This window comes from Anopheles marshallii, chromosome 3 (genome assembly GCF_943734725.1).
Source record: "Anopheles marshallii chromosome 3, idAnoMarsDA_429_01, whole genome shotgun sequence".
In the NCBI taxonomy this organism is placed as follows: Eukaryota; Metazoa; Arthropoda; class Insecta; order Diptera; family Culicidae; genus Anopheles; species Anopheles marshallii.
In genome coordinates this window covers 64,194,408-64,316,303 of record NC_071327.1, presented here as the reverse complement: position 1 = coordinate 64,316,303, position 121,896 = coordinate 64,194,408, and the positions used below count along the sequence as shown (strand labels likewise).

Sequence of the window (121,896 nt, the reverse complement as noted above, 5' to 3'; positions counted from 1 at the left end):
CTGGGCGGAGGGGAGGCTGCCTACGACTAGCTCATAGGTGGAGGTCAGTAACCTTGGATGATTCATCTCAGACGACTCATGAATCGTTGAAATAAGAAATAAGGTTCATTCATTCATTTTCACAGCCAGTAGATTTAGGTTCATGAATCTGAATCGGATTCACCCCATTACACGATCTATGAGGTCTATTCCTCACATCCCAGTTCCTTGGGGTTTCCTATACAGCAGACCATCAGTATTTTCTACATTATTTGAAAAATATATCATGATAGATTTAAATTCCCCCCAAATAATTTACACCCACACTAACGAGAACCTAAAACCCAGTTGTTTACTTAACACTTCTAATGGATCATTCACCATGACTGTACCAGACCTCAACACTATGTAGAAAGTAACAAATGTATGACGTATCTACCCATAAAAAAACCAACAGACTGACATCGTTATCACCATTGCCCTTACATTGCATGCAGTGCATAAATCTGCCCATAAAAATCAGGACTATATCCCTTCGACATGAGCGGTCCCCATCACAACAGTGGTCGGTGGTTCCGGTGATGACGGAACGAAAAATTTCATATCACACCTTCCCATTGCTCACTCTGCCCGCATCAAACATGCTGCCCCAGAGCAGCAGAAGGTGTCCGCTGAACGTTGTGGTAAACAAACCGATTAGAAATCTTGCCATCATAAAGTAATCTCATAATGAATTAAACGATCTCTTTCCCCCGCCCCTAATCTGGCAGTGGAATGGCAGGGTGTTGGTTGATCGGCTTACGTACTTTCTCGCAGTTGCCACCGTCCCGGTGTAAGGACACACTCGTCTCGCAATGTGATCGTGTGCCAGAACAGCCACGGTTCTGCGACTGCTCCTAGGGGGGTTGGTTGTTGTTTACGCCAAATCTCAGATGAGCTGCTGCCTCTCGTGTTTGTGTTGCTTTGGTTTTTGCTGTGCTGCTTGTTTTTTTTTCACATTTTCAACCTGTAGCAACATCGCTCACACATCCATACAAACCAGAAGGGTGCTCTCACATACGAATCGGACCCCTCCTTACCGGCTTTCCCCTATCCCGCTCCCTCTCTCTCTCTCGCTCCCCCTATGAGCTATGATTTTCTTTGTTGTTTGATAGGAAGACGAATCATATGGTGCGAGAGAAGCTGCTGGCTGTTGCTACTGTTGAAGCTGTTTAGTATCATCCTCTCCTTCGCCTCTCCCCCCTCACCACCACTCCCTTTCGACCATCATTAACACATTTACCGACCCGGTACGGGCACCCGTAACGCACAAGTGGGGAGACTCGCGCGAGTGGCAACGCATGTGTTCGTTGGTAGCGACCATCGTCGGAGGCCGGTTGTGTTCGGTTTGGTTGTGTGTTTTGCTTTTTACGAGCCTTTGTTACGTTAAGCGCACCGGGACCAGTAAGCGCTACAGGCCCGTCGGTTGTGTGCGTGCCGGGTGCCCGCAAAACATCGCGAGATACGAGACAAGTTCGCGCCGCGGTCGCTCTCGCATCTCAGTTCAACAAATGCCGTCGTTGTGAGTAGTTTGGGCCACAACTTCGTAGCGGTGCCGCTCCAATCGAGTACCACATAGAAGCGTTGCGGTGGCGTGCGCTAGCAACGGAAAGAAATCGAACGTGCTGTCACCGAGTGTTTGAGAAAAGTGGTTGTGTTAGGGTTTTTTTTTATTCAACAGCGGTTACGGTACGTGCTGATTTTACAACGTGTGCACAGTGTACTAAATTCGTTTATATGTGATGTATTAAAAATATTGCTTGCGGTTCGGATAGTACTCTAGCCGTACATCAATGTCTGTTATCGTGGACACTTGTAACATCACCAACGAACTGCGAGTGTTAAGTTATTTAAGTGCCTAATCTACAACTCCCCGATCACGCAATGGATGATCTCGAGGATCTCGAATGCATTTGACACCAGAAGTACTTTATGGAAATTTTGTAGGCTTTTCCCGAGCGGTGTGACCGAAAGGGCAGCGAAATTAATAGTGTCTGTGTGTGCGTGGAGTTGCAATTGCAGAATTTCACCTTACACAGGACCGTGCGTGCAGTGAGGCGTGTTTTACCCAGATGCACTGTTTAGGTGCTGCTTTTTTTTGCGCTGAATGCACCGTGGACGAGTACGCAAAAACGATTGAATTGAATTTGTATCACACCGCCCGACCACTACCACCGAAGGCATGATGAAATACCCGTGCTGTTTGCAGTCATATTGTGCAAAATGAACGATTTCCCTGGCCGGCAGGATGCAATTCGGTGTATGGAAAGCCACACACCGAAACCGTGCGTGGCGGCACAAGGTGCGTGCGAGGGTGCGAGTGGCCGGGCATTACTTTTTTCCCACTTCCTCCTACGACTGGTACGACTATTTCTAGACGCGAACACGTGCGAGCGCGCTTTTACCGGGTAAAGCCTTGGCGAGTGGTGGACGCTCTGTTGCCGGGTGGTGCATGTTTCGATGTTTTCAGTAGGGATGGGACGAAACAACAACAACAAAAAAAAACATAGTTGCATTTCCTAGTCCCCCTTTTTCCCCCCGCGGGTACGAACTAATTGGACGAAAAACTGAAGCGGAGCCGTCTGGCCGGTTAGAAGATGGCCATCCACACAACCTGCTCGGCTTCGTAATGTGAACAGTGGGGGAAGGGGACCTATTCCAAACGATCTGTCAAACGCGAATGTGAAAACGAAAGTGAAGTGTGCTTCCATGCGATGACGCATGGCCGTACCTTTGGCGAGTCAACGTTCTTTACGATCGATGGTGGTGCATAAGGGAGTGAGCCAGGGTTTGGGCAAAGTAACCAATATGTTCGGATTAGCAATAGTTTCCCCACCATGCCCAAAATCCATTAGAAGAAAACGTAAAAATGCAATTGCATCCGTCTGTTGCCGATGTTGCACCCGATGTCCGATGTCCACACCTCATTATTTCTATCGCTCGGTGTCGGTTCCATTTTCCTATGCACCGAGTGCAAGCAAATAAGTGGAAAAAAGCATCACGATCGCCAGGAAATGGGATCACCCAAAGACCGAAACCCAAACAGGGAAAATACCGTTGCGTGTAGGAATCCGATTATTGCGATATTATTTGTTGTTGTGTTGTTTTCCTTTGGCAACATCCGACTCCTTCGAAAATCGGTTCTTTCGGTTGCCTTCTGCCGAAACAAACCGGTTTGGTGGCTGAATCGAACTTACTGATTTTATGGGAGTGAGATAAAAAAAAAAAAATACACCCAACCGATGGAAACCCAAACCGATGGCATAGATTATTCGAGCACCGACCGATACTGGGTATGATTTTTATTTTTTATGGTGATTTCGGAGCTATTTTCATCGTCGGTTTGCTTTCTTCCTGTCGATTATTAAACCCACACCACGCGGGATTAGCCCGCTCTGGAAGGTTGTGCTAATAGCTAATGTAAAATAATCCTTTTCAAAGCGCTCGAGAGGTGAAAAGAAGGAAAAAAAACGAGCAAATTAATATTTAAACCATAAAGAAGTGTTTTCGAAGCGTACACTGGTTCGCCCCGGTTCTTGCGGTTATGTGTTTTTGAAAGATTTTTACAACCCCTTTCTCTATTGGACTATCTGTTCTATTCCAATAATCGATTAATTGTTGCACGAGCACTGAATAGCATAGCTTGTTAGTAGCTTAACAGCTTCTTGTGCAAAGCAGAGCAACGACTGGCGCTGGCCCAACTTGTTGCTCGAAAGTAACCCACAACCTCACAGTGCGTCTTGCTGTCCGTCCGGGTGTGCTGAGTGTATCTGTTTGGCACGATGATATGATAAGCGAACCGTTCCACTCGGAATGGAAAAGATGCAGTGGATAGCACCGGGTGAACCGGTGCAGGATGATGCTAATGCTGGACGCGAGCATCTTACGATGCGGTATAGCGAGCGGTGCAGCAGCAAGCAGTTTGAGATAATTGGCATGGAGCAAGGAATACAGAGAGAGGAAGGAAAAACAAAACCACAACGATGGAGGCACAAACGCCAAGATCGGGTAAACAACAACCGGCTTCGCCGTATCTGGTACGCATCGCAGCAAAGGAACGGTCAGGTGAGGTGGGACATTTGAGGGTGGGAAGAGGAACAACATGCCTCCCCGCTACCGATGGCCCGTCCACCTTGGCTAGAGACAAGTCGCGGTCGCCGGTTTGCCTTCGACGGTAACGACAACAAAACAAGCTCGACAAACGCATCAGTCCCCCCACGGTGCGTCCATTTTGTCTGCTTTTTACTCGCATTCTCTCTCTCTATCGCTCCCTGTATCTCCCTTTCTGTCTTCTTTAGTACAGAGAGACAAGCGAACCGTTTATCTATCTCGCACTTGTAGCACTGTGGCGTCCTTCCTGACGTTGAGCTACTAAGCAAGTATAGAGCATGGCTACTTTGCTCGAGAGTATATGAGTAAAACCGCAAAAAAAGGTTCCCAAAGCCTGTTGATGGAACGCTTCAAACTCACGCACGCACTCGCAACCGATACGCAACGACACACCTTTTTTTTAGAGTTAAATATAGTATTTTTTCCCCACTATCGCTTAGTGGGTATACGCGAGCGCGAAAGGAGGATAAACAAAACACACTGAAAAATGGCATAATCCTCACTCTAAAGGTCCAGTGTGGGGTGATGCTCCATCCCGAGCGATGATCTGCACCGATCTCCGGATCCGTTTGACAGATGGTGGTGCGCGTGTAGCGTATGGCGCCCTGCTAGTGTCACACCGATGATGCGTAGCGTAAGATAAACAAGATTACCGGCGGGGGTATTAAACCCCGGGGACGTTCAATCACGGTCCGAGCGAAAAGGTGGTTCGATCGTGCGCATTCGAGAATGGTTCGGGATTGTTGGGCCTGTATGGGTGAGCAGAAGGCACCGGCATCGATCGAAGCTGTTAAAACAGTTGCGCCATTGTAAGCTGCATTGGAAACGTCTGCAAACAAACGAACACATATGTAACCCGCTGCCTATCTCCGGACGCTCCGTTGCATTTGTTTAGCCTAGTTACTCTGTTTATTTTCATGAACCGTGGTGCTGTTTAGTACAATGCTGACTAGTTATCATTTTTAGTAACCCTATGATTTACCATTCTCCACAGCAAAGTGTCATCGAAAACAGTGAACGTCTAATACATGTGTTAGCTCTCCGTGTACTAAAAAACAACAACAAGCGATACAGCACCTACCAGTACTAAGTGTATACGCAACGAACGAAAGTGAAAGTAGTGAGCGATCGGTGAAAAAATTCAGTATCACACATCGAATCAATACCACGAAACACACGGGTTTGGTCTGTCCGTTAAGAAACGAGCGATTTAACCTCTGTAATCAAATCATTCTCGGTGCGTATGTGTGGTGGTGCTGTACTAAAAACCGCCGTGCGATAGTGTTGCTGCCCCCCGGTTATTTGTTGGCCGGCTGGATCGATTGTTTCGCTTCGGCTACGACGGATCGATCTACGACGAGATAAGCAATAGATTGCGTGTGTTTGTCGACGCGTCCGTGCCCGTTGGAAGTGTGTGCGTGTGCGCGCCCTGTGTACCGGGGAGAGTAAACAAAAGCAGAAGCAATACAAGCACGGAGCGCTTTGCCCGGAGATAGCCCGGTCAACAACGACGGTTTGGTGGAATTGATGCTTTCTGAGACAGCTCGGGGGCCACTCTGGTGCGTTTGCTTCTAATTGAACCAATCAGTGTCCCGCGCGTGTGTGTGTGTGTGATCGGTTTGATTATTCGCGGCCAAAAAGTGATTGCAATAAATGTACTCCATGGTGGAATACTTCGGAGACATGGGACAAATCGGGCAGGACGTAAGTATTGTTGATGCATTTGTACTAAAGCTCCGTAGATGTAGTGTAATGCGCTTGGGCTTCCTCCACCGTCCAGCGCTTCCCCATTGTGTACTGCTGTGCCGACGCATCCGTGCATGAATACTGACTTATCTTATTTGCTCCACATTGTGCACCCCCACAACCATGTACGGCCGTCGACTTCGACCTTCTTCAGCACGCGCAGTGCGTGTCGGCGGGGGGGTTTTTTTTTGGTCTGCCTGTTGCTAACCGCTACTGCCTCGAGCTGCCTTTCATAGAACTTTGGTAAAGCTTCGACGCTTGCCGATAAGAAAAACACGGTCGCACCATAGTGCGGTGTCGGCACCGAAACGGGTGTCCGAAGACATGCATTCGGCCGCGGGCAAGGCAACGCAGCAAGGTTCATCATGCCCAAGTTTGCCTACAATTTCCGTGTCCCACGCAACAAAGCGTCCGAAAGGCACCATCTTATCCCGCAACCGTAACCGCGCTCGTAACCGTGGGCTGTCAATCTCTGCACTCGATCAGGGCACTGCATGTTCAGCACATTTTGTGATAAGTGTTGGGCTTTATCACTTCCTCGCCCCGATTCGTGATATCGATTCACAGCCGAGTGGCGGGACGTGTAGGGGAGTTGCGCTCCTGCTCAGGATAGAGGTCGTGAGGTCGTTATCTAAACACCCGCCCGCCCGTGACGTAGAAGCCTGAAATGTCAACCCAACGTTACTGGTGAGCAATGTACGGAACCAAAAACCGGCGGAAAATGGTGCTCGTCCTCGTTGTTTGGTCGAACATTTGTCACAACATCGAACGAAACGCGTCCGCACGCGAAAGGTTAACGATTCCCCGTAAAGTTCTCGTCCGTGGCGCGCACTATTCTGCAACGGTGCTGCCCCAAACAAACAACCGTCGGCAAGAACAGACAACCAAAAACAATGGACGAAGATTACTGATGTGTTTGTTTGACAACTGCAGCTGATGTCGTTTGTGCCTCCCCCCGTTTGGGTCGATGTCTTGTGTTAATCCTTTGCTCTAATTGACAAACCAATCCGGTAAACCGGCCGGTCTTTCGCGTTCGGTCGAGTTCCGCGGGGAACAAAGCTGTTTAAGCAATTGCCGACGCGCTCCGGGACCGTTTGGAATAAGGGTGGCCAATAAAGTGTAAGCTTTCCTTCGTTTGGCTTCATTTGGCCGCGTTTGCGACCCCAAACGTGGGTTGTTGACGATGGAGTAAATCCTGAGCATAGGCCGCACATCTCTCAGGGTCCCAATGTGTGGAGGACGTGCCGGTAAATTAAAGCAATTACCGTCAACCGGCTGCGCGGGAGAGACGATAAATGTGTTTATCCTACAAACAGTAGGCAACAGCAACGATGTTCTGTACTCACACGCGGAAGCTTGGACGATACAGGCAAATTATGCACAAGTGGCTATTTATCTTCTAAGAGAAGGAGCTTTTCCGAGGTTATTTCTGGCCAGCTGCTCAAAGTATGTTTGTTAGGTGTAAAAGATTGGAGTCCAGCAAAATATTGAAGAGACGTTTCCATCCACATTCAAGAATTATTTAGATTAGACATCTGCCTGAGAGCCGCATGCTAAACCCTAACTCAATTCTCGAGAGTCTTCGCCGTCCACATTCCGCAAGTCACGCATCCCCTTATCAACTGGGCAAGCAAAGCAGATCGATCGACACAGTATATTGCTGGCCCGTATGGCAACCGGCCACGTTATCGGCATGTCGATTGCACTTTTTTTTTTGTCGATTCGCACTGTGCGAATGTAGGTGAATAAGTACTTGAACGATTAGACCGTCTCAAGTACGGTACAGCGTCTCAAGAGGTTCCACCCCGTTAGATAAGCGGAAGCAACAATGTCTGGGTGTCCTCGATGTCGACGTCTATCTGGAACACTCTTACACAGCTCACTTTCTCCTGTCCAAAGCCTTCTCCTGGCGACAAAGCGTCGTATGCAGTTTTCAAACCCATCCCAACCGGTGGAGTGCACCAAAACCGGGCAAGACTTTGCAACAATGATGAGACAAGCGAAAAACAAAACCTCCAAGGGTGAAAAAAATGATAAGCCTTACGGTGAGCACTGTCGTAGCAATGTTGTTTTTTTTGTTCTCCCTCAAGTGGACCCAAAAGAAGGCTGTTCTTCCGTTGCTAGGCAGGGTCAGCCAATTGGTCACGAAATTCATTCGCAAGAACGGAGCAAACAGGCCAACCGGGGGCACGAACACGTTTCATCCGATGGCAGCATAACACGAGACCGGCGAAATCGGCACCCGATGGCACCCGATCGGCTGACTAGTTGTCAAGTGCGTCGTTCCACCCCATCGACACCATGACAATGGCGCGCTTAGTCATACCCCTCCAGCCCCACATTGGCGGCGAACTTCAGCGTCAGATAATTGCGCGATGGTGGCTTTCCCTCCGGATTTTGTGTGAAGCCGAACGGGTGATGTATCTGTGAGCACTTTTTTTCCCAAAAGTTGACCGATCGTGCCATGTAATTCGCACCTATTGGTGAAGATCATCGGCGACCACCAGGAAAGTGTTTCATGGTCGACAACTTCGTTGGGAGCATATGAAAAAGCGTACATTACTAGCGCTTATTATTCCTCTAATTCCCATGATTAACAGCGCAACGAGGAGGTCAATGACTTCATGAAAATCGTTATCTATCCACCGTACCACAACTGCCAGTTTTTCCTTTTATCGTGTGTCAGTCCAAAGCATCACCCGGCACGATAAGAAAGGCAAAAATCATCGAATCGTATCGTACGAGCCCAGATCGATACTACACATTATGGACACACACTGCTTATCTTGTTGACACGGTGCTATTTTCGTAGTTCCAGCAAGTGAAAGATGATGATAGCTATCTCAAAAGCCTCCTATTTCACTGCCGTAATCTGATTGGACAATCGGTGTTACCCGGGGTACCCGGGTCCCTTAAGGAAATTCCTGGAATTGAAAGATGTCCCCCTATGCAAGATGTCAAGATGCCCACCAGTCAAGTCTCACTAACCTGCAAGCTGAAGGGACCGCAATCTTAAAGAGTCTGGCAACTTTGGGAAACAAAAACAATTGGATGATATACTATTTATGAATGGCAAAAGTCTTCAACCATACTCTGTAAACGCAACTATCATGAGCTGTCATTGGGGTAGATCACGCTCTAAGCCAGTTTTTTGTATGCGTTTTGACGTTTCCAGGCTTATCCGCTTACAGCTCGGCATACAAATGGCAAACCAAGTTAAGCCTAGGAACGAAGGATTAGATTGGTTTCTCAATGAAAGTACCCAAGTACCCAAAACCCAAACTCGACAAATGTCAAAACAAAGAAATTTGCTAGCTGGTCTGAGCCAGGTTAGGCCAAGTTTTCCGTGTGCGAAAAAGGTAAACAATTTTTTTTTAACGAAAAGAACTGAAAAAGGATTATTTGATAATCAGACTTGTATATTATTTCAAATACATTGAAATTAATATTAAATTACTAAACTTAAATCGATATTTCTCAAATTTTAGTTTCACAAAAATGATCCCTTGTGCATTCTTTATGTCAAAATCCTATGTCCTTTACGAATCTGTACAGAATGATACAGCCCGGTACCTGGATTATTTGACAGATACAGGCCTAAAGCTTAAGCTTTCTAACTTTTGATCTACCCCATTGACAGACCCCAAAACACGGCTACCTTAGAGAGACATTGGTATACAAACATCATGTCCAGCTTAGAGAAAGTGATGTTAAGTAGAGTTTACAGCAACTTTACAATCGAGAGACATAAAATGTATTAAAAACGAAGGAACTGTCAAAAATGTTCTTCTTAGGGAGACTTCATATCTTTAAGAGATACTTCCTCAGAGAGACTTCACTGTAATTCTGGAGCTTTTGTTGCGCAATTGTTGTACTAATTCCGCTACTCGATCATTGTAGATAGGGCACTCCAACGGACGATCGAGGCAGATTGCTTCGCTTACGATCATAGCCGCCATTGCCGGCCTAATGTACACCATTACGAAACGAAACTTGTCGTGTGGCAAGTGTCCGATAAAAAAAAAACCCCAACTACTCACAGTGCTACAGTGCATTGCCCTCTGCACATGGCTACATGGCGGGTGCATACGCTGGCCCCGCACGCAATCACGCTTAACACACAGACAGGCAGTACTTGCAGCATACACCATACGCATCGGTTTAATGGGCGAGAAAGAAACCCCCCCCCCCCCACTCGGGTTGGACTGGTGGTGGACTCGCGTTGCGATGGGGTCTTTAAGTAGATGCAGCAACACCTCGACCGGTGCACCGAACGGGCGACCGAGCGCCGTGCCGGCGGTAAGGTAAAGTTCAACCGGTAACAGGCACCCGAATGTGCATCTTGCGTACTGCCAAAAGGGGGAAAAGGAGGTTTCGCAGGGGAAGACAACCTGCGCAACCCAACAAACACTCCAGAGCGGGAGTGTACACATGGGAGTGGTACCGGCCGACATTGGGAATCGGGCACATTTCACCTAGCCGGCTGGAGGCAAAGCAAACAAACTGCACGTCCAAACCCCCAGCACGGTACCGGTAAGGCATTTGAGGAGGCTGGAGCGAAGCGCACTAGACATGGACAGGAGGGCCCTCGTCAGTGCCGGCACAAACGCTGTTGCTGTGCATACAATTGTACCCCTTTGGGCTGTAGCGTTCTACCAAGGAGTTTGAAGTAGAAAAGCAATACAGCTATAGCAGGACTGTAGAGTGTTTTTCACCGAGAGATACTGCCAGATAACTCCACAAAGTGTATTCTGAAGATCTGACATGTTCTAAAAAAGCTACAACAAACTTACAGACATCAATAGCTTCGAATTCTTAAGCTTTTAACTGCAGCCAAAGTTGTTCTAGAGTGCAAATAAGGTAAAAAACCTTCAGTTTTCTAATGTGAATAGTGTCTAATTACCAAAAAGCGGCAGACTGTTTCCGCCTTAGCTCATTAGACCACTAGAACCGTGATCTTCACTTGGGCTGTCGACCTCCGAGCGACCTACGGTAACTTTTCTAGAACACGAAGTTCTGTTGCCCTATCGTCTGCCTAAACTTGGCACCCGAACTAGAGCAACTGGAGGAACCAGCAGACAGTAGGCGGAACAGTGGTTAATACCGAACGATAATTACTTAATTGCCGCTGACCCACTGCGAGTGTGTTCACTAAAGCGTAAACGCGGGATCGGTTGCGTTTTTGTGTTGATCGTGTGTGTGTTGTTGTTGTTTTTTTTTTGTTTACGTTGTTTTTGATTGGAGTTTCATGGTTCGAGAAGAAAAAAAAAACTACACCCGCAGAGGTTGGCTGTGGCAGCGCAAGGGTAAGAACAGTCTTCTAATTGTGCGCCCGTAGAGCTGTTTGTTTTGTTGATTCACACACAACCTCGAACACCTGAGATCGGCACGACGCGCGCTGTGTGTCTCTGAACCTTTATTTATCAAGATCACTAAAACAAGGAGTGCCCCCCTGCCCCGTTGGTGGACGTTTTGGCGAGTGGGGATGGACGACAGCGGGCGCATGCTAAGAATAGAACCTGTTTCGCCGAGATCACTCCTTTTTTCTAAATATGCTCCGATCATGATGCTGTTGATGTCACTGGATCTGGTGAGCGTGGTACGGAAGAACCGGTTCTCAGATCAGTTTGCCAAAGCCGGGACGAGGACGGGATAGCGATTGGTGTGGGCGTTCTGTGTGAGGTCGCACACTTCTTGCGGTGTGACGCATAGCCACCGGTGATAGCCATCGATCCGTAACACCGCTTGGAGGTCGCCGTATGAAGGAGGACCATTGATAGCCACACATACGGAAGCTTCTACACGCAGCGTCGCTTGACTGTGTGCTCCATCCGATCGCGGCGTGCCGTTCAACGGCAACATGACATTGCTGGATATTCTTCAATGTCCCGGCAGGACGATTGATTCGCTCGGTCCCCGGGGTATCGGTGCCGGGGTTTGCAATTAATATTCCTCGCACAGCAAAACAAACATACGGCTGTGGTGTCGAAGTGCACATTCATGCGCGACACACCAGCAAACGAGGTAGCCCGCGATTGGTAGCGTCAGAACCGGTACCGGCTGCGTGGCGCCTTTGGCGCGGAGGAAGCAACCCGCGTCTACCCCGGGGACGCCATGGATGAACAGTTATGGTCTCTCAAGGTTACAAATTAATTGGTGTAAATTAAGCTTTATTATCAACGCTGAATTTGAATATCTTCCCATTGGTTGCCCTCGCTTCTCGCTTCCTTTGTCCGAAACGATGTGCATATGAGGGGAGGGGGTTTTGAACGGTCCAGCACTACGGTACCCAGGCCTATTTTTGGGAAGACTCTCGTTTTGTGGTGGAGTTTATTTCACGATCCACGATCGTGCGTTTCGTTCATGTGTTAAAAAGGGGTTAAAGTGTTCCCTTTTTTTTTGCCAATGTCGCTAACCGGTCATTCTCGCCACAACACACGCCGCGTGTGTCAATTACAAGTAGCTGATGTTGATGTTAGGTTAGCGTATCTCTAGCGATTATATTACCCGGCTTTTGCGTACGGAAACTCCTGGTTGTTAGGACTATGGTTTAGCTACAAACGATCACGTTGCCAACAGCGTAGACACCCTACATCACACTGTGTTCACATGGGAGCGAAATGACACTATGCGAGAATTTTTAGTACAACATCGATCTGGGCCAGCGTAGCTGTCATTCTTCGCTGCGTAGTTTGACAGCTGAGCCGTTGGAGGAGGAATTTGAATGGAAAATTATATTTTTTATTGTTGAAATGTAGAAATATTTATCTAAAATCCTTATATAACTTAATTTTGGAAGCTCTTTTACTTCTTGACTTTGGCTGTAGTTCTGTTGGTAGTGTTGTAGCGATATCCTACTGATACGGGGAACGATGCGCAGAATCTGGAAGGATTCCATAAACTCTCCATTCCTTATCCAAACTCTTGGGAGGATGGGTGATATGGCTAAATTGGAGGGAGGGAGTGTAATCAGCGTCTGCTCTCCATGTAAAGGCCGACTGGCTCTCGCTTCGGCCCTGGATTACTGCATGACTTTAAACAACTGGGAAGCGTAGGCCCTCGGAAGAATCTGCCATGCAAGCCACTCTCAATACAAACTCAACTTATGGCAACAAAGGATTTGGAATTTTGGAAGTTAATTAAAACAAATCAGACGTTAAAAAGTTAAGCAAAATTTTAAATCTTTATTTCTAATTATTCAACACAGTGTCAAATGAGCTTATTTCACATCTGTGGGTGTCCACACGAGGGCATTGCGCGAATTGTCAATATCCAGATGAAAATAAAATGCCTGTTGACAATTACGCCCCTACGACTCAGTTTTAAATCTCTCTCGTGTGAACACAATGTCAAACGCTGTGCCATTGATTTTTAGTACAACGTTTTAGTACAATTCCCAAACAGCGAATCGAATCTAGTATTTTTATTCCATCGTTGTTCCTTTCCGTAAAACCAAACAAAAACAAAAGTATCACGCATCCATTACGCAACAGCGTTAATTACTACACCGGTTCTTGCGATAACGATGGACGTCCTGATAATTGCCGATTAGACACACATCACCAATGATTTGTTTGTACTAAATATTTACACACCACGAGACAGAGAGAGAGAGCGAGTGAAAAAAAACGTCCCGTACGGCAGAACAGAAAAACAAAAACACACTCATTCCGCTTGTGAAGTCTTTTTGGGGTTTTTTGCTCAAGGCAGCTATAATTCTTTTCCTCCTTCGCCGCTGTGCATTATCCCCAAATGCGAAACCCCCTGTCACAAAATGACCAATTTGCTAAAATAGAACCCACTCAACATGCCCGCGTCGAGCGCACCCAACACCGCCACCTTCCCCTCTAACCCCCCCTCCATCCGTTGACCCCTCTCCAAATTGGCGATCATGACACCGTTTCGCTATTTTCTTTATCTAGGACTCGCGAAATTTATGCCATCCCGCGTAATCCATATCGTGGTGAAATATAGTACCGGGTCCCTTCCCTTACATGCGCGGACTCCTCACCATACCACCAAAGAGCTTTGATGTTTTTTTGGGATTGAGGGGAAGGCAGAAGGGGGTGGGGTGGGTGAAAGATAGCTACTGAAATGTGAAGCTAAACAAAATTCCGCAAGGCACCGAAATGCTCCGCCCGAAAACGTTTGCTGCGTGCGAAGACGCGCGTGAATGGTGCTCCTGTTTTATTTTTTTCGCCTCGTGCTCGCACATGACCCGCCAACAAACCCAGCAGCGCGCCCGTTGACCATGGAGGGTTTGATTTATTGCAGTTGGAACCCGCCGTTTGGGGGGGGGGGGGGGGGGGTTCCCTTTTCTTTGGCGTGGCGTGCGTTTTTCCACCCCGATTTGTCGTTTGGACAAACGGTGGACAAAAGTTCGGCGCAGGATGATGATGTTGGGCCTTCCGTCCCATTTCCTACCGTCACACTCGGAGTTTGTTTGCCATTGTGTCGTCTACAATGCGGAAGGCGTTGTGTCTAGGTGCTGGAGTTGGTTTTATGAAAGTTGCAAAAGTTGTCAATGGATGGCATCGGTTTGCAGGTCCATTCTTGCTCGAGTTCTTTCCCCCCAAAATTTGGCAACAATGAAAGCGAGTGTGTGCGTAGGAAAAAGTTGCGCGTCTTGCTGCACGGAGGCCACCGTGTGGTGAAAATGCACATATGGGGAAGGAGGGGAAGGGTGGGTGGGAGTGGTGGGGGAGGGTTGTTTTACTTTGGCATTGATTGCTCGAAAGCCGTCTTCGAAACTACTCCAAGGCGAGCGTTCTCGTGGTCGGCGCCCGGGTGTGGCAACGTTGTTGACCAGTGGAACTAAAAATAGTGGCCCCTACGTAACAGACGATCACCAGAGGGCCATCACTACTGACAGAAAGAGAGCGCGCATCATCATCCTGGCACATCATTCTATTGGGAAGGGCTGGGCAATGTAAACATCATCCACCTCGAAAGGGGATCTCGCGCAACAATAGGCAGAGGGGTGAGGGAACAGATCGCTCGTAAGGATCATATTCATTTGTCATACAATTCTCTCGAATTCGTAATGGTGGAGAAGCTACCGGCACGGCAAACGACCGCAATGAGCCGTAAACAGAGCAGATCACACATCTCTTTAGTGGCAGCAACAATCAGGAAGCTGCCGGTCGGTCTCGAGCAGCACGGACGAAACGCACGTTTGTTTGGTCGTGAACCATTCCCGAAAAAAAAAAACAACCGGCTCTAGCGTTAGCGAATTGGTTTGATTATTGTTGCTCGTAATGCTGGCTCTACCGTAACAACAATTGCTGCCGCCTCTGCGTTTCTCGGCGCAAGGATGGGTGTGGGTGTTTTGCTGTTGCTGTTCGCGGTTGCAGATGTTTATTTTACTTTCTGTTGCTGTGTGCTGCTGTGTGTATTATATTGCTCTTCCACCCAACCACCCAACCCCCCACACCCCTCTTCCCCCTCCCACCCTGTACATCGTATCATTCTGGCGTGTGTAAACATAGAACCGCATGTCGTACACGCTAGTTCAACGAACCCATCTTGGATGGGGAGACAGAACGGGGCCGGTGAAGGGTACCGGTAGGGGAAGCAGCAGCAACAACAACATCAACAGCAACATTTAGCTGCATATCACTAAGCGCACGAATTTACCGCGGCGCGTTAAAAAAAAAAAGGGTGGGTTGGGTTGGCAGAAGATAAGTAAGCTGATCGCGTTTTGCCCTACTCTTGCGCGAAGGTACGCGGCCACTGCCAGCAGTAGACGGTTTGGCGCACTGCAATCCGCGCACAGCGACGACCATTTATTGGTAAACAACGAACAGAAGTACCCCCACCAAGGGTGGATCGGCAGTAGCAAAACTTTAGGGGATGAGCGTTGTTGGGGAAGGGAATGGGGGGTTGTTTTGTTTCTCCCTCCGTGTTTGGATTATTTCGAAAAATTTTCACTACTTTTCGCAATATCCCGATGGACAGAAGAGCATAAATACTGTGTACTTTACTGAGCGCTCAAAACAATCTCGCCTCGTACGAGTGGCAGAACGATCGGTTGTTGCAACTTGCAAGAAAACAAATCATCAACCTTCACGAAAACAAAATAACATCAGCAAACCGGTACATTGCACCCATTTGCGCGGGATATCCGGGGGTGGGGGGGATGGGGGCAAAAGAGGGATTGCGGTCCAAAAATGGGAAGTTCAGGTTTTTGGTCGTAAAAATAGTAAGCTTCCCCCCTCCCCCCCCCCCCCCCCCCCCCATCAGCACGTTTTGGAGTCTGAAAAAACGGAAGATCTCGTTGCTCCTTTGGACGATCTTGTTGCTTTATCACGTCGACAACTTGGTGTACCCGGGGCACTTTAATCGAAACAAATCAAATAAACGCAAAAAAGCGGCACGGTATCGGTGGAAACGGACACCGAGGAAAACATCCATCAGCGGGAATTGTGGCGAGAATTATTCAACAACAACAAAAAAAACCCGCATCCCCAATTTCAACAAACAACACCAACGAAGGCAACAACACACGCACCTTCACGTTAAAGGCCAACCGTTTGATGAAAATACAACCCGTTGAAGGATAAAAAGCGAAAGGAACCGGCACAACAGTGCGTGTGTGTGTGTGTGTGGCATGTTTTTTTCGCCTTCTTTTTCTTCTTGCCATTATCTTCAGTGTGTTGTGGTCCAATTTTAAATAGTTGTTTACCGGCTCTCGGTCGCAAGTTGTTGCTTTCAGCGTATAAATAAATACTAAATATAGCGGGCCGCAATGTTTTCCGCACGTTCTAAAGCTATCGCACCGTACCCGGCCGTGTGTACGTTTTATGTATGCGCGTGTCCGGCCGTGTGTATGTACCGTTCCGTTGCCGGGGTTGTGCACGCATCGATCCTTTTCCTCGCCAAATTGTGCCGCTCTTACGGGCTGGCAAGGATGCCACAGATAGCCGACTGCATTAATGGTAAATATTGGTGGTGAAAACGTGATTTTATTTGGCGCTTTTTTTCATGCGGGGGTGACCAAACAAAACGCACCGAACCACGGGTATGGCAATAATTTACAGTACAATCATACGAGAATTCAGGACCTGTTGGGGCAAGTTACGTATCGGGCCGAAGCTATTTACAATTACACCTCCATCTTGGGGCAGGCAAGTGCTCGAATCAACTTGATCGGTTCATTTATTGCTTATTTTTAAACCGGACCGGATTCAGCGTTTCCATCCCGATATGTACAGTGGAGCGCACGGAAAGTGGGACACGTTGATTTTTGGTCAAATTGCTTCGTTTTTGTGAATGTGGCTGCGAGTTGTGGAAGCGATTCTCGACGTTTTATTGCACTAAGTGAGCAACATGCGTTGGGAGTCGCAAGGAAACATTTCCTTCCCAACAATCTATCAGAACTTGCCTTATATTGATTTACTAGACTAAGGAACTAAGGACTACTAAGGAAGGCCGTTCTCCATGCGAGATTCCAATACCTCAACACCAGAGCTTAAGGCTATGAGAGCACTCTTGATTCAATCATAAATAAGTCTCTTTACAACTGTTGTCTAGAGTTGGACTCTCCTTAGTATCTGCCTAGTGGGGATGCCTTCGACTTAGCGAGATCTTCATATGATCTAGACAAAAAATTGGACTAACGTAGAATTGTAATGGATAATCGATTCGACTCGATGGTATTTCATATAGAATATTGCTTTGAGTTCGTTCTACTTAACAGATATGAAAAATTCTTGCACCAACTACGGAAGAAATGGTCAATGAATTAATCAAGAATTAATGTTATTAAATTGAAGCGTTCCAGTGTGGTCCAGTAAATGATTGGGCTAGTAGTTTCAGTGTTAACCCTAGATTAACCAGTTTTTTAACATTTTTCATTGTGTGTTATTCTGTAAAAAATGTCGAAGAACTTGAATATGTTATAATATTGCTCATGGTAGAATAAGAAAATAGGAGTCAATTATAAGTTCGAACAAACCAACATCTCGTTGAACTTCAAGAGGTCTGGCCATTTCTAGCCAAAGGACTTGCCATTTTTGATTTTCTTTAACATTATTTACCCGCAGCGGGTGTTAGTCAGTCCTGCATACGACGGTGGACCGGTCCGGTCGTGTAAAGACCAATACACCACCGAGACCCTAGCACACCCATCCCGCTAAAGAATGCAATATAATCCTCGAAAACCCTGTAATATTCTTCTTTTTCGGCACAACAACCTCAACAACCCCAAGAGGCCTGCTATTTCTGCCTTTATTTGTCTTTATTCACCCGTAGCTTGTTAGCCAGTCCTGCGTACGGTGGGATTGGTCCGGTTGAGATTTTGGACCCGGTCCTGCCGTGTGTGAAGACCGGCGTCACTACCCTCCTAACCGCTCCCAAACCCCGAAATACAACCGTTTATTAAAAAAACGGTAAAAATCAATCAAAAATAACCTTTTCCTCCCACCGTACAACTTTCCCTGTGCTCAACTGTAAGCAATCGCACCAAAAAAAACCCCTCATTCTTACACCCATTATTCTCACACCGGCGTGAATAAACAGCGACCCCGAGGCCTGGCGATAGCCTATGGTTCCTGCGGCAAACGGTTGACCAGTGACTTAAACTGTCCTCGATCTCGTGTGCACGGGGCACCACTCGAACCGCGTACTCACCGACGTCGATTGCAGAGTGTCCTGTCCTGTCGACAGCGCCTCGTCACCATATACGTATACATGCCCCCCCCCCCCCCAATCCATTTACTTATCTCGCAAAGACGGTTCGTTTCTTACTAGTTTTGTTCGTTCGCTTCATCTTTATTCTCGTGCCTTCCGATGGGCGCACTATCGCACGCCTCCCCATTATAAACCGGATCGGGTGCTGCCACCCAATGTCCTGCCATCGGTGCCGCTGGAGCTGGAGAGGATGACCTACCTAGCGCGAACGGGCGACAACAGGCAACGAGCGCGTTCGACGCACAGGCCAGCGCTGGGTTCGAATGTTGCAAACTTGAACCGAGATTACATCATCCCCGTATTGTATTTCTTGGCTGCGTTGTATTTATGTTGCTGCTTTGCTTTTCTGTTTTGTTTTGGCAAAATTTATGTCCTTTCTGACCCGCCTTCGTCGCGCGGCCCCTAGCTGGCCGGTGCTTACGATGATTGCAAACCGTATTAACGATGCGTATTCAGAGCGGTTGAAAGCCCGAGGTCGCCATGCTTCGGCGGTGGCTCGATGCGTTGCGCCCATCCGCGATAGTTCACAAGATGGGGGAGCAATCAAACTGACCTATTCCTTTTTTGCTCGTTCGCAATCACTTAGCTACTACACATTGTACCCACTGCGCGCCAAGTACGGTGCAAAACTACTCTTCCTTTCTCTCTCTCTGGCCGGTCGTAAAGTATGTGCATCGGAACTGTAACGTTGTTGCGGTACGGAAACAGCGTTCTTAGCCGCGTCACTTTACCAGAAAGCCAAGATGTGTTTGGAGTAGAGATGTGCACGCTGAGTAAGAGTGAGTGAGTGATTTGAAACCTTCGAGAGAGTGAATGAATATAAATCAGCACGAAGAGTTTTAATGACTCCTTTAACCACTTTTTTGCGTTTATACTCACTCTTACTCTCTGTGCCGACTAGAAACTCACTCAGGAGTGAGTAAAACTGTTTTATCACTCTTTGGATTATAATCACTCTGTAAGAGTGAGTAAAAGAGTATTATCACTCTTTTGGGATTGTAAACACCGAGGATGAGTGAGAAAACGTGTTTTATCGCTCTCTTTGGATTTTATTCATCGCCCGCCCTGTCGTTTCCTGGACGTTTCAAATCTTTAAACCCACTCTTTGACTCCGATTCAAATCATTGAAAAGAGTGATTATTCTCATCTCTAGTTTGGAGCAGAGCTGCTTATCGATACAGATGCAGAACCGAAGAAATTGAAATCAACTGAACTGTCAAACGAACGATTGAACTGTCAAACGGCACGGGCACGTACGCGAACCTCGCCCCGGTTCGATTGCGTCGCACAGGTTGTTTAGTTTGTATTCTAAGCATTACCGTACCAGCCATGATGCGCACAGAACCTCACCGGTGTAGGAAATCATGGCTGTTGGTGCAGAATGCCAACAACTCCACAACCCTGGCAACCGAACCGCAAACCACGCGAACCGTGCCGTACAGAAGACACGCCTAACCTTCAGCATAATTTGTCCATTGAGCTTGTGTCGGGAGGGTTGTCCGAGGGTCGGGGTGGTTCGTCTAATAATAGCAACCAGAACGGGTGGTCGGTGGTGATGCATGGAGCATTCCAAACCATACCCACATCAAATAACACCCCCATCAACCGATGATGGACCCATTTCGGGGGAAGTGGTTTCACCCCCGAAACCGGCGACACTACCGGGATGGGATGCCCGTACACACACACACTCACACCGACATAGATGATCGCACTTCCTAAGCTTGAAGTGGCTTATTCTCTCTCCCCCGTCCCACCCCCTTGCGCCCCCTCTCGCCCATCCCCGGATGGGTAATAGGAGCGGTTCGGGAAACCTTGAGCTTGCACCGCGAACACGACGCACTACATACGGGCCCTAAAGGGGGAAGTATTCAGTGCGCATTGTGCACGTTGCCGTTAAGAGACTGCCCCCCCAGTGCCCGGTTGAGTACGCGCTTTGCATAAACGTGTTGCTGGGGATGGATCCTGCTTTTTTTTTTGTACAGCGAATGTATTGTTTGGTGTGTTTTTTGTTTTTTATTTCCACCAAAGCGATGTATCAGGTATGCTGATCTTTGTTTTTTTTTGTGCTCATTCATTTGTGGATCCATGATGCGCATGTTCACCTTACAAAAGGGGGAGGGGGGGGTGTCTTTAATTATGCTTTTTTTTTGTTTGTTGGTTCGTTTCAAATCTGCATAAAATGCCACAAGTACTCGTTTAGCTACAGATCGGACAGTGATGTAGCTGTTCCCCGTAAGCCAACCCTGCTCACAATTACCCAAACGTACGGATCGAGCGGATCGGGTGAGATCTTATCCGGGAGCTTAGAGAATCGCCGTGTAGATCAACCTGATCTACGACCTTCCACAGGTTGATCGCGGTTTGGCATCCAGATCTCCAGATTTGGAGCGGTGATTCCAGTGCCGTACAGACACGGTAGGTGACACGGTTAGCAAAACAACCACAGCACAGGAACTCGGAACGATCGCGACTATTTCCAACGCGGCCCGAAATCTCCATAACAAATCGTATCGCACCGGGTATGCGAATGTGTGTGTGTGTTTGGTGCTTTGTTTACCACTGTCTTTCCGTTTTAATTTATGCTAATACGATGCAATAAATCGTAGATATCTGAAAGAAGCGGTTGATCCTCCCAGCCCTCCCCTTCCTTTGTTTACCTTTGTGACAATATCAAAGACTGACACGCACGTGATCACCCCCGGGATGGTGCAGATTTGCTGTTTCGTTGGTTGGTGTCACTCCCCCCCCCCCCAGGGTACCTAAAATGGTTCGCAACTGACGAGCGAATCAATCGTTCGTAACGTGACAACAGGGGTTTGGGATTGTGACGCAGAACACGCAGGGACACACGCCACCCAAAGCGACGAACCCGCAAAAGGGCGCACTCGATCGAATGGGTCTCGAGCGGGAAATGCACAATGCATAAAACATCACACTCATATGGTACTCGCTCTTCCTATTTGGGTTGCAGGAGGGAGGGTGGGAGGGTGGTAAGATCTTACTACTTGCAATCCATTTGCCTCCCACACCTTCTTGGTGACACCGCAAACGGCACGCGCCGTCCGAAGCGTTCGTACGTACATTGTTTGCCAGCTTCTGGAGACCCGGACGGACTTCTCTGGTTCATCTATGGAAAAGTTAAACCTCACACATATTTGGTACCTCCCCGCTACTGCAAGCGTGTCGCGTACGAGCTCCCCCCCCCCCCCCCAACTGGAGTGCATTTGAAATAAAGTGATTTATGAGTGATTGTTTTTTATTGCCATCTAACCACCCCCGGCGCGACCAGTATCTTGGTCTCGATCGAGTGTCACCAAATGCAGACCGACGCACGCCCCACTTGTGAGAGAGGGGGGGGGGGGGGGGGAAGGAGGGGGTTATGTGGAGCCATATTTTGTAATTGAACTTTACGACCGCGTTGCATACAAAGTACGCTTCGGGGCGAGTCAAATGGGTAGTGATTGAATGTAATCGCCATTGGGTCTGTAACGCGCCCCGTTGGAGTTTCGAGTGCGACCCCCTCCTAATGGGTGCTGCAGTTGGTGCGACGATCTGAAATTATTCTTTACGCCCGTACGCTTATATAAGTACGCTAAACTAGTTTCCTTTTTGCTAGCAAGCACTTTAAAGTATTAGTTTAGTGTGAAGTAATGCACCACGCGAAGGAGGTGCTGCAAAGCACATTTTCATTCAGTGGATACCACACTTGTTCGCTCAGTGAATGACATCCATTTACGGCCATACTGGTTTACTTCAATACTCTCTGGAACAGTGTTGAGCGGAACGGATCGGATCGGATTCTGGGATTCGATCCTTCACCGGATCAATCCGGATCCAGTCCTTAATCCCAAATTGGATTGGAATCCCAAACAATCCTTTTGGATCCGAATATGACGACAATCCGGGATCGAAGTCCAAAACAAGGGTCCAGATTCGGAGGATTTATCATCCGAGGATTGGTAATCCAAAACAATCCAAAGTAATCCAAAACAAGATTTTTTTTTGCAAATCGTTCGGGATTTGTGATGATAAGGACGTGGTACTGGGATCCATATTATTTATTACAAAAATAGAATTATTTCGTATAAATTCGAGTGAAGCAAGATTTTGTTCTTTCACATATTTCTTCTTCTACTTTAAATATCCAAAATAACAAAATATGTTCACAAAAAATATATATATTTCGCCATCATTTACTGCGCATTTTCAGAAAATGGTGAAATTGTGAGAATGTTTAGCATACATCTTCACTTGGATGTACAAAAATATATTCTTTATAATCATAAAGAAGAAGACACTCCATTTTGTCCGAAGAGAGATTCGGATCGGATTCGAAGGATCGATCCCATGGTGGATCCGGATCGGTCGGATCGAATCCCTGATGGGAGCGATTTTTCTCATCACTACTCTGGAACATATAACCATACGTGGATGATATCATCGATTTCACGATTCTTCCATTCTTCCCGGCTAGAAATTATAAGCAAAAACAGATCGGACGGTGACGTTTAGGGGGGCCGTGATAGATCGGTGTATGTTTTATTTCAACTCGTTATTAGAAAGACAGCAACAAACAAAACCAACACAACCTGATCTCGCCTCTCGAAATCTCCTAGTTCACACAAAGTTCAAAGCCAAGTTGGTGTCTTCATTTTCTGGTGTAATTTATCACTTTGTTTTGATTCTCCAACGGGGGCCCATTAGTGGCAGTATGAGCGGATCATCCACCCTCCCCCCCCGGGTTGTCCCAAAAGTTTGCGGATGTGCTCGTCGTGGGCGTCTTGCCGGCCGTTTCGACACTGCGTCAAAGCGGTCGTTTGTTCTGGATGACCTGCCGAGGTCCCATTAGTTCGCGCAACTATCTCGGTTCGCGGCTAGTTGCGTGTGTTTCCCTTCCTTCATTGTTGCTTGTGTTAACGTCTAGTTGTACAAACCGATCGATTTCAGCCGGCGCCAGCCAGCTACGCGATCGCCTTGTTGCGCAACTGTTAGCTGAAGCTCACTGTCCGCCAAAAGGACATAACCGGTGGAAAAGTGGCAACGATTCGTATTGTTTCCGTCACATATTTTGGCTGGTGGACATATTGGACATGGGGGAGGGGTATAAAAAAAAGAATTTCAAATTAACTTTATCCTCCCCGCCGGTGGCATACGATGCGTTCAACACGAGAGAAACGTCACGGATAAGTTGCTGCGTGAAATATTTCAACTTTCCACTTCAAGTTCGGCTCGCGTAACGCAATGTTTACTTGTCGCTGTTGCTTCACAGCTTGGCGCGGTAAGATACGCGTAGTGTTCTTGGAGTAGCGTTCTTCACACACTTCACCAACGACACCAGGCTAGAGAAGGCAGAGAAGAAGAAAAAAAACAATCTTCCACCATGAAAACAAAAAAAACACACTTAAACTCGGAGAATGTAGGAACCAGAAGGTCACACACGCGAGTGCGTCGCAGATGCCCGAGTTGATTCTGTCAACAGATTTTGTACATTGCCACCGCATGGGAACCGCCGGATGGGTAGGCAGCGTACGGCGTTTACTATGGTACCGGACCGATTCTGGCCCGGTTCCGACTCGGGTCAGCTCGGGTGCGGCGCGGTAAAGTCTGTTGTAAACATCTCATCAACTCCGAAACGATCTTACGGGAAGGAGGACAGTGTTTGGCCGCAGCAAAAGCTGGAACGAGTGGCGACAAGGGAGCAAGCAAGAGAGAAAGAGAGAGAGAGAGAGAGAGAGAGAGAGAGAGAGAGAGAGAGCGTGGTGTGCGTGTGTTGAAATATGTTCAACCCCTACCAGAAAGGATTAAGTGGAGCGACTGAAGGATACGATCGTCATGTTGATGGACAGATCTTTTTCGGTTGGAAATTAACTCTTATTACCAACTAACAACACATTCGGATACACGGGGGGCATCACAAAACAGAGGTTCAACCTGTGGGTATCCGGCATTTGGGACAAATGTTTGATTGGTTCCCGGCTTTGATGGATTAATTGCTAAAGGCAGTGACGCCACGAGAATACATAACATTTCTCAGGTCTGGCAGGTCTTATTGACTGTCATTTATCAAACTCAAACCGGTCCTGGTCAAGGTCACGGTCCGGTGCAGTTCCGCGTACGGCGTTAACCTGTCCCGAAACATTTCGCCCAAGGTTCGCACTGATCGCACGATGACTGCCGCCCATTATATCGGGATCCCGTACTGCATACTGTGGCACTATTTGGCATAAGCTTCTAGACCCGCCGCTAGCAAACGCCTCGCAAATGACCATGAAGATGGTTTTTTTTCCCCCCCTGAGCACAGTTGTCTACACTTTCCCCAAACATCCTCCGCTTACCAGTGTGTTTGCGCTATTGGGACTGTTTGCCGAACCGTTGTTGTCGTTCCATTGCGAGCGCCGTGATGGTCCGTTTTGGTAACATTTTCCATTAAACTGTCAACACAGGCGTTTGGTAAACGGCGCCATGATGTTGACCACACTTTCTTGACTATATAGATATTGCGGTATCAGCAGTAGTTGATGGAGGTCAACTCTACTCCATCCCATCCACGAGCAAGACGATATCTCGGATGATTTCTCTACCGACTACACATCCACACATAGTCTTTTCAATCTAAAATTAGCCCTGCTACTTCGTATGACACATCGCATCAGTTCCCCGATGACTTAACGATGCTCAATAAATAGTATACAGTTGATAACAATGTACGATGGCGTTAAACATACCTCCTCACTCTCTATCTCGCTGCATACAATGTGACATTGTGAGTAGGACACTGCTCAGCGGGATTAGTGCACCGAAGTGCATAAACAACCAGGTACTAAAGATTATAAGATTTATCGGACATGCTTTACTGGGTGCTTCGTTCCAGTAGTCATATCTCGAATAAACGACCTTGGATTCCTATGAGTGAAATCTCAACGAAAGCAAATTTCTCCAACAGGGAAAGACTTGAACCAGCAATTCCACCAAGCACTGTGACAAACCTTACGTAAATCAAACCCCATTGGAGTGATTCCCATTCATTAGTGAAGCAGTTCTGTGCACGGATTGCACTATAAATTGTATCTTATCTCGCAGATCAAGAACAAGACCCCGAAGGAACTCCCCCCCTTCATGTGCATTTTGGCCGTTGTTTTACATTTGGTGCGCGATCCGGCCATTGTTTGGGTCATAAAGCTTACAGCGCAGCCCGGTGCAATAAGGAAGTCGTGCCGGCAACAGGATAGTGCGCAGCGAAGCTGAGTTCGTGCCAAATGGTGTTCGATCGTCCCCTATGCGAGCTCGTGTCGTGTCGTAAAGATGACGGTGGTGATGGCTTCCGCAATGCATGCCCGGAAACAACTTCCAAGGGAGATCTGCAACTTCAGATGGGGCACGTTTTGGTCATTTAAGTTTGCCGGCTGGAGGACGTGTTTTATTTTCGTTCTTCAATAGCAACTTTCCCTCTGTACGCTTGTACTTAACGGCGGCGTTAGCCTTGATCTTATTGAATGCGACGTGTTCTTATGGGCACCCTGGTAGTTCCCTAAAACAAGAAAAATGTTACGTGCTTTATAATTCGATAATTTCGAAATGGAAATGATAGTTCAATAAAAAAAAATACGTGTTTTTGTTGTAATAAAACAAACCGGACACAGCTGAGTAGGGTGCGCTAGGCAGTGTCATTCTTCTCCACAGCTGATGAGTGGATTACAGCGCATCGTTTCGTGTAGCTCGTTACCGATGCCAGCACGATGATGAATTATCCACAATTTAAACGGTGAAACAAACCTCCTCAACAAAAGGAAAAAAACACATATGTACCTCGCACGTACACAACTCCACATATTTGGCCGTCTAGCAACGGGCGCACGTCGGTGTATATCGGTGCGGAGTGGACGCAAACTTGCCGGGAGTGAAATGTAAACAATTTAAAATTGACGACCCGCTCACCTGCGGTGCTGCCTCCCACCACACGCCAATACAGCGACACACATGCGCGATCCATCATCATTGTGCGTTGCCACTCTTGACGAGCGGGTTTGACAGCTCGCGACGATCATATGTTCGCGAGCAGCTGTTTTACCGGGGTTGGCAAATAAAACTAAAGAAGATAAAAAACACACACACACACACACAGCCAAGTCATACACCGTTTTGGATGCCAAACAAATATGCAAATTCGCTGACATTCGGTCACGTTAACACTACATACAGTCGAAAAGGAGCATCCAGAAAGTGCGTGAAATCTTAACCCATTGTTACAGTCGTGTGCAGTGGTGCTAGAATAATGGAGCCACTTTTGGAGGTTTTTTTTTTTTGCTGGTACCATGGGGGTCACATTGCACACACGGGAGCACAAGCAAAGGTTCACAAAGAGTTGATCAAAACGAATAAAAAAAAGACCGTCCAATAAATGGCAAACAGCAGTAGCCGTGGTGGTAGTTGTAGCAGCTACACCGGCAAACAACTGTTGCCCCGACAGCCATGCAAACAAATTCATTGCGAGTGAGATAATCATTATCACACGCCGTTGCCTCGTGATGGGACGGCCAGCACGGCGATTCGTGATGGTTATGATAATGAAACCTGATAGCACAAAGGCATGCGAGGAAATGGGTAAGATCGCGCACATCGGTACGCGGGACGATATCTGCAGACGCTGTCTATTGGGCGTTGTCTTTGGCAGGATGATCTTGAGAAGTCCGCAACATTTACCAATATTTGCAATAAAAGTACACTGTCCGAAGAAAAATTGAACTCCGCAACTTTTATACACATTTCCAATAGAAGGACACTGGACATTGGTACATTTTGAGGGCTAGATGACCAAAAACAAAGAGCCCCGAACCAGATACTATCATAGACGAAGTTCAGAAAGTATTCTAATAACATCGCAGACGAAGAATTGAACTCCGCAACTTTTATAAATATTTGCAATAGAAGGACACTGGACATTGGTAGATTTTGAGGACCAGATGACCAAAAAACAAAGACCCCCGAACTAGATATCATCATAGACGAATTTGAGATATTATTCTAATAACATCGCAGACGAAGAATAAAAGTCTGCAACATTTACTAATATTTGCAATAGAACGACACTGGACATTGGTAGATTTTGAGGACTAGATGATGAAAAAACAAAGACCCCCGAACCAGATATCATCATAGACTAATTTGAGATATTATTCTAATAACATCGCAGACGAAGAATTGAACTTCACAACATTTACCAATATTTGCAATAGAAGGACACTGGACACTGGTAGATATTGAGGACTAGATGACCAAAAACAATGAGTCCCGGACCAGATATCATTATAGACGAATTTGAGATATTATTCTAATAACATCGCAGACGAAGAATTGAACTTCACAACATTTACCAATATTTGCAATAGAAGGACACTGGACATTAGTAGATTTTGAAGGCTAGATGACCAAAAACAAAGAGTCCCGGACCCGATATCATTATAGACGTATTTGAGAAATTATTCTAATAACATCGCTGACACGGTTCAGCGTTCCACCCGATTCAGTCACTCCCAGTGTCGAACGGTTTGTTTAACCAAGGCGCTTTATGACGGAAGAGCAACTAATTATGATCGAAACCACCATTAATCATTTTATCGTGGCAAATTTACGACGAAAGATCCAGCTGCTCCGATACGCCCAGGCAAACGGCACAACATGTTGTACGTGTGTGTACGCGAGCTTGCCAACACATTCTGTCACCAGCGGACGGTCCGCTTGGCGCTGTTCACGGTCCGCATCAGGTTTCCCGTGTCGTAGCTGCCGCATCGAGTGTCCTCCTTATTATTTCTTCTTCCGTTCAATCCCCTGGCCAAACCTTCGTTGTTGCCAACACCGCCGGGTAGCGAAAGTTGAGTGGTTGCGATAAACAAAACTGTTGGACGTGCTACCGAATCAAAAAAAAAAAAGAAACAACCTCGAATACGGGGCAAGAATGTGCGCTACAGATGTTTCCCATTAGCTTTTGCGCGAAACCGTCGCTTTATCGGCGGGGTTTTGCATGACGGGCATGCAAACAGACACCGTGCGAGTGGACCTGCTGCTGGTACAGCTGGATACTAAGCACTTCCCATTTGCTGATGCGACAGAACGTGTGAGCGGGAGCGTTTGGAAGGGATGGGTTGAGGTCCATGTGAGGGTATGTTTCAAAACTGTTGTATTGGATGATTATCTGAGGATCTCATCTGTGTCGTTTGAAACCTCAGGGATTCTAATTTATTCACAACTAAAAACATGTTGTCAACATGGCCCAACAAACATTTTTGAGATGAACGACCAGTTGTCCAGTGTCCATAACTCTGCTAATTCTTCAAGAATTCAAATGTCAGATGTAGTGTCTACCTAAACTTCCACCACCGAATTCGTCTACACTATCATGTTCCTGTCGCAAAGAAATGTTTGGACAACTTGAACATCCTACGTAACCTTCTGCCCGCAACTAGGTTAACGATAGAGCCTGTACACGATCCACCTATTTAAATCGCGGTGAGCATCACCAATATAAAAGCCTACAATGTTGCCGGACTGTGTGCACTGATCGGGTAAACTGGAGTACGCTGATGCAACGCCGTGTGTTTATTCGACTGCTTATCACCGGCTGCGAAGCAGGAAGTCAGCGACCATTCCCGATCGTTCTCGCTGAACCGGTGACAGTAAACAATGCCACGCTGCATCTGGACGCCGCACCCTGCAACACGGCACCTTCCCGCCAGATTATGGCCGACGGTGTAGGGATTGCCTGCACATACTGGGGCCGCGCTTGTTGTTTGCAAAAAAACAAAACAAAACAAAAAAACAACAAGGAAATCTAGCGCTTATCTCACAGCCCATCCACCACGTACCTAGGCGTGCAGGGTCGGGACTTTTTGGTGCAATGCACGGCAACGGTAGCTTGCCTTTCCCCCACCCCGCCACAAAAACCTCCTAATTGTCTGGACGGCAGGGACACACACCGCGTTTTCATCGTGCCACACCGAACTTGTTTACCCCGGGGCGTAACAGATGTGATTCTCGATTGACTGTGAAACCGCACCGCTGGGCGCTTAGATTTGCAAGCGGAATGTGGCAAAGGTGGCGGTAATGCCACTTCCGGCTGTCGTCGAACAAACGTTACCACGGGGTGGGGGATGAAGGTCTAATGAAGGTGCAATATTTATCCACATTATATGGTACTCAATGTAAACGGACGTTTGAAAAACAGGCGACAAAATATTGTGTCGAGCAATGCAAGTGGCCGTTTGTCCACCATCTCGATGGCCGGTATGGTACCGGCTTTTCTGATGTTTACCCGCCCGTACATCAAGTAACCTAACCTCACCGGCCACAGCTACTTGCGTCGATGGCGGAACGTGGTTGTTATTTTTACCGACCCAAAACCGATTCGCAAACCGTCTGTCGGGGCTTCACCGAATGACGTTGGTGCTGGTCGGAACGCTGCGCTGTTTACAACAGCTACCGGCTGTCGAACAACAGCTGATTGGAGGGTGAAAGCAAAAACGTCAACTGTCCCGGCTGGTTGGCCGATTGGCAAAACAGCGGTGGTTGGGACTTTTTTTTTCCTTTAGCTGTTCGGAAAATTCCCACCAAGGTGTGCTTTAAAACATCCCGATTGACGGTTCTTTTTTTCACAACTAGCTTTAGCGATCGGTCGATCATGCGATCCAGGAAAATAGCTTGAGGGTTGAAAATAAAAAAAAAAAGGAGTCCATCATAGATTCGCGAGGTCAACTTCGCTCGCTAGCCAACCGCGCTGCTATTGACGTCAAACTCGTTTTATCAGGACCTTCGGTCGCATTGGGTCAACGGCCGCCACTGATGATAATTTCTGCGGGAGGACATCTTGAGATTAAAGAGCCTCACGCTTCTTTGCGCTTATTGTTTTGCAACCGTACCGTACCGCGTTAACCGATGTGTGACGTTATGATCTTGTTGTTTTGTCTTTCCTTCATTGCTTCCACCGTTCGGGTTGTTTGTTAAACTGTTTTTTTTTTTGACACATTTCTTTGCCCTTTACCTCTTCCAGTACGGTTCCAAGAACTCGCCAACAGACAGCTCGAATCTGGACCATGTCACTAAGGTGATCGCATACCATCCACGCTACCTGGACCACTTTCTAAACACACAGAAATTTGTCATGCAGTGCGATGGACCGCTGGCGTACGACTATAGGAACTACATCGCTATTATGGTAAGATTAACAAGTTCACATTTAAGCCTCCCTCCACTCGGTCACTGATGAGTTATTGTTTCATTCCAGGCTGCTGCCCGCCATAAATGCACGTACCTGGTTAATCTGTATGAGGAAATATTCCTGGCGAACGGTGGTGACCCGAACTGGCTGAACGGGCTCGAACACATCCCGGCGAAACTGCGTGCCATTTCAGACATTAACAAAATCCTTGCCCATCGTCCATGGCTACTAAACAAGGAACACATCGAGGTTAGTGCGGGGACATGTTCCACTGTCCATTACTGCTACTAATGATCCGTTGAATGAAGCTCAAATCATTGTCCAAATGTTTCTTTACATTTCCAGCGGCTTACAAAAGGGCAGAACAGTTGGTCACTGTCCGAGGTAGTCCACGCGATTGTGCTACTGGCCCACTACCATTCGCTTTCCTCCTTCGTGTTTTCCTGCGGGCTTACCCAGGAGGTGGACGGCGCTAGTCACAAAATTGAAAACAACAACGTTCTCACCCAGAAGACTGCCTTCAATCGTTTACATGATCTGTATAATTCTCAGCATCCCGAAAACCTCCCGAATAGTGATGATGGTAAAAAGTTAAAAAAAAAAACCCGCTACATGCAAATAGCACCGAAACGTCCCGCCTTACTGATCTCCTCGGGATCTCCTTGTGCTTCACAGGTAATATCCGTCCGGAAGTGAGCGTCGATGCGTTGATGCAGCGTATGAAGCGTCTGTCGGAGAAGATCGACGAATGTAGCGAAACAGAGCTCAGCAATCGCTTCAAGCATGTCGAGCAACAGGCGGCAGAATTGCCGCCGGTTGTTCGGGAGGCACCGGCAGATGTACCGCAGCAGATAGGCCGATACGTTGACGATCCGTGCTTCACATATCAGGATTTCGCTCGTCGTGGTGCGGAAAACATTCCGCAAACGTTCCGGATACAGGACTACTCCTGGGACGACCATGGATACTCACTAGTTAATAGGTAAACCCCTATTTCGGCGACGACGGCAAAACCCCTCGCTAACACGCTGTCTGTTTCATTGCTCCCATCTGCAGATTGTACAATGACGTTGGGTTCTATCTGGATGACAAATTCCGGGCGGCCTACAATCTAACGTATTACACGATTGCAGGACGCACGAATGTTGACACGTCCAAGTTCCGCCGTGCCATATGGAACTATATCCAGTGCATCTACGGCATCCGCCACGATGACTACGATTACGGGGAGGTAAACCAGCTGCTTGATCGCTCGCTGAAGATGTTCATCAAGACGGCCTGCTGTTTCCCGGAGCGCATCACCAAGCTGGATTACGACAGTGTGCTCGTCGAGCTGCAGCACAGTGAAAAGGTAGATGCTGCCGGTAGAACGTCCTGCAACCGATATACTAACCGCCCATTTCGTTTCGCTTCCAGGTTCACATCAATCTTATGATCTTGGAGGCCCGCAATCAGGCGGAGCTGCTGTATGCCTTACGCGAAGTTATGCGATACATGACATGATTACCGACCGGCGGCATGAAGCCCTTTGGCCAGTTTTGTGAGCTACCTACCACCTACCAAGTGATGGAGCACGAATGTTTTTAGGGGCGGATTACGTTGGGAGTTTGGGAAAAGAAAATCAAGGAATGCGTGATATAGGCAGGTAACGAAGAGAACTATGGTCGGTCGTTTCGTGAAACGTTCAGGGTGAGGTGTTTGTTGTTTTTTTTAGAAAGAGAAAGAGATATTTGTGAGCGCGAAGTTGTTGCTGTTGTGTTATTGTTGTTAACTATTGTACTACCCGCTACATTACTGGGCGTGTGAGAGCTAAGCGTGATAGGATTGGAGGCAACTTTTCGAGTGAAAGCAGAAGAGACGAAGGGAACGTACCGCAAACGAAACCGGAGCCTTGGAGGGACCGGAGTGATGTGCAAGCAAATGGAATATTTAGATGGGTGATATAATTTTACATAAACATATTACATATATACACACAACCACACACAAACGATATGGATGACCGCTCTTCGATGCGGAGAGAACGCGGCACACTCCCACAACAAAGTACTAAGAATATGCTGCTTGTCTCAAAAAGGAAGTAAACACTCGTTCAAACACACACTAGCATATGCCACCGTTCCGATTAGGGAGGATGTTATCAGGGAATGTAGATGTTTAGAACAGTGAGCAAAACGATTGGCAAACAGTAGATGCATGCACCAGTACTGACTACGACTACATGTTACGCTCGGGCAAAGTTACTGTAGATATTGTACCACTTCCTATCCTTCTAGGTCTCGCGTACCATTTTTTTTGCCAATGGACGATGTCCATTTTTCGGACGAACATTATATTAAACGAAAAACAACTTTGTATTACCTTTTGACGAAGCGCATGCAGAACTCAAACAGAGCATAACAGTAAAGAGTAAACATACTGAGGTCGGAACAAACGCATTGCCCAATAATGGCCCGATACCGATATGTAGTATGGTGGCGCATTGCTAGCATAACCTTCCCCATGCTGATCTCACTGTGATACGGTTTTACTTCTATTGCATTGCTGTTGCATCAGGGTTTCAGTTTGCAATCAAACGAAAGGTGAACGTCGGCTACTTCCTTAATGTAGAGTCGTATTCATTGCATTCAATAACTGTCAGGAATACTGCTTCCAACCAAGCCATAGTGAAGGTATCTTTGTTGCAATTGTATTTGTTACGTTGTTTACTCTTGTTTTATTAACTGAATTTTAAACATTGCGACATCAATCATCTTGTTCAAGAGGTTCATACTATTGGCACATAACGATTCTACGTTCTGCTCGGCTTGCTGTTCTGTTTCAACCATTCTGGACTATGTTAAAGGAGGTTTATTTCTGGAGCAGTTGATGATTTCGCGTTGATTTTTAATTGCTAAACATCTATCAGATACTTTATTACACAATTGAAACGGTAAAATCTAAATTACGTTGATTGCATTGGCATGCGTTGCCAATATACGTTATGTCAAACAAGGATGATATTATTTCCTTCCTCATAGGAATGTGGTTACTATTAGCTATAATATCTACGGAATTGTTGGTGATTCGAAGCTTGATCGTATTGACTTGAAGTTCTTATGAAACCCATCGAACCGATCACAGGTCGTTGGAAGGTTTGAAGATAGGAAGCCGAATCACTAGTCCGCTGGTAAGGCGTACCGCTCTACTCGTAACATGTGCATTACTTTCTTTGCTGGTGTCTTTTTGTTTTAAAATACTACACCACAGCTCCGTGCTTCGGCAATGCTTTCAACTATGTTTTTCCCCTCGCCTACAAACACGGAATACGGGCCAATCGGTGTGTCTGTATGGTTGGCAACATCTAATGTATTACCATGTCGAACTTTAATATAAGGCCGCAAACCAAGTTTGTTGTCGAACGCGTGTTCAAACAAATGCTAGCGCATAATGCATAGATGTATAAAAGAAGCAAATCGAAACAAGCAAACGACGGATGGAAAGATTTTGTAATAAAAAAAATACAGAGAAAAATCATTAATAAATCTACAACAACAAAACACTACTGCTAAACTGGGCATCTTTTTGGTGTGCGCTTTTGATGTACACGTCGCCGTATGGTTACATTCACATAAGCCAATCGCGTTTAGGTCAGGATCGAGATTAGTACTGGAAATCATGTGTAGCTTGCAATCAATATCGGCCCGATCGTAGCAGTATCGAAACACAGTTTAAAATAGACCTCGAAACGTTGTGTGATTCAACATGTGATTATACTTGTGCCAAAATGTGAAATAAATCAAAAAACATGCTTCAAACGAGGACAACGAGCTCATACCAAGCGGAACAGTTTGGCAAATGTTTTATCCGGCAATTTGGTGGTAAGCTATATTTGCTATTGCTGCATTGGTTCAATGACTCATCTACTATCTGAATTTACTCACAACCAATAATCGTCCGGGGTATAAAATCATTATTTGCTTCATTTTAAGAATCCGACATTTGTGTATCGAATAGATGAGTCTCATATATTTTGCAGAGCATTTTTTTAAATGCGATAACTACGTTAATGTTTGCCTTGCTAGTTACAGTTGCTAAAGGGTAAGTTTCGCACGCGGATTTTTGCCATGCACACTTGTCATATTTTGTCCAGGTACGATAGCCAAACATTTCCAAGTGTAAGGTAATGCTCTACGTTGCATATGTATCGAAAGGTAATGGGCCAGAGGCAGGTAACTTCTACAATGGTAGATGATATAAATATGGAGTACAACTTACAAATTCATTTCAGTCAAATCTTGTTGTTTTTCCTGCAAGTGACCCTTGTAGTGTACATCGAGCATCTGCTAGTCGTCCGTTAACGAACCTTTATCAAGTTATTGCTACAAGATGGCTGCTCAACTCAACCGAAATCCGAGAAGAACAACGAGATTGCAGAAGCAATCAGGAGCTGCAGAGTCCAACACAGAACACTCTGCACAACTAAAGCAGACAGCAAGCAGGGAAAAGGGTTTGTCGACAGCTCTAGGTTGGTGCAACGCCAGTAGGAAACGGAAGTCGGTTGTGTGGTCGGACAACTCCAGCCATTTAGAAGCGGACAACAGCAACAGCGACCGTCTAGAGACCGTTTGTTCGCCCACCTTTAGTGATAGCCATGAAACGAAGTCAAATCACAGCGAAGGATCCGAACTGAGCGACACCTGTACAGTCGATTTCGACAGCCGATCTACGCAGTTACATGGAGGATCGAATGCACTGGAACGATGGAACGCAATGTACAAGCACGAAAATTCGAAAATTCCAATTCCATACAATGAGCGCATGGCTCGCCAATTCCCAAACTCCAAAGCTCGTACTCCAAAGCAGCAAGAAACCCTACATCGCTTGGCAGTTAAAATGCGTGACACCAGGGCCAAGCGAAAGATGACTGAACTGAAGAAGCTGAACGAAGGCACGGAGCTTAGTGCGATAAATTTCACCACCAAGGAAATGGTTGCCTCCCAGTTGGTGTACGCGAAGGAACTTTGCAAGCTGCTGAACATGCCAACGGTGGGGTTAAAATATTTCGAACGAAATGGTTAACGAGCTGTTAATTACGAATAAATGTTAAAAAAATAAATAAAAGATATACACAAAGTTTATATATACATCCTTAACTGTTCATTATAGCATAATGTTGAAAAGGTAAATAAAAACTAGGAAAATCCAATTTCCAGTTTCGAAATCCATTTAACGTAGCAATAATATTCCGAAACAATGTTTGCAAACGATTTTGATAAAAAAATTTGAAGATAAAATATTGGCAGAATAGCAATACACCCAGCGACATTACCATAATGCGTAAGTTCTGCGTGTTGCTAGGCACACATTCGCATTATTTACGGCACTTCGAATATTATACAACAATTTATCAATTTAATAGGTACTGAGGCAACAAAAACATATTTTTCAATTTCAACTTTTTTTTAGGAAAAACGATCAGCTAGATGTCATAATGTCATAACCAGTTTACTAGACTTCGCTCCGGAAGGCTCCGAAGGAAATGCTGCGTGGGGAATTTGGCACCAGACCTGTCGTGTGAAAGACCGGTGTCGTTCGTCATCGTGTGAAAATCGCTTTAAAATTATACTACATAACTTTCACAATAATATATTCCAACGAAATATTTATTTTTGGCACATACACAAGAGTCATAGTGATCAAGCAATTCTTAGCAGTAGATCAAGACGCGTTAGCTTATGCTGCCTTTTTTCCTTTTGCCTATGTGCGGTGACTTTTTATTGTGACTTGATTTAGTGTCATAAAACATCAAACGATTGTCTACCCGAACTTCATCTTCGCCTGAGAAAAGCATTACAACAAACATAAGCGATATATAATCGTTTTCGCCCAGCATTGAAAAACTTGGATATTAAGAGTTTTTGCGCGGAATTCAACAAGGTAGTTTTAAAAGACCCTCCTTCTCCATATTCTAAAACAATAATAATGCTAAAATTCTTAGGCACAGGTACGATCAGCAGTAATATTTTGTCCAAGGGTACATGGTTAACTATGCACCTGTGGTAACGAATATTCCTACAGCAAATACAGGGTTAGGTTTGAAAGGGTACCGGCTCAGTGTACCGTACCCTGTCCAACATATAAAAAGGGCACACAACTGGATGGAATGACATCAGTTGCACTAAGCCATTCCTTGGACAACGTGTGTGCATACAACTCGCTGTAATTTATCTGTTACTGAGACGTATTAAACGCATCGATACTCTACACGACATGGATTCTCAACACAATCGTGCATCGGGAAAGTCAGCGAAGCCCCAGGAGGCAGAGGATACTGCCACCAGTTTCACCGTCGGCAAGCCTTTACAACTGAAGCAGTCCAAAGCCAGCCAAATGGACGATGTGTTAAGCTGGACACGAAAGGATCGGAATCCCGTTGCGTGGTCGGACAACTCCAGCTATTTAGAAACAGATGATCTTCACGACAGCAGCCGCCTGCAGATCACTTGGAACGGTGACAACAATGAAACTCAGTCGAACCACAGCGAAGGATCAGAATCGAGCGGCTCTAACTCAACCAACAACGACACCCAATCGTTATTGCACTTCAAGAAGTCACTTCAAACCGATCCACTCAAACGGTACAAGGCAGATATAACGACCACAGAGGCCAAATCTTCGCTCGTTTACCACAAAAGGATGGCACGCCAGTACTCAGCCAAAGAACGAACTCCGGAGCAAACGGAGATGCGTCGACGCAACACGGAAGCGGCGCGTGTCAGCAGAGCCAAGGTGAAGATGGCGGAGCAACTGATGCAGGACGAAGCGAATGACCTAAGTACGGTAAATACGGCCTACAAACAAGAGATCGCATCACTTTTGACATATGCGAATGAGCTGTCGAGGCGGCTGGGCATGCGAACGGTGGGACTGAAAATTGTGGAACGAGTCGGAAGAAGAACTAGCAATATTGCATAAAATAAATCCTAGCTTGTTTGTTATGAAATAAATTATAAATTTACATAAAAAGAACTTCCCTCGATTATGATTATTTTTGAATGAAAAACACTCCACTTCCACCCATAACGTTTGTACATATTTCTGATTGAATACTTCGTACATTCCAGCAAAAATAACGATGCTTTCAAATCTCTTAACTCTTCATGCAGATTAAGCAATTCTGCGCAATAAGCTCTGCCACGTAGAATCACACGTGAGCATTTTCTCGATAGCGATTGTCTTTTGGCACATACTCTCCAACATCCGGCTAAGATAGTTTTGCTTATTCTCATGGGTTGTTTTCGAATAAACTGACAACCCAGAAACCAAGTACCAATTATGGAAAAGAGTACCAAGAATCATCAGGAGATTACGATTATCTTCAGTTTCACTTTCAAGATCAGCAGTATATGCAACATAAGGCTAGATCCACATGACACAATTGAAAATATTTCACATTTTATTATAAAAAAGAAAGACTCATGTATAATAAGCCACAAGCCACGAAAGTAAATGCAATGCTAAGTCTATCCTTCCCCTCATGTGCACTTTCTGGTCTTTGCAGTCATACATCTTCCAGTTGTTTAGTGAGCGTGTTTTAACAAGATATTTCCCCACTTCAGTCTTATGAGACCAGTGGTGTAGATTTATGCATATAAAAATGCCTGCAATAGTATCCAAAAAAGCACCTCAACCTCAGCACCTTCAAAAGAGGGCAACAGTCGTAACCCAGTAAGCCCGTAACAATCCAATAGGTAAGGAGGAAATAAATTGTATTTATGCATTACACACCAATCAGCATAAGCAGTGTTGACAATACGGCAAACATCTGTAATTCAGAAGCTTAAACAATTTAATAAAAAAATAACCATATGTTTATTGCATATCTTTCTTTTCAAAGTGAATAAAATACAATACAACATACGTACACAATCGTTGTTGTTCGTATTCACGGCCGCTTTACGCCAGCATTGAAAAACTTGGATGTCTGGTTTTTGCACGGAATTCGAGGAGGTACTTTGACCACATCCCGCTCTAAGCTAAAGCTTTTTGGGTAGAATCAGGCAACAATTCTTCTACAAGAACACAGGTACGATCAGCAGTAATATTTTGTCCGGTACATGGTTAACTTTGCACCTGAGGTAACGAATATTCCTACAGCAAATACAGGGTTAGGTATGAAAGGGTACCGGCTCAGTGTACCGTACCCTGTCCAACATATAAAAAAGGGCACACAACTGGAAGGAATGACATCAGTTGCACTAAGCCATTCCTTGGACAACGTGTGTGCATACAACTCGCTGTAATTCATCTGTTACTGAGACGTGTTAAACGCATCGATGCTCTACACGACATGGATTCTCAACTCACCCGTGCATCGGGAAAGTCAGCGAAGCCACAGGAGGCAGAGGATACTGCCACCAGTTTCACCGTCGGCAAGCCTTTACAACTGAAGCAGTCCAAAGCCAGCCAAATGGACGATGTGTTAAGCTGGACACCAAAGGGTCGGAATCCCGTTGTGTGGTCGGACAACTCCAGCTATTTAGAAACAGAAGATCTTCACGACAGCAGCCGCCTGCAGATCGCTTGGAACGGTGACAACAATGAAACTCAGTCGAACCACAGCAAAGGATCAGAATCGAGCGGCTCTAACTCAACCAACAACGACACCCAATCGATGTTGCACTTCAAGAACTCACTTCAAACCAATCCACTCAACCGGTACAAGGCAGATATAACGACCACAGAGGCCAAATCTTCGCTCGTTTACCACAAAAGGATGGCACGCCAGTACTCAGCCAAAGAACGAACCCCGGAGCAAACGGAGATGCGTCGACGCAACACGGAAGCGGCACGTGTCAGCAGAGCCAAGGTGAAGATGGCGGAGCAACTGATGCAGGACGAAGCGAATGACCTGAGTACGGTAAATACGGCCTACAAACAAGAGATCGCATCACTTTTGACATATGCGAATGAGCTGTCGAGGCGGCTGGGCATGCGAACGGTGGAACTGCAAATTTTGGAACGAGTCGGACGAAGAACTAGCAATATTGCATAAGATATTCCATACATGATCTGTGATTCATAATCGTAATTTGGTTGTTTATAATAAAATGATTTTTTTTAAAGAAAACTACACAACTTTTGTACTTATTATTTGTTGCATAATTATTAATACTGCATACAGTTCTTAACGGTTCATTCCAAAAAGTATAAAATCCCTTAATCCAAATTTATCAATTCTTCGTAATGCAATTATACGCAATTCCCTGTTACGTAGAGTCCCACTTATAGTAATTTCTTTGGTATTTCCTATTATCTATTGGTAATTGTATTTCAACAGCAAGCTGGAATCGCTTCTCACATTCTCATGAGCTGTTTTGGAATAAACTGACAATCCAAATCATTAAAATTGGCAATAATCATCATCAGACTATGCAGGGCGTCATACAACTATGTTTTCTAAGATGTTTGCATATCCATTTTTATGGGGATGTTCAGACTAAAGGCGCGATCGATCGTTAACGCCGCAATTGTACCAAACGATTCTTTATATTAAGGAACTCGGTATTATGCATCTGCAATACAGTTTATTGTTTAATATTCTGTTCAATAAAAATCTTCTAAAATAATAATTATTACTGGATGTAATGGGTGGAAGATCTTTAAACTGTGCACAGCAGCTCCACTCATACCATTTCTGCATTAACTTCAAGCCCACATGTAGATAGCATAGTCAGGGTAAAACCGTTGCAATGAGCTCCGTTGGAATGCCGGTCAAACTTAACGAACGTCACATGCTGGATGGATGAAGTTTGCAAAATTTATTTTGGAAAATGAACCCAAGGATCTACTCCAAGGAAATGGACTTGTCTATTCTTCAACCTCACGCTAGACAGGACCGCCCGTTATCAACTTTTATAAATCAATCCCGTTACAGGCAACCCCTGTTGACATAGACATTTTTAAGTTACGACACTCTTACATAGTGGATGCTTGTCAGTGGATGGTAGAGCAGACGGTGGAAAATTTCAGGTCGCACATAACGAAGCAAAAAAAATGGTAATGGCTCCATCAGCGGCGCTACTAACAAATCCTGACTTACGCATAATGGTTCAAAGGTGTTCGCACATTTTAAGTTATCCAATATTTCTTCTTCCTTGCATTAAAAGTCAGCAACGACAACTGTACTATTTTGTTAGTTTATAGCTCCTGCGTACAACCGTGCGCTTAAACCGTACACATGTGTCTAATTTCCTGTCATGTGAACCTTGACGCCAGTGGTGCCAGAGAAGCACATATTATTACAACAACAGCATTGACGTTCTACAGTTCGAGGAAATGCAAAATCTCTGGCGGGACGAACGAAGCTGGGACTGCATAAAAAATATTTATTCCCGATACTCATATACGTCTCTCACACATGGAGCATGTCCACAACTGAACAAACACTCTTAGCCGTGTTAAGAAGGATGTGCCCTCACCGCCGTACTCACCGAAGGGCCGTGATATTTGATTGGCAGATAGCGGCGCCCGAGCGTGTGTAATTTTCTAGGACTTGTAAGCAGTTTTTATTTAATTTATCTAAAGAACGGCCGGGCCGTATATCGTAGACTTGTAAGCAGTTATAGTCGTTCGTTTATTTTGCCTCTTTATCCTTCCCTTAACTAAGGGAATGAATTCGTATCACACAATTCCAACTGACGATGCGCATCCACCATATCGTACAGCAGAGCAACATGAAATGCGACACCGCAACAGGAAACTAGCTGATACGTAACCGAGGGATAAAAAAAGCTGATAGTGAATTGTACGTTTCAAACTGTTGGAGCCTTATCTAACCAGCATCACTTTACACCTTAGTCAGCAATTCTAGGGTTTTTAACAGAATCTATTTAGATTTCCGTTCTGGAATAACCCTACAACTACCCTCCCACATATTTCAGGTTCATGGATGGGAAAGATTTTTCAATTCCTTTACCTTTTCGAACAAATCACACCTTCCAAGGGTAAAACTATTTTACTTGCCTGTGCTAAAATATTTTCAAAAGAATGCAGGTACGATAAACAAAAACGTACTGCCTGGCTAAAGTACACTAAAGGTAAAGGATTCTTCGATAACAAGCACAGGGTAAGAAAGGGTACCTTCTGATTTCAACGTATAAAAAGGGCACACAACTGGATGGGAACACATCAGTTCCACTAAGCTATTCCTCGTGTCAACGTGTGCGCTCGCTGTTATTCACGTGTTACTGAAACGTATTAAACGCATCGATACTCTGCTCAACATGGATTCTCAACACAACCGTGCATCGAGAAAGTCAGCGAAGCCCCAGGAAGCAGAGGATACTGCCACCAGTTTCACCGTCGGCAATCCTTTACAACTGAAGCAGTCTAAAGCCAGCCAGAATAGAGAAATTGAGGCACGCATGGACGATGTGTTAAGCTGGACTAAAAAGAACCGGAAGTCTGCTGCGTGGTCGGACAACTCCAGCTATTTAGAAAGTGACGACAGTTGCGACAGCAACCGCCTGCAGATCGCTTGGAACGGTGACAACAATGAAACTCAGTCGAACCACAGCGAAGGATCAGAATCGAGCGGCTCAACCAACGACACCCAATCGATGTTGCACTTCAAGAACTCACTTCAATCCCATCCACTCAAACGGTACAACGCAGTGATAACGATGACAGAGGCCAAAATTCCGCTTATTTACCACAAAAGCATGGCACGCCAGTTTCCAAGCAAGCAGCGTACGCCGGAGCAGATGGAGATGCGTCGACGCAACACGGAAGCGGCGCGTGTCAGCAGAGCCAAGATGAAGATGGCGGAGCTACTGATGCAGAAGGAAGCGAATGAGCTGAGCACAGCCAATTTAACCCACAAGCAGATGATCGCGTCGCAGTTGGTATATGCGAATGCGCTTTCCAAGCTGCTAGACATGCAGTCGGTGGATTTGAAATTTTTCGAACGTGTAGGCCAACGAAAAGGGAACAGTGCTTAAATTAAATCATATATTGTATGTTGTAAATAAAATGATGATAAATGGTTCAAACAATACTCACATTTGTGTACTTCTTCATATTGCGATTTCGAGATTTTCTTCATATTTTCGTTCGAGATTACTTGATTCCATAAGTAGTTTAAGGATCGGCAAACAAATTCCCGGTCCCGGATCAATGAAATGATTGTTGGTTTCGTTTTTGTAGCTTCTTCTAAGCAGTTGCTTTTATAATCTTCGTGCTACGGATATGTAGGATAAGTTGTCCCATGCGCTGTTCGTCGAGCAAACTACGAAACATTCGCTGTGCTTCTAACAAATTTTTCGCTATGAATTTGTTGCGATTTGCAATCTACTCCCATGATTGTTGTTGTTGTTCAGTTGGCAATCGCTACTGCACCGTATTAATACCGAATTTAACAACAAACTACATCCTGCAATCGTTTGCTTATATGTTTTTGTTGTTAGTTAAACCGACTTTATTTGTGTACTGAGCTCTTTTATGCATTGAATTGCAGCCGATTTTCTCACTCCGAGCAAATGAACGTTGCGTTGTACGCACAAAATCGAATACACGTGCAGTGTCACACCCCATCCGGATTTGTGCACACCTTGATTTTGACAGCTCGCAGTCGAGCCAAGCCAGTCGAGCAATTTCCATGGGGCCGAAAGCGCTCGACTAGAAGCGTCATCGCGGATCTTGCTCGTTTGGCAGTTTCGCTCAAGTTCTTTCTTTTCTCGTAAAATATCGAAAGAATAGTTACGGTGACCGACTATGGCAGGAAAAACCAATGAAGAAGCTGAGGTAAATCTTACGCGGTGCATTCCATTGCAATTCTTTGTGTGCATAATGTGCGTCCAAGTGCCGTGGGTTGAAGTGAAAGAATGGTCGACCTTCTCACGACGGTACCCCGTGTGTGTGCGCCTTTGCATAATGTGTAACGTTGCCGAACGCCCTTCGCGGTACGGTTTTCACGCTTAACGGTGTGATTTCCGAATAGTGAAAACTGATCGTTCTAGGAGCTAGAAAACAAATTGGACACGTGTTAGAATGGAAACACATGCGGTGGGCTGCATACATCCAATCATCCATACGTACGTACGTACACCGTGCAGGGTGCACCCGTCATCATGTGCCCCTAATATGGCATAAATTCTTCAGTGTGATGATATAAATCATGGCAGAACCGTTCCTACATTGCTGTAACGTACTTGGGATAGCGTAGAGAATCAGCGGTCGCGATTTTTCCTCGTCCTAATTAATGGCCACGCGATCGTTTCGGATGACTGGCACGAATTCCCGGGTTTCTCTTGCCACGGCACGGACTTTGAGGTTATCTTTCAGCTGCTGCATTCACTTTGCTGGTACACCTTGACAGATTTACGTTATGACTGTGGAGTGAGTGAAATAGGTGTTGAGAGAGAGAGAGAGTTTCAGTGCGTGAAAGAAAGCAACGGGGCAATGGATTTCCAAAGGATCTTGTTGTTGCTAGGTAAAAGTTGGCAGAAATTCCTACTTGCCTACTTCGATTGAAGCGATGCGGGTAGACTGTAACCAAGGGATATTGGGTCGGTCGTTTGCAGCAAAATCTGTGGTAGTAGGCTTGATCTGTGATGTGGAAAAGCCGTGCCGTTTAGTCACCAGTTGCAAATAAAGTTTGACACCGTTAAGATGTACGGCGGAAGAACCAATTTCCAGAAGCCTTTTTCCTTGGGAAGAATTTTTAGCTGTCCAGCTCTGCCTGTGCAGGATCCCTTGATTACAGACAGAGGATGGAATAGTATCTACGAGAGAACCGTACTTGATTAAAATCCTAATCTCTAACCCGGTGTTGCTTTTAAAATGTTCCCAACAACTGGCTTTACTAATGCTGCTAATCTTTTTTTGTTTCTACATCAATAGCAGCAGCAGCAAAAACAAACTGAAAATGATAACGCAGAACAAACCCAAAGCCAGGAGCTGGCCGAGCAGACAAACGCATCGGAAACGATCGATCCGGAATGTTTGATCAAGCATCCGTTGCAGCACACCTGGACGTTGTGGTATCTGGAGGTGGACCGTTCGAAATCCTGGACCGATTCGATGAACGAAGTAACCAGTTTCTCCACGGTGGAAGATTTTTGGAGCCTTTACAATCACATCCGTGGGCCTTCAGAAATCAAGGTGGGCGGTGACTACATGCTGTTCAAATCACACATTCGTCCCATGTGGGAAGACGAATCGAACAAGCACGGTGGCAGATGGACACTTAGCCTTAACAAACGCTTGTCCGACAAATACTGGCTGGATACGGTATGTCTCGGCTAACAGCTGGCCAAGCCCACAAAGAATATCTATGATAATGTGACTTTTTTTTTCCTTGAAATAGGTACTATGCTTAATCGGAGAAACGTTCGAACATTCGGATCAGATCTGCGGTGCGATTGTAAACGTTCGCCAAAAGATTGATAAAATCTGTGAGTTTGATTGCGCCACGAAAATGGATCGGGGAAAAATGACCAATTTTATTCTGAAACTCTTTCAGCTATCTGGACTGCCAACTACGAGAATCGCGTTGCGGTGATGAACATTGGCCAGACGTACAAGGACCGATTAGGACTGCGCGAAAATATTCATTATCAGCTTCATAAAGACACGATGGTGAAATCTTCGTCATCCGGAACAAAAGCAACGTATACCGTTTAGGCGGATAATGAACCCTGGAGCCTTTTCTCGTTGAACAATGGTTTTTGTGCGGTCGCAGCGAAAAACGATATTGATGAACGAAACGGATCGAAGTGTGCGGTAAAAAAGAGATGGGAATATTCATGTTCGAAACGATAGAGGAAAGCAGTGAAGCGTGCAAAAAATATCGACATTCAAAGGGAGAAAAAACGGATTTCATTATACCGAGCTCTAGCGACTGAAGACATGTTTCAAGTCCATTTTTAGGTGGGTTTAAAAGGAGCTAATATAAATGGAAACGCAGCAGCAGGAGTCGAACAGTCGAAGGCCGGGAAAATGCTCTAAGCATTAAAGCATCGTTAACGTTGCTAATAACTTTGGTTGATCGTGCTTCTAGTGCTAGTCCGTTCGATTTTAAGGGACTTTAGTGTGGGGCGGCTGTAGGATAGATATAATGAATTGCTCACAAGGGATAGTAAATATAGGCCCGGCCGCACTTCATGAAACCGTCAATCGATCTACGCTTTCGTTATCAACTGGATCGTGGACTGATTGTATCCTCACATGCATCTCCGCATCGAAGTCTGACCGGAAAGCCGTGTGTGTTCAATCTGCAACGTCTGCCCGAATTTGATATTTTTTATGTGTTTCGTTTTTCTGTTTCAAGCTTTTCTATACAGAAGTTGCTTACCAAATGATTGCGCATATTTGATATTGGCAGAAGAACGGAGTATTGTGCCGCATGTACCCGTGAGCTAACCGGAATAGAAAGAGAGAGAGTGGCATAAAGCATAAGGACGCAGTAAAGGTTCCTTTGTACAGACACTCTTTTGGTGCAAGAAGAGTTCTCCAGTCAGGTTCAGGTAACAATGTTTTCATACTTTTATACAGTCCGTGTTGACTACACTTAGAATAGTCTTCAGTATCGGATCATTACTACTTGTTTTCGGGGTTTGTTTTGTCGGTCGATTTGCTTATCGATCGTAATGAAATGTTCATGCTAGAGCATATTAGAGGCACGTAGAAGGAACATAATTAAATTGAACTACACATCCGCATGGCGTGAGCTTTGTTTGCGCTGGTACGTACTGGTAGCTGAGGATAACCATAGCATGGAATTGCGGTTTTGTATTGAACATATATATGTGCTGGAACTATCTCTACTAATTAATGTACTACTATCGTTTATGGAATAATTTGCATATAAATACAAGCATCTGCTCGGCAGAACGCGGAGCTACTGCTGATTGTTTAATTCGTAATACAATTTATATAACTTTTTTATGTTTAATCAAAGCCTATCGTAAATTATATTGTAAAGAAAAAACACAGGAAAATCGTTGCAAAAATATAGAACATGAGGTTAATAAATGAATAAATGTTTGATATTTTCGTTGTTTGGCAACATCCGACTATGTAGTAAATATTTATCCTTGCAATAGTTTAGTATAGTTGGCACACAAAATGTATAGGATATATTTACAACCAAGGAGCAGTAGAACACTATGAAAAAGGTAAGTCGATTTCGATAAATCTATGTTACGTAGTTTTATTCCTGTAGCATGCTTTCGATTTTTCGTTTCAGATCTTTTCTCCTGCTGTTTTCCAGCGCTTTCAATAGAATGACGACAAAACGATCGAGTGTATCGTCAGCAAACTGCATCTCGGCATATTGTAGCACCTCATAAATTCGCGCTTTGAGATCGTGTCTGTTTCGTTCCTCAACCTCTTCCAGAACGGCTGGTGAAACGTTCAAAAACCTGCCGAAAGCTTTCCAGTTTTTGCCAAGTTCTAGCTGCAGTAGTGAGTAAACGTTATCACGCTGCTGAAGATACTTGTCACGCTTTGCATTTGGGAGCAAAGTCATCGGGGAGTCACCCGCTTCGTGCAGTTTGATCTTTTCTACCTCCTTTTCAAGAAGTGTTCGACGATCCCGGTGACGCAAATCTGGCAAAAAAGAACGAAACGAAATGTTAAGCTCGGAATTAAAGAGAAAAAATCCTACAGAGTACCCTACGAATGGTTGTACCTTCTAAATGAAATCGTCGAATAGCTGCATAATGTGAACTTAACATGCTCTGGTACGATTTCAAGGCACAGGCAACATCTTTTGCATCCAGCACCAATTCAAACCGTCCGATCAGATCCGGCTTCAACAGACTGAGAAGATTTCTTTGTTCCAGCAGCACCACAAGATGATCGAATTCTGTAACACGGCACAGTTTTCTGTTGGAGCAGATCTCCTCTCGTACGGAGTTTTTACAGCGCTCCAAATGTTCCCGACCGAGGCAAGCGTGCTGCGCTAGGAGCTTCAAATTCAAATAATCTTTGCACATCTGTTCGTACACCGCTCGGTGATCCTGCACGGATATTCTATCCATCGTCGTGCGCCTGCGCACAGGATGCAACGTTGTGATTACGATGTTAAGTTATCCGAGGTGATATCAGTTCCAGGACACATGTTGGCTTATGTTCATCTCGAAAAAATATACCGATAACACTGTAACTTACTTAACCTTTTGATAATGGTATTTATTGTTTTCTAAACAAAATATCACGGAGGTACACGTTTGACAAGTTGGATTTCAATGGAGAGGTCGCGTCTACACTCATTCCAATGATTTTTCGAAGTGATAAACATTCAACATATTTCTTTTGGTGTGTATAATTTTGGTGGTTTCTTATTTAAAGCCTTATGCTTATAATGTACAGGATTTGGTGTTTCCTGCTCTACTTTTTAATAAAAACAATCGAATCTCACAGCATGTGTTGTTGGTCACCCTATGCGTGAGTATTTAACTCCACACTATACACACATGGCTGACAACAAATTAACCAAAACAACAAAGCGGCTGTAGTCAAACAATGAACAAAAAAGTTAAAATTTTGTTAAAAAATCATCACTTTCGCCCTAGGAAACGTGTAAAATACCATACCGAATCAATGTTTAATAAATCCCTTTCAAAATCTACCTCTAAAAAGGGGGCTGCCAGTATGTGAACGTATATGCATATATGCATTCGTACCTACACGCAAGGTGTTTGGAAGTGTTTGCGGCCCCGAGACCACTACATGCTACGAAGCGAGCGAACACAACGGTTACTCGTCGGTCGGTCGGTTTCGCGGTAGGCCGCAAAACCAGCGCCTCCAACCTTCGCAAGAAATTCGTCGAATTAACAGTAATTTTCATTCCATGTAGAACGATACGGGACGGTGCGCGCGTGATAAAGAGGAAGCGTTCGATCCGTGATAGAGACGCTTGTGTTTTTTTTTTACTTTCGAGAGTTGTCTGGAAAGTGTAATCAATGTGAGTGACAAACGTCTGCTCGTAGAAAATGCGTGACGGAAAAGTAAAACAACAGCCAGCCCGTTTTGCATATCGCGGGGGGTGGTTACACACCCAGCTGCGTAGTGTCCAGCCCGTCGACGTCGACGATTATTGGAGATGAGTTTTCATCTCGAATTTAGCCAGAACATACCTTTCTTTCGTGCTCGCAGCAAAAAGCCATGAAAGTGCAATGAAGTGTCCGAGCGCGCGGAGTGCAAAAGGAAAATCCGCGCCCATCCGACACGGCAGGGCGTCGTTAATTCGGTGTTAATTTAACCTGGCCACACCAGACGTGTGGTGTGCTGGGGTAGGCAAAACGAGTGTGCGTGGTCGACACATGTGATGTGGTCGATGCGTGTACCTAGCAGGTTAACTGAAAATAATAACATGTGAAAGAGAAAAACGCATCAATCGATGTTAGTGCCGCGTAAGTGTATGTGTGTTTGTGTGTATCCAGAAGGAAAAAAAGCAATAGATGAAAAGTAACAATATAAAATCGATCTCAGTAATCTAGTTTGAAGAATCTTGCGTATATTGGCTGTTGTTGGTGTTGCCGCTTATCGATTTCATTTGTAGTGCGTGCGTGTGAGTGTTTTTTTTTGTCAAGCTTTCCCATTTTCCCAACCCCAAAGAGGGTGGTTCGTCAGATTTTCGTCTACGCACACATACGCATCGAACATATTACAGTATGTGTGCGTGTGTGTGTGTGTGTGTGCATGTGCGGAACTGACATTTTAATCAAGGCAAAAGCAAACAAAAACAATCGGTCATGAAATGAAGTGCAACAATAAGTTTTGCATACGGCTCTACAGTCACTTGATATATACGGAAGGAATCACTGATGAGAACCGACCGCTATGTCGAGAACCCGGTCGATCTGTGAAATGGCCAACCGTGTGTATGCTTGTGTGTCCTTTATGTAACAATTTTCTACCTTTCTCCGCACCTTGCGTGCGGTATATGGATGGAAAATCGTTGTTTATTCACCATTTTTCCGTCCCGTGCCGTTCCATCTGGAGGGGGGATTGTAGCTCTCCTACGCAAACCTTAAAGTTCAAGGCACCGTGAACGTTTAGAACATTCGACCGGAGCCCTTAATTGTGTTAATTACCATTTCAATCGGTACAGCTTCCATTACCGTCTATATTGGATGGTCGTAAATTTCCCTATTTCAATTCCCACGGGTTTTTCTTTCTCTCTCTCTCTCTCCTTAATTACTTCTAGTGCGTTTTTGACAGCTGGTCCATACTTTACAAACCGAGCACGTCCTAAACGGATCGCAGCAACCATCGCGAAAACAAAAACATCAAGTCCGATGGCGGCGCGATAGATTCTTGGCGCTTGGTACAGTAATGGAGGTGTTCTAAAAATATACAAAAAAAAAACTAACACTAATCTGCTTGATTTTGTTGTATGTGCTTCGTGGGTGGGGTGTAAGTGTGTGCAGCCGGTGGCCAAAAGCCTTGGGTTCGGGGTGAAGTGAAAAATCGATCTTGCACGCACGCTGACCCTGGCGCGTTCGGTGTGTGGTAAGGGCGCAAACGATCGGAAAAAAAATCACCGCCACCGCTTGGATAGTTTAGTGATGGTCAACCGTGCTTGAAGGGCATTTCTACGCGCACGTGAAGACGCGATAACCGACGGAACATCAGCACACATCGCGATCAAACCTGTGAGGCAAATACCGCCAAAACGTCCGCTGCAACCATGTCGATATCGAACGGGAAAACTTCTTCCGACATCGAGAACGTGGACTGGAACTCGTCCGGGATGTTAACGCACACCAGGTAGGTACACCAGTAGGCGGCAGGGCATCACGTTATAATGTCATTCCATTCCTGCAGGTATCTACATCATCCGTTTTGCACCATTAGGGAAGAGCGGGAACCGGTTCCAGCACGAGTGCTGTTGGATGGTTTTTGTTTCTGTCGCTGTTTCCAATGTCGCGCCCGCACCCGTTAGCGAATATTTTGCTACAGAAGTCTCTGTTTACTTCCTCAACAACCCGCGGGATCGTATGAGACGTTGCTGTGGTGCGCATCGCACCACAAACAGCGGAGCGGGACGCGGCAGAACTCGATCTCTGGAACCTGTTTCGCGGTTTTGGAAGGATGAGTTGAGCTGGAATATCCCGATAGACGGTGGTTGAAATGGATCAAAAGTTCCTTTTGGACATTTGAGACAACAAAACGTTGCATACTCAAGAGGTTTAGAGAACCAGTTCTGATAGGCTTTGAACATCCGGAGCTGGAAAAAACGTCCTCTCCAGCAAACCTCACATAAAACTTGCAAGTTTCCCAGTCTAATGTTTGGGATCTATTCCCCTGCGAGGAGATTCAGTAGATTCGGCAAAAACTGGCTGCCGGAGAAAAGCGAAGACATTCGAAGTTAATTTGCCAACCAGGTCTAAAGCTGTCAAGGTGTTTGAGCTCGGAACCATACACCAAAAGCGACCCCATTTTATGGACATGGACACCTTGTAATCGTATATTTTTATTTTTAGGTGTTTTATCGCGGATAAAAGGCGTAGCGTGGAATATGTGATGAAAAATTATGGTTAGCCTTGTAAATACGGTCAGGCGTTCTCTCAACCTTCAACACTTTTCCCAGCGTTGGTGGTGAATTATTGCCTGCCCGGTTATGTATTTTCCCCAACGTTCGTCTATTTTGCGGGCGGCCTTTTCCAAGGACGGGTTAGCGAGACGTTGGATATCGTCGGTATAGTTTAATGCGATTAAAGATTAGCCCCAATTTTAATCCTGCCCGTGGTCAATGGAAAGGGGTGATCACATCGTTCGCGGCAAACAAATTGGTGTGATCCACGGCTCCACAGCATCATCAGCCACTGGTGCGAGTGATAAACGGTCGGTGACGACTGAAGGAAAACGCGCAATTTGCCACGGTTCAATGGCCTCCATCCGAGGCACACCGAAGTGAATGAACGTGACCCACGCAAAATCTAAAATGAATGCAGCAAACAAAAAAAAAAAAACGCACAGAACTGCACGTCTCTCAACTGCTTCGTGCACAATCTTCACTATAAACCGGTACGTCGCTCGCTCTTTGTCGCTTTGGCGGTTTCTTTTCGGGTGAGGGTTTTGCGAAGCACAATAACAACACGGCGCCCTGCATCGCGTGTAATTGAAGGTAATGTACGCGCGGCGCGTGTGCGGTTTTTGGCCGAGGTGCAGTGAGATGTGCACCTTCCTAAACTACTGCCCACTGCTTGCCACGTTTGTTTTGTAGCGGTGCGCGGCTCGGTAATTAGTTGTCGTTCGCTGCTGGCAGCGCTTCGGAGCTCGGCAACTGTTAACGAGCTGCCTGACCTCTTAAAGGCTAAGGTTTTGGGCGGACAGTTGTAATGTTCTGGCACTTTCTTCAGCGCACGATCTCGCTCGGAAGCGTGTCTGTGCCGTCTCCGGCAAAGGTCTCGTGATACTGTTTTCACCCTGACAATTAGCGCGCGGTTGATGAGGGGCTTGCTTGAAGCGAAAGGAACAATTAGACTCTTCAGGGAATTGCTTTGAAGCTTAACAAATTATTGTGATTTGGCATACAAGCATAAGTTTATCATCTAGAGAGGAAAATTCGCATAAGATATCTGCATGATCTTCACTGCTAATAGGATACAATTCTTTGACATCAGTGATGGCATTTTTATATCCATTAGACTAACTCATCTCGTGACCTCGTAAGCCGAATGTAGCTAGACATGGGTTACTCAAATTCACTCTAATACTCCAGAGCAGTGTTTGATTGATTCGGATTCATTAAGCTGTATGAATTTGGAGAATCCCCCTCTCAAATGGGTTCAACTAAAATACCTCCAAGGGACATGATACAGCCACTAGTGTTGGGTGAATCTGATTCAGATTCATAAATCGGATTGAATCTTTTAACTGAATGAATAAATCTGAATCTTTATTTCAGAGATTTATAATTCCTATAAGATCCTCCAAGATATATTTACTCCACGAAAGAGTTCATGTCCGTCATCATCCTCCTCCCCGAATGAATCTTCTAAGATCCTCCAAGATACTCTATGACCTCCATTTATGAGCTCATGTCCGTCATGTACACTCCTCCCGTCCACTGCTCTGAGAATTCATAAATCTTTTTGTGAGTGGATTCCTGCTTTCAATGACTCCTTAACAAAGATTCATAAGAAAGACTCTTCTCAAAAGATTAATTAAGCACAACACTCCGCCCCACTGCTTTGAGGATTCATGAATCTTGTGAGAGTCGATTCCTGATTTGAATGACTTTTCACTAAAGGTTCATTTGAAAGACTTTTTCTCAAAAGTTTCATTAACCACAACACTATCCGCCATTGGTCTAAGGATTCATGAATCTTGTGAGAGTCCATTCCTGATTTGAATGATTTGAATGACTCCTCACTCAAGATTCATATGAATGACTCTTCTTAAAAGATTCCTTGAGCACAACACTACTCCAGAGTTCAAATCTCCTATACTCCTTTTTCTCGCTGCCATCATTCCAACATCCTCAAGGCATTGTGACATTAAAGCTCCAACAAATTCGACATGCCCAGATATATAATTTAAAGCTGCTTTTCTGTAACTTCCCAATTCCCTTCGTCAAAAAAAGGGTAGCGTTTCCGTTAAAGAATGGGCAATTCTTCTACAAACTTGTCTTTGGCGTTGGTGTGTGCCTCATCGTCTCAGAGTAACAAAGAAAACATCCGGACGATATTGCCCCACAACGTTCAATAATTTGTTCCTCTGCTACGATATTATCACGAAGGAAACAAAGAAAAACTCGACTAAAAGAAAGTGTTTTTTTTATGCAACTTGCTATTACTGAGGGCTTTTCCTCCTTGTGAAGGATGGCTCATAAAGCCCTTTACCAATCGTGCACCCAGTTTTTTGATGTTGGTGGGTTTTATCGATGCAATCGATGCTTCTAGTTGGTTGGCCATCGCGCGCACATTTGCACTCCCGGGAAGCTTATGCGGTTTTGTGTGTGTACAAACGATGGCCGTCCAGGCTTTCCACGAACCACAATGGCCGGGATGCCGAGTTTTGTAAGAGACGTCACAAAGAGAACACCTGCGACACGATCGTCCAATCGCCCAATGGTAGGGAATGGCATCGGATTCTCGCTGCTGCCGTTGTGTTTCGCTGCCAGATGGGGCAAGAACGTGCCTGATACAATATTAAATTACTCTCCTCGCTCTCGTGCAAACGTTCCCACTACTCCCCCTCCCCTACTGGGCAGTGTGTGACCGTACCCTTCCGGCACACGAATGCACGTGCCGCTGATGCATTCCTACCGAACGGCTGGAAACTGGAGCACGACGCCGTGTCGTGTATGTCTCGCGAGCTCAGAATTAAACCCGAGACCACAGCGAGGCAGCAGCAACCGGACCAGAGGCGGGAAGTCGGCCGTGTTTACCGTTGAACGATGCGAGTAAGGATAGCACCGGGCGCGGTGAGGTTATGTTATCAGTGCAAACGCGCAAACAAAACGCATTCGTCGCTGTCGTTGTTTTATCTTGCTTTCGCTGCGCTTAACGTCGGTCAACACCGGTAGCCCGGCCGGCGGGTGTGCTTTTGCTCTCTGCGCCCACCGGTAACGGGCTGGGCACGCGTGGTTGCGCGAGGTTAATGATGAGATCCCACGATGCCGGGGTAATAAGTGACGATGATACCGGTTCGAGAGTCAACACGGCGACAAACAAAACCACACGGCGATATCCGCGCCTTTGGTGGCTTAGGATTTAGCCTAGATTTAGACCTTAATTTTGCTTCACGCGCGGTAAAGGCAATGTTTGTCTGTGTTTTCCGCTCAACCACGCACTCGTACGGGTAAGTGATAAAGGAATTATCTTATCATAAAAAAAACGCCATTGTGAAAACGTTTCCCAAACACAATCGAGAGGCATTCGCTTTGTGTTTCGGCTCCACGGAACGAGTGTTGAGAGGACTGCTATTGCCAAATTCCAATTATTTTCACTATCTAATTAACAATGATCAATAAAACGTTTTGATTGCGACTCTTTAATTAACACCTGCACTACGCTTGTGATAATAAGAATGTGCAATGCACGTTAATTATGAAATAACTCTCATTTTTCCTTGCGGTTGAACATTGTAGATAATAGCTTTGTACAGATACTAAAGGCTTAAAGATCATTGGCGATTAAGATTGTGATTAAGGGCCGTGGAAGGTGCTTGAAGGAATGCATAGGCGGGTTCACATTGCAAGTCACATTGGACGACACTCGTATTGCGCTTAATGAAGCTTTTGAGAAGAGCCATTCCTAAGGCCTCTGAGGAGTCATTCCCATCAGGAATCGACTCTCAAAAGATTCATGAAACCTCAGAGCTTCTGCTGCTTCTGAGCGATTGGCCTTGGCAAACAGCTTCACAAAACAAAACCCCGTCTAGTCCAGGTACTTCCTCACTGTTTGGACAATGGCTTCAACAATTCCGGTGACCGCCTGGGATCACTTCATCTTCGATCTTTTGCTGCACTTTACGCGCGTTGTCTACCATGGCGGCGTTCTCTGATGGTGGTGACCAGGACTAAACTACTAGTTGACACTCCACACTGACCATTTTCGTTTAGGATACATATGCACTGAGAAGTTTTAGGAAAGAAAAACCCATTAACATATTAAAATTGAAACATATTTTCCAAGCAAAAGCTTAAATCTACTTCTAGTCGTAGCGGAATTCGACCCGGCTTAGCCGTATAAGCAAAGAAAATTTAAATTTTTAATCGAAAACTTATCACTATTTAGCATAGATAACATAACAAGTATAGAATACCACCGTTCTGAATCTGGAGTTTCAACTAAAACAGTTGAAAGATCTCCAAGAAATTCTGTTGCACGTTTTGCGAAACTTAAACTTGGAGAATTTGACTTCGCGGAAGACGATACATTAACTCTATGGACGATAACTTCGTTGATTGTTGATATGTTACTTGAATTCCTCATCAGATGTATGTAAATCTTCATGAAAATACATAAAACCCAAATTTTCTCCAACTCCAAAAAAGTTAGTGTAATTCATCCATCAAACATTATTTAATGAACACTTTAAGCTAATTTTTAACTAGCCTTTAGTTGGACGATTAACGTCTATTACATCCACCTTCCGTATGTGAAGTATAATTTTTTAGTATCGTTTAACCGGCCAGACTATTGGCTTGTTCCGTTCGTTGTGCAATTTGTCAAGTGCATCGCCCCTCGTCGTGTATCGCCAGTTGGGGACAAACACATGATGCAATCAGCTTTAATGTGCATTTTCGCCAGCCAGCGGTTCATCGTCTACGCTCGTTACCGGGTAAAGACGGCTAATAAGTTGTGAAGTGGCGTAGTTTAGGTGCGTTCGCACCCGCAGAAGTCATTGCACGGTGCACGGTGCAGTTTCCCGGCGAAGGATATTGGATGGAGGTGCAAGCGCAAAGGATTATCTCTCCTGTTAACCCCTCTCACGATCGATTATTTAATACGCGCCACTGAGGTCACCATAACTCCCGACACCCGTAATTGCCCTCAAATTGAATGCCGACTATTGCCGCATGTAAATTGTGCAATATTGGAACACGGGAAGGGGGGAGAGCGGCGGGAAACACTTTGCCGCCCTAATGTGGTGTGGTCCTCATTAGAACATTTATGACTCAACCTTCTGAACCACCCTCCCCGGTCGTCGCGACCCGGTAGCTCGGGAAGAGTTGCAAATGGGGTTCATGCAGGGGGGGGGGGGGGGGGGGGGGTGTGGGTGGACAACTTCAACATCCACCTCGGTAGGGTATTTGTGTGTGTGTGTGGCGTTGTGTGCATCTTCTCCGATAATAAGTTTCCCTGCACACGATCTCTGACGTCAACGTCACTCAGTCAGCCACGGTGATGGGGTGTGTTGTTTGGGTTTGATTGCCAAAGCCCGTGTTAACCGGTATGGCCACTTGTCGGGAACTACTATTAGAGCCCCGGTTTGTGCATCCTATCTCGTGAGATGGCTACCGGCCGTTTGCAGGTTTGGAAGCAACAGCAAGCCCTCTCCAGTGCACGGTTGAGGCTGGCCAAGATACTGATGACGTTCGCAAACAAGTCGAGTTGACGGAGGGGGGGGAGGTAGGGTGTAAAATTTAACACGACCGGTTCCATGTTTAGACGTCTCTCGTCTCGTTAGTCTGGGCCACAGATCGGCGTCCACAAACCCCGTAACCTTCAGGCGGGGAGATGTTACGCAACCAGATCGATCCCCCACCGCTTGGGCATGATGATGGTCGAGTAGATCGCGATCGCAAAATTTGTCTGTCGCGCTTTAATGGTCAGCCGGGCGTAGGTGTTAAAAAAAACGGTTTTTTTCTCTCTCTCCTTTAACCTAAGGGCTCGTCGACCATAAACGCCACGCTCGGGCGAATCTCAGGCACCGGGGGGCAATAGGGAAAGTCCACGCGTTTGGCTGGCATCGATGCTGTAATCGCGCACTTTGGCACAAGGTTATGGTGCTGTTCTGTTTTTTTTGTTTTTGTTTCGCCTCCTAAACGCTCCCAAAGCAATGTCTAACTAATCCCCGGCGTGTGGAACGCCTTCTTTGCGCGAGAATCATAAAGCCCACCGGTGCATGTCTCCCCGTGGTAGGATACTGCTGCTCGTGATAAAATCGCTTTTTTTTTTCCTTGCCAAGATTAGCATATGCAATCTGCTTTTGTTGTAGTAAAGGTGTATTGGGTTGTGCCATGAAAAACAAAAAAAAAATAAATAAACCCCAAGACCCGTTCTCGCTTTGGGGTGGTTTTCTTCACCGCGAGCAGTGAAGTTGCCGAGGTTACACGAGGGTACGGCTCAACGGTTGGAAAAGCGTATGGTGGAAACTCTCGGAAAGTGGAAACCTCACAACCTCACTATTAGAAAACCCAGCCGGGCTACCATCCGGGAGATTTCTTGCTTCTCGTTGCAAATTATTATGGTTATTGCTATTACTTCCTTTCACTTCCTGTGTGAACAACGAAGCCTCAGTTACCTCATTTATGCGCCTCAAGTTGTCCGGCCGCCACGGAGCGGGACACAATTTGGAGTGCGTCTTTTGCACGAGGTCTCTCGTCTTCAGCGTCTCCACAAGTCACGGTGCACGAATTGCGGTCGAAAATGGAACACAGACGAAGATGAAAATGAAAGCGAATGGGAGAAGAAAAAAAAAATCAAAAGAAGCGGCCTGCCCGGAGAGGAATGTGTATCGTGTCGTGTGCCAAGGTCAAGGTTTTTTGGCCGTGTGTTGTAAATTGCACTTTACAGCTCTCCGAAATTGAAACCGGTAAGCACGCATGGGAAAATTGGCCAAAACTTTCACCTCGACATTCGGTTCGGGTGATTCTTTGGCTACCATTTCCGGCATAATTGATGATTTGCCATCTTTCATCTAGTGGTGTGCTTAATTAATATTTTTATTTGATCATGAATCCTCAGAGATCTTCGAATCTCTCAGGTTTAATTTTTGTTTTGCTACTGAAATAAGAAGTTCATACTTTAAAGTGCTTTGAGGATTCTTGATTCTTTGAGGATTTATAAATATCCTTCGATTTATTAATCTCTGAGGGTTCATAAACCCCTGAGGCCTCCCGAATCTTTGAGGATTGATAAAACCCTGAGGATTCCTGAATCTTTGAGAGTTCATAAATCTCCGACAATCTCTGAGGATTGATTAATCCATGAGGATTCCTTAATATTTGTGGATTGATAAATCCCTGAGAATTCCTTCATCTTTGAGGATTGATAAAACCGTGAGGATTCCTGAATATTTGAGGATTCATAAATCACGGTGGATTCATGAACCTAGATAGATAAAATAAAAGAGATGTAGAGATAAGTCTCACTCAGTTAACCTATGAACTGAATACATACAGATTCATAAATGTGAATCAGGTGTACCCAACACAACATCAGCAGAAATAAAACTAAGTACGGTATTAACTTAGGAGTTCAATGAATGGAATACCTCCCCAAAGATGGATGCATCTGGTGTTCTGGTTTTGTGGCAACATCTCCACGCTTTGGCGAAGCAATTTATACATTAAAAAAACACAACCATTCAAGGGTGATCACGCTTTTTCCCTTGCACTCTGGTGCCTGTGCCCTTTTCACTCTCGCAACAGCATCGTGCCCCCCGAATGGTGAAGGTGAATTTTCTTTTGTACCGTAAAACAAACCAAAAAGAAAAAAAAACCAGCGACAGAGCAAAATTTGCTGTCCTTGCTGGCGGACGCTACTTATTGTCCAATCGAGATCCGATTTACTACAGACTGGCCTTCTTGCGTGTTCCCTTCGATATGCTGAGGTACTTACGGAGGTGGTATAAAGCTCCAACAATAATAAAAAAAAACCGAACCGACCACCCCAACCATCAGATGTTTTTTTGTTTTTTTGGAGTGGCGATGACCTCGCAGTCCATTTTTTGGAGTGCAGTTACCTCCAGTGGGTAATGGTGACGGTGATAAAAAAGGTCAAGTGCAGCTCTCATGGGATCGTTTCGGGGTTTTCAGTGTACACTGTTTTGAAGGGCGTTTAGAATAGTTGCACTTGCACGGAGGAAATTGTGCTATAATTTCGACGGTTCTTTAGGTGCCCTGGCAAAAGGTTGGCCTTTTATCGGTCTCTTTGTTGTCTTGCTGTCCTGGACACTTACAACCGTAAGTCAGTGACTTGAAGAATGCTCTTGTAAGGTCAACCTCCTAAAAGAAGATCATCGATGAGACAATCATTTTAGTGCGAAATGACTATCGAAAGCGAATGTTTTACTTGAAACACTTTAATATATCTATTACCTGTGTGATCTTTGAGTCGTCTCGAATGCAGTTTCACCTTCCAAGTTAATCCAACGTCCCTAAAAAGAAGCAATGAATCAATCAACGTTTCGCTGTATCGCGGGACCCAATCCGTCGTCCCAATCACTATGCATCGAACGAACGACTTCCGATATGAGCTCCCCCCCCCCCCCCCCCCTGGTGTGTGGGATTGCATTTACACAACTACCAGGGCCATTGGCCCTTCTTTAGCATTCTTCTCACGTTTGGCCGATACGATCGACCGGTTGACCATGAAGCAGGGCTGCAGCATACGCGTGTTGCGACGCATAACGCGGAAGTATCGCTGACTGTCCGTGCTTTTATATCAGACAGCGACCGCTACTACGCATCGCTGATTTAATTTTTAATTCCACAACACCGAGCGGAAGAGCGGTCTTGCTGTTACAAAGCAACATCCCCCGGGTACATGATCGGATGCACTCGTCGGTCGTTGGTGTTAACGGTTCTGAAATAACATGTCTGTTTTTCGTATACTTTTAGGATGGTGTTGCTACTTGTACAAGCAGAGACTTGTGCTTTGAAGAATTTGCCTGCCGAAGGATGATTTTAAAATGTAAATCCGTATTTCTGGAAATTCCAATTCCGTTTTGGACGCATTGAAGGATATCAAACCACACCGAGGAAAGACCGATCTGACATTATCGATCGTCCGGCAAAGCTGCATTTACTCAAAAAAAAAACGGCTTCCCAATCGCTCTGCAATCAAACATAAATCACGATTAACGCGATTTACCGAGTGTCGAACCACCGACCGCCTTCCCGGCTCCCCTGACACGGGGTTGATCTGGCGATGAAACGTAGCGCTTTTTCCGACCGCGCATGTATTTCCAATGTTTGGAGAACTACGGAGGAGTATCACCACCACCACCACCACCACCATCATCATCATGCCAATGCTGTACCTGATGACGTCCGCCAAGTGCGTCAGTGAAGGGGTTGGAATTTCATGCCCCCGAAGGCCTTTCCACCATCAGTGGAAGGGAGGGGGTGATGAGTGAACATTAATTTTCCTCATCGTCGCGCCACGGGATTGTGTGAGATATGTTTAGAACCGTGAGAAAGGTGCGCGTGTGTCGTTGATCGGTTGCACAAATTATCGACACAAGCGGATGATCGAACCCCCTCCCCCCCCCCCAGACCATGAAAAATCGCTCCCGAAACGGATTGCACACGGGGAGGGAGGGGTGCATAAACATTTGCCCTGGGTTGAAAATTTAATCGCGGACTATTTAATGAGATTTCGTTAGCGCTCGTAGTCACCACCTTTCGTGTGTACACGTCACCCTAACCACACATTTCCTTTTCGGGGCAGTGTAATAATTGGTAGCGAACGATCGAAAACCACACTTACGGCCTCGAATTTCCCATTTGGATATTAAAAGAAAATACCGGCCCAATTCGGTCGACACTCTCTGTGGTCGGTTCCGTGGACGGTGGATAAGTTGATTAGACGTGTAAATCGATACACGCTGTTACCACTGCACGGCACTGCGTACGTTTGTCTCGTTCGTCACACTCATTGGAAAATGCCAACCAAGCTTATTTATATTTCAACGGTTAATGTATTGACGTTAGGCTTACCTGGCTACAGGAAACACACACACACGCACACACTTAATGCCCTACTTCAGCTCCCTTGGTTTCCGTTCCCTTCCGTATAAGGCTCCAGGAGTGGAAATGTCAAGTCGTCACACCGGTATATCCTAATGGGTAGGAAGGGGGGGCTGGATGCTGGAAATTACTTTGTGAAACTGTTTCTACCCGAAAGCCCCCACCCCTCCAGATATTAGAGACATTCGTGGTGGTGGTGATGGTGAACCAATGAAGCTAATGAGGACACCTACATCTACAAACTGTTTCCGATTGCCCAAACAATCTACGCAATTGTTCTCGCCTCCCCCCGTGAACGACTGGCACATGAAATGTCGGATGTCACACATGCAGGGGTTTCTAAAGTTGTGACATTTTAGGCGCAAGAATGTTTCGTTTTCTAGGCACAGATTTAACTTGAAATTCCGAGAAGAATGCAGTTTCAAGATGAAACACATCACTGGTCGCTTCACACCGATCAGTGTGTGAAACGTCTAGACAAGTGAGTGCATTATGAATATGAAGGAATAAAAAATCGCACACACACACACACATTCACACGTATCTTTCATCGTAAGTAACGCATTTGTCGGTTTTTCTTTGAAAAAAGGCGCGCTCGCGCCCTACCAATACGTCCCTTTTATCGGTGTGTGTGTGTGGATGTGTGTGAATGTGTCGCTTGCAAATCATTTTTCGGCCATTTCTGACGCGCCACGAACGGATCAACTCAGGCTAACAGGCGTGATCGTGATTGCGAAACGCGAGGACATACGGCACCACACATGGATATACCGATGGCAACATATCGGCGCTGGCTCTTGGACACCTGTGCTAGAAACGAACGGTTATACAACTACGATCCTGATGCTGTGAACGTAACGTTTAACGATATTATCCCCAACGTACGATGGCCGCCACCGCCAAAGTCCGCATTGTGGGATGTGCGGATCGGGTACAAGGACCACACGCTGAACCAGATTGTGGAAATGGAGCGCGTCAGCATGTGTACCATTCTGCCCGCCAACCGGCGGTACTGTGGACATTTTTGCAACAATAAGCCAGCGATCGGTAACGGAGTGAAGATACCACCGGTGACAGTAATGCCCGTGGGGAAGAAAAAGCAACCGCCAACGAAGCTGGAGTTAAAACGAGAGAAAAGTGCACTCGAAAAGGACAGACGCGATAGGTTAAGCTGCAACCTTCAGGAACTTGTCGACACATTGGGCATGAAGAAGCCGCCGCTGAGAGCCGTACTGCAAACTGCCACGGAGGAATGCAAACGTTTGGAATTGATGGAGCAAAAGCTTCGTGAGGCGAAACAGCGCGAACAGTTCCGCAAGATGCTGCTGCAAAAGTGCCTGATGCTGGTGCAAGGCACTGTGAAAGGAAAACAAACAGTCGGCAAACGGCGCAAGGATTGGTTGGGAAATGGGATGAGAATGTAATGTGACCCCCGATTGATAGGCCTTTTGTAATATTGTATTTTCTTAATCTTTTTTTTTGCTGTTGTGAATATTAAATGATTTAATCAGTTCGTTCTGAGTAATAAATGAAAACCAGTTTTTAGGGTATGTGCAGGAGAGTTTTTTTTTGTACTCGGTACAGTTCGAGCACAAAGACGAGTTGAAGTTGAACCTAAGCGTCGCAACAGATCCGATTCTGCAACGCACTACGGTGTCACCATCTCACACCACCAGTGTTGGCAGTGATAAAGTTTACAACTTATGACCAAACCCAACCCCCCCCCCCCCCCCCCCCCCCCAAACGGGGACAAAAAAACGACCGATGGGGTGCGCACGTCTAGATCGCAACGGTGTTGCACACTAGGCAAAAGGGGCAATTTTTCCATTTTCTGATGCATCTCAATGCAGTATGGCGCACATCGATCTCGTACAACCGGTTCCCTTGCAGACCTATAAGGCGTGTAATTCAATTTGCAATACGTGTGTACGCGTGTGTTTTCGACCGACCGAATGACGCTGTGTAACGCAAAAGCCAGAAACGTTAGTTCGCGATCGTCATTTGACGACTGTCAAAGAATTAGCAAGCATCATCGACATGTCTTTTGGAATAGGAAGAGTCAAGCTGGTACAGAACGGAGTGTGGCGATCGCATTACCGACCATTATCACTAAGCACAGTTCGACCCCGGCGAACAAAATGCCACCTAAGTTTATGATTCAAAGTGCATGTTTAGATGATCGATCCAGCCCGGCGTTCCATTTCCTGATTTTAGCGCATGGTGCGCTGGGCGTGCGTGCATCAGTAATGATAATTGATTTTCCCCGTTCGCCAATCATTATCTTATCGGGTATGTGTTTTTTCCCGAACCTTTTCCCCCCTCCCGTGCCGCGACGCGCACACACAACCCGCGGCGTGCCGTGCCGTTCCGATGCACTCACAACAAAATCCGTTCTGATAAGCAGCATTTAATGCAATGGTATGCCTGGGTACGATGGCGGTGACAATACACGCGATCGTGCCTGGTCGTTGGAAGGTTACGAGGGTTTGTTTTTGCATCGATGGATGGTGTGGCTGTGTGGCTGTAAAATGGGACTCATAATGGTACCAAACCCTGCGATGGGGAAGATGATTTCCGTGTCTTATCAGGCATGACCTCACCGTTGGGAGTGAATAAATGTGTAATACTTTCCTCATCGTTGGTTCTAAGCTTGGGCGAGAAGAAGAATCACGTGCTCTCATGTGTGTTTCTTGGTTTACTTTTAGGAAAGCGAACAACACCTCGGTCGGTTATTCATCCCAGGGAAGTAGCACAAGACGCCATTGATATTGCCACTAAAGGGACGTGGCTTAATGGGAATTCTCTATCGAATTCTCCGAATGTTCTACTATTTTCCGTCGTACTCCAGATGTGGTAGCCCGGATCACGAACAGAACGTTGCGATTCTCACGACTCGGCCTGTTGCTAGCCTGTAGTTGCGTGATGAAGAATTCGAATTCTAGAACTAAAAAGCTTAAACATATCTTATATGATGATGACTTATTTCCCATGTTTGGGCAACTCCTAAAGAGTCATTTCAGTAACTGAAAGATCTCATCCCAAAATAGACGTCAGTGTCTCAAGGATTTTAATATTATTACATGACTCGCGCTACACCTTAGAAGAATTAGACTTCTAGAACTAAATGACCTCAACATATCAGCAATAAGTCATCCCGTGTTCTTGTAATTCCTAAAGAGTCATCTCAGTAACTTAAAGTGGACCTCGTCCCGAAATAGACGTCAGTGTCTCAAGGATTTAAATTCTATTATATGGCTCGCGCTATACCCAAGAATAATTAGACTTCTAGTACTAAATAACCTCAACATATCAGCAATAAGTCACCCCGTGTTCTTGTAACTCCTAAAGAGTCATCTCAGTAACTGAAAGTGGATCTCATCCCAAAATAGAACTCAGTTTCTCAAGGATTTAAATTCTATTATATGGCTCGAGCTATCGTGCTGATTAAATCCCTCTGTTCTGTGCTTGAGCTCGGTATCACAAAAGTAGATTACCAGCCAGTTGTATCCTACTTTATGTGCACACTTCCGGTCCATCTTTCCGGCGATGGAGTTGGAAAACTGACTTACGAAAAAAAAACAAAATCCCCTCAAACTCTAGCTCAGATCGCGTCACTACCTTTTCACATCCATCCGGTGACAGTTGCTAGACCCCCGGACGAGATAAATTCTTCTCCTTCCGCGCATTAAGATTAGGGTAAACGGAAAAACAGTGTTTAGAAGGGGGGTCATTCCGTTTTTTTACCGTGCCGTGCACAGGAAATAGGTCACGACATAATAGTAGACCACGAAACAAAAGCTATCTCTTCTTGATGCTTCAAGGTATCTCTGCCTCAGTCCACTCTGTGTGGTGATAATTAAATGTGGAAAACCACCAGGATGGTCAACTGATGTGTGCCCTCAATGTCCGCTTGGTTCGCATCTCATCCCGACGCCTTACCGGAGGAAGATTTATGACTCGTGCTCCTGAGTGTAACTGCTACTATGTAAAGTAGCACACTCAAATTGTCTGTGGTTTCTCTACACCGGGGGAGACATCCTTGACACAGTTCTATCGCCTGCATCTATCTGGTTTCCCGTACGTACGAGCGCTGGGCGCTAATCCTGGACCGAAGCGCAGCGCGGTTTTCCCAACTGCCCAAGTAATAGCCGATTACCGATTCCTATCACACGCTGCACGGCCTTGGGTCGCGTGGATGTAAGGTTTTATTTCTGTGTTTCAGTTCCAGAACCAGAATAGGGCGCTTCATCACGCAACATCATTAACAATGCGTGGTTTTTCCTCATTCCGAGCGCCCATTACAGGCCAGCCGGTGTGTCTAATGCACCCAATCGGGGGAATCCATTCGTAATGATGGTTCTACGGTTGTTTGGTTCGAGGACATACACATACTCTCGATGGGAATTAATTCGATATTTGACGGCTGATAAGTATGCTCGCTTCCGGTGCACTTGAGCACCGCCCGTTGGGTAGAAGCGAGCTTAAAAATGGACCACCACCCAATAACCCTGCGGTCATTTACCGGGGGGGGCAACCGTACTTTGCCCTGCTGTCTACCAAAGCGTGTCACCGTCGGTCTGTTTGTTTTGACTAGTAGCTGCTTCCTTTGTCTATTCACCTGTTACCAACGGTTCCTCGACAAAAACTGATTTACTGAATTTTCCCCGTCTTTTGCCTCGTTCGCAGATACGGTTCCACCAGCAGTCAGGTGTCGCAGAGCAGTGGCGACATTTGCCGCATCTGTCACTGCGAATCGGACACCCACAACCCGCTGCTGACGCCCTGCTACTGCTCCGGAAGTCTAAAGTTCGTGCACCAGACCTGTCTGCAGCAATGGCTGACGGCGTCGGAAACGAATGCCTGCGAACTGTGCAAGTTCCCGTTCATCATGCACACGAAAATCAAACCATTCAACGAGGTAAGATCGGGCAAAAGAGGAGTGGTGGGGCCGGTGGATACGTTTGTATGGGGGCCACCCCGTTAGCACACACTACCGGCGTGATTGTCATCATGTCAGCGGGGGAAAAAAATATGCACCGGGTGTTTCGGGCTTTAATTTCATTGGCGTGATGGAAACGTAATCGATTTTCCGTGGTGTTCTTTTATTTTTTACGCTCTCTGATGGTTTTTGTTTTTATTTTAGCGCAGCAGAACGATCGAACGATTTTGAAGTCGCTTTAAGAGATGACTTTGGGCAGAGGACTGTCAGGGCCAATGGAGCGCCCGCCTTAGCTGAAGCTAACAGTCAAAATCAAACACGCCGAACAGGGACAGACGAACGCATTTGCCAAGTCAATTTGCAACCGGACACTAATCGGGTCCGCGACCGTACCATGCAAACAAAAGGGTCCACACCCGGTCCCGCTTCGCCGGCGTGATGGCGTCTCGGGCGTCCTTCGCATGTGTGTGTATATGCATCTGCAGTATGACAATTCTCGCACCGAGCGCATAAACCTTGAGCACAGAAGACACCGAGGGAATGGGTGTTTGCGTTACATTGACCTATATAGCGGCGAATGGCCGTGCCGTCGCCATCCCTATCGGCCACTTCAAGGGCCATTGGTTTTGTTGCACGGTTTCTATCTTTTTTGTTTTGTTTATCCACACCGTTTGCAGCGCGCAAAAAAAACCATTTTCTTTTCCCTCACTTCTGCCTGGGCGTGTGTGTGAGTGTTTTAAACCGTTCTGCCTAGTAGGCCAAAATGGGGCGAGAAAAAGAAAAACACCCACGTGTGGTTTAAAACTGAAACCGGCGAGCCTGGGAGATCTCCAACGGTAATGGAACATCAGCTTTGCTGCGAATGTTCCGGACGGTTCTATCCCATACACCTCCATTCTTCTGCCATGTGCAATAAATAACTCCCGTTCCGGATCATTACAGTGTTTTTTTTTTCACCTCCTCCATCTCTTCTTGCTTGGGTTTTGCGCTTCTGCAGTAGCGCAGGCCATTCCGCTTGTCCGGGAAGCCGTGCAATAAGTGCCCATGACAGACGCGGCTGCGGCATGCCCATGACATGCTGAGTGATTTTGTGTTTGAAGCTGTTCGCTGCCGCTCCAGCTGTACAGCATCCTTCCGGTCCCCGCGTCGCGCACGTCACAAAAAAGAAACAACGAACGTGATAAACAGTTCGTGCATTTTTAATGCTTTCACTTACCCCACGCTCGTTCCCGTGTGCCGGGAAAGAACTCGTTAATGTGTGCGGAGAACATTTCGGGGGGGGGGGGGGGGGGGGGGGGATTTATCTTCACAAGGGAATCACAACGCCACGAATGATGCTGATGTGGGGTGGAATCGCTTTGCGAGAGGGAGAGCTAACGACTTTTTTTTGTATTAGGGCCGCAACTAAGTCCTCGTCCTAAGTAACTCGGTGCCGTCAAAAATGTTTGTATACGCTGTACTGGTGGTGAGACCAGATCGATATAAACTACTCGTGATCGTTTGTTACACCTGATAAAACTAATCTTTAATCTGTTCTATGAGTGCACCTTCGAAGTCGTCTTTCTGAGGAACTGCTCTACTCAAAACACTTGTCGCCATGAAGAGAGCTACGACTAAGATTGAACTTATATTGTTCCAGTACTCACGCACCTGAGACATGGACTTTGATCCAAAAGCGACGGAACCCTCTTAACGGCGTTCGAGAACAAAATCAGAAGGCATTGTTTGGCACCGAAGGACAGCCTCGTTATCTGAGGCGTTGCCCGGTAGAGGCGCCGGTCTTCACACGGCACAACCATCCGGATCAATCCGCCGTACGCAGGACTGAATATCTAGCACCGGGTAAATAAAGTAAAAAATGGCCAGAAATGGCAGACCTCTTGAGGTTGTTATGTCAGAGGAGATGATGTGATAGAGGATGTGTGGAAGAACATTGGAGGAGCCGCCACAATGATGAGCTCTACGAGTTAAACGACGAACTCACTGTCGTACAGTCGGATTAGACACCGGAATGACACCGGACAACCAGTAAAGCCCTTTTAGGTCGTTGGAGTAATGGTGTTAATGCATCCCCTAGAAAGGCCGGGATTTGTTGACGATGGTGCTCGACCGTGAGACATCTCTTGCTGCAGGCCAAGATCGCGAAGTGGTTACAGAGCCAAACAATGGACCAGAAGTTCCATCAATATGAGGACATCTCAAAATAGCTTAATTAATAGCTGGTTTGTCTCCAAAGTTCTACTTTGGAACAGCAATCTGGGACTTGCCAGAACAGACGTCTAAGAGACATTGATAGCGATAGGCAATTCCCGGCGTTAAATGAATTTATCCGAAATCTACTAAATGCTCCAACCAAGCGGCAGACCTAACATTATGGCATGTTGTTTCATTTAGCTCATAAAAAATATCGCACCGTGCATGGGAAAGGCAGACACACATCTAGACTTCAAGTGCGCGGCGCCATCCGTTTTCCGAGTCCCGTTCGTTGTCGGCTTCTGGATTGTTTAACGGCCATTTTTATATACCCGTGTGAAATGTTTGCTTCCCTCTTTTATGGGTTGTGATGTGTTATCCGTACGGGTGTCAACCAAACTGTTTGCCAGCCATACACACGCGGCTCTCGCGTAATAGCCGACAGAACCGGGTCCACCAGCTTAACGGACCTGTTGTGTGTGTGTGACGCGGTGCGCTTACCCGCCGCAGGATTTGAAGTTCAAGTTCAAAGATCGATTCCCGTCCGGTCTCACGTGTCGTGACGAAGAATAATAAACGGGCTGGTAAAAATTATAACCTTCCCCCTGTGTGTCGGAAGGTGCGAAGATGTGTGTACCGAAGCAAGGGCATACAGGAAGCATAGAGGGGGGGGGGGGGGGGGGGGGGGGGGAACACTAATCGCTAGCCTTGTGCCTGTGAGCTATTGGTTGGCTATTCTTCAGACTCAAAGGGGTGTGTGTGTGTGTGTGTGACAATAATGTTCCCATCAAAACGGTGTCACGCGTCGAGGCCAATCGGTAGGACATAAGTAAATTAGATCAACCATCTCCGAGCGCGCCGAGACGCGGACCGACAAATTCTGCCCCCCCGAATGCATCTTCGTCAAAGTGGACAAGGTTAAAACCTGCCTCCCGCGTCCAGGGTCACCACACGGCACGCTATGAATGAAGCGGATTTTATTGTCGAATAAATTCGTTTAAAATGTAAATCATGCACCCGCTGGTTGCGGTCCCTTGTGTGGACACCGGTCACTGGTTTTCATTGACATTTTTCGAACTTAAATATTGCCCGTGCGATAAATGTGAATCTCCATTCGGGGGGTTTTTTTTTTTCTTCGTAAACAGATTAGTTATTTGTCCTTTCTTTCCGTTTTTTTTTTTGGTATCATTTCCAGTGGCGCAGTTTGGATATGTCCGGTGTGGAACGTCGTCGGCTGTGCTGCGCGGTACTGTTTCACTGTGCGGCCGGTTTATGTGTCATCTGGTCGTTGTGCGTGCTGATCGAGCGAGCCGCCGAGGAGGTACGGCGTGGACAGATCGGGTGGCCTTTCTGGACGAAGCTGATCGTGGTGACGGTTGGGCTGACCGGTGGCGTCGTGTTTATGTACATCCAGTGCAAGCAGTATTTGAATCTTTGCAACCGTTGGCGTGCTAGAAATCGGTAACGTATAATGTCGCTTTTCGATCAATCTTGCCAAGGGCGTCGAGAATAACGAGCTTTTCCATTCCTTTTTTTTTTTAGCATACTGCTCATACAGAACGTTCCCGAGAAGATCCACCCGCCGCAGTCGCCCCAGATGCCGCAGTTTCGTCGCGTCCGTACGGCCGCTACTTCCGGCCAACCGCTCGGCGGTACGATGGGCATCAATGCGGTCAATAATGCGGTGACGGCAGCGTCCGTGGCTGCTGCAGCGGCCGCCGCAGCCCGTCAATCATCGTTCGATCATCCGCTGGGCGCGGCCACGGTAAATGTTAGCATTGGTGGACCATCGGCGGGTGCGGGCGGTGGAAACCACTGCGAGCTGCAGCTCAACCAGCAGGGTCAGATCATTGCGGCCAACATTGAGAGTAATTCGATCGGTGGGTACGATCGTGACTGGACGCTGGACGACATCAGTCAGGTGTCGTTCAAGCCGTGTCTGCAGGGTAGCGGCAGCCTAACGCCGATGCCGTTCCACGACTCGGTGCACAACATCTGCGAGACGACGACGGGCAGTGGCAGCGGTATAATGGTGATGAGTGCCACCTCAACCACGGCAGCCGGTGGGGCGGCTTCCATCAATAATAATGGCAGCAGCAGCAGCCATCGCTATTCAACCGTGTCCACCACATCGAATCAATGCGGTGAGCAGGTGGCGAATAATGGAGCCGCTGCTGGTGGCAAAACCGGCGGTACCGGCGGTCCGGAGTTAAGTTTGCTCAGTAAGCTGAACAATGGGGCGACAGAGCGAAGCAGAAGTAACTCACCCAACGTTGCACCGTCAACGGTAACGACCACACAGGCCGTCCCAACGCCGGGTGCGATGGGACGCTACGTGAATTCGGCCATATTCCTCGAAAATCGTGATATTTTAAACGATCCCTCCATGGGACCGAACGGACAGGATGATACGGCGGCAAGCAAACTGTACCATCGCCACTCGACGGTGCTGGCCGGGCAACCGACCGTGTCCGGGTTTGGTAGGGATGAACCGCTGCCCGCCGGCACGTGTGGTGCGCACGAACCGAACAAATCATTCCGTCGCTACTCGGACACGAAGCTGCTGCAGAAGCAATCGCTTAGCTTCCCGCAGGAACCGCTCGCACTGTGCGAGATCGGTACGCACACCAAAGATCAGCTATTGCTCAATCCCAAAAGCATCATCTACGACATGACGAGCCTGCTGGGACCGGCGGTCGATCCGGCAAACGGTGCCGACCGGACGCTCATGACGGGTGGTGATATGGCGAACAGTCGCGCTCACCACAGCCATCATCATCATCATCACCACCATCATCCGCATCATCATCATCGGCACCATCACGGTGCGTATCATCCTCATCCGCATCCGCTTTCATCGCCCGATGGTCGATCGGGGGAAGATTCCATCCAGCAGAACGCACTCCAGACGACTGACATCCAGTTCGAAAGTGGCGGCCCACTAGACGATGATGCGCTGGAGATGAATATACAGGAGATACTCGAGTACGATCAGCTTCAGCAGCAGCAGCAGCAGCAGCAACAGCAGCATTATTTCTCACAGGACAAACATCCGCGTGCGAACGTGGAGCAGCGGTTATCGCTCGAGAACATCCTGCAGTCGTCGTATCACGATGATCCGGGAGCGGTCCCGGTACGTCCGTACTACGACCATCATGGTCATTCGATGCTGTCGCTTAGTCTCGCCAGCAAAACGCCCCCTCCTCACCCACCTTCCGCCCTTCTCACGGGGGGTAGTAGCCATGTTCAGCCGCAGGCACTGTCCACCGATTATCCGTACCCTCGCTCAACGATGGCCGGTACCGTCGTCGTAGCGGACAGTGATCAGCAGCACCATCGTCCCTATCATCAACAGCAGCACCAGCCGTTGCATGCGCAGCTGCAACAGCAACGCTCACACTGCTGTGGCGAAACACCGGACGCTTCGAATCGGTTCGCCAGCGACAGCAACAAGCTGAAGCTGTTCAAATCGCTGCCCAATCTGAGCGCGAGCAGTGAAAATTTGCTCCCATGAAGAGGGTGGTCGCGTAAGCAGATGTAGGATGCGCGGAAACATTCGGGTGAAACCAATTATAATAGCATGAGGCTGACCACATTGACGCCTACACACCGCTAGTGCGCGGTGTAGTGCGTAGTGTAAAGAGATAAAAAACAAAACAAAACGTAATATATTTGTGATTGTTCGCTAGAGTAAACCAAGCGCTGTAGATGATATTTTAGCAGGGTTTTAAGCATTATAAGTGATGTGTCTGTGGGTGTGCGCGGAAGGATACTCGGATTTTTAGACGCGGTAGATGCGCCACCGTAGGCAGCGTGACACGGAGAGCTAATAGAGTTCGAGGACGAGATGTTTGAACGGAGCGGATAACGAAATTGTGTGAATTAGTGATAAAAGGGGGGGGGAACAGCGGCGCGCCAATTTCTCACTTTCCCGTTTCTCTTCTTATAACCTCTTATCTATAGTAGCCACGTTTTAACGATGAACTTGCAAAGCCAATCTTAACACTAAATACCACAGAAACAACAGAACTCCTATATTTCAACCACTTCCCCGGCCCCGATGACCGATGGTCGATCATTGCAACACGATGGCTTCCATTCGATCCGGTATCCCTGTTGTAGATAAAACTAACTAGCGTTTAAAAGTAACAAATCAAGTCAAAACTCAATTTCAATAACAAACAGCAGAGAAGGTAGAATTCTTGTGCCAGGGCTGGTTAGCAGTATCGGGAAGAGAAAGTACGGAATTAGGAACAGAAATTGTGAATCGAATTTTAGCGAATTAAACTAGCCAGTAGTGACGGGTGGGTGTGTGCTGTCGTAATATAAAAACAAAAAGGAGGACCAGCGATAGGATCGGTAAGGCACACACAAAACGCCGTAAAGCTTTTCTCCATCCCCCAACCTGTGTTGTTGTCGGTAGTGTGATAAAGGACACAAAAGAAAAAGGAACGGAGCATAGGTTGCTAAACCCCATTGGAGTTTTTGGTTTCATTTTGTTCACGTGCGTAACCGCGAAAGCGCAACATACAGACCGGCATATTATGGGTGTATATTTGATTCTAGTGATAACAGACTCTACTGACTAACGATGAATATGTTACTGTTTCTTTTCACTATTTAAAGTGTCCAATACAATTCGAAATTGCACGCGGTTGGTTTTTTTGATGCAGCATTATCCAAGAAAGAAACGAAATTGCATAAAATCATACGAAAATCGAACATTTTTACATTATAGTCAACGGAATAGAGAAAATAATACGTAAAAATTCAAATTTACTCATGATTGTAGCCACCCTGTGTTAAAACGTCGAAGTTGGCAGTATAAACGATGAGGTGGGAAAGTTTTCGGATGACAGTGGACAAAGCAAACAATTTCTGCGGGCCAAAACTTATTTTGAAAACATCCTCAAAGATGTTTTTGGTCTTCCTGTTTCAGTTTCACGCAATGTTGGAAACGTATTTAATTCTTTCAGTTTATTGTTCGTACGCAATAGAGACTTCATGGAAAAGTAAAGATAAGTAAAGTGCGAACCCCGTTGCTGTCAATTGGCGCGTCCGGAAAAGTGACCCACTGTGCAAACTGTCCAAACAAATTGGCTGTTGTCAAACAGTGGGACACAAAAGTTGGAAAAATTCTTCGAAAAAGCCAAAAGAACGTGCATTAAAATGTAAAACCGTACCCCAGGTCATGCTAGTGAATCGCGCATTCTATCCAATAGTCCAACAAGTAGGCCCTTCGTAAACTTTACCAGACTGTTTGATTGATTGTGTGTGTTGGAAGGCATCGAGACGCGCTCGTACCGTACGGCTGCTGGTCTATTGTTTTGCGACTGCCAGAGAGTGCAGTTCGGTTTTCCGGAGCGTTTCGTCGTTCTTCGGGTCAGCCAAGTGGAAAATTCTTAAACCAGCGAAGCACAAATAAAAGCTCCCTGTGAGTGTGTGGTTTTTCCTTCCGAGCGGCTGCTACAAAGATCAATAACCTCGCGGGGTCTGACCGAGGTGTGCGGTGGCCAGGTTCCGTTGGCCGATCGAGAACCGTGTGTGCGTGCGTGTATGTTCCATTCGGTGGGGTTCGAGTTTCGGGTTTCGATTATCACAGCCGCGGTGTGCATTTTACTACTTATTGTGCCCCTAGTGTAGGCCTACGGGCTGCTTTGGGTTGAAGTCGAGAAAAGTAGTGCAGTGCAAAGTGTACTGTGATTGATAACTGCTGTGTGTGTGGGTGTGTGCGTGCGCGTGTCCGAGAACATCCGAAAAGCGGTTTGTTTGCTCTTGAACCAAAATAAAAAGGCTGCAGCATGAGTGCGACCGATGGTGGAGGTGCCGAGCTGAGGCGAAGGTTACTGGCGGAAGGTGATGCCAGTCAGCAACAGCAGGAAAGCCCTAAACAACAGGAACAGCAACCACCACCGGAGTGTGCTACGACGGAAAACTCCGACCATGTACGTGCCCTTTCCACGACGGATACGACAACGTTTGGCGAAAATTTGATTCGCAGTTTATCGATTTTTCCTTGCCCCGTCTCCCGAATGTTTTCTCGCGCATTTTCCCCGACCGAGCGGGACAGAACGGTTCGGGGAATGGTTTCCTTTTTTTCCCGCTGAGAGTGAAAGAAAAACAGCACGCGCTGGGCAGATGAGTCGCTCACTTTCTCCCACTTTGTAACGGCGCGCATCTCCCGAGAAAGACGGGAAACTGTGTGTTTCTTATCTAGAAGACAACGTCCCACGCGAACGGTACATGCTCTTGGCCGTGCTGTGGATATATGGGACCTGCTGACTGCGATGTAAACATTCACCTAAAGGTATCCCGCTAGAAGCGGGATAAAGGTGGCCAACCCGTTCTTTGCTTTATCTTCTTTTTTAGGGACTCCGAACACCATCGCAACCAATGCATCTTATCTTTATGGTCTAAATGCAGACAAAAAAATACACAGGGGACACTAATTAAATTTGCAAGGAAAATGTGTACGCGGAACACACGAACACTCCAGAGCTGTCGCCCACCGATGGCGTGTAATCCAATTCCCAGCCGAAGTAAATACGTTTCGTAATGCAGCGCTACATAATAACGTTTCCTTCCGCACGTTCCCAAACGGCAGCAGAATGGTGCCATTTGATCGTGTGGCATCGTGTTTTTGTTGCCAATTCATTTAATCCATCGATGGTGGCCGGCACAATCGTATCGATTGTCTGTCTCTCTGGGGGGCGCGTTTAATCTGTTCCGTCCATAATAAAATCCCCTCGACGGGTTGCTTCGCTAATTATAATGTAAAGGCAACCTGGTCACTGCCCGGATGTGAATTCTAATCGATTGACCCCCGAATCAGCTAATTGAACCTCTTCTTCAATTCTGTTTGAAGCAAGCAATATAAAGCTTACAAAAAAACGCAGCTTGGAAAGTGGGTGAAAAACATGTTTGGCTTTTCCACCCCTTGACTGACTGACACAAAACACATACACACCGTAAAGGGCGGAGTGAAATTGTGAATCGATTTGAGAGAAAGACGGTTAAAAATAGCGACCATTGGCGAGAATGTGTGTACCATCCCATCCCAACCCGCCATCATATCTGTTTGTTATTGCAATATTTTTACCCTCTGCGGTTCGAACGCAAAAGCGTAAAATACGTTAGAGCGATGGCATCCGACCACCGAGTAGTTGAAACGAAACGCGCGCCCGATCGCACCATCGTCAGCCAAAGTTCATCCTGTGACGCGAGAAGGTGTCGCGCTTCGTTTGTTTACAACACTCGATTCCGGTTGCGGCTAAACATGCGTGCTGGAGTCCCTACCCAGTGCCAGCATTTGGTCGGTTTAATCACACCCGTGAATTGGGCCCACTCGAGAGAACAGCGTTATGTAATGGCTTCGAGTGCTTTTTCCCTAATGGTGGTCACACTGATAGCCAGCTGACTACCGTTCCGAAATACGCGTTCTTTATCAGTCAGGTCCCCCACATGCGTTGACCATGTGTTTATACACTAATCTTTCAACGGTGCCGGGCCCCGGATGCGTCCACATGGTGTGTTGCATATCAAGGGCATAAGAAACTGACGAAGAAGGCACATTCCGTCTGAGGCATTTAATGTAACCGGTTTTTTTTTTGTTTTGTTTCGGGTTGGCTGATGTTTGTTAAAAATAATTTTCTCTTTTTCTTCTTCGATGCTCGTTTATTATTTCACAAGGAATTCTAAGAGATAGGAATTCCGAATGAATGAATCCAATGAAGATTACTAAAAAAGAGGTATGGAGGCAGCATAATTCGAAGCAAAGGCTTGAATGTTTTTTCCATTGCATTATCTAAAAGCTTCATGTTGCAGCAATATCCAGTAAGAAATTCAACTCAATATACCGACAAATAACGATGTTACGGCCGAAAGAGTTTATCACCATTGATCGCCACGTGGAGATGGATTTTTACTCAGACACCACGCTTTGGGAATTGGCAACTCAAATATTCTCGCAGAACTGTGCACCGATTGGCTTGGAATTTTCACCAAACAGTTTACTAATGATTAAATGATTTTGTTTGATAATTTTCATTTTCTTTGTTTTATGGGCAAAGTATTGGATTTTTTTTTAATTCTAATACGCTCTCCAAGCATGACCTTTTTAGAAGCTACGGAGAGTAAATTTCGTCACAAGAAAATACAATCTTTTAGCTAATTAAAGTGTATGTTTTGTATTGAGCTGCATTCATTGTTTGCCCAATACGAGAGAGTGCAACTGTTGCAATTGTATGACCGATAGACCTTGAAAATTCGTTTCATTCACCCATACCGGACCGTTTCAAACGGTCGAAGGTCGGTCGGGTCGGAGAATTGTAGAGTTTAACAATCGAAAGTGAGCCACACACCGTTCGTTGGGACGAAACGAGGGGCTGTTTGTGTTGGTTTTGAGAGAATAATCCTTTTTTAGCTGTTTAAAAAGCCGAAAATAATATAAAAAGCATCAAAATTACTTGGAATAATTATTTTTTACTTACCATAAATATCTAATTAATTAATTCGACTTTTCTTCCAATGTTTGCTTTTAGGTGGACTCGGAAACCGAAACAGAGGAACGCTTGCCGGAGGAAAAGTACGTGGATGAGATGGCCAAAAACCTTCCCCAGGGAACGAACAAAATGCCCGAGGTTTTGGGCCAAGCGTTGAGCGGACTGCCGGATAGGTGCGTACAGTATTTTGCCGGTCAGGTTCACGAAACCTTCACTGAACTTCCGGTTCGGTGCCCACGTCGCGTTACATTGCAAAGCCCACCATAGCACGGTATCAGTGCGCACGAATCACCTTGCATGGCTAAACGTGCTCCATTTTTCCCAGCCCGGGTGCATTGCGTTAGCGTTATTTTGTTTGCTAGTTAAATAACAATCTGCCCTCACTGTACAACAATAATGCTATGAAATTGGAATTAGAAATTGAAATCAGAGAAACGTTCCACACACTGCTCGGTGTTAAGGGTGTAACGTTCCAAAGCAAACACACACACACACCAGTAGAACAGTTTTGGAGGTCATGGACGTTTTTTACCTATTTTCACCGTTAGTGTGACTACTTGTAGATTATAGAACCGCTGCACATAAACGACGGCGAGACAACCTGCCAGGAGACCAAACTGCCTTGTAATTGGATATACAGCGTCGTTGTGTCGTTTGCGGTGTGCCCTTACCCCCCGGGTTCGTTTGCGCGAGAAATATCAATGCCAAGATCATCATGACGTGCAGTTCGCACAACCGCAAAGCTGCGAGAACCGTCCATTAATTGATGTCTCTTTGTTGTCTCTCGGTGGTTTGTTTGTGCAAACAAGCTAACTAGGGTTTTGCACTTAAACACCGCGTGAAAAAAGGAGGAATTACGTTGTAAATGTGGCCCTTTTTTCTATATTAGCTTTGCTTCAACGATGCAAATGTTTTGAACATAAGCGACGACTTCTGTTTGCGCTTAGGTGGACTTTGGTAACGCACAATCTCGAATTTATTCATTAATTTCTGTTATGGTTTATTTGCAGATGGAAGAACTGGGTGATACGTGGCATCTTCACGATGATTATGATCAGTGGCTTTTGTTTGATCATCTACGGCGGACCGTTAGCGCTGATGGTTACGGTAAGAAAGAATTTGTAACGCTTTACATCTGTGCGGTAAAATTCAGTTTACAGTCAGTGGGCCTTTTTGGGCATGTAGAAATATTCTTGCTGGTCGTACGCGATAGATCTTTCATTTTTTAAGGTTTCATTCGTATAAAAGACTAAGTTTTCACTATCCTTTTGAGGGCCGAATTAACACCTTTCCGACATATGTCCCGTATTGTTTCCATATCTTGTATAGTGTGTTCTGTCCCTCTATTACTGCACTAATTTACTCGTCCGATAAAAACATACAAACTTTTTTGAGTTATAGAAAAAGCGTCGATATATTCGCCTATTCTTTTAATTATTAATATTTTAACCATTCGTGTATATATATTAATATCTATGTTTCGTTTTCTTCACATTGCAATACAAGTTTCGAACTTTGCATATCGACAGACGCAGTCTTACAGGCCTGATACGCGGAGAAACGCTAGAAAAGCTTCCAGTAATTCCGCAGACGGTTATAACGATGTACGTTGGTGGACATTTTCTGAAGAGGCCGAATGACTCTGGCTACTTATAGACCGATTCTTTCATCACCTGTTCAACAGACTTTGAACATTTGGCACAATTTTCCACGCTGTTTCTAAAATCATAAACAGAAATGGATTAAGTTTTAGGGGGCACGCATGCGATCCGGCGTGTGTTCGTCAATCCATACCGTATTACATTGGTAAGGATCGCATTACGGTTGTGCTCGGTGGCAAGCTTCGTTTGCAGCACCTGTACCATATCCTCTTTGGCTTGCAGTTGCTGCTTGAGCTGCGCAATTGTTTCTTCCTGTGCCTCAAAGATAACCTAAAATCAGAACGGCAAGAATACATTGTAAATCGATCAGCTTAGGAAGTGTCCAGCTGGAAGCGCAACGTCTTACCCTTGATTCTTCCATACTCTCCGAGTAGGACGGTGGTTCGTCGAGACAGAAAAAGTCCCGCACCGCCTGGCACGTCCGCATCGCATCGTCCCCAAGAATGGTGTTGATAAACGTTTGCAGGCCCTGTATTCGGTTATCGATGAAGCCACTGCTAAAGTTGTCACCGAACCATTTCTTGCGCGGCAGCACGAGATTACAGTGCGGGTAGATCGTCCGCAGCTTGTTGTTTAGCCGCACAAAGTCGGTGTACCGTCGCAGCACCAGCCAGCAGGTGTGCGAAATGCTATTTTCAATGCGTAACTTGAATATCTGCAATTAGGGAGATGGTGTGGTGAAATTATTTAATGTATATTGCGCTGATATTTAAACGTTTTGTATTTAAATATTTTTCTTCTTTTTTTCGATGAGTAAAGCACTGTTACCGCACAATGCAGTTCTCATCCCCTACCGTTAGTGCCCTCGAAACGATTTTCCAATGTTTAATAGCAGCCCCCCGAAGAGCAGGGGGCTTCGTCTAATGGGGGGCGGTTGGTTGCAAAAATTGATCGATAATTATATACATTTCATAACAGGCGTACGGCCGTTTTTACGGGGTACGGTCGATAATCACGTTGAAGGTGTAGCATCTTTCCCATCTAATCAAACCAACAGCAGCTTGGGTTTAAACAAATGTTACCCAGCTGAACGTGGTGTGAGACGTTCACATCACCGCCGTATGCAAATTAACTGTCAATTGCGCGGTCCAGGTCCGGCATTTGTTCGTGTTTGTGCCCTAGCCGAATGGTCAAGATGACGTCAAAGAAAGTGTTTTTGTACTTCCTTAAACACACCCGATGGATGTCGATTGATCTGCGACTCTTGCAAATATGAACACTAATAAAGTAGCTAACGCGATTAAACACTTGATAAGTATAATCCAAGCATGACAAATGTTGGGAAACATACAAATTCATAATGCCCACACCGGTACGAGCGCGGATCGTAAAATGGTTCTCTTGCCCTTCTTTTAGGCGGTGTGAATCATCTCGCCACACAGGGACGGCATTCTGTCGAGTTCTAATTCTATCGCGCAGGCGCTCATCTGTCGATCGAACTTGTGTGCGTGGCTGGGGAACTGTAGCCCCAGGCACCATCGCACCCCACGCACTTACCGTAAAGCGGGCACGCTCCTCCATAACCTCGTAGCCCACGATCGGAATGCGGACGGCGCTAGTGTTCGCCTTCAGATGCAGGTCCGATTTGTTCGTGCCGAAATCGCTACTGCTCAGCTCCGACGTACGGCGGCTCTCGTACAACCGTTTCGCGGCAGGTTGGACCGCTGATCCACCGCTGCTGGACGCACTCCGGATGCTACCACCGGAGGTCGCCGGAGGTGTTGGCAGTGATTGCTGCATTACGCCTGGTTTCACAAACGGTACCGCAACGGTGTTTTTCACGGCCAGCGTTTTGAGGCACACCTCCGATTTGGCACCGAGGTAGAGATTGTTGGTACTGAAGCTGTTACCACTTCCGGGTACGCCAACACCACCACCACCACCATTGAATACTTCACCCTCGCCGGTGCTGCCACCCTCGAGAAGATCGCGTATAGCACTCAAATCACTTTCCGACCGTACCGGACGTAGCTGTTGCTGCTGCTGCTGCTGTTTGCGCCGTGAGCGTATGCGGGACAGTGCCGGGTACGAGCTGGACCGTCTGAGCACGGTCGGTGCATTGGTCGTTACTGGCAGCGGGCCCGTTGCTACATCGTAAGCAGCTTGGGTTTGTTTGCGCTTTGCCTGCTGGTACTGTAGAATCGATTGAACCGAGGGAACGACCGTGGATACATCAGCGCTGCCGGTTGCAGCTGTCATCTTCATGGCCGCCGTCAATTGTGTCGCATTCGGTGCTGGCAGTATTGCACCAACACCAGGATGGCCGCCGCTGTGCCACTGGTGGCTGATAAACTGTTGCTGCTGCTGTTGCCGCTGTGAGGACGATAATTTCTCCCTGTCTCGCTTCTGTATAGCGCGCAGCGACATCGTCGTGCCTTTGCGTTCCTTTCTTTCGTTCGATTCCGATTAACACGGTCGCTATCTTAAACGCGTCAGAATAGCACGTAGCGCAAAGCGAATTGTGTAGTAGTAATGCCCTCGCTGTGTGTTTATTTATCAAATTAGTCACAGTGCGCGTTCGCGGGGTTTGTCCCTCGCGGCTCTGCGTGTGTGTGTGTATATGTGTGCAAAGTGTCTTAGCACACGAGCCGATATGTTGTTTATCTCGCAGAGAACACAATCTGACAGATGATCAAGTGCACGATCACACAGCTCACTGTACTGTACTTGCACCGTCTGTCGGGGGGGTTTTTAACACTTGTTAGGATGCTCTTTAACCATTTTACAATCGGCTTGCTATATTTTCACTTGCTAAAGCCATTTACAAACCGCACTCACTTTCCTTCCCGAAAAACGGCACTCTGACTCGGAGCGATCCGTAAACTAGCGTTACGCGATGCGAAATGAATGAATTCGCCACCAGCCCCGTTTTCTCGTCTTCGGTCAGCGAAAGCGAACTAATAGCAATAACACAACTAATAACAACCCCCTTCCGCCGCCTCCCGCCTCGTGTGGTTCCGTCGTGTCCACTACGCGCAAAATAACCACCGCAACGCGGAACGTGGAAAGCAATTTTGGGGCTGTGTGCCCCCGCTGCTGGTCTGCTACTGCGGAGGAGTTGCCGTTTTCTGTTGTTGTTGTTTGTTGGATGGTTTACGCCCGGCTTCCGTCCCCTCTCCTTTAGTTCCTTACTTGCGCCGAGTGTGTATCACCGTAACTCTTCGACCACTACTTTCTCCACCTTCGAAACCGCTTGGGAATGGTACCCCGTGTATTTGCGAAAACCTTCGCTAGAAAGCGAACGTTTCATTCTCAGCGAGCGAAACGCATTGAAGTTTGCCGTGTAATACTGCACCTTTGTTGTGTTATGTTACAAAGCGGGGGAAAATGTTTGTTTCCTCTGTTTGGAGGAGTCGCCTTTTTATGCACACAAAGAAAGATAACACACTGTGTGTGTTTTTGGTAGGGAAAAACGGACAAATATGTATGCCAGGAACTCGCGGTACCACACCACACCGCGATGGTGGTGCGTCTCTTTGGAAGGTACAGAAGGCACTTTGGTGCCTGTGTTGCGATGATGATTGCGTACACACGGGCTCGTCGGTTCACCTTCGTTTGGGGCATTTATTCCACACGCACACAACGCCACAAGACAATGAAACGATCATCCGGCGATGCGTTGCGCATCTCCCCAAACATCGGACGGCACAGTGGAATAAGCAAGAGAGCACAACAATACATTAACAGCTTGTTCCGTTTGCACACACAACACATAAAGAGTGCAGCTACGATACGATAAAGAAAAACATGGCCCGGTGTGTGTAGCGATCAAAACTACATACGATGCGCAAGATCACGATCGACGCTGGTATGCGTGTGTGAGTGTGATGGAGCAAGCAACAGCATCAGCAGCTGGCTGGTATCGTCATCTCAGCAACACACTTCATACGGAGACGGGTTGCTATAGGCGACCCAACAAGCATGGTTGTTGCATACACTAACACTACGAAAAGCAACACATACACACACACAGCCACGTACATTGAAGCATATTAATGCAAAAAGCCGTCAAAACATTTGCTCCACGCGAGCGCCGACGCGGAACTGCACGCGAGTGCACTTTACTTAACCACATGTTTTGACGAAGTCTTCCCGGTGTGTACGTTGCAACTGGAGGACATTTGAAATGAGCGCACGAGAGGCTTACGGGAGACTTAACTCTCTGTACGTCTAAAGCACTATTGAAGGTCTCGGAACTTGGGAAATCTAATTATTGTGACCTTACTAGAAGTTAGCAAACGCTTTAGTACAACGAAGATGCGAATTAAGCACAACTTATGGCGGAAGTTTGCTAACAAATTTCTTTATTCCTTTTTGTCTCCGTAGGCTCTTGCTGTGCAGGTGAAATGCTTCCAGGAGATTATTTCGATTGGCTACTCCGTGTACCGTATTCATGGATTGCCATGGTTCCGCAGCTTGTCCTGGTACTTCCTGCTCACGTCCAACTACTTCTTCTACGGGGAAAATCTGGTCGATTACTTTGGAGTTGCGGTTAGCCGTGTGGTAAGTCAATAAGGCACCTTTCCATTCTTCGCTGCTCTGCTCTAACAATTGCGTCTGTTTTATATATTTTGCAGGACTCGCTGCGTTTTCTAGTAAAATATCATCGCTTCCTATCGTTCTGCTTGTACTGCATCGGGTTCGTTTGGTTTGTGCTGTCGCTCGTCAAGAAGTACTACATGAAACAGTTCAGCCTGTTCGCCTGGACACACGTGGCGCTGCTGATTGTGGTGACGCAGAGCTACCTGATCATACAGAACATATTCGAAGGATTGATTTGGTTTATCGTGCCGGTTTCGATGATTGTCTGCAACGATGTGATGGCGTACATGTTTGGGTTCTTCTTCGGCCGCACACCGCTGATTCAGCTCAGCCCGAAGAAAACTTGGGAAGGGTTCATTGGTGGTGGCTTTGCGACCGTGATATTCGGGCTGGTGGCATCGTACTTCCTGTGCCAGTTCCAGTTCTTTGTCTGCCCGATCGAGTACTCGGAAGCGGAGGGACGTATGATTATCCAATGTGAACCGAGCTATCTGTTCCGACCGCAGGAGTATAGCATCGCATTGGTTAGTGTTGCATGGTGGGCAAAAGTTGAGCTTGTACATTTTATAACATTACGTTATTTTTATTTCCAGTTTGGCGCAAGCAAAACCATCACGATGTATCCGTTCCTGCTCCACTCGCTCTCGATGAGCATCTTTAGCTCGGTCATTGGACCGTTCGGTGGCTTCTTCGCGTCCGGATTTAAGCGCGCGTTTAAGATTAAGGTACGTTGAAGTGTTCTACACAGCGAGAAATGGTGGTGGTTAAAAAAATCGTTATCGTTTCGTTGCTCTCAATTTGCAGGACTTTGGAGATATGATTCCCGGACATGGTGGCATTATGGATCGTTTCGACTGTCAATTCTTGATGGCCACGTTTGTGAACGTTTATATATCCAGCTTTATTCGCTATGCTTCCCCACAGAAGTTGTTAAACATGGTAATATTTATTTGCTATTTATCTTTTCGTTGGTTTAATATCTTTTCCATAATGTTTCCCTACACCAGGTGTATAATCTAAAGCCAGAAGAGCAGCTGCAACTATTCAATCAGCTGAAGGACAGCCTGGAGGAGCGCAATATCATCAATTTAAATTAAGTTCCCGGACGAGCGTGAACCAAGTTACCCGTTGTCGCTGTTATTGTTGTATTATGTGTATGGTTTTTCGTTTGTTTTTTTGGTTGTTTACGTATTTTACGCTTAGTTATTTACCTCTTCTGCCATTCGGGAGGAAATGGGCAAACGAACCATTCTCGAAATGGGAAATCAGCAAACGACGCTTGAACTTTTGTTTAATCAACTTATGCTACCATTAGATAAATGGTCCTATTGTTTCGGGAGTTATCTGCATCAAGAAGAAGAATACACACACATTCTTGCATCGCTCGCCCCTATCTCGGATACCGCAAAAGTACGGGAGCCCCCAACAGAACAAAATCAATCATGATCTCGGGTTCAGGTACGGGCCGCAAACCGTAATCTGCTTACATAGCTGTCTATTGACGGTCGGATGCAGGCGGTTATTTGCCGCCCTTTTTCGACTCAACCAGTATTCCGCTGTGTGGCAAAGATAGATGATAAACTTTTTTTTTTATACGAAGAGCTTTATTCAATCTTTCCCTTACTTTTACAACGGTACCTTCATTGAAGCGATGGAGTGATGCTTGGTTGGCTAATAAGTTATTATTAATAAAGGAATCCATAGCTGGACGGATGGATGGATAATTGAAGGTGAGGACTAAACAACTGAAAATCGAAAACGGAGGACATTTATTTGCAGTATTCATACACACACACACACACCCACTTGAATTTGAGGTGAATTGTTCATTATTGCGTGGTAAAGCAATGGGGGAGAAAAACATATTTACATCGGAAGGATAAAGTTTCTTGTGCTCGGGTGTGTGACGATCGATCGTGGATATTGGTAAACTGCAAAGAAGATGATTCAACGTAGTCAACGATTAGAAAAAAAAAATGCATGTGGACATGAGAGAAATTTAGCGAATGTGAAGAGTAGAAATGGTCGGAAGCATTAATCGCATATATTTAATCGAACTGAAATCCAGGCTTTCATTCCGCAATTTGAGTGATGTCTTTGGAGAAGAGAACTGGAAGAACAAATAGTTTTGTGCAATAATATATTATTACACCTGTGTGTAGCTAAATGGAACTGAATGCCGTGTGGAGAGTGGGTGCAATTCAAGATTACCAGAGTATATATTACGCAGTACGTACGCAAACCCAAACATACACACACGCACACTCTCTCACAATAGTGTAAGAAGATGTATTCGTTGCAGAGAGGGATGTGCTTGGCCTAGTCCCACACAGAATGAGCGCGGAAAACCCCCCTCCGGCTTGCAACCCAAAAAACTGGGCAGTTAGAACGAAAACAAGAGGTATCAAAGTGTAGGTTTGTTTTTATAACCATTCATATATTGCGAATACCATTGTGTATGTTAGGACCAGCCCTCACACCCCGGCAAAACTATGAGAAGCTCCCTGTAGAAACGAAAAAAAAAAAAACAGAACGATACCCCGCTGGAAAATGGGCACATTCCAGGAAGGAGGTTAAAGGCTGCGCACCATAATTGTAACGACCTGCGGTTGAGATGTGCGAGTTCGGCCAATCATCTTCGATTTAGCTAAGTGTCTCGATCAGATACATTCAGAAAACACCTGACTGTGTAGTAGAAATGTAAGTTAGTCTGACGTTCGATGGCAGGATAGCAAGTGAACACACTGAATTAATACGGTTTTTGATGTTTTACCAAACAACGGGACGTATGACCCTTAACCGCCCTCCCTGTGTACGGGGGGGAAAGTGTATGGGACGTCCAAACACAAATAGACCTATATTCACACGGTAGAGTGCGTATCGATGTTTAGAATTGGTTTATTTTATATATCAACGTTTAATAAAGCAATTGAAAACAAATACGCGATTGGTCAGCCCGTACGCAGCTAAACAGAGCCGGGTCTTTGGGGTGGTGTGTAATCGCTTGTAAACGAGATCCCAACATTACGTTGTTTTGTTTCGGTTGTTGCTATTATTCCATTTTGCGCTAGCTGTTGTACACTTCATCGTTATCGTTTTGCATAGTAGATTACGTGTGTGCGAACGAACAGCGACTATATAGTTAGGTTAAGTTATGTTTAATTTTTGATATCACGTTCAGCAATCGGTGGTCTGTTATTCGTGTCGCGGTGGTAACCTGCACTCGCGTAACCAAACCTTAAACACTTAGGCAGAAAGAACAAACAATACAAAGAAATACAATATTTAGCAACAGAGAGAGCAGCTCTAACCATGTTAATCTCGTATAATCGTGCATTTTGCAACAGGGGCATTGTGTAAACTTCCTGACCGCTGCGTGCAGACAACCTGGGAGGGGCACAGAATAGTGAGAGAACTATAGTTAAACGAAATCATCGTGTTAGTTGTTTATCTTCCACACGCAGCGAGGAAAAATTGTTGTCTATATTACCCGGCGGGGTTTAAAGGCGTAAAGAAACGGCTCGAGCATGTTTGCACGACAGCTGTGCAAGAGATGGAATATATACATATAAGTCTAATCTCACCTTTCTATACACTCGCAAATAGTGTCCAATAAAGTGCAACGTTGTCCCTCTGTCCCCTTTCCCCACTGTGTACCATTCTCTTCGCTGTGAATGTATAACGCTGGTGTTTGGCTTGTTAATTTAGTTGATTTTGTATATTTAGTTTATTTACTTTCTCCCGACAATTAAATCGATATAATGGGTGCCATTTTTAAACTGATAAGATCCAAACGAGGAACACCCGATCCCTGTGATGAGTTAGATAGCTGTTGTTCTAAAATCCGTACTTCAGCTACTCGCCGCTTGATGGCGCTAGCTGCGACCATTCAAATCTAACTGATTTCGTTACGCCACGATGTGCTAAAGTTGTGGAAATTACTTTGAAGAATGTCGTTACTATGAAGTGTTCCATGCCACTGGTATTAACCGACACTTCAATCAACGATGTGTCATTTCACCCAAAAAGAAAAAAAAATTACACTTCCTGTCTCGTTGTTGTTCTCGTTCATTTCCTTTCTCAATGACGTCATACGCCGCACCAGTCCAGCTCTCTTAAGCTGTCTGAAGTGTCAGGAGTGTGGCAAAGTATGGCTGGTGAATGAATTTGGTACGCACGCTCCTTCGGAAGGTGTTTGCCCTTTTTCCAGTGCCCGTCTAGACGTGGCCCGCGTCTACGCCGTCCAGCCATCGTGACGAAGCATCTTCGCGCAGCCGTGAAAATCTCAAACGCTGCGCTAAAAGATTTGACCGTTGCGAGCAGGGAAAATTTGTCTCTGTAACGATGATGTGGTTAAAATGCCATTTACGGTGGACAAACAACTGAAGCCAGCGGCTAAGAATGTCCCCAACGCGTTGAGTGTTGGGCCACGAAGTGCTTCAAACTCTGGGGAGCTGGGGAATTCCCATATCTTTGATGCTCATGCTGCGTTTGCTCGCGAGCATAGTTGGTGAAGTGTGGAACCGAAAGAAAGCATGCTTTATTTGAAATATCACAGCGCATCTGAATAAGCCACATGCGATGATTAGACGGATATAGTGCACAGTCTGCACGAGCCTTTTTTGCTTATAGCTTTCCAAAGCTACCGTGAAGATTGAGGTTTCGATAACCATTAATCAGATTGTTTTGCAAGTGAACGACCAGGTGAACTTAGCATCAGTACAAAACCATCTCTAAGAGAAGGCTAATTATGCAAATAAGGGAAAATTGGCACGCCTTGGGGGTGTTGCGCATGACCACATGTGCATTAGACATCGTTTGATCTTTAAATTATAATTTAAATATAAATATCTAAAACAGTTTGTTTTTAGTCTAGAAACATCATTATTTAGACTTGATATGAAAGAAGATACATTTTGAGGAACTCATGGTTCATCTGTCCCTTTCGAGATGGTACTATTTCTACGGTTTTTAGAGCACTATGTGGCCCATCGCAATTAATTCGCAGCAGATAATGCAGCGAAGGGAAAGATCTCACAGTTCAAGTTCAATGTTCCGGTTAAACACACGGTACGGCGTGTTTGTAGGCGTTAGGAAAGGCGCACAGCAACCTGTCGCGTGCACCAGCCGATGCTGCCGGGTAGCGAAAGATGATGGCAACTGTTGATGATGCTGCTGACGATGGTTGAAGTACCATAAGTTCCCATCAAATGGCGCTTAACCAGTCGTACTAACCGTCCCCAGCTGATTGGCGGGAACCCACATCAACGACAAAACACGCACCGAACCTCCCCCCGCACCGAAAGGTGGGAGATCTTGATCGTAATGGGTAATGCGATCTTTGCTCACCGCATCGCGAATCCCGCATGTCAGTTGATGGTGTGAAGTCTTCGCGGACGGTTGTCGCTGCCCGTTCGCAGTGTCGAGGTGCGTAGAAGGTTTGCGGTTTATCGTCTGACAGCCACCCCAGCACAGAGCCCCTGTCGGTTTAAAGGTTCGTAAGAGTGGCAAGGTGGCGTTAAGAGCAGCTTGAACCTCCATTCTCGTAACAAGTGTGGACATTTCCACCAACCGGATGTTGCTGTTGTGTTTGTCACCACAGCGGATAGACGATAGATGGCTCGCGTAGATTTGACCTTCACCGTGTGATGAAGACATATGGTGAAATAAGAGCGGTGAATGAATAGCAAGGAACGATCACTGGAACTTTAAATTGGGCCACTTAAGTGAGATATCAACTAGAACGAATCGGTACTAATTCTTGCCGGATTAGAGAGACTTTTTTTTTGGGGGGTGGATTTGTTGTTTGCTGCTACCCTTGCTTGGGTACCTTGGTGTTGATGGTTCGTTTATGTATCGGTCCATTTGTGGTGATGGGAACTTTGAACTCACTAATTACGTCTCATCGGAGGTGTGCAATTGGGTGATTGTTTTTTCGGCCGATGGGAATAATTTGTTGAAGCGAAACCGAAAGCAAAGTATTCTGAGCATTGTGGACACTGTAATTGTTAGTTGTGCATTTTATTTGCTTGCTTAAGTTGTTTTATGGAGATAATAATAATGATCAGCCTTGGATACGATTCTTCCCCAATCCAACTACGAACCGAGTGCCTTGATCTTTACCACGATCGTTATGGTGTTTTTTTTTGAGCGAAAGATAGTCACACTTTCCCTTTTCCGCAAGGAGAGGTATAGAGGAGAGGAATAGGTACGCACGTGTGAACTTGACGGTGAGTTCGTAGGTTAATGGGTAGCTCATAAAATATACTCTACAACTACATCAGTACCGCTGGGCTCGCAATCGATTTGCGCGAGCGGATTAAGCCATTTTGCGGTGGTTAAAAGGAAGATTCGCGCTTCGAAACCCTGAACTACCGGCGAGGGTTCTTGGCGCACCCGGGTAGCTAACCAGCGCGAAACCACAGTGGAATACACCCCTGGTCATACAATTTAATGACAGCACGAGACACACAGCACAACATTGACGTCGCGAGCTTCAGCTGGCAAGATGGTACGCGTGCACTAAAGCCGGGGCCGAACACAAATAAAAAACGGCACAAGGAAAGAAAAACGAAACAAAAAAAACACACACAAATAAAAGGGCAAAACAAAATTTGTCCAGACTTGCGCCAGACGGGCTCGGAATTAAGCCTATGCACGTCGGTGAGGTTCGTCGCTTGTTTCGCACCCCGCGCATTGATGTCATTTGATCGTTGCGCCTGTTCGGTTGCGTATTTTGGTCGTTCTTTCTTCATGGCGCGAGTGCATTATTACTGTCTTTATTATTTTTTTTGTGGTTCGTTTTTGTTTTATCACACGCGCAGCACATGTCCATGCCTGTTGTCGGTCCCACACCCCGGGGCGGTGCTAATTTGTGCAATGAAAAGGAAAGTTAAGTGGGTGAAGAAAATTACCAGCCGCACAGCATAGGGGGATGTTTTTATTGGTCTTAGCGATGTGCATTTGGTGCATTTGATTCGTCTTTTACTTGAAGCGCAGATAATGCGAGCTTGATCATCACTTGATTAAGTTGAAAGATTGAATCTCTTACTGCTCGCTTCATTCTCAGGATGATGAAATATGGGGAATGGAGACCTTCGTGACACTAACTCCCCGCTTTGTTTGATGTTAATCTACACCATCACTGTGACAATATTGCATACAATCATCTCCTATTACATTATGTTCCCAGGTGTAGACAATGATTTACATCATTTTTAATTTGCTGTTTCATTTTCTTTTCAGTTAACAACACCTGATTGATCTTTGCAAGTTGTTAGTTAACTTTAAAAGGTTTAAAAATGAGTTCTTCTCCCATGCTGCAGTACACACCGCTGTTGATGGTGAGCTTTATGATATTTAGTAAGAATTTCCTTAAATAATATCGGTCTCTTCCATTACAGCTATTGCTTTTGAATCAATTTTCACCAATACATGGAAGTCCCTCTCCATTCCCTCACCCAACACTCGCTCCTCAGAAGCCTGTATGTGGTTCCTATGGACGGAACCCGTGTGCGTTTGTTCCCGCCCCACCCGGGATGACTCCCAGGTGTGCCTCACCTGGCTCGACGTTTTGTGAATCCAACCCGGACTATCCTTCGTGAGTAACGTCACACTTGGAAGCGGTCCTGCAGTAACGTTGTACTATTACCATTAAAGGTATCTTATTAAGCATCTGATGGAAACACTAGGCTACCAGCGAATCATTGCCAACGAGGAGATGGTTGACTTCGGTGCGAACAAGCCGCTGGAAGAGGAGGAACATCTTCATCATCATTATCATCACTTTTACGGCTCGTTTAGTCCGATGGATTCGTCCAAAGCATCCAATAAGCCTTCGCCTGGTGGCTATAACTATCTCACACCAACACAGCAAGTGCTTGGTACGGTTAACTACTCGGAAAAGCGTCCAGCACCGGTCCCGCAACCGATCTACATCCCAAAGCCCCAACACTCTTACCAGTACAACTCGTACGCTCGTGCCCCAATGTACAACCGGCACGGAGGTGGTACTTCCGGCCAGGGATACTTTTACCTACCGCCGGGTTCCGGTACCGGGTCCACCTCCCCGGTCACTCAATACAGTCCGGCCGATTGGTTGAAACGCTTCGCCCGGGACTTGTCGGATAAACACACCCGGGCGGCACGTTTGGCAGCGTTACGACGAGTCGACGAATCAATCGACCTTTTCGACACAGAACCGGCCCCATTTCGTCGGCCTGCGGTGCTGAATGAAACGGTTTACGAGCGGCTGTTGGTGAAAAATAATCGTCCCAAACGGGAGACCGAACTGGGCAAGGAAACGCTGTGCAGCGTGCGAGAAAGATACATTACACCGCAGACGGCACTGAACACCAAGGGTAGTTTTGAAGTTCTTTCTTTTTAGCTGTTACCGTAGGTTTCTAATATGTGTTTTTATGTAATTTATAGGCAATTGGATGTTTGTGGTAAATCAGGAGAATTCGAGGCAGCTCGTCAAGACCGAAGTTTGTGCGTGAGTATTGAACGAGTTTTAAAATTTCAAATTGAATTTCATGTCTTCTAGGGCGACACCTAGCGGCGAAAGCAGCGAAGCGCTGTTTATTCGATGTGTCTTCGCTAAATTGCGCTGCTGCAGGTGGCGCCCTCTTGGGTTGAGTATTGAAACTAAAGAGATTTTCTTCACTTTGAATTAAGGATATTTAGAAAGGACATACACAAACTATTACTGAAATTTTAATTCTTTACTAAGTTAGTCTTTTCTCCTTCTTTCCTTGTATCGAAATACTCTCCACCGGTTTCTAAGAACTCTTTCAACAACATTAGAATGCACCCACATCGATGGCAATCCTTCCGAAAAAAAATACCTGACCCCACCTAACACCAGAAACGCAACGCTGTCAATTGTCAATGGTGCTTCCGGGTTTTGCATTGTGAGGAAATTTCGATACAACCGGGGGAAAATTCTGCATACAACCACTAGGGGTGAACATTCGATCCCCTACACTGTCCCTAGCGCTCGGGGGCAACAGGGGAATGGAACCGATCCCTTCCTTATCCGGGCGATCGGAAGAAAACTCCCGTTCCCGCACCTAGCCCACATTCATCCTTATCGTCTGTGGCTGGTTTTGTGATTTTCGAACGCGGCATTCCATCGCGGACATGCGGTGGAACAAACAAGGGGCTCTTTGGCATGTGTTTGTTTGAACGTTTTCCACCCTTCTCTCGGTGTCAATTGCGCTAGCAAGCACCCTAGCGGCACGGTCCGTTTTTGGCTGTTGGTTTCCCTATGTTTGTGTCGAACCCGGGGGACAGTAATATGCCACACTTAGTAACCTGCTTTATTTCCCTTTCGATACTTCTTCCTCCGCGCGGTGCGCAACACGTGGCAAACTAGGTCATCGGAATGCTCCAACCTGTGCAGCTTTCCCGTAGGGTATAGTTCCCGGTGCGAGCAGCGATACGTCCAGAAGCGGCTGGTGACGTTGGATCCGACCGGCCGGACACTGTACGTGGACACCTACTGGTTCCCGAGCTGCTGCGTGTGTTCGCTGTATTCGGGCAATCGCGTCTAGGAACCTCAAGAAGGAAAATCTAAGGAAGACGAAAACCTTTTCCGAGTTGCATGAAGGTTGCAATGCAAACGAGAAACATGAACTAAGGAAGAACTAAAGCCAGTTTAACGGAACACATCCTATTATCTGTTCCTTGAATGAATAAAGCAAAAGAGGCCTAGTGGATAACGGTTGGCACTATATGTTTTTGTGTGTTGTTTTCTTCTTTATCGATTTGAACTGTAAAGTTTTTATGTTCTTATTTGTTTTTTGCTTTTTATTTCTTTCTTTAATTTCTCTTTGTTAATTTAATTTCTTTTTTCTCTCTTCTTAATTTCTTAATTTTATTTCAATACCATCTTCTTATTATTTACATGAAAAGCCCCATCAATCCTTCATCAATTTCAGTCTGGATGTGCTGGAACAGAATATGTTTTACATTATTATAGTTTAGCATCACCAAACTATAAAGTGACACAAGAAGAGACAAGAGAAAGAAAGAAAAGCAGTTAAATGATGAAGAGAAATAAAATATAAATAAATCGAACCTACTACAATGGCGCATCATAAAGCAGTCAACAATATCATCCATGCGATCGTTGTGTCCTTTTCTGCACTCACACAGCCGCATCTCCACACGCTGTCCTGTCTGTCCGGTCGCGCAAGGACGAAGCAGACAGTGGCCGCTGCCGCGAAGACGCAGACGAATGGGCCCATCCGGAAAGAATTATGCTACCAGTAGATCATAAATTTTATTTTTAATCAGCTTCACAACCCGGTTTTGCATGCCGGTGCGGAACGAACAAACAAAAAAAAAAAAGACAGAACGTACGCACACGGCCGCACAGCATTTGGCATTCACCGTGCATTGCCCTCTCCTGTCGATCCCGTTTGCATTGCTCCTGCCACCTTATTAGATGGCTTGTAGTTTGGCTTTCCCCGGGGTGGCAAGAATACAAACGGCACGGGGAAAGCATAAGGACAATGGCTGTCATGTCCTGGCCGGGCCGTGGGTTCGGTTCAACGCCGTGCTGCGCTTATGTCTGCAGTTGTAGTAGTGCCAGGTTCGCATTAACCCGAAAGGGATAATCGAGACGGCGAGCGCGGCTGTACCACGTTCGGCCACCATGCATTCAGATCGGATCGGAATTCAACATAACACATTCGAGCGAATAATCCGCGTGTGTGATGGAAGCGGGGCGGAAACCGGGAACAGGGGTTCCTTTTTTTTGATGGATGTCTATCAACAGCTTCGGCGTCGGTCGTGCGCGTGTGTGTGTGTGCGTGTGTGCGCAAGCGAAATGGGAAACATCTGGGAAATTATGCATTTTTATCGTAGTTTATGAGGGCGATGGTTCCGAAAAACAGCCGAGCCCCGTGGCTTGGCGATGAAAGCGAAACAGACAGAGCGCGAGTAGTGGTGGAGCCCCTTAATGGAGGTCTCCGGCAATGGGTCGGTACACCGGCAGGATAGTATAGTTTAATGTTATTCCGAAATGGTTCGCAGGCAAGGTTCGTGCCTTGTATCGCTGTTATTAATTATTTACAATTTCTAATTTCCAGCTGATAAAGATGCAGTTATTCGTTTCGTTTCTAGATTGAAGGTATGGGTAGAACGATAGTACCATATGTGAAGCAGCACTAGAATATATTCTATCAATTTAACACTTAGCGGTGAACTTGGATAGTATTTGTTTGAATGATTTAAGCTGGTGGGACTGGATAAAAAATGGGTATTGTGAGCTATGAAAATTAAATTTATTTCCAGTTGTTTAATTTACTTGTTGAAAGGGCTTAATTATTACTTGTTATCATAACCACGCGACACAACAGAAAGGTAAGCCCTGTAAAATCCCTCATTATGTTCCTTTGTTGGAGAAATTTCATAAAATTCCTCAATTATGCACTAAATATTCGCCTCACTTTGGTGACAACTTTTCGTTCGAAAATCCCAAATCCTTTCACAGTTGATGGGGTGTGGAGGAACCTCCCCGCACACCAGCGCCTGGTGGAAGTGAGCGGAAGATCTCTGAAGCCTGTCAAGCGTTGGTAGCGAGTATGTCATCGTACGGTACGGTTGCGCAAACGTGGTGCGTTGAACGCGCACGACCAACGACCAAATAAAAACGGGGCAAAACGAAGGGAAAAGAGAAAAAGGAGAGAGAGAGAGAGTGAGACGGTCGCCAGTGGTAGTTTGTTTCATGTGACCAAAAAGGACTAACAGGGGAAAGCGGTCGGGGTGGCGGAAACGAGACACGGTCGACCGAAAAGCCCTTATGTGCCGGCTGGTCTTGGTTGGTTGGTCCTGGCCAGAAGGAGGGCAAACCAGGGAGGACCCTAGCGGGGTGAAGGAAACGCGGGGAGGAATTTAATGGAAAGCGAGAGACCCCGGTGTACGGGCGGGGTGTGAACAAAGGGAAGGGCAGCGTGCGGAAAACGGTAAGGAGGATAGAGAAGATAAAACTCAACATCTGCTCCTTTTTATACAAATAATATATCAAACACATTGAACTCCGGGCGTCCGGGGTTTTTATTTTGTGCGCTCCGTTTTCGTTCTCCGTTCCATTCCGTTCTGTCGCTGGAAGTACGGATGGATGTAAGGAACACGCACACAAACCAACGCGAGCGTAAGAAGGACAGCGACCAACAATCTGAAGGAGACAGAACACTGCTCGCCAGTATGGGTGCGTATAGGTAAAAGAGGGAAACCGTGGTTCAACGTGCTCAGTAGGCTTCGATTTTAAGGGTGTACGGCGGGAAAACGAGTGCGTGCGTGTGTGTGCGTGCGCGTAGCATAAAACGCATAAATGCCGCATGGCCGTTGCGCGAGTCGCCCGAGTGGCACGAGCCACTGGCACAGCATGCAAATGCCACCAACCTGGACAGCATAAACGGAGCGCAGGGCAAAAAAAAAAACTAACAGTCGAAAAGGAAATTCACCACCTTTAGCTTGCGTATTTTGGGATTTTTGGGGGCATGTTTTTTTTTTTCGTTAACAGAGCGAGATTTGCGACACTTGCGGCTTATGATCGTAGCGATCGCACACACTTTCACCCGGGAGCTGGACGAGAGGATTAACGTGAGCATTGGAAGTTTATTGCGGTTTTTTTTTTCATTTTTGAATTCTTTCGTTGTTTTTGTATTTTTTTTTGGGCCGTTGTGTTGATTGGGGGATGAATAGATGATTGGGCAGTTGCGTGTCGTTTTGGGGCAATTTATGTTGAACATTGGAGGAATATGGCAACATTTCATTTATGTTTTGGAACTTATAATTAACTATTTATTAAAATAAATCATTAATTTATTTGTTATTAAATAATATAACATTATTATCATTTATTATCAAATTGAATTGTGGAATAAGGATCTATTCTTTATTTTTATGTAACGCCATTTTATTTTGAAGTAATTGGAAAAAAAGTGTGTGGAACAACTATTAATTACTATACATTTTATTAACATATCTGCCATATCATGGGGAACTGAATATATTTTAATCACACCACAGAGGATTCCGATTTCAGAACTTCCCAAAATTCCCTACTTTAAACACTTATGTTTTGTTTTAAAGTTTTACTTTCAATTGTGAAGAGTAGTAGAATTTTAATGTTATTAGTTATGTATTAAACAACCTATTTTATTTATATGTTAACCCAAACTGCAACCAAACGTTCATGCAACCCACAATTCATGATCACACGTCGAGCCGTTGTGTCCTGCCTTGGCTTCGAGTGCAAATACCTTACACACCACGATCGCCCGCATCGGATGACCGCCGGGACAGTTCGAAAACCTCCAAACCTCCCGATGCACTGCTGTCGGACATTGTAGTGCAGCAGATGGTACGGTTGGTGTGCCTCTCCACGAGACTCACACGCTCACGCTCCGCAGTTCACCTGGTCTTGCTTTGCTGGTCGGCCAGAAGGTCTTTGGTGTTGGTCTACCGAATGGTCCAGCATAAAATCCTTCTTCTCGCTCGATTACACCTCCATCCGTACCACACTCCGTGCATACCTGCCTGCTGACGGAGGTGTTTTCTTTCTTAATTCAAACTCTGTTTGCGTTTCATATGCGGGTGTTGTGTGTTTTTTTTTTTTGCAAATTGAGGACACCTTTACTTGTTGGGATGGAAGGACCTGAAGACATGTTGTGTGGGTGCAGTGGGAGAAGAGGAGAAAAGCACAGTGGATGTGCTTTGTGCTGTGAAGATCTTGTGCCGGATCAGCAGGAGTTCGTCCTTCGAGCGGAATGGATATCGAAAGAACAGGCTCAGTGTATCGGAATATATCCTTTTTTTTCACTGTTTTGTTTACAGTTTTTTGTTCCCGTCTTCTCGTCCGCTTGAACCAGATTTCGAATGTTTGATCGTGCTATTGTTTGTTACTGTGCCCAGTAAGTCCCACAGGGTGTTTCTGTGATGATCTTGCACTGATGATCGTAACAGATCCTTGGGTATATGGGTCTGTTCTTTGTCCACAGCTCTAGCTACCACGATCCTTTGCCAGCTGCATCCCCTAAAGCAAGATCTTATCGGCTCATTTACACCACGAAAAGCTTTTTTTTTCGCTCTTGCATTGTTGCACCAGCACAAGAAAGTGTCCCGTAGACGACCCGCATTTTATGAAACCGATCGCACAAATGTCATCAAACTCCCGAGCCTGGCCTGGGACCTCGGCAGGTCGGTCGTTAACATTCTTATCACCTTGCCTTGGACCTCCCCACAGCTGCATTTTGGGGGCTTTTGGTGGGGGGAGGAGGGGGGGGGGGGGACATCTAACTCATAATTACACACGAACGCAGAAGAGCTGACTCGATAACGGCACCCGATCGTTGCCATCAATTCGTGTCCGGAGTGTGCGGTTCAAATTGATGGCTCACACGGGAGACTGTTTTTCTCTTGCCCGCTTGATCACTTCGTCCACATACGTCATTAAGTGGACACGTGGCAAACCAAAAACCAAAAACAAAAAATTGTTTGAAAAATTAGCAACAAACGGTAGCTGACTAACGGGGCTCGCGCACAAAAAAAAGTGTTACAAGTGTTTCGAAACCGTGGCCGAAACCGTGGCTGGTTCAGCTGTCAGCGCTGGATCGTTTCCGGGTGCAAGGTGATAAAGTTATTGCATTTTGGTTGCATTCCTCAGGGTGAGTGTTTTTTTTCATTTTTTATTTGGGTCTTCCACACCCAAATTACTGGCCACGCTCGAGATGGTATGATTTTTTTGCGTTGCTGTCGTTGATGGAAATTATGGACGAAATGGATTTCCAATGATGGAAAGGTAATTTGGCTGAAACAAGGAAGGAAAGGTTTCAAAGAGTTGATTAAACCATAATAAGAAAAGGAAATTTGCTGCAAGCGGTTGGTGAGTGATAGAAATGAAGTGAAATTTCATGTTTCAATGCTTATCGGACAGCAAGTAATCAAAATAATTTGGCAACAGATAACCACATGGTAATGTGGTGGTAATAAATTGTATTACAGGCAGTCGCCGAGATACGCCATTATTGCGGACCGCTTTAATACGGGCATGATCCGCGGATTTCCTCGTATGTCAAATCCTGGTGAAATATCGTTTATACTTCAGAGTTACAGAGTCGACTTCCTTCGCTGTTATTTATTTATTCTTATTATGTTATTTATTCAGCAATTCAGGCTACTTTATCGAATGAAAACAGATATTAAAAAAGGGTATTTTCGATCCATTTTTCAGCTTTTTGGTTAGATTTTGAGATTTTAATCTAATTCAGTTATACAATTTTCAACCGCTCAAACCGCCTACCTCGATGACTACCTGTACTACAAGAGGTTTTTGATGTTCGCTGGTAAATCACTAATCGTTGGTGTATTAAGGGTAGTTAAAGAGTTGAATACTATTGCATGCACCAATAGTTTGAATTATTTCGTCCAATTTAGTATGAATTCCAATTTATTTATGTTTTTTTAACAAGCACATTTATCTTCTATCAATTAGTTTAACATAAAAAAACCAAGCTACATTGTTGCAATTTTTACATAAAATATTCCACTTCTTTTTCAGCGCAAAACTCCACCTGAAGCGCAAACGAGGATCCTCTCGACCTAATTTCGCAGCACATAAAACATTTCACGAAACATTGTATTTTAGAGCTTCTTTGTGTGTAATACTTTTTTGCGTGGTTGCTCCCTTCGTTTTGCAAGCAACTGCAGGCATGTGTTTGTTGTTTTGTATGCTGAATCTTAAGAAACAGGTTGCCGTCCTGGCGACCAGCACACTCTGCACTGAGGGGGTGAGAACCACACGTTGTGCAATTATTCTGCGAACCCTTTTTTTTGTTGTGTCGTTCCAGTGCTACGCAGCGTGAACTGTCAAACTGCGTACGCACACAAACGCACACATTTGCGATTAATCTTCTTTGTTTTTGACGCAACCCTTACGCAATTGCAGCTAGTGGCGTGGTGCATCGTTAGCTGCAGTAGCTCTTGTTAAGCGATGCAACAACAAAAAATTGTAGAGAGGAGGTGAATGGGCCAGAACGGGGGAGGAAAAAGTGCGTTTTATTCTTCTACGCACGAAAACATCCCCTCCCCGGCGTTTCCTTTCTTCGTGCTGCTTGCCCCCTCGGCATTGTTTTATTTGTCAAGGATCCATCCTTAACCGTACGCCCTCTCGATTCCCGTGCATCCGTAGCTTGAGATGACGCATTTTCCAATTCAACTCCCCTGAAATGAAAACCCACCTCCCCACCCCCCGTCAAAAACACACACACATATGCACACGACAAGGAAAAACCCATCGGAAGCATCCATCCGCGATCCATCGAAGAAACGTACGCCATCGGCGCGTCAAGAGGTTGCTGCTGCTGCGTAGCGCTTTTGTCCGAAGAGGTTCGCTTCCTGCAGCGGAGATGAAGTCGTGCGAAAAGTGCGTATTTTTCTTTTGCACCTCGAAGGAAACGCATCCAGGGCAAGGGAAGGATGGGAAAAATCGATTTTGCCTCATAAACAAACCGTCTTTTCTCGTGCAGAATTCATCGGTCTTGGGGAAACTTTCTTAGACGGGAATGGAGCGCAAAGAAAAAAAAACCTCCCTTCGGGTCGGTGACTCGTAGGGAAAATCCCTTTCCTTTTGCTTGGTTAACTGGTGCTTAATGCTTGCAATATTGTGCGTGGTACGGCAAAACGGTAAGTGGAGAAGGCTCTCTTGAACGGTACAGATATTGCATGAACTGGTTTGGGTCGGTAAATGTGAGCCTTAGTGAGTTTTTCTTTCCTTGGCTGAACTGAAATTGTGTAGTTATTAATACTTTTAACTACTATTTCCTGCTGATACCATGGAAAGAGCCATAGAGAATATTTTATGTAGAAATAAAATATTTATTTTTTTTAAATTTATACACATTCACTTACACATTCTCATACACTAAGTACCAATACCAAACATCACTTAAAATAGTGTTGGGTGATTAAAAATGCTAAAACGTTATAAAATCAAGTACATAAAATATTTTTATTCATTTATGAGAGAGAATTATTTAAATGATTCAATTGATTTCAAACGATTTTTTTTCACGGTGGCGATGTAAACTACAACTAATAAATTGATAACCGAATGATTCTTTACCAAATGTACATTTTACGCTTCTGATTGCATTAGAAACACATAAAGAATTTAATAATACGCAATTGCGTTCCAACCCATTGCCTTCCCATAATTTCCTTGCAGAAAAGCACCTAAATTCGACATTCGAAACTGCGAAACAAGCTATTAAGGACTAGCAAAGGGACATACGAAACATAAATCCCATAAAGATGCATTGTAGGTTGTGCGCGTTTGCCCAGCAAAAAAAAGAACACACGCATAAAACGCATTATTCTTTAATTTCGAACAAGCAAAAAAGGATACAAGCCACCGTTTTAACCACTGCTCGAGGATAATCAAACCACGGAACGAAGCATGATTCATCCTCGGATTCGCTTTGCCAGTGGTGGTGGTTGTGCAGAGCAGTAGGCATTTGCTGCCGATCGAAATCCTTACGCAAACACCAACACCACCGTACCGGCCAGGCCCGTTGCAAGCGTTTCACGTGCAGGAGTGTGAGTATGTTTTGATGCGACTACACGACACCGGACCGTAACCGTAGGGAAGGTGGGAAATTGTGGCGCCAGAAACCGGATGCATTCACAAGCTGCGTGCATGTATGCGTTGCGTAAGGGACACGCTGTCCTTTCGTGTCAGCTGCTTACTTTACGTACGACACGGGAAACGCTAGCTACCGACCGGCTAACGCACACATACACACACAGCCCGCTTGATTGTGGTGGTTGGACGCGGCCCCGGGTGGAAAAAGGAAAACAAGTTTTCCGTTGCCTTGACAACCGCGCGCAAATATAGCAAGTACGTGTGGCATCGTTTTGATTTCAGCTCTTCAAAACGAAAAAAAAGGGGGATTTTGTTTTTGTTCCTGCGTCCTGCTGTCTTCTTTCTTCCTTAGCGCTTGAAACGGCGGTTGAAATGAGACGTGGATGGACCGTGCAATGGTGTGTGTTTTGCTATCGATACACGCGCGAATACAGTCGGGGAAAACTGTAACTAAAAGGAAAACTGTTCACGTTGCGTTGCGGCGTTGTTGTTAATGTTGCAGGGGGTTTTAGTTTGCCTTTTTGTACTAAGACTGATGCGTTCACTTGTGCAGCATGCAGTGAAAATGCATCAACAGCATGATTGCAGTGGAGATAATTAAAATTTAATGCATCTTATCGGTGTAGCAAATTCTTTTAGTAATGATTTATTTAAAAGAGAAACTTAAGGTAAATAATGGATTGGTTTATTTTATTTATATTATAAACACTTTACTTAAAAATAAATAAGCATGCTTGAAAGCCACTGTTGCATTTTACGATGACGCTGAAATGTCCACCTCAAACTTGTCCAGCAAGAAATCTCCATCATAATGCGGAAATTTTTTTGATTGATTCCATCAATGGAATACACTTTTATTGGTAGCAATTGAAAACTAGCAATAGCGGGACACATTACATAAAATTGCCATTGAAACAATTGCCATACAACACGCAAACCTCACGCAGCAGTGTGGAAACTATTGAAGGGACAATTTTTTTTTTAATCTCACCATAAAAAAAGATGCCTCGAAAGCGAAATGAAGAGTCGATTTTATTGCGAATTTTCGCTATGCAGTTCCACAGGACCGTCTTTGGGTTTGTGAGATAAATCGTCAACCGAAACCTTGCAAAAACCCCTAAAAAAAGGAACACAAGCATAAAACTTATTTCGATTATTGTTAATGAAGAAAAATAAAGGAAACCCCGCCCGTGATGACGATGGAATAAATGAAAACTACACTAAACATTACAAATAAAAAACGTAAAGAAACAACTCTACCCGTGCCCCAAAAGTTCAAGCGTTCCCTCCCGCCACAGGGAGGCTTTATGGAAGCGGAAGTAAACACAACTTCATGGCCCCCCAAGAAAAAAAAACAGTGCCGTACCATGGGGCGTTATTATGGCAAATAATTTACGCATCAGCGGCAATGCAGCCCGGGGAATGCTGTTTTTCACAAATTTTGATGGCAATCCATTTTCCGGCGAACTGTGCGTGTATGTTGTTGTTGTTGCTGTTTGGGACAGTGGGAAATCACAATTGCAGCACAGCTTGCTGATGACAGCTTCCGCACACCGCCTTGCTGGTAGTCAGCAGGATTGTGCGCGAGTGTTTATGGGTTTATTTCCGCTTTTTCACTCCACACCCATTGCCGGTGCTGACATTGCACTAAAAGCTGATTATGGTGGCCAAACACACTCACACTCTACAGAGCAATCAGCATTCGCATCAACATAATCTTCGGACAGGTTCTCCAGCTACCAACCCCAAACCGAAAGGAACGAGTCTCCCACCCACCCAGGGGCGAAAACAGCAGCGGAAAAGAAATGCGTTGAAACAGATCGTAAAGTGTGTGGCCGATTTAACTCGACATAAACCTTAGTCACCTACCCCACCTACCGGGTTCTTTTTTTTTTTCTTCCTTTGGTTGTGCGGACTTGCGCCACCCGTGTTTGAATATATTGGGAATTTGAACAACGACGAATGGCCAGCAAACGGAACATAAACCACGTGACACCGTTTGAGGCCGTGGGGGATGGTTGGTTGGTTGGCATTTTTTTTATGCTTTTGCACCACTCACCAATTTTTGGCGGAAAGCATGAATCATACTTATGATAACAGCCGCACCAGAAACGAAACATAACTTTTGTGGTGTGTTTTGGCAGCCCAATGCGCGGCGAGAGTAAAATAAACGGGCGAGGACTCGCTGGACGGCGCGTCCGAAACGGGATGAGTAACGTGTTCAGCGCTTGTTTGCTCATCAAAGCTTGGTCCCCGTCGTTGCGCGGACCTTATGGCCGCCCGCTTGCTGGACTGATTAACGTGTTTTAATTTCCTACGAGCATCAGTTTTTCAGCCTTCCTAGGAACCCACCGTCTGGCGCCTTCTTCCCGCGCCTATCAAGCGCCGGACGCGATGCGTGGTAATTTTCGGGTGTTCGAATTTACGATGCAATAATTTCATTTCGATTAGAAAATACGCTACCAGCTTTCTTCGCTGTGCGTTCCGGTTTTTTTTTTCTCGGGGGTTTCCGGACGATATTAGGCTGTCGTGCAATGTGCTATTTTGGGGCTTGTGAAGTCGGAAAAATCCAACCACCCGGAAGACAGTGAAGTCACATCTTCATTGCGAAGCACTAAGGTGGTTGTTGTGATCGCCGCAAGCACAGTGAGGGATGAAAAATGAATGAAAGTATAAGAAAAACGTTCAATAAACATGTAATTATAAGCTTTTGAACAAAAAAAAACATATTGGAAAGTAAAACATAAACAAGCAGAGCAGATAGTTGTGACTTGCATAAGAGTTTGTTATAAAATACAAATAAGTATAAAATAAAATACGTAAAACAGAATTGAAAATCTAATTCATGAAATTAAAATGGGAAATATTAAGTAAAAAAAAAGAGAAATATGATTGAAAGTAATAACAGCAAAGAACAAGTGAGGGTTGCAACAAACACATAAATAAACGAACGAAAACAAAAAACATTCTAAATACATTAGATAATTAAAACATTATAGGCAATAAAGAACCAAAAAATAGAACATAAAAATTAACAAATGAAATTAATAACATAATAAAAGATTGAGTCATAAATATTCGTTCCCCATCTACTAAGGTTGTTTGGTATTATTCTCATGTAGTTACCAAGCGGATGAAATAGACCCTAAATTCACGATTACTTCTATTGTAATATCCAGCACTGTTGCTCATCAACGCACTTCGCACCGTTTCCCATCCATTTAATGCGCCCTTCTACTCCCGCTTGTTCAGGAAGGAAGTGTGCAAGTTTAAAGCGTTTCAGCCATCGATGCCACCCTTCGCTTCCCAAGATGTCGCAGGTTAAGATCGTAGAAAGGGAAATAAAGTTTATGAAATTACGGCAAGTTCACGCAATAGCCGGCTGTGGCGGGCTTAGTAAATGACGATGTCCTGGCGTGCGCGCGCTTGTACCGTCATCTCCGCCATCCTGTTCCGGACGCAATCAACCTTGAGAGGGAAGAGCAAAAAAAAAAACAACACCATCGTACGACAGGACCATCGAACGTACTTGATCTGCTCATTTTCACTCGTTTGACTCGCTACGACTTTGTGCGTGTCCGTCCACTACGTCGCGGCACCCAAAAATCACCTTCCAAAACGATAGTAAGCATCACGGCGGGGTTGAGACAGTGTCAATGCCTTCCGGAATGTACTGTTCTGCTCGGTTTTCCGGTAGTAGCTGGCAGAAGTTTCGTGGGAGAATGGAACCATCCAAACAAGCAACGGACCCACTTGCTGTCGGTGTAATCTGGCAACTTTCATCTGCGAACTGTTTGCGAAGGGTGGGATGGATGGCTTGTGCTAAGTACGCTAAACAACGTCCGACTGCTCGTCGGAACCTCGCTGGAGCTGGCGCGGCGGAAGCCGAGCAGCAAGTGCCGATGGTGCGATGATAAAAATAAATAAGTCAATAAATTGTGGAGATAATTTTCTCATTTGAACAATTTAATAAATAAGACTAAGTACAACGAGGTGAGCGCCGCTAGACGATGAGCTTGATGGTAGACAGGTGGTAGAACTTCCGGTTCTAGCAAAGAATGAGTAGAGCAGGCTCGTGAAGGTTTCTTTAGAAACGATTGATTTTCGATTAAAGTTTATGAGTGTCTCTTCACTTTGCTGCTAATTAAACAATCAATTGATTTTTGTAGATTTCTTTTAAACTGAAAGCAAATGGAACTGAACGCAGAATCCAGGCTGTGGTGCCGTGACCAGGAGATTTTACATTAGAATGATTTTACTCCACACTGTACGCAAATCCCAATATCCTATCGATACTTCTGATAAATTGCACACAACCGATTGGGATGCAGTTTCCACCGATTCCCACAGGAAAACTCGGGAAAACCATTACGGATGGATATATTAATCTTTTCGCAAGCCGGCCCCGTGCCCACAGCGTCCCATTTCGAATCACACTGGCATTAGCCGAATGGAGAGGAATCCACGTCTGATGAGAAATCCACATGGCCGTATTGCTGGTTGGACGGGCACGTGCCACACAGTCACACCCGGCCCGGGTATTACTCACGTTTTGTATGGCCAACCGAGCCGAAGAACGCATTAACATAAACTCCTAATTACATTCAAAGTCCCATTTTTCACTCCCAAAGCGGGTCCCCGGTAGTGGGTGTGGTGGTGTTCTTATTCCTTCCTGTTCCCGCTGGCTGGACCACAGAAAAGCTTAATCATCTGCACTGAACGGTATTAAAAGCCTTGGCAAAGGTTTTTGGTGCCACGTGCCTGACACTTGGAGGAGAAAAAAAAAAAAACGCAGGACCTTCCCGTGCAGGGTCCAAGCTCCGAGACAGCGCGGTTTGAGATTAATAACTAAGAGAGAGAGAGAGAGAGAGAGATAGCGAGAGAAAGATGCAGAAGAAAAGGGAAAACACGAAACAAACACCCCAAAACCAGCTGGACGAAATCGAAAATTGAATGCACCAGACGGACAGAAAAGACGCACACCGGTAAGAAGGACACGGCAAGGAAAAACCACACAGCGAACCAACGAAGTAAACGGAACGGAACAAATCAGAACATGTGACAACTGAACGGAAAAATGGACGCAAAGGAAGGAGCAAAAAAAAAAAAACCCCCGTGAAGAACGCGCGTTGGAAAGTGGAAGACAGCGAGAGGAACAAGTTTGATGACCCGACGCCGACGGTGCATTTTCAAACTGCACCGGGCCGTTTGGTCGACCAACTGGTGTCCTGTTCACGTTCCTTCGGTTCGCTTGTTTCGTTGTCCGGTGCTGCAAGTCGCTGATGGAACCGGACGGTAAGGTGAACGTTTTGTTGCGCGGATTTGAAATGTTTCGGACAATCGGAACGTTCAACATCTGATGCCTGGCGGCCATTGCATTGAAGGTCCCCTTGGTCTCTGGCGCAGGGTGCAACAATTTGTATCCTTGCGTTGCTGTTGCTTCGCATCTTCCCGTTCTTGGTGAAGGACCTTCTGGTCCTTCCCAAACAGACCACAAGCAACAGACGGGCAGACAATCGTCCGTACCGGGAAGAGGGCACTCAACTCTGGACACGCACGAGAAAAAACTACGTTCAGTAAACCTAAACGTCTCCGGTAAGCAGGAATAGAAACGGGTTCGATCGTATCGGCATTAATGCCCTGCAGCGTTGCCGTTCTGTTGCCGTTCATGGCGCAAGCACCTTCAGGAGACCCAAGAACTGTTTTAGGATGAAAGCATAATAATTTAAAGCACTCGAATAATTATCCTTCCTGGCGGGAAACTCCAGCGGGAAGAGGTTGTTGATCGTATCAACAAACTCGCACCCTCTTTTATATTTCCGAATCATTTTTTATTTTATTTTACTGTGCTGTGTTTCACTTTTGATTTGCTGATGTTGCAATACACCGATATCTTTTTCTAGCATGTTAACCCTATCGTTTACTAATTCATCATATTTCATGCTGTTTATCACACATTTTTTCCATTCTTTCATAGGCCGTTTCTTAATTTTGGCTTTTTAGTTATTTTGTTTTTGTTGTTGTTACTATTTTAATTGTTTACCTTTCTTCCTATTTTTATCACAATTTTATTTTTTTAACTATCAAAAGAATCAGCCTTTTTTCATCATTGAAATGTTTGCATTTCTATCTTTTCATTCAGTAAGGTTTCCTGTTTATCCATTTTTTTGTAACATTAATGTATTTATCCTTTAGTTTCGTATTTTTCATCGCTTTGCCTTTGTTTAGTCTTATGATCCCATAGTTGTCCTAAATGATTCTTTAAATTTGATATACTATTTGAATTTCTCTATTTTTATTTTCATCTTAGCATAGCTATCCTTTATATTTATTCTTCTCTTCTCCTTTTTTTATAACAAATTATTCTCTTCGCAATATTGAAACTTTTGTTTATTACACTGTGTGTTTGTTTTTCTAAGTTTTTTTTTAATATTCTTGTGTTTAGTTAAAATTTGCTTTATTACTAACATAATAAACCAACTTTCTATTTTATTCTTCTTTCTTTCAAATAAGTTTACCCTTAGCCCATGCAACATTATGGTTTTATCTTATTCAATACAATCATACACCTCTGGCGTAACTTCGAGCGAATTTTACTAGCCCAACAATTCAAGAGACCAAACAAAGGATAACAAAAAAACCCCAAAAGAAACACGAAGTGATCGCCAAATGAGAAAAATTGCGTAAAACTATCTCCTGGTGCTGGACGAACTGTGTAGCCGATGGGTATTGTATGACCCTACCTGGAAAGGTACTTGCACGGGCGGATCGGTTTTTCGCAGTTATCCTTACACTAACGGTACACCTTGTATCTCCCGCCTTCCCGTACATCATACCCCCCGTTGAAATCCCTTCCCGGGCCGTGTTAATTGGGATTGCGCACTTGTTCTTTGCTCCACCCGAAACGGTATTCCCGTGCCGGATTCACTGCACGCCACCGGCAGCACCAGAAGAAAAAAAAAGGGGGAAACAAACATCTTACCGTACACCGGGTCCGTCTGCGTGTGCAAGTTGCAGGTGAGTTCCGCACAAGGAAAAACGAGGCTCCTTGGTTATGTGACCCCTTGCCACTGCCACCGCTACCACGACCTAAAGCCAAGTGTGGGACAAGTGGCGATAATTTGTGCACTGTTCGGGTGTGTTCCCCTCCTGACGGTGTGTTGAAATCCCTCGCACACTCTTCGCTGCTGGTGTTTGGGTGCTTCTGGGCGATTTTAGGACGGGGGTTTGACCTTGAACAAATTTGCGTTCCACTGCGTTGTCGAGCGGGAACAAAAGGGGAAAGCCAGTCGGTTTCGGTCGGTGCCGGTGCACGCGCGGTTGTCTAGGCGCGCCTAGGGAGACTCCTCTATTTTCTAATTCCCCCAAAAACTGCGAAAGAAAAACCTTGGCCAACAAGTGTACCCCGAACCGCGCGTGTATCTTGTAGCCGACGCTGTGTGAAGGGGGAAAATGGTACTGTTTGGGTACGTGTTTTATGCGCTTACATACATTCGGGGCTGATGCCTTTTTTGCCGCTGTTGCTGTTGTTGTTGTTGCGGAAATACTTCCACACTGTTCGTGAACTTGACTTGTGCCAAGGCTAATAGGCGTGTATTTGCCGAGGGATTGTTGAACCAAGTCAAAGTGCAAGTGATGCATGCGTTAGAGGGCTTTTCTTTTTCTTCTATCGGCAACAGCCAACAGTCGATCGTTTTCCGGTCGGGTAAAATTTACCCTCAACCGGTGAGTACGGTGTGAAAATTAAAAAATCCAAACGTAATGATCCCTTTTGTCCAGTGCCCATTTGTGGCTCGGGAGCTGTGGTCAGCATAGTGGTGACGGTTTTTGTCCCTCATTTCGCAATCCTTAAGAGACGCTCAGTTTGGGCAATAGAGGCCCGCTTGCAACCAACGAAAGCCGACTGAAGTGACCGATTATTATTGCAAGTGTCCTTTTATCGGGTAGTGAATAATTACACATTCGTTTCAGGGATGAATAGCAGCAATGAAGAGTTTAATTCCACCTTGTAACGGAAGCTGATTCTTATGTTGGAATATTTTTCGCGGAATGACTTCCTATTGCGCGAAACTACCATCAGGCAGCCAGTGGAAGGAAGTGGACCAGTTCCATTACCATCGTTCTCTCAAGATGTCGCCAAATAGTGGTGCTAAAAATCACATTTTATAGCATGGCTTCGATTAGCAGCCCCGCGGCTCGATCGAGTGGGAAAAACTCATTTTCCGCCAAGGGGAAAACTGTGTCTCACAGAAGAGGGAAAGCAACACAACCTTGTTAAGCGACACCTACGCGGGAGGGGAAAAATAAATATATTGCACATACGTGTGGATGCACAAGCGCGGTCCACCTGCGTGCGACAGATTTCACACATAACTTTGGATCAATTTAAATAAACACCCTAAATGGTGGAAGGTGTCATCACCAGCCGCTTACCGGCACACCTTGTTAGCGCCAACCTCCTACGGTACTTACACCTACTCCCATCCCGTCCCAACGCGCGGGGAGGTGTCAAAAATAAAAATTCTTTCGATTAAATTGAACCAAATTAAGAAAACTTCAAACGGCTACACCGGTGACGGAACGGAAGCCAGGAAAACAGTGGAAAACTCCACCACAATAAGAACGCCGTCGCAGAAAACCGGCGTTTAAAAGCTGTCCCAGCGTCCCGATTGCAAGTGGCAGGAGTTTTTCCCCCCTCCATACGACACGGGAAAAATGGACGAATAAAAAAAAAAAAACATCGAACTGAAAGTTTTTCCCCAAAGCAACGCGCTCCTGCTTTGCTGCCTTCTCTGAAGCTCTGAAGCGAATTTCATTACTTTTTGCAAACTCTTCCCCGGAAGCGAGTCTCCTTACGGCTTTTTTTGTGTGCCACTTGGACGGGTGGGTCGGTGAGTAGCACTGCTTGATCAGACTGACAAGCGCGGGTTTGCTTGAGCTTTCCTTCTGTCGCTAATGCTCGCCGCCGTGTGTCAATGGGAGGCGCCACAATAAGCGCACATCTCTTCATCTTTCGGCGGACCATAAAGATGGGAAATTTATTGAATATGCCAATTGAGCTGCTTGTTTAAGGGGATGGCAGGGATTTTCTCACTGTTCTTTCCCTGCATGTAGAAAGAAAGAGAAATAGTAAGAATAAGTTGATACAGAATTGCTATGCTATTAATTCTTTAGTATAACAAATTTGCTACATATTCAATAATAAAAAAGTTCAAAAATGTTTAAAAAAAGTTTTATTAAGTAATATATTCTTTGAAACTTCTCATTTTCTTTATCTTCTAAAAAATAACATACAAAAGATACTTAGGTAAGCAGAAGAAAAAAAAACAGAAAATCAAAACAACAAAACAAATGAGCATAAGATATTGAACACAAAAGAAAAGAAAATACTGAAAGAAAATAGAACACAAGCATAACTTTTTTTTTACACTAATAACAAAAAACAAACATAATTTTGCTTAAAAAATACCAGAAGAGCACAAATCACATCAACACTCAACGAACAATTCAAATCAAAAGACACATCTACACAGCCACTACGACCACACCATTGTTACGCAGCTCCGGGTACAGTTTTGAACTAATAATTATGGTGCATAAAATTGGAGCCAACTGCACCGTGCAGAATGGACAACTTTTGTTACAACCGAGAGAGAGAAAAGGAGAGATAAAAATTGTGTAAAATTTACATTAAATCAAACACGATTCGAAGCAAAAAATCATCATCGTGTGGAAGAGAAGACCATTCGTCCTTCTGAACTTCTACAACCCCACACACGCACACACTGAGGCACATCACGGTGAATTGAGTTTATCGTACGGATTTTTACCTTTTAATTCTCACTCAGCCAAACCACAATGGTGAAGGTAGGGATTGTTTTTTTTTTTGTTCATACATTCATCTAAAACTCTTTTTGCTGCTGTTGGCACACCCAGAACACACGGCTCACAGGTGTTCGCTTCGCTTGAACGGACTTTTCTTTGTGGGGCACACCAGTGGAAGCTAGAGAAGGAAAAATAGTAAAAAAAAAAAACATTAACGTACGCTAGCTGCAACCATGGGTGGTTTTGGGTGCATTTGCTGACCAGCGCAAGCTTGCAGGAGATGCAAATTTGTGTAATGGAAGCAAAAAGTATGAAAACTGCTAGAACTTTAAACAATATGATGACTTCTACACGTTTTGTACAGACAAAAGAGGCAAAAACGAATGCACATGAGTAGAAAAGATGAGAACAAAACAGCAGGAGAGAGCGAGGGAACAACAAAAAATCCCTCCCCCCCCATTATGTTCCCATTTTGCTCCATGCTCAGAAGTGAAGCAAATTGTCTAGAAAACCGAGTGGCCAAAAGGAATTGCAGTAGTAGAATAAAGAAGCAGCAACAAAAAAAATATATATGAACAACATATTCTCATGCGCATTTGTTTTTTTGTTGTTGTTGTTGCTTTAGAAGTACGAAGCGGTGGAGCATTCAGCCTGGAGGCAAATGAGTGATGGTACGGGATTCCATCCGTGACCACAACAACAGCAAGAAGTTTATCCCTTTTGTGTGCATCCCTAGCGCACCGGGTAACGGAGGCAATATGCTGGTCAGTTTTGGCTGGTAACCTACCCGTGCCCACCGGATCAAACTCCAATGGTTGCTTGGGTTTTCTTTCGAACACTACCAGCTGGCCAACGTATGATCGACCGATGATAGATAGATCGATCGAACGGTTCGAATGGTGGAAATGGAATTGTTAACTCCAATGGCGCTGCACTCGAACGCAGAAGGATGGGTAGATTAGCCTAAAGAACAATGTATAACATAAATTGTACGTACAGCGGAGCTCCGCTCCGAATGGAAATCCCCTCGCCAGCGAAAGGTAGTGCTGTTTTTATTCCATTTTATTATTTTTATCTTTCCATTGTCACGGATTTTATCATTCACCGCGTAGCAATGCTTTATTCTGCTAGATTTAAGAGTCTTTTCCCATTTGTCGTCCTGACCGCGTTCGCATATGCTGGATGTAGTTTTCGGCACAAACACACACACACACACAGCCCGGGTGGGTATGTGTGCAATGCAGCGGCGACATGGACAAAATGCATCCAAAAAACATCGTTCGAATTCATCCCTAAACCGGTGAGGGATGTGTAAAATTCGATGGGAACACACACGATCACAGTTCGCAGTGTGTGTGTTGTGTATGTACGGAAAAAAGGGACACAAATTCGCACGGCAAGCATCCCTTTTGGGATGGCGAATTAAAATCAACATCCTTCATCGTATTGTACACGTGCCGCTGCGAGTGTGTATGTGTGATGTTTTGTATGAATGCACCGAGTCTCATTTGATGCAACCTCAGATTGCAGTTCGTGGAATATTTGTTGTACGATCCATTAATTGAAAATTTGCCGACAGTTGGTGTGTTTCGGTTTGGGATTTTTTTTTTTTTGGGAAATATTTATTCTTTCGACAATTCTCCTTACAGGTTTTTGAAGTTCAACCAAGTTGTAGACAATGATGTTTAGACAGTTTAGCGGAGGAAGATCTGGAAACATTTATAATCACTGATGCAAATTTGCTTTTGAATAACATACAGAAAGCGTGAAAGCAATTCCAGGTACATCTCTCCGCAAAAATGATAAATGACATCAATTTTGACAGTTTTCAGCTTAAAACCTAAACAACAGAGTAGGCTGGATTGTTAGTTGACACATTACACAGCTTCAAGGATTTTCAGATCTACCTCTAGACATCCCAGTTAACAGTTAAACTTGAACAGAATTCAGAAACGCTTTTGATACTTCCAAGGCTTTCAGAGTCTGTTGGGAAAAGCTTTTTTTAGTAATCAACTTCCTCTTGTACAAGATCCAGAAAGAGCTGTAAAGATTGTAAAGAGCTTAGAGTTCCTCCGCAATCATACATTTCCAAGGCTTTCAGTGAGTTAATCGAGTAATCTTCGTACAAAATCAGCTTCCTTTTTGAACAAGATACTGAAAGTGTGAAAGGAATTCCAGATCTACCTCTAGAAATTCCAGGAACTTGAAAAGAATTGAGAAATAACTCCAATTTGGTCAATTTTGAACTCGAACACTCTACACCTCCTGCTACTGTACTGTAGGTGTTTAACGGTCGATACAATCAGGTTGATTGCCATTTTTGTATTTGAGGTTCGCATAATTATAAACCATGCTCGCTAATAATACTTTCTCCCATTATCTTCCTGCTTTCCGCACAAGTGTCCCCGTACAGTGGCCATTAAATGTATCACCAAAAAATGCAGCAAGTCACACGTTCGCACACGGGTTTTGCAGTTTTCGGCATTGGACACGCTCCGGAGCATCCAGCTACCTTATCGGTGCAATATAATCAGCTCATTAAAAGTGTCCCTGTCCCCCCCCCCCCTACAAACACACACACACACAACACACAGGATATGTTTGGTTGGAAAGAAAAAAGCTCTCCCGGCCAGCGAACCACGAGCGTGGGGTGGGGTTGTTCGTTTTAGCAACAAAGTGTCCTGCGCCGTTATCCTGAATTACAATCGGTCGCTATTATACGTACATTTCGTTCGCTATGTTTCGCTTTTGTTGTGCGGTTTCGTTTCCAATTGCTCGTCCTGCTGCGTGGTGTTTTTGACCGCCCACCGGGAAAAACGGGAAGGTGGGGAGGGGGGAGGGGGTGGAGAGGAGGCAGGATAAACATTTGTGTCCTGTTTGCCGGAAACCAGAAATCAACCAGCGTGCTAAAAATTATGAGCACGGCGCAACTGCAGCACGGTTGGGTGCCTGGTTCGGGGGGTCCAACACGCCGGGAGCTTTTCACTCAAAAGGATCGCCCCGGAAGGGGGGGCCATGCGGAGCAGTGGTGGAAGTACACGAAACTTCTGACCGACTGACTGACCGTGGTCGAGCGAATTTCACCCGTGGACGAAGCGCCCGTGCTTGTATTTGCATTGCAAGTATTTAAAACTATTTTGCACTACTTTTGTGTATCTATGTGTGTGTGTGGGGGGTGTGTTTTTTCTCCTTCGCTTAATGTTTTTTTGTGCAACATTTTTGCTATCTCTTTTCGATACTCATTTATGTTTTCCGACGGTCATGCGGTTCTTGTTGGATCTTCGCTTTTTTACGTATTTTTATGGTTTTATTCGCCGGCTGCTATTTTCCTTTGTCCACTCGCAATTCCCTACCCATGTGTGTGTGTGTTTGTTCGTGAGTGGTTTTTTTTGTTGTTGTTGGGAGAATTATTTTCACTATCTACTGTTCCATAACTTTCGCTGTTCGTTCTACGTCCTCGGTCAACGATTCTAGCACTTCCCCGAAGGTCCTTGCTGAGCGATGCGATGTTTGGTGTTGAGTTGGGTGGAGTGCGCCTGTATAATGAGTACAGCAGTGGCGTCCGCAGCATAAGGTGCAGCCGGTTGTTGAACGTTGTGTTGTGTTGCAACTGCAGTTAGTGGGGGGGGATTCTTTAGGGAGCTTGCGAAAAATAAAAAGCAAACAAAGTGTATATTGCACAATAATCTTTTGCCGGAAAAGGATTGTTATATACCTTGATACGATTGTATAATAATGTTTTTGTGGTGAGTTCACTTCCTCTCTAAAAGATCATTATTTTTTTAATGTCAAAAGACGTTATTGTTCATGTCGAAGATTTTAAATAATAGAAGAGAGTTCTGCTTTTTTTTTACAGAAGGGCAATCACGAATCATGGGGAAGATGTTGTTGGTTGTTAACTCACTGTTGGAACCTTTTACCAACCCGTCCATCCGTTCCTCGTGAGAAAAGGCTCCCAAAACACTCACTTACAAGAACGCACTGTTGAACGCAAGCTATTAGCAGAGTACGCCAGATGAAAAAAAAACGCAACACAACGTGCATGTAAGTAAGTAATTACATGTCCCGCGCTACCGGACACTGGTCACCTGGTTGCAAAGCTTTGACCCTGGAGGGCGAGGCGACTCGATCGCCACGACACCCGGTTACCCACGGTAAGCTCCCTGACAGGCACGGTTCCGGTTCACCTGATGAACCACCGGGGTCACCGTTTGCCACAGGACACCGGCGATCACCCGGCGCAACTCACCCGGACCGGTGGCAAATTGGCAAATTAATGAAGTTACCGACAAACTAAAGCTGCAATAAAAAAAAGCGTATGCAAAAAGAAAAAAACACAGCAAACATCAACTGGATGGAGAACAAACGACAATGAATGCAAATGGCTAATGAAGTACAGGAGCGCTCATGTTTCATTGTGTGTTTATGTTTATGTTGATTAAAAATTGCTTTCCATCGCACTTCGGGGTGAAGCATAAAAATGCATAAAAATGAAGTTGAACTTCATGAAAGACGAATAGAATGGATTAGTTCGTAGTCCTTGCGAGGAAGGACTTAAATGTGGATATGAATATTATTACAATGTTGTGATTGGCGTGGTGCTACTCTCCCCCTCTATTGCTTCCAGAACATGCCCATTTCGAATTGGTTGTATAACGTATTCTCTGCACTATTAGAAGATCTCCGAAGATTCACTGAGTTTACCTGGTCGGTGTTACTCTCAAGACGTTACCAACCTATGTACCTATGTCAAGACGTTACCAAGCTGTAGGAGGGTGCGGTGAATGTAATATCTTCGCACTGTCCTCTGATACTGATTCTGGATCTCAGGATGCTCTGAAGACTCTCTAAGTTGTTTGTCATGATGTTAACAGCCTTCCTTAATTATAAAGTTGCATCTGTAATAACTTTGTACGTCTTCTACATATCTTGAATGAGATTTTGTTTCTGCGCGTCTTTCGGTTTTTGACAATCTTCACATCTCACATTTTCATGAGCTACTCTGATCTTGTTTTCTCTCTGAACTCTCTGAAGACCCTCTAAGCTAAGATGGTCGGTGTTATTGTCATGACGTTACCAGCCTTCCTTAGTCTTTAAGTGATAACTTCAATATCTTTGTACATCTTCTACATATATTAATTCAGATTTTGTTTCTGAACGTCTTCCTGTTTTAGAATGTTTCCTGCTTTACATCTCCGAGGTAATATATTAAGCGCTTTCCACTATTAGACAATATTTGTTTCTCACAATTTCTTGAGGATCTCTGGACTCTATGAACAGGTGCGGCCCGATGATGTATTGATAGCGGCACCAATCTTCACACGAGCATCGCCCGTAGCAAGAACTGTCTATTCGGCTACGTGGCCAAATAAGTCGTTACGGACTGACCGCTCGGACGAAAAAAGAGGACTGTCTAAACACTCTCTAAGCTGGGAATTCGATGTCATTGTCCCCTTCTTTAGTTTGAGAGTAACTTTAATATCTTTTTACATCTTCTACACATCGTAATCATATCTTATATCTTAGCATCTTTATCTTTAGGATGAAAAATTGATTTGCAACAAATAAAAACATATTCAACTACAATTAAATATTGAATTCTTCGTGTATTATGCAACAACTAGAAACGGAAGAGAATATTGAACAAAACTGTACAAGAAACGAGTAAACATATCGCAATAGATACCAAACAAGAAAACCAATCCAAACCACCCTCCATGAAATTGTGAGAAAGAATGTTCTAATACCAATTTGTGATTGATTACGCATCAGTTCATTCGCATATGGACAGCATAAAAGACGATTCTGCCGCATCAATCTCCTTCATAAGTTCTCAACTTCTGTAACTGTACTGGGAAAAAAACTATTCTTCTCAATACGGTAGGCAGGAAAGATGAGTTCCAATTGTTCCTTCCGTAGTACAATGCATCTTCATATTACTCTCGAAGTAAAATTCTACCGTTCAAATCCACAGGTCTCCTCTTGTGCACTGCTTTGGACGACTTTGCTTTCGCATTTCGATTGCACTTTCCTCGACGTACTTCTCCGTGCAATTTCGTTCAATGTCTGCCCAACCGGAGAGTCTGCTGCCGGGGGGTTTCACCTTCCAATCTGGAACCAATTTTATTTCAGCCATTCGGAGCCGGTCCGGAATCAGGTCCAGGGCATTGCACAACATTGGCCGAAGCATATTTTCAATTTGACTGGCCGTGCAAGGGGCCATGAGCTGTTTTCATCCAGGCTCTCCGGTAGCATCGGGATGAATTTACAATCAAAGGATGCGATATCAATACGGTCCCGGTTCAACGGTGACCGGCGAGCACGAGGATGTTCTTTATGTTTGCGTCCCTTCACACGCGTGGTCCCGCACGCTACCGTTCGGTGGAAAATTGTACAAATTTAATTTCATGCCCACCCAAACGGGCGTCGTTGGGCCTTAAATATTCTTTTTTTTTTTTTACATGCGTCGGTGGCATCACGATTGGTCACATTCGTTGCAAAAATGCCACTTCTGCCGTTAATGCGCAACGAAAAGTGCAGCCAAAGGTCGGGCTTTTGGGTGAAAAATGCAGCACACGGTTTGGCCTGATTAAACGTCGAACACGTCGCGACGATCGCGTTGCATTTTACCTCGGGGAGGGGTGGGGGAAACATACGGCCACAGGATGTATGGGTAGGCCAACACTGCCAACACTACCACAACCAACCGGGCGGGAAACACAGCATCGAAAAACTCAGGCAGGACTTAATGTTGATTGGCGTTTTTACGTGCCAGCTGCTCCGGGTTCGGTACTGTGCCCCGCGTTCCATCCCTTTGCCGCAGCAGATCCTTGCTTCCTCGTCCTCGACACAAACACACACGCACATACATCGGGCCGTTGTTTCCCTTTCCATTCCCTTGTGCGTTTTACTTTTATGTCATTTCGCTCGCTGCCCTCCACTTTCCACACTCGTTTCGCTCGTTCCGCCCGTGTTCGACGGCAATTCAACAATCAACCAATACACACGCAGTGCAATCAAACGTGGCCATTTTCCCGTAGATCCTTCCGTTGTTGTTGATGATGATGGTGAAGCAACAAAATTAAGAAGAAAAAAAAATGGAAAATAAAACTGAACCGACTCATGCCGTCATGTCGAAATGGCCTATTGCCATTATGCTCGAGCGAGCTCGATCTATGCTAACGCTGGGGATAGGGGGCAAAGCAAAAAAAAGAAAAAAAATTAAAACAACCGACGGTGAGATCGTCCTCGTACCACACTCCACGAAGTCACCGTCTGACAGCTATTGTTTTCAACGGCAAAAGGAGTTAAACAGCAGTCCAAAGAATGTTGTAAGCGTAATTACACAAAAGGAGTTTGGCTCTTTGCTTTTTCTTTGCTCTCTCTCTCTCTCTCTGTGCTGCTTTACTCACAAGCATGCTTATGTTTTCTCCTCTGTACTGCGTGATGAAATATGAAAAAAGGACTAAGCATAAACATTCAATTAAGGTGCGCACGTCTGATTACGCACAAGGATGAGTGCTGCTAATCAACTGGCCAGTTGTTTCGAGTATGGGCAATTCTGTTTTATTTATGCTTTTTTTTCGCGAATCATATATTCGTTTGTCTCTTTTGCTACAGTATGCTTTGGCAATGCTTCATCATGCTTTGGAATTAAATTGTACTATAAAAAGGATTACACTTGAATGTGGAGTAGAAAAAAGGCAATTAAAAACAGTGCAACCCTTTAAGAACGCTCAGGGAATAAGTAAATTTGTCTTGAAAAATAGTCAATATGCTACATTTAAATTTTGCTGTCTCCAGCAGATTCTACACCAGATCTCCACCAGAAGTGTTCTTGCTGCATAATATTTAACCCGTAAAAAAAAGAGTAGAATCCATCATATAAATCTGTCAAACAGGACGGGAACGATGCTACAAAATAAGGGAGGATATTTGAAACACTTCTTCACCTTAAGGACACTCCAGCTGCATGCTGGGCCCACACATGTACCATCGCTTGTGCATGCGATGGGGCAGTGGAAGAAAGCAACACAAAATAAGGGAAGCACCACTAAAATGCTGCTACCTTTGCATCGGTGCACTTTCTTTGTTCGTCATCGGTGACGTTACTTACGTGAAAAAAAAAACGGATTTACCATCCCGATACCGAAAGATTTGGCCCCCCCCAAAAACCATCCCATCCTGGTACGGCAAACGGTGCCGTTCGGGCAGAAGGGCCAAAATAAAAACCTCGAAGTAAAAATACTTCATTTCCGGGGTGCCCACTCCCGGGAGTGGTCCTTCATGAGAGGTCCTCCAGCGGTCGTTAGTTTCAGCAGTCAACTTTTTTGGAGCATTATCGTGCGGGGGACGGCTTGGGCGGGAAAATCAGATCGACGGTAAGCGGGGATTTCCTATGTGTTGCTCCGTTCGGAGGGGACACTAGCAAGTTTTGCTGAGTGAAAATGAGGAAAAGAAGCTTGGCAGAAGTAAATTGGCACTGTTGCTACACGCAGAAAGTATTAAATATGAAGATTAACTGATATATTAGTGTTACAGAATGGTCATCCTTAATTTACATACTTTTTATAATAATTTTCAACTACGTAATTTTATAAATTTGTTAGTAAAGATCGATGTTTTGATAACGATAAATAAATATCTTATTAACTTGTGGAACATTTTAGTGAATTTTTCATATTTTAGTTACTTTATTTCAATTAAAAATCCGCTTATTTGTTGCTTTAGTTACCTTTTAATAGAAGGATTATTCTTTCAAAATTGTCTAAAATAGTAAAATTGGATCAGTAAAAGTAAATGCAGTTGAAAAAGGGGTTATTATTAATATTATAAAACTTATCCCATCGAAACAGCTAAATAAAATCAAACATTCTTGACAACTTTCGCAAAAACAAGATGGAGAAATAAGTGTTAGAAATAGTTAACTAACTTTACAGTTTTCAGTTTCCACCGTAGCTGGTCGAACTCTTGCAGTTTGCTCCTTCCAGCACACATTTCCAGCGCCATCCAGCGACGCAGCAGAAAATGCGTGCGGAAAGGAAATGCAAGCTTCGGCGAGCAAAAGCCGAACGTCGACGCCGGCCGTTCCGCCTTCGGGTACGGGCTTCGGATCGACCGCGTGCCGTTCGGGCTGCGGGAACCATTTCAAAATTGCCTCTCAAAGCGTGCGGATGTACGCCGTCCGTACTCGCGCCGAGTGTTGGGTTTTGAATTCTACCAGTGCTACGTAAAATGTGAGTATTTTAGCAGGGGGAAAAAAAACACCATCCCACAAGGGTCCGGTGTCTCCGGTGACCGATTGGAACCAATTGGGTGGGGTGGGGGGTGGGGGTTAGGGAAGGTTCGACATACATTTAATGTGGTGGTGTGTTTTGGGTGTTTCATAATACCGTACCGGCGTTCTTATTGGGCTTCCACTGGGGAAGCATTTGTGTGCGTAAAAAAGTGATGCCAGTGAGTGTACACTACAGTGCAGCAGCTTGTGCAATTAGGAATCTCGATCGTATCCGGATAATGAAAAGTGTCTTAAAATAATCGATCAAGTGGCATCAAGTATTTGCGCCAGATCCAATTGTTTATTGCCGTAGTACAGTGCTGAACGAATATCCTGCAGACACTCGCGCTTATTCCCCTTAGTAAACGAAGGCCTCCGGAGATCTTTTAGTGACCTTTTTTACCATATTCGTGATGGAACGGCAGATAAACACAGGCGAATACGAAACAAATCGAAATGCTCCTGATGGATACACACAATTTTAGATCAAATCAATTGGCTCTAATCAAGAGCACACGAGAATGCTGTGCTAACCATAATGTAGCGTCCAGCCTGCTGGTGCTGCTGCTGCTGCTAGTGGTGCGTGCTTGAGAGTGTGTGAGAAAGAAGTGCGGTTACCACCATCGCTTGCACCGTGGCCCGTTTACCTACGAGGTGGAAAGAGCAAAACAAAAAAAAAAAAAAAACCCCGAACCAAACGGCCAATCCTCGTGGATGACGTGCTGACGATAACGAGAATGTGTGATAACAAACCGTTTTAGCCGTTTATGCGTTCTGCCACCAACCCCGTTGCTGCTTTACATGTGGCCTGTGTGTGCGCTATGCTGAACGTGTTGGAAAGTTGTTGCGTGTTTGTTTGTTTGGTATAGGAGAGCGCGCCAAGGGAATCGTTGCAAACCGCTCGCTGAAGGCTGTAACTAGGCTTTGTAAACATACGGTGTAGCGATAGAAATGTCACCTGCGGATGGGCATTTTTTTTTATTAGTGTACAGTTTAGTGATGCGCGTATTTGTAGAATTTTTTGAAAATGAAATTGTACGCGATCGCATTAGCCGGCAAAGGATACTGGTGGTTGGAGCATTGGTGGAACGGATAGTGGAATCACGTGAATTGTGGGGCTTGTTTTGTGTGAAGTGTGATTGCAGCCAACATTAACCTGGAGCAGAGATACTGTACTTGGAAGCAGGATAAGGAATAAGTATTCTTCTCATAGTGTTTTGCTGCATTTTTACTGCCATCTTACAACCGGCCGGATAGAGTAATACATGAAGCGCATTGTATTATTTGTCGCGTAGAAGAACCTTTTTCCCAATCGATTCCGACCCGCGTGCATACACAAGGCAAGATAAAAAACGCTTTATCATAGCGATCTCTCCACATCCACAGAAAGAGCACAGCAGCAAAACACTTGCATGTGTCACCGTAGACCGTAGTTTGCCGTTGCGAGTGTACGCTTTAACACTTTTATTAAAATTTGTCTTACGACTTTATCAACGCTTGTCGAACAGCGTCCACACGCTGCGGAGTGGCCGGAGAACGAGCTTTAGCACCACCGATCTATCACAGCACGGAGTATTTTGATTTTTCAATTACGATTATGATGAAATGGTACCGATAAGCGGGGTTTGTGTGGCGATAACCGTAACGTGCAGTTGGTGTGTGATAAGCACAGGCCTCGTCGTCCAAAACCACGCGCACCAGCCTTGTGCCAACAACCGGGGCGCGCTGATGGAACGACGGTGCATGACATCGGTCGTCCATGACTAAACACACACACACACACGGGACGGAGACCGCATGCAGGAAGTGATAAATTCATAAATTTAGCTACAGGATTGAGTAATGTGCCGAACGGCAAACGGAAAAATGGGACCGGAAAACAAAACCTCTCTTCTTACGGCGAAAACGAGCCGGTTTGGCACAGAGTCACCGGAGATGTCTAGCGAATAGTGCGGGGATTTTTCGTTTGTTTGCGTGAGTTTCCTGTGATGCATTGTTGCTGCCACAGAACGCACATCAGACCGTTTGCTTTATTCGCTCTATTCGGCTTAATGCATCGATCGTCGATCGGAAGGTATCGACAGCAGGAAAGAATTTTTGGGGGCC

General features: G+C 45.4%; 10 protein-coding genes across 10 annotated transcripts; 8 read left to right on the top strand and 2 right to left on the bottom strand.

Annotated features, from left to right (window-relative positions):
* Positions 1 to 5,781: 5,781 nt before the first annotated feature.
* On the top strand, positions 5,782 to 32,278 carry LOC128711467 (sestrin homolog). The gene is made up of 7 exons (XM_053806345.1): positions 5,782 to 5,832; positions 30,608 to 30,772; positions 30,842 to 31,024; positions 31,121 to 31,358; positions 31,451 to 31,757; positions 31,832 to 32,126; positions 32,192 to 32,278. Exons 1-7 carry the CDS (start codon positions 5,782 to 5,784, stop codon positions 32,276 to 32,278), a joined length of 1,326 nt encoding a protein of 441 aa, XP_053662320.1.
* A 4,749-nt stretch (positions 32,279 to 37,027) lies between these two features.
* LOC128715140 (uncharacterized) lies at positions 37,028 to 37,732 on the top strand. Its single transcript, XM_053810021.1, has one exon. The coding sequence runs from the start codon at positions 37,028 to 37,030 to the stop codon at positions 37,730 to 37,732; it is 705 nt and encodes a 234-aa protein (XP_053665996.1).
* Positions 37,733 to 39,107: 1,375 nt separating this feature from the next.
* Positions 39,108 to 39,812, top strand: LOC128715314 (uncharacterized). Its single transcript, XM_053810196.1, has one exon. It carries the CDS (start codon positions 39,108 to 39,110, stop codon positions 39,810 to 39,812), a length of 705 nt encoding a protein of 234 aa, XP_053666171.1.
* Positions 39,813 to 42,042: 2,230 nt separating this feature from the next.
* On the top strand, positions 42,043 to 42,759 carry LOC128714708 (uncharacterized). Its single transcript, XM_053809585.1, has one exon. It carries the CDS (start codon positions 42,043 to 42,045, stop codon positions 42,757 to 42,759), a length of 717 nt encoding a protein of 238 aa, XP_053665560.1.
* A 772-nt stretch (positions 42,760 to 43,531) lies between these two features.
* Positions 43,532 to 45,442, top strand: LOC128715489 (eukaryotic translation initiation factor 4E1). The gene is made up of 4 exons (XM_053810395.1): positions 43,532 to 43,561; positions 44,663 to 45,049; positions 45,126 to 45,213; positions 45,282 to 45,442. Exons 1-4 carry the CDS (start codon positions 43,532 to 43,534, stop codon positions 45,440 to 45,442), a joined length of 666 nt encoding a protein of 221 aa, XP_053666370.1.
* Positions 45,443 to 46,970: 1,528 nt separating this feature from the next.
* LOC128714323 (fas-associated death domain protein) lies at positions 46,971 to 47,802 on the bottom strand. Its single transcript, XM_053809198.1, has 2 exons — positions 47,451 to 47,802; positions 46,971 to 47,368 (listed from the first exon to the last, which is right to left on the bottom strand). The coding sequence occupies exons 1-2, from the start codon at positions 47,800 to 47,802 to the stop codon at positions 46,971 to 46,973; spliced, it is 750 nt and encodes a 249-aa protein (XP_053665173.1).
* Positions 47,803 to 50,456: 2,654 nt separating this feature from the next.
* On the top strand, positions 50,457 to 71,845 carry LOC128713972 (uncharacterized). The gene is made up of 4 exons (XM_053808847.1): positions 50,457 to 50,536; positions 65,886 to 66,117; positions 69,527 to 69,792; positions 69,874 to 71,845. The coding sequence occupies exons 1-4, from the start codon at positions 50,457 to 50,459 to the stop codon at positions 71,843 to 71,845; spliced, it is 2,550 nt and encodes an 849-aa protein (XP_053664822.1).
* Positions 71,846 to 74,132: 2,287 nt separating this feature from the next.
* Positions 74,133 to 84,176, top strand: LOC128714187 (phosphatidate cytidylyltransferase, photoreceptor-specific). Its single transcript, XM_053809063.1, has 8 exons — positions 74,133 to 74,276; positions 76,872 to 77,005; positions 77,843 to 77,939; positions 82,820 to 82,996; positions 83,071 to 83,559; positions 83,629 to 83,760; positions 83,840 to 83,974; positions 84,043 to 84,176. The coding sequence occupies exons 1-8, from the start codon at positions 74,133 to 74,135 to the stop codon at positions 84,130 to 84,132; spliced, it is 1,398 nt and encodes a 465-aa protein (XP_053665038.1). The 3' UTR covers positions 84,133 to 84,176.
* LOC128714189 (uncharacterized) lies at positions 78,479 to 80,860 on the bottom strand. The gene is made up of 4 exons (XM_053809064.1): positions 79,991 to 80,860; positions 78,840 to 79,148; positions 78,627 to 78,763; positions 78,479 to 78,551 (listed from the first exon to the last, which is right to left on the bottom strand). Exons 1-4 carry the CDS (start codon positions 80,858 to 80,860, stop codon positions 78,479 to 78,481), a joined length of 1,389 nt encoding a protein of 462 aa, XP_053665039.1.
* A 6,160-nt stretch (positions 84,177 to 90,336) lies between the features above and the next one.
* LOC128713003 (protein spaetzle 5) lies at positions 90,337 to 92,589 on the top strand. Its single transcript, XM_053807868.1, has 5 exons — positions 90,337 to 90,378; positions 90,439 to 90,635; positions 90,695 to 91,395; positions 91,466 to 91,529; positions 92,412 to 92,589. The coding sequence occupies exons 1-5, from the start codon at positions 90,337 to 90,339 to the stop codon at positions 92,587 to 92,589; spliced, it is 1,182 nt and encodes a 393-aa protein (XP_053663843.1).
* The last annotated feature ends 29,307 nt before the right edge of the window (positions 92,590 to 121,896 follow it).

Excerpts from the sequence above, each read along its gene's own strand:
- LOC128714708 (XM_053809585.1), top strand. The coding sequence starts at position 42,043 with ATGGATTCTCAACACAACCGTGCATCGAGAAAGTCAGCGAAGCCCCAG.
- LOC128714189 (XM_053809064.1), bottom strand. The coding sequence starts at position 80,860 with ATGTCGCTGCGCGCTATACAGAAGCGAGACAGGGAGAAATTATCGTCC. Across the intron at positions 79,149-79,990 it reads AGGAGCGTGCCCGCTTTACG|ATATTCAAGTTACGCATTGA; the intron begins GTAAGTGCGTGG and ends CCCTAATTGCAG. Across the intron at positions 78,764-78,839 it reads AGAGTATGGAAGAATCAAGG|GTTATCTTTGAGGCACAGGA; the intron begins GTAAGACGTTGC and ends TTCTGATTTTAG.
- LOC128714323 (XM_053809198.1), bottom strand. The coding sequence starts at position 47,802 with ATGGATAGAATATCCGTGCAGGATCACCGAGCGGTGTACGAACAGATG. Across the intron at positions 47,369-47,450 it reads TCGACGATTTCATTTAGAAG|ATTTGCGTCACCGGGATCGT; the intron begins GTACAACCATTC and ends CTTTTTTGCCAG.
- LOC128711467 (XM_053806345.1), top strand. The coding sequence starts at position 5,782 with ATGTACTCCATGGTGGAATACTTCGGAGACATGGGACAAATCGGGCAG. Across the intron at positions 5,833-30,607 it reads TGGGACAAATCGGGCAGGAC|TACGGTTCCAAGAACTCGCC; the intron begins GTAAGTATTGTT and ends TACCTCTTCCAG. Across the intron at positions 30,773-30,841 it reads GGAACTACATCGCTATTATG|GCTGCTGCCCGCCATAAATG; the intron begins GTAAGATTAACA and ends GTTTCATTCCAG.
- LOC128715140 (XM_053810021.1), top strand. The coding sequence starts at position 37,028 with ATGGATTCTCAACACAATCGTGCATCGGGAAAGTCAGCGAAGCCCCAG.
- LOC128715489 (XM_053810395.1), top strand. The coding sequence starts at position 43,532 with ATGGCAGGAAAAACCAATGAAGAAGCTGAG. Across the intron at positions 43,562-44,662 it reads AAACCAATGAAGAAGCTGAG|CAGCAGCAAAAACAAACTGA; the intron begins GTAAATCTTACG and ends CATCAATAGCAG. Across the intron at positions 45,214-45,281 it reads CCAAAAGATTGATAAAATCT|CTATCTGGACTGCCAACTAC; the intron begins GTGAGTTTGATT and ends AAACTCTTTCAG.
- LOC128713003 (XM_053807868.1), top strand. The coding sequence starts at position 90,337 with ATGAGTTCTTCTCCCATGCTGCAGTACACACCGCTGTTGATG. Across the intron at positions 90,379-90,438 it reads AGTACACACCGCTGTTGATG|CTATTGCTTTTGAATCAATT; the intron begins GTGAGCTTTATG and ends CTTCCATTACAG. Across the intron at positions 91,396-91,465 it reads GACGGCACTGAACACCAAGG|GCAATTGGATGTTTGTGGTA; the intron begins GTAGTTTTGAAG and ends TGTAATTTATAG.
- LOC128714187 (XM_053809063.1), top strand. The coding sequence starts at position 74,133 with ATGAGTGCGACCGATGGTGGAGGTGCCGAGCTGAGGCGAAGGTTACTG. Across the intron at positions 74,277-76,871 it reads CGACGGAAAACTCCGACCAT|GTGGACTCGGAAACCGAAAC; the intron begins GTACGTGCCCTT and ends GTTTGCTTTTAG. Across the intron at positions 77,006-77,842 it reads TTGAGCGGACTGCCGGATAG|ATGGAAGAACTGGGTGATAC; the intron begins GTGCGTACAGTA and ends GTTTATTTGCAG.
- LOC128713972 (XM_053808847.1), top strand. The coding sequence starts at position 50,457 with ATGTCGATATCGAACGGGAAAACTTCTTCCGACATCGAGAACGTGGAC. Across the intron at positions 66,118-69,526 it reads AAATCAAACCATTCAACGAG|TGGCGCAGTTTGGATATGTC; the intron begins GTAAGATCGGGC and ends TATCATTTCCAG. Across the intron at positions 69,793-69,873 it reads CGTTGGCGTGCTAGAAATCG|CATACTGCTCATACAGAACG; the intron begins GTAACGTATAAT and ends TTTTTTTTTTAG.
- LOC128715314 (XM_053810196.1), top strand. The coding sequence starts at position 39,108 with ATGGATTCTCAACTCACCCGTGCATCGGGAAAGTCAGCGAAGCCACAG.